This window comes from Bos indicus x Bos taurus, chromosome 16, assembly GCF_003369695.1.
Source record: "Bos indicus x Bos taurus breed Angus x Brahman F1 hybrid chromosome 16, Bos_hybrid_MaternalHap_v2.0, whole genome shotgun sequence".
In the NCBI taxonomy this organism is placed as follows: Eukaryota; Metazoa; Chordata; class Mammalia; order Artiodactyla; family Bovidae; genus Bos; species Bos indicus x Bos taurus.
The window spans coordinates 51,267,425-51,368,873 of NC_040091.1; the positions used below are offsets into that span (position 1 = coordinate 51,267,425).

Genomic DNA, 101,449 nt, shown 5'->3' on the forward strand with positions numbered 1-101,449 from the left:
TCCGATGTTTATATCTTTCCTTTTCTTCTTTGCTTTTCGCTTCTCTTCTTTTCACAGCTATTTGTAAGGCCTCCCCAGACAGCCATTTTGCTTTTTTGCATTTCTTTTCTATGGGAATGGTCTTGATCCCTGTCTCCTGTACAATGTCACGAACCTCATTCCATAGTTCATCAGGTGATTTTTTGGTTGATTGCACACTCAATATAGATCACTACCATGACATATTTGTTAGAAAAGGGAGACAGAAAAGTTTTTGCATTTTATATTGTATATATAAATCATCCAAAATAAAGGAGATAATTATTCCTCCCCTGTAAATTTTTCATCTCTAAAAGTTCAATTATAATCTTTTTATAGCTCTCATGACTCTACTCATACTTACCATTTTGAACATATGAAATATAGCTCTAATAACAATTTTAATGTCTTTGCTGCTAATTCTAACATCTGTGTCATCTCTGAGTCGGTTTTTACTGATTGTCTCCTCATTATAGATCACATTCTCCTGTCCCTGCATAGTTGATACTTGTTGGGATGCTAGATATTGTATGTTTTACCTAGTTCAGTGCTAGATACATTGAGTTGGCCAGAAAGTTCGTTTAGTAAGATCTTACGGGAAAAAACCTGAACTGATCTTAGTTCCCCAGCCAAGGATCCAACCCACGCCCCCTGCAGTGCAAGTGCAGTGTCCTAACCACTGGACTGCCAGCCAGGGAATTCCCAGTGCTGGATATTTTTGTATTCCTATACAACTTGAACTTTGTTCTGGGATGTAGTTATTTTAGAAATAGTTTCTTTTGGGTTTTGCTTTTAAGATTTGTTAGACAGGCACAGAGCAGTGTTAACTCTGGGACTGATTATTCCCCTGAGGCAAGACCTCCAGTGACCTATAAACTATGATTTTTTTTTCTTTTAGTTTTCTGGCAGTGCCATGCAACTTGTAGGATCTTAGCTCCCCAACCAGGGATCAAACCCAGGATCCGGCAGAGAAGGCCCCAAGTCCTAACCACTGGGCGACCAGGGAATTTCCATAATTATGATTTTTTCTAATCTGGTTAGTGGGAATGGGCACTATTCCCAGCTGGCTGTAAGAGTCAGGCACCTTTCCCTCCAATCCTTTCAAGTGGTTCTTTTCCCAGCCTTAGGTAATTTTTCTTAACGCACAGGTACTAAGCAGTATCTGGGTGAAGAAATCTCGGGTTCTGTCTCTCTGAACTGCTCCCCCTTCTCTGTTACTCTGTCCCACGCAGTCCCTAGACTCAGGTCTGTATGCCTGACTCAGGACTTCTCTGAGCTCTGCCTCAGTTTTCCTTTGCTGTTCTGTAGCCTGGAAACTCAGGCAGTGCTGGGGCAGTACCAGGGCTCACCTCATTTATTCCTTTTTTGGGGAGTACTGTCCTTTGTGGTCTGATGTCCAGTGTATTAAAAAAAGCCATTGCTTCATAGTTTATTTCTCTTTTGGTTGTTGTAGCTGGGACTCTAAGTCTGGTCCCTGTTTCTCCATCCTGATTTCTGGAAATGTAAGTCCAAATATCACACTAATTTTATCACTTTTATCACTCAAACCCATTAAATACTGAAATTCTTAACTTGCATAATGTTGAACTCACATCCAGTTGATTCCAGGAGAGGACAACTATTCTCTTGTTTTTATATTCCTACAGACTTAACCAATAGCCTGGCACTTGGCTGACACTCAGTAAAAGCTGGAGTGATGAATAAACTATTTTGAGCAAACAGCTGTCCATCAGCTTATGGTGTATTCTTCCAACATTTGTTGATGGGCTTTTGCAATTTTCTTCTTGCCTGCCAGTAGCAAATGAAAGCTAGGCAAAATGGAAATTTCTGGGACTTGTTATTTATGATTGTAATTATCTGCAAAAATGTGCCCTTTAAAAAGCTTATTAACAGGCATGAGGGAAGTTTTGGGGGTGATGAAAGTGTTCTAGATCTGGGTTGTAGTATGGTTTGCGCAAGTTTATAGAATAAATAATTGATTTATACACTTAAAGATAGATGAATTTTTTGGCACATAAATTACACCTAAATAAAAAATTAAAAAAAAACTTATCTTGACGATTTCCAAGACATTTTAAAGTTAAAAAAGGAAGTTGCCAACTACTTTATATAAGCTAAATCGTTTCGATAGTTTCAAAAGCCTAATATGCACTGAAAGATAACCTTGATTGGGTAGGGGTAGACTATAGTGGACTTTTATTTTGTACCATACACATTACTTTTGTATTAAGAAAAAAAGATTTTAAAAGGAAGATTGCATTTTTTTCATTAGAAAATCAAGTAAAGGGCAAAAGAAAAAACATTTGACTCATCCACAGGGCAGTGGAGGCTGTAAGATTAGAAATCAGAAAGCCTGATTCTAATTCTTGTTCTGTTTTTTGAACTCCAGGCTAGGACAATTTTGGGGGGTGGGGGGAGGGGAGTGATGCTACACACAAGGCTTGTGGGATCTTAGTTCCCCAACCAGGGATCAAACCCAGGACAGCAGTGAAAGCACCAAGTCTTAACCACTGGACCACCAGAGAATTCCCTAGGACAGATTATTAGCCACTGGCTATTGTTCCAGAAGAGAGGAGTAATTGGCATTAAATTTTTTTCTATTGTTTGAAAGGAGGATAGAGACACTTTTTTTTTTTTTTAATTTTTATTGGAGTATAGTTGCTTTACAAGTGTTGTGTTAGTTTCTACTGTACAGAAAGTGAAACAGCTATATGTATGTGTGAGCGTGTGTGTTAGTTGCAACCCATTCCAGTATCCTTGCCTGGAAGATCCCATGGACAGAGGAGTGTGGCAGGCTACAGTCCAGTGGGTCACAAAGAGTCAGACACGACTGAACGACTAACACACACATTGTTCCAGAAACCAAGTTTAAGTAATGAAGTGAATATTTGGAGTCTGGATCTTAAGTGTCAAAAGTGGAGCTCTGAAACAAGCCCCATTCCAAGCTATGGAAATAATGTCAATACAGGGGAATCCTTTTATCCTCTGAGCTATCCAATAAATGATGAAACACCCTCCCTCTCAACTACTCTGACTGAAACCTTTGACATGTAAGATCATCTCTAATTTAGGATCCTAGGGAGGAAGTTGCTTTGTAATATACAGTGACATCACTGACTTACCACCTCACTTTCCTTATCAAATATAAAGTAATATATCTTATTTATTTTATAGAATAATAGGAAGGACAAGTGAGATAAAATATATCACATGTTGAATTCAGAAGGAAATTAGGATGTAAAAGCAAGTCATCATGAAACAGAATACTTTATCATAACACTGATTTTGTATCATACATGCTTTATTTGTATGAGATCTCATCTGAACTTCAAGCATTGATCTTGATCCTCCAAACACATATATGAGGATGTTCTCCTGGGGTGAGTTACCTGGCATGAGTTGGTTCATACATTTGTCTAAACAGCATTTTCCCATGTGTCCTAGAGCTCTGTGTCACTTTAGAACCTCAATTTTAAGCTATAGTCCCTTTGGTTGTTGTTCAGCCCCTAAGTCATGTCCAACTCTTTGTGACACCATGGAATACAGCACACTGGGTTACCCTTGTCCTTCACTATCTCCCAGAGTTTGCTGAAACTCTTATCCATTGAGTCCGTGTTGCCATCCAACCATCTCGACCTCTGTTGCCCACTTCTCCTCCTGTCCTCAGTCTTTCCCAGCATCAGGGTCTTTTCCAATGAGTTGGCTCTTCGCATCAGGTGGCCAAAGGATTGGAGGTTCAGGTTCAGCATCAGTCCTTCCAATGAATATTCAGGGTTGATTTCCTTTAGGATTGACTGGTTTGACCTCCTTGCAGTCCAAGGGACTCTCAAGAGTCTTCTCCAGCACCACAGTTCAAAAGCATCAGTTAAAAAAAAAAGCATCAGTTCTTTGGCTTTTAGCCTTCTTTATGGTCCAACTCTCATATCCATACATGACTACGGGAAAAACCATAGCTTTTTGTCGGCAAAGTGATGTCTCTGCTTTTTAATACACTGTCTAGTTTTGTCACAGCTTTCCTTCCAAGGAGCAAGCATCTTTTAATTTCATGGCTGCAGTCACCGTCCACAGTGATTTTGGAGCCCAAGAAAATAAAATCTGTCAATATTTCCACTTTTTTCCCTTCTATTTGCCATGAGCTTCCTGGGTAGCTCAGCTGGTAAAGCATCTGCCTGCAATGCACGATAACTCAGTTTGATTCCCAGGTCTGGAAGTTCCCCTGGAGAAGGGATAGGCTACCCACTCCAGTATTCTTGAGCTTCCCTGGTGGCTTAGCTAGTAAAGAATCTGCCTGCAATGTGGGAGACAAGGGTTTGATCCCTGGGCTGGGAAGATCCCCTGGAGAAGGGAACAGTCACCCATTCCAGTATTCTTGCCTGGAGAATCCCATGAACAGGGGAGCCTGGCAGGCTACAGTTCATGGAGTCACAAAGAGGGACACGACTGAGCGACTTTTACTCACTTCACTCACTTGCCGTGAAGTGATGGGACTGGATGCCATGGTCTTTGTTTTTTGAATGTTGAGTTTTAAGCCAGCTTTTTCACTCTTGTCTTTCACCCTCATCAAGAGGCTCTTTAGTTCCTCTTCACTTTCTGCCATAAGGGTGGTGTCATCTGCATATCTGAGGTTTTTGATGTTTCTCCAGACAATCTTGATTCCAGTTTGTGAGTCATCCAGCCAAGACATTTTGCATGATGTACTCTGCATGGAAGTTAAATAAGCAGGGTGACGATATACAGTCTTGTCCTACTCCTTTCCTAGTTCTGAACCACTCAGTTGTTCCATGACTGGTTCTAAAGTGTTGCTTCTTGACATGCATACAGGTTTCTCAGGAGGCAGGTTAAGTGGTCTGGTATTCCCATCTCTTTAAATATTTTCCACAGTTTGTTGTACTCCATACAGTCAAAGGCTTTAGAGTAGTCAATGAAGCAGAAGTAGATGTTTTTCTGGAATTCCCTTTAGCCGTCAATTATTGAGTGTTTAGCCTCACTAATAACTTGAGTCAGATCTATATACCCAGAGTATATAGTTTATAATTAATAATCAGCCCCCGCATTTGTTTAGTGCCTTTCTCTCTAAGGACCAGGTTGATGATATACTTTTAGATCTACATCATCATGAGGAAGTCTGAAAATGTTAGTTAGCTTTTACAGTCCCCACCCTGCAGATGAAGAGGAGCTATTCAGAGTCAGCTGACTTCTTGGGCAAAGAAGAACGCCATCTAAAAATACACTGGAGACTGGCTGGGGCTTTGAAAAAATCTAAACATTTTCTTTAAGACAGAAATCAAATGGTGCATTGGGAGAGTAGCTTTGACATACATACACTACAGTGTGTAAAATAGATAGCTAGCGAGAAGTGGCTGAATGAACTTCCCAAGTGGCTCAGTGGTAAAGAATACACCTGCCAATGCAGGAGACATGGTTCGATCCCTGGTCAGGAAGAACCCCTAGAGGAGGAAATGGCAACACACTCCAGTATTCTTGCCTGGAAAATCCCACAGACAGAGGAGCCTGGTGGGCTACAGTCCATGTGGATGCAAAGAGTCAGACATGACTGAACAGCTGAGCATGCAAGCACAGGAAGCTGACTCTATAGCACAGGGAGCTCAGCTCAGTGATCTCTGATGACCTAGAAGGGTGGGATGGGGGCTGGGGGTGGAAGGGAAGCTCAAGAGGGAGAGGGGATATATATATATATATATATATATATATATATATATATATAATCAGCCATATTATGTGATTCATTTTGTTGTACAGCAGAAAGTAACAGAATATTGTAAAACAGTTATCCTCCAACAGTAAATCAAACGGTCTGAAGAGTATATTAAGATAGCCTGTTGTATTATCAAATTGTTGAGGTGTCCGGAGGAAACCTGCTTGACTAAATGACTCAAGCCATGTGTTACCTGATTGAGTGATTGAATGAGAGCTCTGTCCATTTCCTGAATTCTCCTGTTAAATGATTAAGCGGAAGTTTTCTGTGCCCTCTCCTGGCTTGACTTTGAAACTGCACAACAGATATATATTGCTTTGTTTCCCCTTCTCTTGCCTTAGGAGCCTCATTTTGGACTAGAAAGACAGAGAGGGGCCACTTTACTTGACATCTGGATAAAAGTGGTCAGATTAATCAAGCTTCCATTAAAGAAGCTGAATAGAGAGATAGAACAACCAATCTCGTGTTCAAATAGTAGATACTCTTTTCTGTATTCCAACAATGGAGGTAACTCCATTGTGAATTTGTAAAGTATTCCATGAAGCATTGTTGTGTGTAACAATATAGGTAAAATAAAGGGAAGAGTGGAGATTTGGACAAATTTTATTAAAAGCATTCTGAACATTTTCAAAATTATCTGTGTTTTTCTTTAGAGGCAGAGGACAAGGAAGGTCAAGATGAACGCTGATGACGTAACAAGGTGAGTGGCGTGTCCCAGAAAGCTCCAGCCAGGTGTCTCCGGGAAGCTGGAGTTGCTGCAGGGTCATTGCTGAGCCTCCACAAGCACAGACAAGTTCAGTGTGGACTTCTGTGTAACCCTTGCATCATCTGCTAGGCCAAAGGAAATCCACACAGGCAGCTCAAACGTACATGGTGTTTTTCTTACACGCTTTGGCTGCCGTGATTGTTTTTTGACTGAAATATTAATCACCCCAGAGCTGCTTTCTATGGCTTCCAGGAGATCTGTTCAGTCATTCAGTCAGTCACTCAGCAAACCAAACATACATTATATTACTGGGTTTTTACAAAGCACTGCCCTTGGAGGCCAGCCAAAAGGAAGAAGGAGACATCAGAACTTATAATTTACTAGAACAGTGCTTTGGAATCTTTTTCCTGTCATGGCATACATAGAAAATTATACAATTTTAACAACCAAAATGGGAAAAGCATTTGAAAAAGGATACATGTATATGTATAACTGTATCACTTTGCTGTACACTTGAAACTAATACAACATTGTTCATCAAATATACTCCAAAATAAAAATTAAAAAAAAAGAAAATTATACAATTTGTATGTTCCACTGAGGTAAAGGGGAGGTAAGTGGAGGAGGGATTCAGGGGTATCTATATGGGATTTGGTAAAAAAAAAAAATTATATTTTTTGGAGATCAAACCAGTCATTCCTAGAAGAAAACAATTCTGAATATTCATTGGAAGGACTGAAGCTGAAGCTTCAATACTTTGGCCACCTGCTGTGAAGAGCCAACTCATTGGAAAAGACCCTGATGCTGGGAAGGATTGAGGGCAGGAGGAGAAGGGGGTGACAGAGGATGACATGGTTGGATGGCATCACCGATTCGATGGACATGAGTTTGAGCAAGCTCCAGGAGGCAGTGAAGGACAGGGAAGCCTGGTGTGGCGCAGTTCATGGGGTTGCAAAGAGCCAGACATCACTTACAGACTGAACAACAACAACAACACATACTGTATAATGATGATTTGAAAAAATTATTAAGGACAGCATTAAATGTTGAGCTGATATAAAGTTTCCAAATAAAATACATTCCAAATTTTCACTTTCTTCTGTGAATGTAACTTTTTTTTCTCTTATTTTATTTAAAAATTTTCTTTTGGATGTAACTATTTTTATTATTTTTAAAATTTATTTTTAATTCGAAGATAACTGCTTTACAATATTGTGTTGGTTTCTGCTGTACAGCAATGTGAGTCAGCTATCAGTTCAGTTCAGTTGCTCAGTTGTGTCTGACTCTTTGAGACCCCATGAATCGCAGCACGCCAGGCCTCCCTGTCCATCACCAACTCCCGGAGTTCACTCAAACTCATGTCCATTGAGTCGGTGATGCCATCCAGCCATCTCATCTTCTGTTGTCCCCTTCTCCTCCTGCCCCCAATCCCTCCCAGCATCAGGGTCTTTTCCAATGAGTCAGCTCTTCGCATGAGGTGGCCAAAGTATTGGAGTTTCAGCTTTAGCATCAGTTCTTCCAATGAACACCCAGGACTGATCTCCTTCAGAATGGACTGGTTGGATCTCCTTGCAGTCCAAGGGACTCTCAAGAGTCTTCTCCAACACCACAGTTCAAAAGCATCAATTCTTTGGTGCTCAGCTTTTTTCACAGTCCAAATCTCACATCCATACCTGACTGGAAAAACCATAGCCTTGACTAGATGGACCTTTGTTGGCAAAGTAATGTCTCTGCTTTTTAATATGCTATTTAGGTTGGTCATGACTTTCCTTCCAAGGAGTAAGCATCTTTTAATTTCATGGCTGCAATCACTATCTGCAGTGATTTTGGAGCCCCAAAAAATAAAGTCTGACACTGTTTCCACTGTTTCCCCATCTATTTCCCATGAAGTGATGGGACCAGATGCCATGATCTTAGTTTTCTGAATGTTGAGCTTAAAGCCAACTTTTTCACTCTCCTCTTTCACTTTCATCAAGAGGCTTTTTATATGTATATATATATCCCCTCTCTCTTGAGCCTCCTTCCCACCCCCGACCCATGAATGTAACTTTTCAGTATCAGGTTTTAAGCTTAAAATAGCTACTTGCAATAATGACCAGAACTTTTCCAGAAGGATGTCTTTAAGTTCTTGATAGCCATGAATAATTACTCAAATAGATAATAAAATTTAAAATGAAATTTCAACATTAAAAAATGTATAAAAGTTAAAATAGTTAAAGAAATGTCTTATTTTCTTTCGTTAAAATTGTCAATTGAAATTTCTTGTGATTCCATTAAGTGTATCTTGAATCCAATCAAACTGTTTCATGTCAAACATTTACAAATAATGACACTTGGTATTTGCCTGGTGGTTCAGTGGGGGCTGGTTACAGGGGGCCTGGTTTGATCCTTGGTCAGAGAATTAGATCCCATGTACAGGAACTAAAGATCCAGCCTGCCCCATCTATAGCTTGGCTCAGCCAAATAAATAAATATTAAAAATAATGGCACAGCTCTGTTTTAAAGCACATTCCTTCAGGGTTGATACCCACCTAGTATGTACTAGTATTCACTGTTAATGGTTAGCTGGCATCTGTTCTGATTGGTAATGTCTGTGCCATCTCAGATGTTAAGTATTTTTCACATTAACCTTGCCTATGTGTGCTTAGTCATTCAGTTGTGTTCAACTCTTTCCGACCCCATGGACTGTAGCCCACCAGGCTCCTCTGTCCATGGGATTTTCCAGCCAAGAATACTGAAGTGGGTTGCCATTCCCTTCTCCAGGGGATCTTCCTAACCCATGGATCGAACTCAGGTCTCCTGCATTGCAGGCAGATTCTTTACTGTCTGAGCCACCAGCCTTTGCCTATAAGCATTGTTAAAGCAGCCATCCTGAAGTTAGCTTGGACACTGCTTGGACACCAGCCCAAAATGGACAGAAATATCTGATACCATGTGAAGACAGATTTGGGTCAGCCCTCTCGAGCTGCTGTGGCTGGAGTCCTCCAAGTCTCCTTGCCCCTCCATCCCTGACCACCTTGGGTTGGAGCTCCTCCTACTTGGCTCCTGGAACTCACTTCCTCTAGCAGGGCCCTGGACCCTTTCTGTAATGTGCAGCAATGCACTATGCTGCTCTGGCCTCTGAAGTTGGTGTCCAAGTGCTAACACATGGCAAGCAGCAAATACTGCTGACCTTCTGCCTACTTGTGATTGCTAGGCAGGATGTCACACTCTGCTTTGCTTGGATTATCCCAAGGGGAGCTCTCCCCATGGATTGCGTGTACCAAGAGGCTATTCTAGCTGGCAGGCCCAAGAGCCATGGGATCTTTATGTTGTATTTCACCTGTAACCTAATTGCAGTACACCCGTGTGCGATGACCATGGTTGGGAAACTCTGCAGCAGAGGAAACAGAACAGACAATGATGACACTACCTGTTATTTATCAATGCATGGTTTACAGGGCTTTCACAGTGGACCTCATTTATCCCTCATAAGAACATCCACTAAAAATTATCTTCCCATTTTACAGAGTAGGAAATAGATTTAGAAGAGTAAGTTGCTCAGGTTGACTTATGTTAAGTCCACCCTTCCCTGACTGGGGTGCCTCAAGGATGTACACATTGGTGGGCTGGGTTAAATGATGAATTACTGGAGTGACAGCTTTACTTGAAAGTTTTGGGGGAAATTTTTTTGTTTTCTTGTTTTTTGGCTGCCCCTCAAGACTTGCAGGATCTCAATTCCTGAATCAGGGATTGAACCCAAGCCCTGGGGTGAAAGCCCAGAATCCTAACCATGAGGCCACCAGAGAACTCCCTGGGGAAAATTTAACTGGTAAATAATATAAAGTATTTGGGAATTCCCTGGTGGTCCAGTGTTTAGGACTCCGTGCTTTCACTGCTGAGGGTGTGAGTTCAATCCCTGGCTGGGGAACTGAGATCCTACAAGCTTTGTGGCCAAGAAAAATAAATAAAATATTTTTATGTTAAAATAAACATACGTTATCAAACGGAATGAAAACCTTGCACAAATCTGCAAGATCAAACATGAAACACCAAAGAAATATTGTGCTTCACGGAAGGCTACTTTGAGGAAGGCCCCCAGACCTACAGGGGATGGGGATGAATTTTGTCTTCTGCTAATGTTGGTAAAGAATCTACCTGCAATGTAGGAGGCCCTGGTTTGATTCCTGGGTTGGGAAGATCCTCTGCAGAAGAGATAGGCTACCCACTTCAGTATTGTTGGGCTTCCCTTGTGGCTCAACTGGTAAAGAATCTGCCTGCAATGGGGGAGACCTGGGTTCAATCCCTGGTTTGGGAAGATCCCCTGCAGAAGGGAAAGGCTACCTACTCCAGTACTCCAGTATTCTGGCCTAGAGAATTCCATGGACTGTATAGTCACATAGAGTCAGAGACTACTGAGAGACTTTCACCTTCAACGATGACTGAGGATACACTACTACTGGACCCAAGATTTTTTTTAACCAGGAGTTCGAATGCTGCAACTAAAGTTCCTGCATGCAACCACTAAGACCAGGTACAGCCAAATAAAACAAACAACAAAAAATCCATCCCCAAAGGGAGTTAGCAAATGGGTGCCTGGAGCCCAGGGCTAGGATCTGGGTTGTGAATTATCTGCCCCTAGGTTCTGACTCTTTGTAACCCCAAGGACTGTAGCCCTCCAGGCCTCTGTCCATGGAATTTTCCAGGCAACAATATTGGAGTGGGTTGCTATTTCTTCCTCCAGGGGATCTTCCCCACCCAGGGATCAAACCTACGTCTCTTGCCTCTTCTGAAATGGCAGGCAGATTCTTTACCATTGCACCACGTGGGAAGCCTTAGGTGAAAGTGAAAAAAAAGTAAAAGTGAAGTCACTTAGTCCAACTCTGTGCAACTCCATGGACTGTAGCCCACCAGGCTCCTCCATCCATGAGATTCTTCAGGCAAGGGTACTGGAGTGGGTTGCCATTTCCTTCTCCGGGGGATCTTCCCGACCCAGGGATCAAACCCAGGACTGCCGCATTGTAGGCAGATGCTTTACCGTCTGAGCCGCCAGGGAAATCCAGGTGAAAATGGTTATCTTAATATTGGAAGAGATTGCCATCAGAGAAGGAGCCATCAGAGAGCAGATGAGCGAGCAGGGGCACACCTATCAGAGAGACCCCTGCAGAAAGTTTAAAGGACAGGCGTGTTCAGCAGTAGCGAATGATGGAGAGGTTGGAGTTGTTGTCGCATCAGATTAGATCAGATCAGATCAGTCGCTCAGTCATGTCCCACTCTTTGCGACCCCATGAATCGCAGCACGCCAGGCCTCCCTATCCATCACCAACTCCCAGAGTTCACTCAGACTCACGTCCATCGAGTCAGTGATGCCATCTAGCCATCTCATCCTCTGTTGTCCCCTTCTCCTCCTGCCCCCAATCCCTCCCAGCATCAGAGTCTTTTCCAATAAGTCAGCTCTTCGCATCAGGTGGCCAAAGTACTGGAGTTTCAGCTTTAGCATCATTCCTTCCAAAGAAATCCCAGGGCTGATCTCCTTCAGAATGGACTGGTTAGATCTCCTTGCAGTCCAAGGGACTCTCAAGAGTCTTTTCCAACACCACAGTTCAAAAGCATCAATTCTTCAGAGCTCAGCCTTCTTCACAGTCTAACTCTCACAACCATACACGACCACAGGAAAAACCATAGCCTTGACTAGCCGGACCTTTGTTGGCAAAGTAATGTCTCTGCTTTTGAATATGCTATCTAGGTTGGTCATACTTTCCTTCCAAGGAGTAAGCGTCTTTTAATTTCATGGCTGCAGTCACCATCTGTAGTGATTTTGGAGCCCAGAAAAATAAAGTCTGACACTGTTTCCACTGTTTCCCCATCTATTTCCCATGAAGTGGTGGGACCGTATGCCATGATCTTCGTTTTCTGAATGTTGAGCTTAAAGCCAACTTTTTCACTCTCCACTTTCACTTTCATTAAGAGGCTTTTGAGTTCCTCTTCACTTTCTGCCATAAGGGTGGTGTCATCTGCATATCTGAGGTTATTGATATTTCTCCTGGCAATCTTGATTCCAGCTTGTGGTTCTTCCAGTCCAGCGTTTCTCATGATGTACTCCGCATATAAGTTAAATAAACAGGGTGACAAAATACAGCCTTGACGTACTCCTTTTCCTATTTGGAACCAGTCTGTTGTTCCATGTCCAGTTCTAACTGTTGCTTCCTGACCTGCATACAGATTTCTCAAGAGGCAGATCAGGTGGTCTGGTATTCCCATCCCTTTCAGAATTTTCCACAGTTTATTGTGATCCACACAGTCAAAGGCTTTGGCATAGTCAATAAAGCAGAAATAGATGTTTTTCTGGAACTCTCTTGCTTTTTCCATGATCCAGAGGATGTTGGCAATTTGATCTCTGGTTACTCTGCCTTTTCTAAAACCAGCTTGAACATCAGGAAGTTCACCGTTTACATATCGCTGAAGCCTGGCTTGGAGAATTTTGAGCATTACTTTACTAGCGTGTGAGATGAGTGCAATTGTGTGGTAGTTTGAGCATTCTTTGGCATTGCCTTTCTTTGGGATTGGAATGAAAACTGACCTTTTCCAGTCCTGTGGCCACTGCTGAGTTTTCCAAATTTGCTGGCATATTGAGTGCAGCACTTTCACAGCATCCAGCACATAATAGGCACGCAAATATTTGTGAGGAGAATGAAAGAAAAAAAAAAGGTAAAATGATATGTTCAGGACAAGCCATGTGAAAGAAATAGTGGTAGAATCTGGGCAAAAATGTGTTAAACTAAGAAGAACCTATACTGTGTAGCACAGGCTACCCCAGTGGCTTAGTGGTAAAGACTCTGCCTGCGGTGCAGGTTCGCAGGAGATATGAATTTGATCCCTAGGTTGGGAATATCCCCTGGAGGAAATGGCAACCCTTGGACTGCAAGGAGATCCAACCAGTCCATTCTAAAGGAGATCGGTCCTGGGTGTTCTTTAGAAGGACTGATGCTAAACCTGAAACTCCAGTACTTTGGCCACCTCATGCAAAGAGTTGACTCATTGGAAAAGACTCTGATGCTGGGAGGGATTGGGGGCAGGAGGAAAAGGGGATAACAGAGGATGAGATGGCTGGATGGCATCACCGACTTGATGGACATGAGTTTGAGTGAACTCCGGGAGTTGGTGTTGGACAGGGAAGCCTAGCGTGCTGCGATTCATGGGGTCACAGAGTTGGACACGACTGAGCGACTGAACTGAACTGAACTGAACTGAATGACCTATATGCGAAAAGAATCTAAAAGAGTATATGTATATGTATATGTATATGTATGTGTATATGTAGGGGCTTCCCTTAGGGCACCTTGGTAAAGAACCCACCTGCCAATGCAGGAGACATAGGTTCGATCCCTGGATCAGGAAGATCCCCTGGAAAAGGAAATGGCTGGGTCCTCAGTATGGATTTTGCAGAGTCTTAACCACTGGACTGCCAGGGAATTCCCTAATATGTGATTTTATTTAAAGGGGCCAATTTAATGCAAATTCCAGTCTTTCCCATTCAATCTCAACTTCTAGAGATTAAAAATATATAATACCATCCAATGGCTCCATAACTTCATTACAAATCTAACTCTTTTTTTAACCAGTGGGCTCACCTCTCAGGGGCTTCCCAAGTGGTGCAATGGTAAAGAATCTGCTTGGTAATGCAGAAAATACAGAGACTCAAGTTCAATCCCTGTGTGGGGAAGATCCCCTGGAGTAAGAAATGGCAACCCACTCCAGTATTCTCGCCTGGAAAATTCCATGGACAGAGGAGCCTGGCTGACACGACTGGGCACGCACTGGCCTCTAAGTCCTTTTTAGAAAAGGTTATTTAAGAAAGACTTTCTGCTTCCTGAGACTCCCATCCAGACATTTCTTGGTACTTAAAAAAGCTCCAATTTCTCTCGTTTAGAGAAAGGTCTTTCCCCTTCATGTCTTTCAGGTTTTAAAAGTATTACCCTAGGATAGGAAACTGCCAAGGGCCGGATTCTGGGGGGCGCATACCCACTAGGGGCAATGCACTGGACGTCAGCGGGGAACCGCGGGACTATTTCTATTTACTGAAAGAGCTAGAGGCCAAAGTTCAGAAAAGGGTGAAGGGAAGCCAGCGGCCGGTCCCTGGAGCCCCTCCCCTGCCTGTGATCCCCCGGGCGCCCCTGCACTTTGAGCCCAAGGCGGCTGGGGCTCTGGCTGCTGCGGGGACCAGCGGGGCGGGCAGGCAGGCGAGATGCTGCGGCTGCTGGCGTCCACCTGCGCCAGGGGCCTGGGGGGTCGCGGGGGCTCGCGGAGGCTGGTTTCCCGGGGCCGAGCGCGTCCAGTCGCGGGACTCTGCGACCCCAGCCGCCGCTTGAGCCGCCAGGCTTCCGACGCCCCCCGGAACCAACCCCCTAGTCCCGAGTTCGTGGCCCGGTCGGTGGGCATCTGCTCCATGATGCGGCTGCCGGTGCAGGCCACTCCAGAGGGGCTGGACGCCGCCTTCGTCGGGGTACCGCTGGACATTGGGACCTCCAACCGGCCTGGGGCGAGGTAAGGCCAGCAGGATTCGGGGACACGTGTCGGGCAGCCTGGCGGCCACCGTGCATACAAAACTCATGGAGAGGCGCTTTCGCTCACCCGGAGTGGAGTTGGAAGTCAGTGTCTGGCCCCAAAGTATCCTCTGGGAGCAGGGAAGCATGTCGGGTTGCCTCAAGTAATCCCAAGGGCTCAGCACGTGTGTCCCCCATTTAAAGAAGAGGGAGTTTAGGGACCGAGCCTTCTCCATTCCCTGGCCTAGCTGGGATGGTGGCAGGGGTACTTCCGGTTTACAAAAGCAGGGGACATTAAATTGAGAACAGAAGCTGGCTGCCCTTTCCCAAAACCTCTAGATATCACCTGACTCCAAAATTTGCTCAAAATAAGGCAGGTTTTTTTGGCCGCGCCAAGGTGGCATGCCGGATCTTATTTCCCTGCCCAGGGATTGAACGGGCGCCCCCTGCAGTGAAAGCACAGAGTCTTAACCACTGGCCCGCCAGTGAAGCCCGCCTAATAAGGCAGTTTTTTAAAGATCAAGTTCTGAAGTCCTGTCAGACTCTTTTGCTACCCCATGGACTGTAGCCCGTCAGGCTCCGCTGTCCGTGGGATTCTCCAGGCAAGAATACTGGCGTGGATTGCCATTCCCTTCTCAAGGGGATCTTCCCAATCCAGCGATCCAACCCGAGTCTCCTGCTTTGGCAGGTGGATTCTTTACCATCTGAAGCCAATCTTACCGAAAGCCCTAAGATTAAGTTAGAGGCAGTAAAACCGATTTTCCCAATTGTTGAACACGAGCCATTTCTGACTCAGCTCAGCAATATTCCAGCTGACTACTGATCTATTAGTGCCACCTTTTATTAAATACCTACTGAGTGCAATTTACTTATACCAGCAGAGTAAGGTAAATGTCATTATTACTTTACAGATTAGGAAACTGAAGCTCAGAGAGATTAAGAAATTTAATGCCATTAAAGTAAATTAGTGGCTTTATTCTAATGCCATTTAGTAAATTGGTGATTCGTGGGCTTCTAAGTCTGTGCCTTTAATCTCTTCATTATATAGGTCAGATCAGTGGTTCCCAGGGACTTCCCTGGTGGCTCAGATGGTAAAGAGTCTTCCTGCAGTGCAGGAGACCCTGGTTCGATCCCTGGGTCAGGAAGATGCCCTGGAGAAGGAAATGGCAACCCACTCCAGTATTCTTGCCTGGAAAATCCCATGGACAGAGGAGCCTGATGAGCTACGGTCCATGGGGTCACAAAGAGTCAGACATGACTGAGCTTTGAACTTTTGAGTGGTTCTCTGCGGGAGGATAGGGGTGTGTCTCTCCGCACAACGGCCACATTTGGCAGAGTCTGTAGGCATTTATGGTTATGGCAACATGTGGGAAGAGGTGCTACTGGTATCTAGCGGGCAAGGACCAGGGTTGCTGCAATGTATAGGATGAACCCCAACCCTGCAACAAAGATTCATTCAGCCCCAGCACAGAGCCTGGGAAGCTCTGGCCCAGGGAGAGCCTCTAAACCTTTAGGGATGGCTCATAGAGTGATTCTTCCTCTTCCAGATTTGGACCCCGACGGATCCGAGAAGAATCGGTGCTGCTTAGGACCACCAATCCTAGCACAGGAGCTGTTCCCTTCCAGTTCCTTAGGGTTGCAGACCTAGGCGACGTGAATGTCAATCTTTACAACCTTCAGGACAGCTGCCGCCTGATTCGAGCGGACTATCAGAAAATCGTAGCAGCTGGCTGTGTTCCTCTGACCTTGGGTAATGGCAGCTGCAAGGCCAGTGTAGTTCTCTGAGCTTAGGGTTTATTTATCGTGAGCTGGAGTACAGTTACTTCTCCAGGGCAAACCACTGTGAATATGGGGACAGAAGGAAAGGGAACATTTTTAGTTCATTTATTTTAGCCCCTGGGGAGACGATATTTACATTTTTTTGGACTAGTATGATGACAGAGATAGGCCGGGGGAAGCAAGTGAGGCATTTACCTTAAATTTAAGGGGTTCCTAAAAAGCCAACAATAAGCACAACTGATTTTTCCTTTTTGCCCCATGCTCCAGTATGGCTCAGAATAACAAAATTACTGATCCTCTCTTTTTAAAAATTTTATCATGGATTCTTTTTCTTGCACTGATTTTGATTTTTAAAAATATTACATTAAAATAGTATTTATCTTGATGACTGAGTAGTTCTCTCTCTCTCTCTCTTTTTATGGCCTTGCAGCTTGCAGGATCTTAGTTCCTCAACCTGGGATTGAATCTGGTCCCCTGCAAGTGTGGAGTCCTAACCACTGGACCACCAGGGAATTCCCCAATTACTGTTTCTTGGGGTTTTTTTTTCCAGTGTTCCTTCAATTTTGCATCCTTCAATTTATTCCTTCAATTTTGGCAAGTGCCTCTACCCACCTCATCTTGTCCCAACACTTGATCTTATGCCTGAGAAAAGCTGTTAGCAGGGGCTTAGTTGTGACTTTTTAACTATTTCAAGGATGTTGTTTAATGACTTAATTTGCGAGAACTGCAAGGGGGCCTTTTTTTCTCTCATCAGCGTCTCTGTTAATCTATAGGGCAACTTTCCTCTGATCCTCCCCCTCCATCCTGCCCCACTGTAACTGCAGAGTTTCTCCTTCGGTTCACAAATAGTCAAAATTGTACCTTTTTCTAAACATCCAGTTGGAATTAAAAAATAATTTTATTTCTTTATTGGCTGTGCTGAGTCTTCGTTGCTGTATGGGCTTTTCTGTAACAGCAGCGAGCAGGGGCTACTCTTAGTTGCGGTACACAGGCTTCTCACTGCGGTGGCTTCTCTTGTCGCTTCTCTCGTTTCGGAGCACGAGCTCTAGGGAGCATGGGCTTCAGTAGGTGCAGCACGTGGGCTCAGTAGTTGTGAGTCCTGGGCTCTGGAGCATAGACTCAATAGTTGTGGCACAAGGGCTTAGTTGCTCCGTGGCATATGGGATCTTCCCAGACTAAGGATTGAACCCGTGTCTCCTGCGTCGGCAGGCAGATTCTTTACTACTGAGCCAACAGGGAAGCCCTGTTCATTTTACTGGGTGCACCATTTGGCATGTGGATCTTAGTTCCCCAACCAGTGTCCTGTGGTTCCCCTTAGTTCCCCCACCTGTGTCCCCTGCAGTAGAAGCTTGGAGTTTTAACCACTGGACCACCAGGGAAGTCCCTCCAAATTTATTTTTGTCAAATAAGAGGGCCTAGCCTGCAAAGCACAGTGCTAAGGAGTGGAGTTTCTGGCTGTCATGGTTTGAAGTCTCAGCTCTACCTTTCACTAATTATTCATGCTTCATTCTCTTATCTGTAAAATGGGAATAGTACCACCACCACCTACCTTCTTATATTGTGTCAGAGGCATATAACTAAGGTGCATATAAAGTGCCCAGGTTTGTGACTGGCATGTTTTAAGCTTCAATTATAAGCTTTTGTTGTTATTAATAATTATCAATGGTAATACTTTTCTAGGCCTGTGCTGTCTAGTGTGGTAGCCCCTAGCCATAGGTGGCTGTTTGAATTGCAATAAAATAATCATTCAGTTCCTCAGTTGCATGAGCCACATTTCCATAGCCAATGGCTAGGGCCCACCATGTTGGTCAATGCAGATACAGAGCATGTATGTCACTGATGAAAGTTTACCTGGGCAGAGCTGGTTCTGACCATTTTCCCCATAAGCCTTAATTTTGTTGTTGTTCAGTCGCTCAGTTGTGTCCAAATCTTGCAACCCCATGGACTGCTGCTTGCTCAAATTCACTCCATTGAGTCAGCGATGCCATCCAACCATCTCATCCTCTGTCATCCCCTTCTCCTGCCTTCTATCTTCCCAGCATCAAGGTCTTTTCCAATGAGTTGGCTCTTTGCATCAGGTGGCCAAAGGATTGGAGGTTCAGCGTCAGCATCAGTCCTTCCAACGAATATTCAGGGTTGATTTCCTTTAGGATTGACTGGTTTGATCTCCTTGGTGTCCAAGGGACTTTCAAGAGTCTTCTCCAGCACCATAGTTTTAAAGCATATATTCTTTGGCACTCAGGCTTCTTTATGGTCCAACTCTCATATCCACACATGACTACTGGAAAAACCATAGCGTTGACTATATTAAGGCTTAATTTATAAGCCTTAATTTTCTCTTATTTTTTAAATTTTATTTTTTTTACTGTTTGTCCACACCATGTAGTATGTGGGATCTTAGTTACCCAACCAGGGATTGAACCCAAGACCCCTGGCACTGGAAGCACGGAGTCTTAACCACTGGACCCCAGGGAAGTCCCTTAATTTTCTCTTTTAAATGACAATGTAATGTCAGACATTTAGTGGCCATTTTTTAATCACTGAATAGCACCAAGATCTTATTTTAGCTATGGTTATAGTTCTTCCAGTCTAATCGAACAGGTGGCAGAATTGGACAAACTGAAGATGGTTCTAGGTGATACATGGTCCTCAAATCTTATTCCAAATCCATATTACAAGTTTTCTTCTTTTTTTTTTTTCTCTTTGAAGGTGGAGATCATACAATCACCTATCCTATATTGCAAGCGATAGCAGAAAAGTAAGTCCAAAAGGCGGAGCCCAAGCGAGGTTTCAAAATTCAGGAGCTGGAGAATGAGTTGTTTGCTGCTAGAGGGCGTCAGGTGACTTCTGCTGGCTCAGGTTACTGGGAGTGATAGGAAATTCCCCACTGAGTTGCTTCTATGGATCAAAATTAATGTCGAGCTCCAGGTGTGTCTGTCAGTCACCAGCTGGGAGCCAAGACAATTTATTATTAACGCCTTGGCCACCCTCGCTTGCCCTAGATCTGCTCTGTTATGCAGGCTCAGCATTTGCCTCTGTTTTTGGAAGATGAGCCTTTACTGAAATACACAACCCCAGTTAACTTTAGTTTCTGTTTTGCTTCAAAGGCCAAATACAAATACTGACAAGCACTGTGGTGTTTCTTGCTGAGGGGAGGCCCTGTTTTTTCCTGAAAGGCCCCCTTTCCCAGAAGTTGAGGAGATGGATTTTTCCAGTAGTGAAAGTCTACCAGGCGTTGACTAATTTTGGTTACTTTGAGAAAGAGACAGATGGGCGGAGGTGATGCTGCTCCAGAATTGAGGAGAGATGTGTGGGTAGCCTTCTGGCCGGGGGTGGGTAGGCCCAAGTCTTTTCTTGAAGATATGTTAGCCTGGCATGGATTTGGATTGTCTGTTTATTTTGGGTGCCTGGAAGGGTTGATGGAAATTATAGAGAGCTGGGAGTGGGAGAGCTGCTTCTTGGTACTGTGGTTGAAGAAAGGGTGGCGTTGATTTGCTGAGCCTTCACACAAGCTCACCTGAACCACCACCCTATCTTCTCATCCTACCAGCACTCTCTGTCTTTAAATAAAGAAAATTCTGGGTGAGAGGTAGAGAGGGTCAGCTAAAGCACATGACTATTTCCTGCCTGATTCCGCTGAGCTTATTTTTCTTCTGAGATGCTCAGGGATTTGAAGCCAGAAGCCAGTTGCAAGGCTGGTAATTGATGCCAGGCTGCCCTCCCTCTATGGCTCTGAGTTGTCACTAGGTTTTGCTAGCCTGGAGGCTTGCTGTGTTCAGGCCCCACTGGAGGCCTGGCCTCTGAGCTGCCCTGTTTTTCAACAGGCATGGTCCTGTGGGGCTGGTGCACGTGGACGCTCACATGGACACGGCTGACAAGGCCCTCGGGGAGAAGCTCTATCACGGGACCCCCTTCCGCCGGTGCGTGGATGAGGGACTCCTGGACTGCAAGCGTGTGGTGCAGATCGGCATCCGGGGTTCTTCCACGACCTTGGATACCTACAGATACAGCCGGAGCCAGGTGACAGACCGAAAGCCCCCACTGCTGTCCCCAGCCCCTCACACTGCCTTCCTCTTCATCAGCTAATCGATGGCAGCTATGGATTCAATGGGGTTTTGCTGATCAAGTTCACAAAGTGGGGATGGAAGCTGAGTTTGCATCATATGGAGCAGAGAGGAGCAAGGGTGCTAGTTGACGAGGCAGATGAAGCTTTATCGCTGGGGAAGGGAGACAAGCAGGAACAAACCAAGCCCTTAGATGTTGCTGGCTTGGAAAAGAGCCAAGGAGGTCCGGACACAAGTCAACGGGTCTGATCTTGGGATGACAGTTCCCTCCTCATGGAGACTGAGGATCAAATGTGAGGTGCACGTAAGCTGAGAATACAGTGGGCCCACAGACAATGCCTTGTAGATACTCCAGGTCCAAGTGTCAACCTTCTGCTCCAATTTCTACCTTTCCAGGGCTTCCGGGTGGTCCTGGCTGAAGACTGCTGGCTGAAGTCACTGGTTCCTTTGATGGGGGAAGTGAGGCAGCAGATGGGAGGCAGACCCATTTATATCAGCTTTGATATTGATGGCTTGGACCCTGCTTACGCCCCAGGCACAGGGACACCTGAAATTGCTGGTCTTACTCCTAGTCAGGTAAGGAACTCCACCAGCGACACATCTTTGGGGTGAGGACACTGAGTCTCCCACTTTCCTGGGACTTGAATTGAGTCTTCAGGAATCAGATGGGATTTTAAAATCAGAGCACTTGGGCCTTTATTGTTCGCAGGGCTGATCACAGGTTTGGATTTTCCCTTACTGATGAGCAACTGATCTTGGCAAGGGCCCTCCTTTCTTTTCTGGGATATAACAACAATCTGTTATTTGGTCTTTCTGCCTCTGGTCCACCTGTCCATGGGGACAGTATTGTAGTACCCCGTTAAGACTCCAAACTTTATTTTTTGGGGGGGTTCAATTTAAAAAATATGCAGTGGGATGAACCACCTCCCAAGGTAGTTCAAGAATTTTGGAAATCCTCAAATAAAGCTCTCATAGGTGTGCTCAGCATACACACAGGGAGGCAGAATTGGGGTGTGGTTATAACCGGAAGGAAAGCTCCAGGGGGTGGACCTTTGTTCTGTTCACTCTTCTTGGAACTGAGGATCGTGTCTGACATATAAGTAGGAGGTACTCACAGATATTGGAGTAAATGAATGAAGACTGCTTGAACTGAACTGATTATCTTCTATCCTCTCAGAAAGGAGGATGGTCATACCTGCCTCTCTCAAAGCCTTTCCTGGTTCCCGCCAGTTTTCTAGAACACACTCCATTCCTCTGCTTTGCATGCTTTCAGCTTTTCACCTGCAAAATGGAGGTAAAGTGATGCTCTTCCAACCACCCCCTCACTTATCCTGTCTTCTGACTACAGTATTTCTTCCATCATGGCGCCTCTGCACGCATCTTTCCCTCTGCCTGGGCTGCCCTCCCCCTGCTCCTCTGCTCAGTCAGGTCTTTGAGCTGTGTCCACCTTAGAGGGGCCTTTCCCCACCTCTGAGGTTGTCTTCCATGAAACTGTCCCTGGTGCCAAAAATGAGGACTGCTGCCTGGATGCATGGAACTGAAGCGATTGGTTAGCTGTTTTCTATCATCCCTCGGGGTGCCTGGTGGTGAGTGAATGTTTATTGAGGGAGAGCGACAGTTTCAAGTCGAAGGGGGGGTCTGGGTTGGGAGAAATCCACGGAGGCCTCTACGGGTGGCTTTCTGTTGTCAGTGGTTACCATTGTGGACAACTCAAACTTATCTTGGACAGGCTCTGGAGATCATCCGGGGTTGTCAAGGCCTGAATGTGGTGGGTTGTGACCTCGTGGAAGTTTCACCACCCTACGATCCTTCTGGTAAGTAAGGGAGATAAGTGTGATCTGTAGGCAGCTGCTAGTTCAAACTGTCTTCCTCTAATTAGTAAGTAGATGGATGGGTCCTTTTAGACAACTTGGGAACCTGCTGAGTACATCCTACAGTGAAGAAAATAAACTATTAACACACACTGTACAGATGTGAGCTAATGAACCCTAACAGAACCCCTGGGAGGCGGCTAAGGATTACTAGCTGGCCCCACCCATCAGCAGAAGAGAAACCAGCCTGCAGTTCAGTGATGGGGTGGCACAGTGCCATTCACCTTTGATATTTCATTGAAAAGTGAATTCTCAAGGCACAAATGATATTTATAAATATTAATAAACTGGGAGGGTCAGCTGGTTTAGGAGAGAAATTCAAAGCAGATGCCATCCCAATAATTTTAATGTAGCAGTTTACAGACTTGGACCTATTAGATTCAGAGGATAGATAATAAATACAATACACACCATAATGATAGGTTTTCCTTTGGGGAAATCTGTTCTCAGAGTAAACAGAGCCTTCTGAATTTTAAAATACTATTTCTGAATGGTGCTGGATGGAGAGAATGCTGGGCAAAGCATGTCGGGGGGGAGGTCAGGTAGCACAGGCAAGACGCTGACCTAAGGCAGTGGTCTGCGTGCTGCTCATGCTTGGCTTTCACCTCTTTGCAGGAAACACAGCTCTGGTGGCGGCTAACCTGCTGTTTGAGATGCTGTGTGTTCTCCCCAAAGTGACAGTCGCCTGAACCTTGTCCTGTGATTCTTCAAGATGAAACAACAGATTGCACAGATGATAACTCTCCAGAAGCACTTGTGTGCAAGCAAAATCTGAGAACTGAAGAGCTGATGCCAATAAAACATTCTGCTAAAAACGTCATTGGTGGCTATACCATCAGGGCATTCAGTGAAACTCGAATCCAAACAGCCAATATTCCTCAGGAGTTTGAATTAACTTAAAAAAAAAAGATGCACTTGTGCTGTTTTTTCCTTTGAAGAATGGTGATGGAGGATAAAGGGGAAAGGGATGGAGAATGCAGTTTATTTACAATTTGGAGGGATGAAATGAAAAAATCCTAAGAAATTATACTGTAGAAACATTCCAGATTTCTATAGTATCTTCCTTTCAAATATAGCCCCTACTCTGAGGAGCCTAGGACTGCATCTTGGTTTTAGGGCTTCTGTGAACATCAAACAAAGTGTGAAAGGAAAAGAATGTGCAGATCTTCCCACTCAAAACCCCAGGAAGATGCAGGAATGTCTTCTAAACCAGGTGACATGAGCTGGCCTCCGAAGGGCTGTTTATACACTTCCTTAACTTACTCCCTCTAAGCCTGTGTTACATTATCTTCTCTTCAAGCTGACCCACCATCTAGGACAGCAGTACCCGAAATCTGCAGTGAAGGCGTGATGATCTTAAGCATGTATTGAGTAACATGTAGATTTGAGTCTGTTGATCATGTGTCCACGGTCAAATCATCACCTCGTGACATAAGAGCTACCCGTAATCATCACACATTAAAATAGTTTATTTCTGTTTCCAGTCTGTAAGATTCTTAAAACAAAATAACATCAGCTTCAGTGCCTGTTTCACAATACAAAACAAAAACAACATAAAAAAGACACCATTTGCCGAATAAGTTATTTGTTCCTAAGAGTATCAAAAAGTGCAAAATATTCACCTTCTTTTCAGGTCTGTCTTGAAAGTATAATCATCTTCCTTGACACACTGAACAGAGAGATTCAGCAGCTGCCAGGCTGCGTTTCTTTTCCAGGGACAAGGTCAGGTATTTGGATGTGAGCAGCATGGCATTTGTCAAGTTGTTCTGCATCAGCTTTTCAGTAATTTACTTAGGAAAAAATGTTTGAGTGTTTGCTCCTAATCCTTTGCCCCAAATAACACAAACCACTTAAAACACAGTCAGATCCCATTTCTTTTTATATCAGGAAAAATGTATGTACTGAATGAGGAGGAAATCAACCCATTATTTCAAAACCACAGCCAAATTTTTATGGTCAGTGATGGCAGCAAGACTGTGGTGCCTCATGGGTGTTAGGGCAGGCTTGCTTACTGACACGTTGCTTGGTTGGAGCTGATGAACTCTACGTTAGACAGACTGTGCCACCGACACCTGGGCCTAATGAAAAAATATTTTTTAAATGGGTGCATGTGTCTACAAAGGCTTGTTTTAGGCCAGTGACTGTCACATCTGGTAAACATGAGGCATAAACTGTACCAACCGGAAAAACCTGCCTCTAACAACATCAGTGTTGTCAGTTCCAAGATACCCGAAGACCAAGAAGTTAACTTAAAGCCAAAATTGGGTCTGTTTGATTTACATATGTGACAAAGAGAAACAGCATTGGCTGAGCAAGATGGTGGCTCATACATTTGACACGGAAGTAAACAAATTCGTGGAAACAACATTCAGGAGGAAAGGCTTACATAGCCAAGAGTCAAGGTCAGTTTAAAATAAAAGTTTCTCAGTGTCCTCTTGGGGGACATTATCTACCAGTCCCCTAACAGCTCTCTAGATGATGTTTTTTGGACTGAAATATTTCCTAGGAATATTTTCATTATTATTGCTTTCCTTTCTTTGTGCAAATGAAAGGTTCAACAGTCTGAACGTGCTTTTTAATAAAATTTTTGAAAATGAACAGATCTGGGGTGTTTTGGTTTTCAGAAATTAAGGTCAGGAATCCCATTAGTATCAGAAACTAAAAAAAGAAAAACTTACCATTGAACCAAACCACTCCTCATATAAGCAACTTGGCCAGAGGAGATGCAGAAAATAATTTTGCATCACAGAGCCAAAAATGAATTCCTTAATCAGTCCCACCTGGGCCAGGTGCCGTGTGATAGGGCAATCAAAATAAACACCCATTTTCAGAGGATCATGTGGAAAAAATAAAGGCTGGCAGTGATTTCATTTTTTTTTTTTTTTTTAAATAAAGCTATAGATTCCATGAAAACTACAAGAATTTCTGGACTCAATTTATTACTTGCCACTGTCACTCAATCCAAATGGCTTAGTTTAAAGCAATTATGATTAAAGAAAACAGCAGTTATTAACCTATTTCGTCCCATCACTGATTTTGAGCCTTCGCTTTACAAAAGGACAATTTGCTTTGACATTTGAACTCTTTGAGGTTGTCCAAACTCCAGGCAGTTTGCTCTAAAAAGAAAAGGAAAGCTCTCTAACTGGCTGGTAGAATCCCGCCTGGAGTCCACGGTTCACCGGAACCCAGGAAGCTGGGGTGCTGAGACAGGTTTGATCCTGTTACTGGTGAAGCAGTTGTTGTGAGTGAAAAGAATTAAGATGAGACACTGAAATATAGGCCAGAAGCTCAAAGTGAGCAAAACAGGAGTCTAGAACGTTTCTTGGCTCACTTGTCATGAAAGAGGACTTGAAGATACAGCACTATTGGGGTAATAGGGTTCAAATACAACTGCTGAGAAATTTTAAGTTCCTTGATACAAAGACATGTCTGGTATTCTACTGAGGAGACACCACTGGAGGGAAGAGGTTCCTTGAGCCTGACTCACAGCGGGAGTGACGTGTCTTCAGTTGAACATCTACTGGCTTATGGCAGCTTATCTCTACGTTCTGAGAACACGATTACAAGTTATGGCTCCTAATACCCATACCCTAGAACTGACAGAGGCAGAAAGGCATCTGAAAACATACAGGTAAATGGCTCAAGGTCATTACAGTACTTTTTGCCGTGCGGATCCCTCCGAGGACACTTTAGTGCTTGGGAGGCAGCCGATGGGGTGCTCAGAGAGGCGCTGCCTCAGGCCCTGCCCAGCCTGCCCCTCTTTTGTCTTGGGAAGAAAACTGAACTGAAAGGCAGAGCCCCCACTCATCCCTAACCTTTAAAACTGTGGCTGACCAGTTTAGGAGGATGCCCCCCAAATATAGTTTTAGCTATTCACTACCAGAGAAATCATTAATGTAGGATTGCTTGGAACTAGGCCTCTTTCGAGATGCAGACACAGGGCCCAGAAGCTGAGGTGGGCTGTGCCAATGGAAGACCAAGTGCTGGGGCAGAAGCACAGCCCAGGCCAGGTAGGGGAGGCAGGTGACCGCCCAGCACAACTGGCTTGAGAGGCCCCCCCCACCTCCGCTGCAGGGCCCAGCACAGAGATACAGAGATGGGACAGGGGAGGGTGGGGCGAGCACATGGCAGAGACGACAAAGGAAGAGGGAAGGAACAGTCTGTTTTAAATAGTGTGGCATTCAAATGAGGAAAAAAAGACCCAAAGGAAAATATTCTGATCCGGGGAAGTCAACGTGTGGTGTTTTTCACTCCTAGGTTAGGACAGCACAAAGGAAAGATTCTTCTAGCCATTGTTCTGGAAGAATAATCTAAAATCTATCCTCTGTCCGTTGTGATGGTTTGAGTCCTGAAAAATACCTGTTCACAGGGGCCTGTTAAAAAGTCTGAAGAGTTCGAGTCTCTTTTTTGAAACCCTGTCAGTCTAGGTCAGGCCATGACGGGATATAAAACCTCTGTAAGGAGCCTTCCAGCAGCCGTTCCATCCATAAAGACAGCTTGCTCAATTTTCCTTTGATGGGCCTGGGTCCAAGGCCAGAGGAAGACTTCCCTCGACACTCACCCAGATGGAGGGAGGAGTCAAAGTCACTGCACGGCCCCATGGCTTCCTCCTCTTCCACTGCTTTTTGGGGCTTGAAGAGGCAGAAGTATTTCTTGTGGCCATTCAGAGCCAGCACATAGCCTGTGTAGTCACGCTCCATGAAATGCTTGTCGTACTGGTTTGGGATTGGGGCCGCGTCTTGAGCAAATTCTAATAAATATTCGAGCCATTCTCTGTGTTTATCTAGACTCAGGAAGGAAAAGTGTAGGCAGCTGCTCCTGGAGGAAGGACAGAATGAGGATTTAGGGTACTTCTGGGCATATTTAATCACAGGGAACTTAAGATTCTCATTCAGATTTCAAACAATAGGAAAAGGCTTTGTGTTGGGTAGGGTCTGAAGAAATGAAGGAGTTCTGTGGGGCCTGGAGGGTTTCTACAAGGTGGCAGCAGCCCCTCACCCATTTCCAGTTCCCTGCTGGGTGTCACTCTCAGGGTCGGGCTTCAGGAAAACACAGGAACCAGAGAACAGTTTCCTGAAAGGGCTCAGGGGAGACTAAGTTCAAGCTCTTCTGTTCAGAACTGACAGTCAAGGGGAAGAAAGGTCCCTGCATGATGGCTTGGATGGATCCTGGGGCTGGACAGGTAATAACCAACACCATGCTGCCTGGATAGAGCCTCTCCAGCCACCCCCTCCCCGCCCCCGGCTCACCCAAGTGTGCCCGCTCGCCCCTCCTCCTTCCACACATTCCGTCCTGCCCCCTCTCCGGAGCACAGAGGAACTCACGCAGTGAATGAGTAGACCTCCAGAGCGAATTTCTGCAGCAGGCTGGTCTTGGTGGAATTGGACAGGATGAGAACCACGTTCATGTGGCCTGGCCTCAGGCGTACCAAGTTACTGGTGTATGTTATATCTGTGAGTTCTGTTACCTCCACAAAGCCTTTTTTAGGAATCTTGCTGTGGAGAAATATTGAGGAATTAAGATCTTAGAGGACAGGGGGATGCCATTATTTTTAAAAGGAATAAGTGGAAGAAATTGTTATGTTCTAGCCAGACTAGGTACATTATTAACTATCCTTGAGCCTATATACCAGGGCAGGGCGGGACTGACCCCGATCTGGCTGTCCCAGCCTACAAATAGCCTTGCAGGTATTACCACACACCTGTGGCTTTAGTACAGGATGAAGGCTGTCAACACAGTGATCTCTCTCTGCTCCTGGCTCATCTAGCATCTGCCTGACATGCTTCTCTGCTTCCTGCCTTCATTATTAAACCTGAGATTGAGAAACTGAGGGTACCCAGGAGAAGATAACTAGACGTGTGTCTAGATGCCTCCACGGTCTTAGTCAACGCTCATAAGTGGTGTGTGTGCTCAGTCGTGTCTGACTCTTTGTGACGCTAAGGACTGTAGCCCGCCAGGCTCCTCTGTCCATGAGATTTCCCAGGCAAGCATACTGGAGTGGGCTGCCATTTCCTCCTCCAGAGGATCTTCCTGACCCAGGGATTAAGTCCGAGTCTCCTGCACTGGCAGGTGGATTCTTAGCCACCTAGGAAGCCGTCATTAGCAGTGATTCTTCCCTAAATCCACATCTCACACAAGGAGCGGAGCCAAAGTTCTTAGCTGTGCTAGACACTCAGATTCTGCTTTATCAGCCTCTGCGGTCTGTGGGGCTGCTGCTGAAGAGGAGGGGCTGGCATCTGGTGAGAACAACCTGCTGGGCTCCTTGGTGAAGCTTGGCTCCGTCTTCCCTGTCTTCTCACGGGCTTCCTCTTTATCTGGAGGGCTGGACTCTCGCTCCTCATTTGAGTCACTGAAGAAAAAGAGATTTTACAGAAAAACAGCTGAGGACATGTAGGTCTCACCCTTCAGACGCAGCACTGAGGAGCCCGGGGGGGGTCTTACCTGAAAGCTTGAACGATGACAGTGCCAAAGAGGATGAAGAGGGCAGAGAAAACCAGGGACAGAAGGGGCATCATTTCCCGCCTGAAATGAAGTTCACAAGCTCTGGTCAGTGCTACGCGGGCTGCTGTGACGTGCCAGTTAATGGTTTCAGGTTTCTTCTCTCTGGCTCAAAAAACCGCTACATAACCCCAAACAAAAAAACCTTTCACCTCAATAAACATTTTCTAATTTCATACAAATAGAGGATTTTTTTGCGGTAGTGGTAAAAGTAGAGATTATTTTCCTCAGTGTTCTAATTCACAGATCACCTATTTAAAAAGTTTGACTTTGTACCTCAGACTGTGCTGAATGGATTCTGCAGAAGGAAACAACAAGAGGGGTAACAAAGGATTTAAGCTGTGAACATGGAGGAACATTCTGACATCAAGGGTAATATGAGTTGACTAGAAAGTCTATGGAATTACTTCTTTTATTTTGATCTTTTTTTTTTTTTTTTGGTCAGACTAATTCAGATGTGGCCCAGAGGGGTACAGTAGGGAGAAGAAAGTTGACTTCTCTAAGAGCTCCTCTAGGTGTTCTGAAATTTTATTCACCTGCAGACACCCATCAAAGGCCTGCTGTTTTTCAGGAGCTGGGCTAGTGGCCAGGAAGCACAGACGTGGGTGGAACGTGGTCTACCCTCAGGAGCTTGTGGTCTCATTGGGGAGGGGGTGGTGGGAGTGCCCTTGCCCTCTCTGATTAATTCACTGGTTCGTTTGTGTCTCGATTCACCGGACTACATGTGCGTCAGCCCTGTGCTGGGCACCAAGGTGCTCTGGTGAGGAGCGCAGTCCCAGGCTCTGCTATCTGGAAGGGAAGCTGGGGTGATCCTTTCTTTCCCAACCTATGGGAAAGGGTCAAAACGGCAAATATTACAAAAGGGAAGTTATTGAAAGACAGAGAAAGGGGAATATTCTTTGAAAATATGGAAACACTCTTCCACCTGCCCAGATGGAGTCTATACTGAAATCAAAGAGTGGACCTTTTTTCAAATGAAAAACAGCAGTCCTGGTAAGTAACAGCAAGAGAAATTCAATCTGGCAATATTCCTACCAGTTGTTGTGAAATATGCTGTCCCAGCAGTCTGAGATGTAGTCAGAAGCAGAGTAGAGCCACCGAAGAAGAAAAATCTGTGGAAGAAGAAAAGGGGTCAGGACTGGACCCTGAGCCCCGGAGGGAGAAGCCCCCCATCCCTGACAGGGCACTGCAGCTCTGACAGCTTGGGAGCCCTGCCCAGCGCCCACTCGCCTGGGCCGCGTGCTTACAGGGGCAAGTTCATCGGTCAAGTCGGGGAGCACAGCTTCCGACGACAGAAGAGCTGGGTCTTTCCGCAGTTGGTCCAGATAACCCAAAAGGATGAATTTGTCACTCTCACTCCCAGTCCAGGGATCCTCCAGGGTTTTATACACCACCCGCCCTGCCGTGTTGCGCCTTTCTAAGATAGACACCTGGGAGAAAAAGAGGTGAAAAACCATTAGAATTCTCAAGAGAATGGGAAATGACTGTTGGTTTTTTCCCCAGAGACGATGGAAAAAAGGGTCTAGTGAAGCTCAAGCACAGATATGAATGAGTATGCCATATCTGCAAGAGATTTCCACTTTTCTGACAAAAGAAATTAGTTTTATGGTGACTTTCAAAGTTAACTTTGTTAAAAGTTAAAGCTCTTTCTTGTCAATAGATTTTGTTCTGTAACTTCTAATTTTTTTAACATTTATTTATTTATTTGGCTCTGCTGGGTCTTAGCTGCAGCATGCGAACCCTTAGTTGACTGGACCACTAGTGAAGTCCCTGACTTAATGTTATAATAAAGCAAACCTTTGTTTTTTTTCAGAGATTTTCCTATGAAAATCAGTTCAGTAGGTAAAGAATCTGCCTGCAATGCAGGAGACCTTGATTTGATTCCTGGTTCGGGAAGATCCGCTGGAGAAGGGATAAGCTACCCACTCTAGTATTGTTGGGCTTCCCTTGTAGCTCAGCTGGTAAAGAATCTGCCTGCAACGGGGAAGACCTGGGTTCAATCCCTGGTTTGGGAAGATCCCCTGGAGAAGGGAAAGGTTACCCATTCCAGAATCCCATGGACTGTATAGCCTATGGGGTCACAAAAAGTTGGACATGACTGAGCAAATTTCCCTTCCCATGATTACCAAGATGATGAAAATGACAAAGAATTTCATGCTTCTGTGCAGAGTGATGACAAGGGAGGAAAGGAAGGGTAAGGTCAATTAGGATGAAATAAAAGAAGCAGAAGTACAGGAGGGAGACACTGAAAAGCATATTAATGGTTGCCTAAGCGAGACTCTACAAACTAGATACCGTTAAGACTTGACCTGCACAGGGGAAAGACAGCTGAAAGGGACTGGGGATGCTCTTTAATCCTTACCAGAGGAAAGATGCCTTTTGTGAAGGTCCAAGGTTGAAAAGTCAGGAGGTGAAATCAGCAGGGTAAGAGACTCGTTTAAGAGTGCTTTCAGGGACTTCCCTGGTGGTCTAGTGGCTAAGACTCGCACTTCCAATGCAGTGGGCATAGGTTTGATCTCTGGTTGGGGAACTAAGATCCCACATGCCACAGGACAGGGCCAAAAAACAGGTCAAATGGTTTCCAAGCACTCAGAAAAAAAACAAAACAGGCTTCAGAGATTTCTGGATTTCCTGGACTCTATATTCAAAACTCTTAAGGAAGGCGAACATGGAATTAAGTGCCACATGTTTGTGAAGAGCTTGGGACCAGGAGAGAACCCACGACTCACCGCTGATTTCCCTTGAAACGTGTCACTGTCTGGCAGTAAGGTGCTGGCAAATTCCTGCTGCCGATTGCTGTAGACGTGCACGAACCTCACGGTGTCCTGTGTGTTTGCCAGGGCAAAGGATAGGAACGCCTCGAAGGGTTTGCTCAACTTAGTAGCCTCAGCGGTCAGTAAAACCACACAGTACCTGCACGTCAACAAAAGAAAAGACTATGTAACTAATCCCCGAGGCCATGGCTAGAACCTGAATGGCAAGTGAAGGTGAAGGAGAGGAGAAGTCATTTACAGAGAAAACCAGCACATTTTAGAAACCAAAGCTGCATGAGGGTTGCCAATGAGATAAGATGTTCAAGGCATTAAGGACCTGCTTCTTTCTAAACTAAAGTTTAGTTAGTAAACTAAAGTCTAAACATGGACTGCGATTCCATGGATGCTCTCCCCACATCAAACTTCACAACATTTGCAAATGCCCTTGAAGGCAACAGTCACTGAACTGCTGATGCAGAAGGGCTTTTCAGAAGGCACCTGTTCTAGTTCTTCCACTTCAGGCAGGGCTGGTTAACCCTATCTCAGGCCAGGGCCACTGGGCCTCATTCTGAAGGGCTTCCTATGCTGTGGTTCCAATGGCAAATTCATCTAATCATTCATATCAGGCATTCTTTCTCCAAGATACTACTTAGCACTTACTAGATGATGCCAGATAAGACAATGTTCTTGCCCTTATGCTCAGTCACTTAGTTGTGTCTGACTCTTTGCAATTCCATGGACTGTAGCCCACCAGGCTCCTCTGTCCACGGGATTCCCCAGGCAAGATTACTGGAGTGGATTACCATTTCTTCCTCCAGGGTATCTTCACGATTGAGGGATCAAACCGTGTCTCCTGCTTTGGCAGGCGAATTCTTCACTACTGAGCCACCTGGGAAGCCCTGTTCTTGCCCTTGTGGGACTTATAATCCAGTGGGGAGGGCAGACAAAAAAACAGATAGATAGGCAGGAAGATCATGACAAGTAGTGGTAAGTGTTAGGGGAAAAAAACGTGAAGGGGAAAGCGTGCAGGGTGGGCTGGGAGTCATGCTCCATCAGACAGGCTGCTCAGGGAAATGTCATCTGGGAAGGTGATGCTGGAGCAGAGACCTGAATGAGGTGCCACAAGAGGAAGTGAGGTCAGAGCGCTCCAGGCCAAGAGCATTGCAAGTGCAAAGACCCAGAGACGGAGGGGGACTCACTCCAATTCACAGTGTGAGGAGGACGATCACTGGCTGCCGTGGAGAACTGACCGAGGGTGTGAGAGTGGAGTGGAGGCAGAGGAGGGTAGGAGGCAACACGGTGGCCTCGGCGAGAGGTGACACTGGCCTGGCTAGGGTGGGGGTGGAAACAAAGGGGAGGAGTGTGTGGACTGGGATATTTTTTGAAGGCTGTATAAATAATAATCCTCAAAGTCCAGGATCATCTTCCTTATATTTAATTAAATCTTAGTCTATACAGGAATCTGAAAAGTCTGGAAACATAGGGGATGGTTCCTATTTTAAAAAGTATTTTAGTTGTATTTTCAAATAATGTGATCAAAATGGTTTCCTTTCATATCCAGATACCTTTCACAGATGAAATAGCCCTAAATTTAAAGGCACTGGCTCCTTAATCTGAAAGAGCAATACGAAGTGTTTTCCCTGTCTTTCCAGACTTTTCAGATGCTATGTATGCATGAGGATGCCTCAGCCATGCCATGCCCAGCTAATTATTTTACCATTTCCTCAGCACCCTCACTGCCCTACTGTTCAGTCATTTACCTGGCTCCTCTCCCAGATCTGCAGGGGTCTGCCCTGTGTGGGGCACTCTGGTAGCAACAGCAGCATTCTCCCTCTTCACCGAGCTTCACAGGCTCTCCCTGACACCTGGCAGAACCTACTCACTCTTCAGGGCTCAGCTCTCAGGGGGATCTTCTCTGGCACAGCCAATCATTTGGTCCTAAAGTGCCCTGGACTGACATACCCCTCTATTATCATAGCTGTTCATCTATGTTCATCTGTTTGCAACGTGAAGCATAGATTCTGACTGTCCCAGGGTCAATGTTTAACTGCCTTTCAGTAACATGTGACATGATGAGCAGGGGCAAGGCCTTCAGTCCTTACTTCCTTTGTCGGTGAGATCGTTTCACAGGGCAGAGTTCATGGAACAACTTCTGGCTGGTGAGCCTGGCTGCCAACAGATACTTGTTTTGGGTGATAAAGTCATCAATGACCTGCCTCTTCATACCTCGGGCCTGGAGAAAAACCAAGAGACAGTTGATTCTTACTCAGTTTTCTCACTGAGAATGGGCTTGACTTACAGTTTAATAAAAATATGGCTGAGCCTGGCTAAAGAAATAAAACCAAGAAAGTTAGACCTGTTTGAACAAATAAACATGTGGTATTTTCCCAACAATGTGGGGCTGAAAGCAATGATGCAATTATTTCAGGTCAAAGGAAAAATCAAGTGCTCGGGGAACTTCTGTAGACTGTTTTATGCTGGCAGATTGAAAAAGTCAATAATTTTGAGTTTTTAGGCAAATTTACTTCCATTCGAGATTTATAGTAAACTGAGTAATTAAAAATAAACTTCAAAGTAGCAATGTTATTGAGTATAAAAGATGGACTACAAAACTGTATGATGACCACTTTGTTATTATTAATTTTCATATATTTCAAAGAACTGAAATTATGTATTCCAGGTTCTCTGACCACAATTAATCAAGACATCAATGCAAGATATGAACCAGAAACTTGCTTTATGCTTAGAAATTAAGAAACTCTGAGCAACTTCTTGATCTGAGAAGAGAGCATATCAGACGTAAGAAAATATTTTTAATTTGGAGTGATCAGTGAAAATATTATTTATCAAAACTTTGGGATGCAGATAAATTAGTATTTGGAGTGTGTGTGTGCTCAGTTGCTCACTCCTGTCCAGTTCTTTGCAGCTGCATGGACTGTAGTAGCCCATCTGGCTCCTCTGTCCAGTGGAATTTTCCAGGCAAGAATAGTGGAGTGGGTTGCCATTTCCTAGTCCAGGGAACAACAGGGGACCCCCATTGTGTTCCAGTAGTTAAGAACCTGCCTCCCAATACAGGGGACGTGGGTTCGATCCCTGGTTGGGGCACCAAGATCGCACATGCTGTGGAGCAGCTAAGCCCTTGGGGCCCATCAACTGAGCCCACGTGCTGCAAACTACAGAGCCAATGTGCTCTGGAGTCTGGGAGCTGCAGTGAAAAATTCCACCTGCTGCAATGAAGACCAAAGAATAAAACAAACAAGTATTAAAAAATGAATGTAATAGAAAAGAAATTGATGAACTAGATATCCCTATCACGAAGTTACAGCAAAAACACAAAAGTAGAAAGAAGGAAATAATAAAGAGAAAAATAGAAATAAAGCAAAATAAAAATATAAGAACAAACCAACATTCATTCTTTGGAGCTAATAAAATTGACACACCTCTGGTAAAACCAATCATGAAAATAAAGAGAGAAAGCACAGGTAACCATTACCAAGGATGATGTGGAGGAATCACAACCTATGTTGCCGAAACTAAAACAAAAGTGTACACATATATATGTATATTAGATATTTAAATTTGAAAATTTAGGTGAAACAGAAAAATCTCTAGGAAAAATAAAACAATACTTGAAAAAAAGAAAAAATAGTACTATAACCATTAAAGAAAATGAGTCAGTAGTCAAAAATATTTCCTTAAACACAAATTCAGGCTGAGATGGCTTTGTAGGTGGTTTTGACCAGACCTTAAAGGAAGACAATCTAATCTTCTGTAAAGTCTTTCTGAGATGGGAAGAAGGGAGGACATGTCCCATCTCATTTCACGATGCAAATATTCACACGTCCATCAACAGAAGCATGAATAAACCCATTCTCATGTTGCCATACATGATACACGAAATAGAAACAAATTACCTAGAGTCAAGAGAAACCACCAGTGCTACCAGTGTTACACTAAGCCTCTCGTCATTGCAAAGACTCAGTTTATGTTAAGAATGCATTTTTATATTCATAAAGAGCAAACTGGGGACTTTCCAGTGGTCCGGTGGTTAGGAATCCACCTGCCAATGCAGGGGACATGGGTTCAATTCCTGATTTGGGAAGATGCCACATGCCGTGGGTATTTGGGTCCCCACACCATAAGCACTGAAGCCCGTGTGCTCTAGAACCTGTGCTCTGCAACAAGAGAAGCCACCATAGTGAAGATGCAGTGCAGCAGCCAAAAATGCATAAATGAAAATAAATAAGATTATTGAAAATAAAAGAGCAAATTGGTAAAGCATCCATTGTTCTGGTAATTTTATTAATGTATTTGATTTATAATTTTCCCCAGGGAATAAGCAGATAACAATTCTCAAGGGTACATGTATTACTAGAAAGCAATTTAGGAAATCTTATAGATTAATCTTGGATTGAGATGACCTTCCTCTCTTCCACAACTGGTGTTTGCTTGCTTCCTGACTCGCTGTCTTGGCTCCTGCTTAGCTGCCATCAGGCACCCCCTCATTTTTATTTGCTGGTTGTTGTTCAGAGTTTCGTCCTTGGCTCCCTCCTCTCCTTACATAACATACGATGCCTGGGAGATCACCTTCTGCCTTTCCTCAGATCTAGATCCCTGCCTCCTTAGGAAATCTAAGGAGGCACACCTCCCCTTAGATTTCCTAAAGGCAGTTCTTTCTTTCTTTCCTTTGTAAAAATATTTATCTGTTTATTTGGCTGCACTGGGTCTTAGTTGTGGCACATGGGATCTTCTACCTTTGTTGTGGCGTATGGGATCTTTACTTTTGGCATGTGGGAACTAGTTCCCAGATCAGGGATTGAACCTAGGTGCCCTGCATTGGGAGTGCAAGGTCTTAGCCACTGGACTGCCAAGGAGCTCCTAGGCAGTTTTAATTTTTTTTCAGTTTTAATTCTTATGTCCACAACTGAACTCATTGTCTTCTTTTTAAACCTGCTCTTCTTCCCTTACTATCCACTCTCCCTGTCTGGCTCCTTACCTTAGTCTCACAGTCTGAGGTAACCTTCCTCCTTCCCATGGCACCCAGAGTGCACCTGCATCTAAGGGAGACACCTACTACAGTGGATGAAAACTGCCTTTAGGTCTTTCTCCTCCCCAGACTCTGAGCCTGATAAAGACTCAGGACAAAGACTAACTCTGGATGTCAGAGCTGTTCTGTATTTAGTGCTCAGCAAGCAGGCAATGAATGTATTGAATGAACGAAATAAAGGATTTTTATAGAACATCTCTTTCTCTTCACTCTAGCCTCTTAGAAGAGAAACTATCAAAGGGCTCTTGTTGATTTTTTAAAAGTAACATTAAAAAATATGTGTTCATTATAGCGATTTTTAGAAACCCAAACACTGAAATAATATTCACTATACAAAGTTGAGAGCAGTGTATTATAAACAGCATATACAATTTTGCATCCTGCTTGTTAACATTATGTTATGAAAATTATCCCCATCATTAATTATTTGCAAATGCCATTTTATTTTTTATTTAATTTTTATTTTAAAATTTTTTATTTATTCATTTATTTCGGCTGCATCAGATCTTGGTTGCCTCACACAGGATTTTTTCTTGGGGTGCACGGACTCTAGTTGTGTCTCATGGGCTCCAGAGTACATAGGTTTAGTTGCTCTGTGATATGTGGGATCTTAAGTTCCCTGACCAGAGATCGAACCTGTAACCTTTGCATTGCAAGACGAATTCTTAACCACTGGACTACCAAAGAAGTCCAAGCAAACTGCCATTTTAAATGGCTATATAACAGTCCCTATTTGGGATGTGGGGCTTCCCAGGTGGCTTAGTGGTAAAGAATCTGCTTGCCAATGCAGGAGCAGCAGGAGACTGGGGTTCAATACTTGGGTCGAGAAGATCCCTGGAGAAGGAAATGGCAACCCACTACAGTATTTATGCCTGGAAAATTCTACAGGCAGAGAAGGCTGGCAGACTACAGCCCATGGGGTTGCAGAGTTGGACACAACCGAATGACTGAGCGTGCACATCTGGGAGGTATGGTATCAATAATTACCCTACCGTTGGATGTTTATATTTCCCCCTCATTTTTGGTATTGTGAATGATATTTAACATCTCTGTATGTAATTCTTTGCCTGAGTTCCTATTCCTTTAGGATAGAGTCCTAAAAGGTAATCTTGTCTCCCTCAATTCTTTACTCAAGTGTCACCATTTTAATGAGGCCCTTCTTGGCTGGTCCACCTTAAAAATGTGAGCCCTTTCCCCTAATGCCCTGCATTCCTCTCTCCTGTTTTATTTTTTTCTTTAGCACACATCACTATATAATATACCCTGACAGAGTGTGTCATAATGATCATTGTCCCCACTAGAACCCAGGACAGGGAATCTGCTGATTTTGTTCAAGGCTGTACCCTCAGTACACAGAGCAGTGTTTGGCACACAGCAGGTACTCAGGAGTGCTGTTTTGCTAGGCAGTTGATATTTTATCACCCAATCACTTTTCTGAAAACTATTTTTTTTCCTGAGAATTTTTGAAGCTTCTTCCAGCAAGGCAAGGCAGAGAAGTGCCAGTTTCTCTGTACCTTCAACTCTACTGCGTATTTTTACTTTAAAAATCATTAACAATTTGATGAGAGAAGGAAATGTAAATTGCTTTTCTCTGATTATTAGTGAGATTTACTTTTTTAAAGTGTTTACTGAGATCTCCTTGGTGATCTAGTGGCTGAGATTCTGCGTTCTGAAGGCAGGGGCCCTGGGTTTGATTCCTGGTCAGGGAATCTAGATCCCACCCTAAAGTTGCAACTAAAGATCCTGCATGCTGCAATGAAGACCCAGCACAGCTGAATAAATAAATAAATACTTAAAAAAAACCAAGGTGTTTATTAGCAACTTGAATCTTTTCTCAGGATTTTATTCATCTGCTTCACCCATTTTGGGGGGAAATTTAAACTAGGATAAGAGTAACGTAACATGAAATTAACCATTTTAGTGTGTAACTCAGCGGCATTTTAGTATATCACAGTGTTGTGTAACCCTCGCCTCGATTATCTAGTTACAAACATTTTCATCATCCCAAAAGAAAACTCTGTACTCATTAAGTGGTTATTCTCAAGAAGTTTGGGGTTGATTTCTTTGATTAGAAGCAGCTCTTTGGAAATGAGAGATAATAATTCCTTTTATATTGGTTGTAAATATTTCCCTTATTGTTTAGTCAGAAAATTTAAGTCTTTCTATAAAAATGTAAAGCTTATAATCAAGTTATTAAGATTTTCCCAATAAGATTTTTCCCAACACTTTTAGCCCTTTCCTATTTTAAGATCAGATGAATAGTCACTGTATGTTCTCTGAGTTAGTGTATACATTTTTTTTCTCAGTGATTTTAATGTATATATTTTGGAGCAAGATGAAATAACTTTTACTCACCTACAAGATCTCAGTACAATGAAAGTCTTTTTAAAAGCTCTCCTCACAATTCAACACCTACCCACTTTTGAATATTTAATTATAAAACTAAAACCTTCCAAGGGATTAATGGGATGAAATGAAAGAGTATTTTTTTCTTATTCCTTTTAATTACTGTTCTATACTGAAGCCTTAAAATTATTTTTATAACTTGTTTTAGAATAAGATTGTTGATTTTTTCAAATAGGAGTTTTTTAGAGGTCAAAGATGACTATTATTTATTGTTCTGTTTTTGTGGTTACAGAGCACATAAAATTACCATTTTAACCATTTTCAAGCGTATGAGTCTGTGGCATTAACCATTCACGCTGCTCTGCAACCATCATCCGCCATCCATCTCCAGAACTTTTTCGCCTTCCCAAAGTGAAATTGTGCCCCTTACACACTAACTCCCTATTTCTTCTTCCTCCAACTTCTGGCCACCGCCATTCTACTTTCTGTCAAAAGATTATCTTTGTAAGCAGAATAGTACCAAATCATATTTTTTAAACAACTCATTTTTAAACTCTATGACTTTAAGAATTTCCTTCATAGAAGGAAACAGTCACCCATTAGATTGAGAGCTGCTTGAGAAGTATCCTCAGTACTTAGCATACTGTCTGACATACAACAGACAGGTCTGAGATTTTTGAAAGCTTTATTTTATTTAGGCTGCACCACAAGGCATAAGGGATCTTAGTTCCCTGACTAGGGGTCAGACCTGTGCCCCCTGCAGCAGAAGCTCAGAGTCTTAACCACTGGACTGCCAGGGAAGTCCCTAAAGGGAGAGATTAAAACTAGTTTCTTCTCCTCTCCTACTCTGCTCCACTTTGCTATTTATTTGTATATGACACCTTGAGAGAAAACGGGAGGGCCATGTTGAAACAAGGCGACACCCACGTACCTGGATGACGTCTGCAGGCTTGTGGATGTGTTCTTTAAAGATCAGGATGGTGGGGGTATAGACATTGACGTCATATTGCCTTGTCATCTCTTCTGCCCCTCTCAAACCGACATACACATATCCAAATGACAAGTAATCTTTGTACGCGAAAGCAGTCAACTGTTAGGGAGTAACAGAGAAGAAGAAATGAAATTGGTAGCACAGCATCTAAATTAAGTGTGACTCGTTCTAATCAGTGGGTGTTTGAATGCTAGCTTCTATGGGCCCACTCAGGCTGCAACACCCTTGTACTCTTGTAGGAATTCTAAGGTCCTTTAGGTGAAAAATCCATACCAACAAAGCTGAATAACAATTAACACTGTTTTTCAGACAGAGCAAGATATTCATTTTACTGAGATCTGTGCTGGGGGTGAGAGGTTTGGGGAATTACCTGTACCCCAACTACTATTTATTTTTCTAAACTGGAGTATAACTGCTTTACAATGTTGTGAGCTGTACAACAAGGTGAATCAGCTGTGCGTATACATATATCCCCTCCCTCTTTGATGTCCCTCCGCCTCCCCAACCCTCAATCTCACTCCTCTAGGTCATCACAGAGCATCAAGCTGAGTTCCCTGTGCTGTAGAGCAAGTTCCCACAAGCTACCTATTTTACACACGGTAGTGTATTTATCTCAAACCTAATCTCCCAATTCATCTCACTCTCCCCTTCCCCCGCTACGTCCACCCATCCATTCTCTACGTCTGCATCTCTATTCCTGCCCTGGAACTAGGTTCATCTGTACCATTTTTCTAGAATCCACATATATGCGTTGCTATATATTTGTTTTTCTCTTTCTGACTTACTTCACTCTGTATGACAGACTCTAGGTCCATCCACGTCTCTACAACCTGTACCCCAAGTGACCATGCCAATGGCACTTTCCTCTCATCTCCTGTCACAGTGATAACCAGAGGTGTGCAAGTGCAGTACAGTATCATTCAGAGGGCAGGTTTGGAATCAGGCTTCAGAGGAGTCAATATTCAACCCACTGCAGGGAGACCTTGGGCAGGTTATACAACCATATAAACTTCAGTATTTTGGTCTATAAAATAGGGATCATAATCTGTACTGTTGGGTTCTTCTGAAGATTAACTGCTACTGTGTGTGTGGAAAGTGCTAGCCTAGTAATAGCATCAGTAGGTCCTCAGCATTTGGTGCTTTGAGGCAAATTGCTGGTCTTCAAACATTTCTCATGGGGTGAGCTATTACTTATAAAAAGGAAAATCACCAAAATAAGAGGAAACATTACCCGGACACCTAAAGTACCTTGTAGAGCAGTGGTACGGTGGGCATTTGGTCAAACAGGAGGACACGTGGTTTATTCTCTTGCTGCCAGCCAGAGAGGAACCTGACATAATTTTTGTTTGTAACCTTGAATTGAAAAGAGGATGTCAGTTGCAACATTTAATTCTTAACAGTTATAATCCAGTCAGGAGATAAACAGAATCAAATAAGGGTAAAAGACTTTTGTAAAAAATAAAAAATGCAGGCAACTAATCTTTTTGCCTTCATTTAACTAAAATTAATTAAAAGAACAGAAATATTGATTTCATAATTTCATGTGATCCAACTTACACAGACTGAAATTATAATCTTTCTGAAATTATTACTGACCATATCATAAAAAAAATTGAGCTTTTGAAGCTGGTTTGCTTAGTTACAGGTGACTTTTTAGTTTATTAGATGACAATGAAATAATTGCTCTTTCAAAATGACTTAAATAAAAATAAGTGGGCCCACCCCACCTATATATCACATAATTTCATTCATTGCCATCTGAACTGCTACTTTAAAAAAAACTTTTACAGTATAACTTCTTTTCAATGTTGTGTTAGTCTGAATTGATACTTATGTGCTTCCCTGTTTATGCCTTAAAATAATCCTGAGAAAACAAAAACATGAGTAAATTATTTTCTAGAAAATTTTTATCATAGGTCAAAATTTATCTTTCAACTGTGCTCCCAGAATGATCTATATAGAACTTCAATCTGATCGTTTCACTCCACTGCTCAGACTCTTTCAATGGCTCCATCACCTACAGGCCAAGCCTCTTTAAAGGAGACTCTCATGGTGAGATTCCCCTTTTCCTTCCCCATTAACCGCTTTAGCCTGTCCTTTCCCACTCACTAATGACTACTTCATACAAAGCAGGCTGTCTCATGTTCCAGACCTCTGCCTGCCTGGAACTCATTCCTTACTTCACTTTCCTCATCCAGCAAACTCAGCACAGGGGTCACTTCTGCCAGGAAGCCTTTCTCAAGTCTCTAGGATGGACACTCTGCATATAGGATGGAAGCGGTCACCCATTAGATTGGGAGCTTCTTGAGAAGTATCCTCAGTACTTAGCATAATGCCTGATATACAACAGGTATTTGGAAAGGTCTGAGGACCTACCAAGACAGCCTGTCATGGTTTTAGGAGGCTACAATGTACTCTGATAATTTCAAGCTAACTCCAATAAATGTTTCTTTTGTGGGTAATGATCCTGGTGGGATAGACTGTGTAGAAATAGACTGGAAACAGCTGGGTGTTTAGCTCTTCTTGGTATTATTAAATCAAAAATCATCTTCTTTTTAAAAATTTTATTTATTTTTTAATTGAAGGATAATTGCTATACAAAATTTTGTTGTTTTCTGCCAAACATCAACATGAATCAGCCACAGGTATACATATGAATCACTTTCAAGTAGAGCAAAATAAGAATCCTGTTCTAAGAAACTGAGGGAAAAATGCTTCTTAAATATAAAAATCATAGTTTAGCTTGTATGAACTCCTTGTGCCTAGTTTCTCTAGCTCAGTCTTTTGTTTGTGAAATTTATTCATATTGTTGCATCATATGTGCTCTGAAAGTTCCAAAAATAACATCTGGTTTCATGGAATCTAGTGCTTTCAATAGCTGCTGCTGCTGCTGCTGCTAAGTCGCTTCAGTTGTGTCCGACTCTGTGCGACCCCATAGACGGCAGCCCACCAGGCTCCCCCGTCCCTGGGATTCTCCAGGCAAGAACACTGGAGTGGGTTGCCATTTCCTTCCCCAGTGCATTAAAGTGAAAAGTGAAAGTGAAGTCGCTCAGTCGTGTCCGACTCTTAGCGACCCCATGGACTGCAGCCCACCAGGGTCCTCCATCCATGGGATTTTCCAGGCAAGAGTACTGGAGTGGGGTGCCACTGCCTTCTCCTAAATATATAACCAAATAGAACTTAATTTGAATACTCTCTTAAGAAAAGTATCTTCAAATGAACAAATGCATGAAGCTGGAAAGAAACTCTTCATCCTATGCTGTGATCTAACTTTTTGTTGAGAAAATAAGATGCACTCTCACTTTAGCCTCAGATTCCTATGACAGGAAGGGAAGGGAAGCTTTCCAGGTGGCTCAGACGGTAAAGAGTCTGCCTGCAATGCGGGAGACCTGGGTTCTATCCCTGGGTCAGAAAGATCCCAAGGAGAAGGAAATGCCAATCCACTCCAGTATTCTTGCCTGGGAAATCCCATGGACGGAGGAGCCAGGCAGACTATAGTCCATGGGTTCGCAAAGAGTAGGACACGACTGAACAACTTCCTACGAAAGCATCAGTCTTCCCAGTGGTTGTAACAGGGATAATCCTTTCAGTCTCTCTACTTCACCTATTTCAGTTTTCAGCCTCTAGAAGACTTCATTTAAATGATTTAGTCTGAGCAAATAATTAATATGTGTCTTGTCCTGCTCAAAAGGAAACTCAGGTCTGAGGATGACCATGGGTCAAGTTCAGAGCAGCCAGCAATCCTAGGTGCTCTTAAACTACTTCTAAGCCACATACTTACTTTCTCCACCAAGTTCCCTGGAAGCAGACTCTCTACAAACTGCCACAGGTTCTCACTGACGACTGCATTGTGGAAGAAGGAGACCTTCCCATTTATGATTCCTAGGATCGAGGGTGTGCTGTGCGCTCCCAGGTGATGGGCCAGGCGTCGCTCGTACCCAGCGTGGACCACGCCAATTCCTACGCCTGAAAAATACAAAAGACCTTCATGAAGGCCTTTTATGCCCTCGTGGCAGGTGAAAAAGTGTTGCTAAGTAATTTTCTGGTGTGAAACTAAAATTCTGACTTAGTAGGAGGGGATATCTTTCCCGACAGACTGTCTAGCATCCCTGCACTGTTGAAATTCTAAATTGGTTCAATTTTTCTGCAAAGCCATCTGGCAGTGTTTAAGAAGAGCTACAAATCTTTTTATCTTTTAGTCTGTTGTTTCTATTTTTGGGAGTAGATCAAGAAGAAATACTTCAAAAGAAAAGAACAACCTGTCCACAATGGTCCTATTCATAAAGGACACCATCTGTAAACAATTCAAGGGTTTGTCGGCTTGGCAATGGTTGAAAAAACCCTAGGATTTGTTGATAAGCTAGAATCAGTCTTCTCACTCTTCAGAGCATGTCTCCCTTTTATTTTATAGAGATGTTATACAGATTCTCAAAGAGAGAGATTAGGTAAAATCATTAGGCCATATCCCATATAACTACTGCTAATATTTTGGTATCTGTTCGTATCTTTTCTTATACAAATAAGTGTGTATGCGTGTTTGTATACACATAAAATAAAATGGGATCATCTGATACCTATTTCACTTAGTGTTTGAATAACTTTTCTTGTCTTTCATTCAAACAATATATTTGGAGGGCTAGATTCTTTGCTAAACATTGGAGATACATTAAATGTTAATAGCCAGTAAATATTCTTTTTTCCCTGGGATGTCTAACAGACTTCTAAGTTTCAAAAACAAACCCCTCATCTTCTTTCTCAAACCTGTTCCACCCAGGCTTTCACCATTTCCATCGATGGTGGTTCCTTCCTATTACTCAGAACTTTTGTCTTAAGGGTCATCTTTGACTCCTCTCATCTTTCACACCCCACATCCAGTCTGTCAGCAAGTCCAGTTGGTTCTGTCTTCAAAATACAGTAGGAATTCAACTGTTTTTCTCCACTTGCACTGTACCCTCTCAGTCATCTTTCTCTCTCTCCCCCAAGCTGCTGTAATAACCTCCTCAATGGTGTCTTGTTTCTCCTTGTCCCCCCACACTTTCTGTCCTCAGTACGGTGGCCAGACGGTCCCTTCTAAAACATAAACAACAGATCATGTCACTCCTCTGCCCAAATTTGGCACAAACTCCCCATTTCACTCAGAATAAAAGTCAGTCTTCACCAAGGCTGACAAGACCCTCTGTGATTTGGCCATTGGCCCCCTTCCTCTCCCACTCCTCACGGTCACTTACTCCCGCCCCTAGTATCCCTGCTCTTCTGGAAACACACTGGCAGGTTTCTGCCTTTGGTTTCAGCACTGGCTGGTCCTTCTGCCTGGAGGGCACATCTCTGGACATCTGAGTAGCTGACTCCTTCAACAACTGCAAGTCCTTCTCAATGAGACCAAGCAGCTCCCATGTTGAAAACTGCTCTCCCCTCATGCAGCCAACTTGGCATGTCTTGAGCCCTTTCCAAGTTAGGCAGCATGCCTACAGCTTTAAAGATGTTATCACTGTTCACACCAGCAAACCCCGAGTGGTAGGCATTGTCATCTTCATGGACGAGCAAGCTGGCATTTGGAGAGGCTGAGGAAACCTTCCTGGAATCACAGTTAGTGTACAGTAGGACCAAGAGTTGAACTGGTTCAAAGCTGACCTGCAGTTGACCGCAAAGCCTGGTTCCTTCCTATCCCCAGTAGGTTCTACCACTAGGTTCTGAATGCTGGAGGGATCAAATTCTTAGAGATGGACTCACCACCAAGGACCTTACCAGGGACTGCTATATAGGCCAGAAGCCACCATATTAAACTGATTCTGGAGAATATGGCTTTCCAGTAACTATTCAGAGGGACTCCCTACCAGACTTTGGGACTAGAATCAGTAATCAGAATGGTGGCTGGTGGGCCCAGAATCAGGACAGGAGAAGCAGGCAGTCTTGGGAGAGCAAAGGAAACTGAAGAGATCTTTTGAGATTGCTGTTCACCCCACTCTCCCCTCCGATATTCTTGAAGCTCATTCTTTCAGCCCCTGCAGGATGCCTGCTCAGTGAGATCTTCCTCTTCTGCTGGATTTTTTTTTGGCTGCATCGTGAGGCAAGTGGGATCTTAGTTTCCTAACTAGGAATCAAATCCATGTTCCCGGCAGTGGAAGCAAGGAGTCTTAACCACTGGACCACCAGGGAAGTCTTATTGCTTCCTGATTTAAAACTGAAGACTCTCACCCTGGCATTCCCTAGAGCCCAGCCTTTTTTTTTTTTTTAAATCATACTCTACAAACCAGCTGACAGATTGTATATTTTGTTTGTTTCTTTGTGTCTCTTCACTAGAATATAAGCTCTATGAACATAGGGGCTTGGGGCATTTTGTTTACTGCTTTATAACCCTTAGTATCTGGAATAGTTCCTGCCACTTAGTCATCATTCAATTTTTTAAAAACAAGTAAATGAAGTAAATACTTTGAATAAAGTATTCAAAGTCAGAACCAGATTCAAACCCCAGCTCTGCTACCCATTAGGTGTGCAATCTCAGGCAAGTCATTTAATGTCTCTGAGCTTCAGTTTCCTTATTTGAATAATGAAGATAAATTGTTGTGAGGATTAAATGACACACTGAGTTGGCCAAACAGTTCACTTTGGTTTTTCTACGAGATGTTCGGGGAAACCCAAACAAACTTTTTGGTTAAGGCAATATAAAAAAGAACCTAGTCCAGAGCCTGTAATATTGCAGGTGCCTAGTTAATTAGAACTATTATTATCAAGTATTATTTCATCTAGACCATGTGAAGTCTGATCTACAGACTGTCTCTCACGTGAGTGGAATTATAACCTCCACAGAACTCTCTCTCTTACGTGGAGTGGGATAAACCAGGCCACACTCTCACTCTTTATGTCATCTTCCCCACACGTTCCTATACTCCCATCAATATAGCTTTTTTCTGGTTAAAACAGAATACAAGTGATCGGCTTCATTTCTCTTACTTAAAATTACCACTGAGTTCTTGGAATTACCTACATCACCTTCACTGTAGCTTTCCTCAGCCTATAAAGGCTATTTCTTTGGATCATTTCTATAAAGCACTTCGATTCTTAATATTATCATCCCATTTCTAAATTCTGGAAGAATGCTACTTCTTTCCTATAGATTAATTATCACATAATTACAGTAGAATAAAGAATGATACACAATTGATATTTAAAGTTGTGGCATTTTTCCTCCTGAAAAGATATTTAAGAATATAACAGGAATTCAAAAATTCTCTGAAGTCCAGACCCTAATCCTTCCCTCGCTCCCCATCCAAGCTGGGAAGGAAGAGTCAGAAAAGTTGGCAGCACTGTTTTCTCCCTGAGATTCAGGCTGGGAAATGACTGTGATGACTGGTGATGACTTAGTCTCTGAATCACAGTGCACAACAGTGTTTATGACTCCTCTTGCCTTCAAACTCTCTGCACTCCAACGTTCTGGGTTCATAAAGCAAGCTCAGCTGGGCCAACAGAAGCGCAGCTCATCTATTCTTGAGTCAGCATAACCTGGCTGGATGACAAGGACACACCAGTCTCTAGACAAATTTGAGTTGCAAATTTAAAAGAAAGGCCAAGTGTATGTCACTTTTTTTTCAGAACCATTTGGTTTTTCTATGGATCGATGTTCCTGGCTAATTTGCAGATCCTGGGGAATAAAAATATAAATACTTTCTCCTCTTTTTGAGTTTGTAAGAGAGCTTTTTCCGTAAAGTACTAAACATCTCTACTTTGAGGCATCAAATTATATTTGCTTTTATTATGCCATCTTAAATATATATCCCATTTTTTAGGGAAATTCTCTCATCTCCCTTTCTATTGCATACAGATATTCATCTTTCAACTTTTCCATATGCCTAAAGGGATGGTACAGAGCCAACTGGAAGAACACGACACTGTCAAATCTGGCTAAAAACAAATCTGTCGATAAACTACTAAGATGCAAAATGATGTGAAGTAACACAAAATGAAGAACATGGAGTTTCAGTAGGAGAAAATAAAACCAAACTTTAACCAGTATCTAAGCAGACCCTTTTTCTACACAAAAGAAGTTGTCACACACTTAGCTATTTTTAGGAATAACTCCTTGAAAGAGAGAAATTATTCTTTTAAAATAAAAAGTCTCATGGTGGATAAATACTGCATGATCATCCAAATTGGGTTTCCCTAAAATGACATCTGATTTCAAGACACCAATTTTCTTGATACCCTGGTAACTGTTGGCACTTCCCAGGGGGCACTGTGTATGCCTCGATGATTCAGGTCTGTCTCTTATGTGCGCTTCCTGGGTGTGAGGACTAGGTTTTACTTATTTCTGAGCAGTGCGGCACAGTGGCTAAGTGGTTAAGGTCCATACCTTAACACTGTGGGTTATGAACAGTGTGACCTCACTTGTTCCTTAACCTTCCTGAGCCTCACTTCCCTCATCTGTGAAACAGGCATAATCATAGTCTCTCTTTCATTGGGTTACTCTGGGAATAAAGACAATCCACAGTATTTAGCACAATGCAAAATAAGTAAAATGCTAAAAAACAAAACAAGCAAACAAAAAGACTTATTAGTGTAATATAGTACTTGGTCCATTAAGAAAACAGGGTTTTTTTGGCTGTGCCATGTGGCTTGCAGGACTTAGTTCCCTGGCCAGGGACTGAACCTGGGCCTTGGCAGTGAAAGTGCCAAGTCCTAACCACTGAACTGCCAGGGTATTCCCAAGACAAATGTCTTAAATGAGAACATGGAATGAATTCCTTATCATTTTCTACTTACTCCTATAGTACTGTACTATTCTGTACTTGCACGTGTGAGGCTGCTGTGAATTTCCTGGGTATCTGTTTTCTCTTCCCAGTAAGAGTTAGATCCTCAAGGTCAAGGGCAGAGCTGACTGTTTGTGGGCCTTCCTCCACAGCATGGCTGTTTATAAACGTGGTCTGCCTCTGCACACTAGTTATTACCAAATGGCATGACTGTAGATTCCACCTAAATAGCTACAACAGTTCTTCTCTGGGTGGAACTGTTTCATTTCCTTCATTTACTGCAATTCAGGCATTTTATGTTATTTTGAGATAATGTCCAGGCTTCCCTAGATCACAGTTAATCTTTAAGACTGTCTGCTTTTTCTGTCAACTCAGAATAGAAACATTTTCTGCAGTAACTGTCTTAAAGGATAACACTGCCTTGCTTGGAGTGGCCATGGATATTGTCAGGATCTCATCTCAGTATAACCCAACTGTAACCAAGATCTGCAATGAATCTGAATGATCCAAAGAGGAAAACTAAACTGATCTAATACATTTAGTCAAAATCCGCTTTCTAGGGGACTTCGGAGGTGACGTGCAGAACAGATTAAATACTCTTAAACATTACTTCTATGAATCTAAATCCATCTTCTTCCATCCTTGTCATTTTGAGTCCCGACTTATTAGGATTATTTGTTGTTCAGTTGCTAAGTCATGTTGGACTCTTTGCGACCCATGGACTACAGCACACTGTCTTCCACTATCTCCTGAAGTTTGCTCAAATTCATGTCCGTTGAGTCAGTGATGCTATCTAACCATCTTATCCTGTGCCACCCTCTTTTTCTTTTGCCTTCAATCTTTCCCCACATTAGGGTCTTTTCAAATGAGTTGGCTCTTCACATCAGGTGGCCAAAGTATTGGAGCTTCAGTTTTACCATCAAGCCTTCAATGAATATTCAGGGTTGATTTCCTTCAGGACTGACTCATTTGATCTCTAAGCTGTCCAAAGGACTCTCAGGAGTTTTCTCCAGTATCACAATTCAAAAGCATCAATTCTTTGGTGCTCAGCCTTCTTTATGTTTCAACTCTCACATCCATACATGACTACTAGAAAAACTATAGCTTTTGACTATACGGGCCTTTGTTGGCAAAGTGATGTCTTTGCTTTTTAATATGCTGTCTAGGTTTATTGTAGCCTTCCTTCCAAGAAGCAAGCATTTTTTAATTTCATGATTTAAAAATTTCTTAATTTAGGATTATAGAGCACAACAATCCCAAAGGATGGCAAGACCTTCAATCATTACAGATTTAAGGATCCTGAAAAGCAGTAGAGCATCATGTTCACCACGTGGATTACAGAGCCAGTCTCCCTGGGTTTGAATCCCAGCTCTGCCATATACCAACTGTGGGACCTTGGAAGAGGTACCAAAATGAGCCAAATCTCTATAAAAGAGAGATGATGACAGCACTCTCCTCAAATAGTTGTTTATGAGTTGACACTTACATTAGTGCTTGACATACAGTAATAACACAAGCTATTGAGACAGTCATTTCCTAGGCAGGTTGATAAGAAGTCTAGGGGTTCCCAAGGAGAGAGGGATCTGGTATTCTCAAGGAGGAAGAAAGGACAAACTTTTTTGTCCCTCTACATTCCTTAGGATTATATAACAGTAAAGTATCCTGCCTGAGGACAGTCTCTAGAAAAAACTTTCTGGCTAATCCTATTATCTTAAAATGTAAATTATGGGAGTAGGTTTAGTGAGGTCCTTAGAACCTCCAGACATTCTTTTGATTCACTGTAATAACTAGAGAGTATATAATTCCATTGCTAACACTAGCAAGGGGGTACTCCTTCTGCCTGCTTCTGATGCCTATGTCAGAAGCTTTCTCTATCTCCTTTATACTTTAATAAAACTTTATTACACAAAGCTCTGAGCGATCAAGCCTCGTCTCTAGTGCCAGATTGAATTCTTCTCTGGAGGCCAAGAATCCCAGTGTCTTTTTGTGGTTCAGCAACAATATTTCACTGATTATTATGCTTATATTATTAGTGTCATGTCACCACACTTGGTAGTCCAAACCGCAATCATTATTCAGAACAACTTCTCCCAATTCAACCCTTCCCTGTATCCTCTGCCCACCAGTAGCTCAAGTGAGAATGCAGAGTCCATTTTGCCCCCCCCCCCCCTTTTCCTCAGTTCTTACATTCAAATGGTGCCCAGGTGCCAGGTCCTTCTATGATCCTTCCCTTGAAATATCCGATACCTGTTCCCCCTCTGTTCCTACTGACCGAGCTCAGGCCAATGGCTGCTGCCTTGCCAGGACTGGTAACCTTGCTGCCTCTGTTCTCACCTTCTTTAGTTTGTCCCTCATGCAGCTTGAACAGCTAGCTTTCTAAAGCACAGATCTGATAGGACCATTCTTGGCTCTATTACATACTGTAAAGTAAAGGCCAGCTTCCTTGGCCTGGACTTGAAGGCTTCTTACCACCTGACTCCCAGGTTGCTCCTCCTGCTTTCCCCCCTCTCATCTGCACTCAGTCACCCCCCGCTGCTGGCTCTTTGCTTCCCTGCCTGCATTGTTCCCTCTTGCCTGAATGTTACTCCGCTTCCTGTCCAGTCAGGTGGCACCAGTCGTAAAGAACCCGAGCCTGCCCATGCAGAAGATGCAAGAGACGCAGGTTCAATCCCGGGGTTGGGACGATCCCCTAGAGGAGGAAATGGCACCCCACTCCAGTATTCTTGCCTGGAAAATCCCATGGGTAGAGGACCCTGGCGGGCTGCAGTTCATGGGGTCGTGAAGAGCTGGACATGATTAAGTGACTGAGTACACAACTTCTAATAATCTTTCAAGACTTAGCTAAAAATAAGGTAAAATTCAGTGCTTTACAGTCTGTGAGCTATAGAAAACTAACATTTAGAAAAGATTTTTTAAAAGGAATTTGCAAAATAGGTGCTTTCAAAAACTTAACGCTGGTAAACCAGAAAACTCAGTTAATCAAAAATTCTCTAAAGCTCATTGATTCAGTTCAGTTCAGTCGCTCAGTCGTGTCTGACTCTTTGCGACCCCATGAACCGCAGCACGCCAGGACTCCCTGTCCATCACCAACTCCTGGAGTTTACCCAAACTCATGTCCATTGAGCTGGTGATGCCATCTAACCATCTCATCCTCTGTCGTCCCCTTGTCCTCCTGCCTTCAATCTTTCCCAACATCATGGTCTTTTCAAATGAGTCAGCTCTTCACATCAGGTGGCCAAAATATTGGAGTTTCAGCTTCAACATCAGTCCTTCCAATGAACACTCAGGACTGATTTCCTTAAGGATAGACTGGTTGGATCTCCTTGCAGTCCAAGGGACTCTCAAGAGTCTTCTCCAACACCACAGCTCAAAAGCATCAATTCTTCTGCGCTCAGCTTTCTTTATAGTCCAACTCTCACATCCATACATGACTACTGGAAAAACCATAGCCTTGACTAGATGGACCTTTAAGTATTCAATATGTATCAGGCACTTAATATGTGCTTTTCTCATTTAATATTCATAACAATCCTGTTGGTTTGACATTATAACTCCAATTTAGAGCTGAAGAAACTGAGGCTAAGTAATCTGTCCAAGGACACAAAGTGTTATAAATGACACATCTGTGATCTGAAAACTGGTGCATCTGACTCCAAGGCATGTGGTCATGACAGTGATCACTATGCTATGCTGTCTCACGTCGTGTAAGTTCACCTGTTGGCTCTGATCTGACCTTGGTGTACATGCATTACCATTCTAAATTATGCAATGGTCCAGTGTCTATGTTCTGCTCTGGGATCTTAAGGTCAGCTCCTGGACTGAAGAGGTTAAATGGTTTCCAGCACATCACCCCGCATGGCACAAAGTGTGACTGTGTTGTGTGATGAAGAAGCTGTCCAATCTGACAGCTCACCTGGGGCCCTCATTTATTCATCAGGCACCACAGCAAAAATCTACTGCTCATCACATGTGAGACCACGTGCTAAACCACATGTTGCTCAACTTCTAAGAACTTCTTGATTCCATCGCAGGAAAGCATTATGGCATATCTGAGCACCTGAGTGCCCCTGAACAGCAGGTTGAAATGTTCTGTTTCAGAATAAATGAACTGGTGACTTTCAGTGGTGCATGTTCTCCAGAGCAACCAGGGCCTCTCAGCCCCTCTGGCTGTTAGTCCCTTTCTAGTTACTCAAGAATAGGTCTGCTAGGGCAGGGGTTCCCAATCCCCAGGCCGTGGACCGGTATGAACCGGTACCAATTTGTGGCCTATTAGGAACCAGGCCACACAGCAGGAGGTGAGCAGTGGGTGAGCAAGCAAGCAAAGCTTCATCTGTATTTATAATCGTTCCCCACTGCTCTCCCATCACCCCCAGATGGGATCATCCAGTTGCAGGAAAACAAGCTCAAAAGTGCACAATAAATGTAATGCCCTTGAATCATCCTGAAACTATCCTCGCTTCTTCTCTCTCAGTCTATGGGAAAACTGTCTGCCATGAAACCAGTCCCTCTTGCCAAAAAGGCTGGGAATCACTGTGCCAGTGACTTCCCTGGTGGTTAAGAATCTGCCTTCCAATGCAGGGGACACAGGTCAGGGAACTAAGATCTCAAATGGCATGGAGCAACTAAGACTGTGCAGGGCAACTACCGAGCTTCCATGCTCTGGAGCCTCCGTGCTGCAACGAAAAGCCCGAGAGCTGCGATTAAGATCCAACACAGCCAAATAAACCCATGTTAAAAAAAAAAAAAAGACCTGGGCCTTCCCTGGTGGTTCAGTAGTTAAGACTCTGGGTTTCCAATACAGGGATTGTGGGTTCTATCCCTGGTTGGGAAACTAAGATCCCACAAGCCATATTGTGCAGCCAAAAATAAAAAAATAAGTATAAGTAGGCCTGCTAATGCCTATAAAACAGACACGCATTTAATTCAGTAATTCCAGCTTTTATGTTATTAAAGTAAATACCCTCCCTGGATAACTAAAATTTTCCTGGAGCTAAGTGATATCTCTGAACAAAAGAAAGGCTAATCTGTGATGGAGAGTGGTAACCTATGAAAATTAGAATATTATTTGTTATAGGCGGAGCTATTTGCCCCGAAAATGCACAGGTTGATCCTCTAATCCCCAGTACTTCTGAATGTGATTATATTTGGAGATGGGGCCTTTAAAGGGGTAACCGAGTTAAAACAGGGTTTGAGGGAGACCTGAGCTCCATCCCTGGGTTGGGAAGATCCTCTGGAGGAGGGCATGGTAACCCACTCCAGTATTCTTGCCTGGAGAATCCCATGGACAGAGGAGCCTGATGGGCTATATAGTCCATGAGGTTGCAAAGAGTTGGACATGATGAGTGACTAACCACAGGGTCATAGAAAGAGAGTATGAGATACCAGACCCAAACACACAGACACAGACGAAGCTGGCTACCTGCAAGCCAATAAGACAGGCTTCACAGGACAGCACACCTGTTGACACCTCGATCTTGAACTTTTAACCTTGAGAACTATGGGAAAATAAATTTCTGCTGTTTCAGCCACCCTGTCTGTGGTATTTTGTTATGGGTCCCCTAGCAAATCAATATACAGAGTGAACTCACAAATACCATAAGGATAACCGACCACCACGAAGACTAGTACTTGAGGGCTGCTCTGTTCAACCAATAATTTTGAAGTTTCTCCTCTATATTAGGCCCTCAACTAGATGTCAGGAGACTATACAGACTTCAAGTTAGTAATGCAGAATGAAAGTGGCTTACCCATTTTCTCTCTGAAAATGTGTCCCCGGAAAACCCCAGTCACCATGAATTTCTGAAGAGAAATCGCACTAACTGTTACTTCTCTCCAATATCCCAAGAAATTCAAGAGACATAAAAGTCACCTTCTCTTTATAAATGTCTTCCAAGGAATAAAATGCTCTTACCCAAACCTTCAAGTTCTTGAACTGCTTCTTTCCAGACAGGCTCAATGTGGATACAGCTGAAGCACCAGTCTGAGGTGATCTTAATGAGGTAGGGTTTCTTGAAGCTGTCTGGAACCACTTCATTCACATAGTGTGAAAAGTGCAATAAATACTTCTCATCAATTGAGTCCCGCCGTTCGGAATTAAAAGGGAAGTGAAAAAAAGATTCGTCGAAATAAAAATTCTCGTGGAAGTGGCGGAAGCGATACTCTCGCTGCTGCTGTTGCTTCTGGTAGCCCTGGCTCTCCCCAGCATCTCCATAGTGGTCATAATGTGATCTCTTTTCTTCATTGGAAAGAATCTACAAAGAAAGGGGAAGAAAATAAGAAATCCAGAAAATAAAACAGCAAAAAAAGGGCCACACAAAGGACTTTCCTGTAAACACCTCTGAAGATAAAGGAAGAAAATAAATGTAAAGATACAACACAATTTGATATTTTAAATGCAGTCACTCAACATACTGTAAAACTCTTCTCTTAATAGGAAAATTGAGTATTTCAAGATCAAAATACTTCAACTGTGTAGCTAGCTACTCAGGCTCATCTTGGCTTTAAAGATTCTGAACTATCATAATACTAAACACATCAATAAATTAGAAAACTTTTTTTTTCTTTTTTTGCTGTGCCATGGGGCTTGTTGGATCTTAGTTCTCTGACTAGAGACTGAATTCAGGCACTTGGTAGTGAGAGTGTGAAATCCTAACCACTGGATAGACAGGGAAGTCTTAAATTTAACATAACTTTGACCATTAGGGCTCAGCCATGAGAATGTTGACTTAGTCATATCATCTAAGTTGGAATAATTCATTCAAACAAATGCATGAAAAGTTGTGAACACCAAAAAGTAGCCATAGGGTTGAATTCTGTGATTGTATGTTAGCTGACTCTTAATGAGAAATAACTTTGAAGTCTAATTCAAGAACCTATTTTAGGATGAAGCATCATTCCATGAGCTAAAAACTTTCTGTTGAAGAACATTACTTAACACAAATCAGGAAGCCATGGATTTATCTTTCTTACATATTCCACGCCAACTTACTTAAGCTGATACGTTGGAAAACTGTTAAAAACCTCGTGTTTAAATGTATTTGTAACCTTGAGTCACTTTAATAAATACAGGCAAACTGGTCTATGTTTCTTTAATGTAACTTTCTAGTATGCATATGTGCTCAGTCACTAAGTCACGTCCGACTCTTTGCAACCCCATGAACTGTAGGCCACCAGGCTCCTTGTGTCCATGGGATTCTCCAGGCAAGAATAGTGGAGTGGGTTGCTGTTTCCTCTTCCAGGGGAATCTTTTCCACCCAGGAATCAAACCCGAATCTCCTGTGCTGCCAAATTGAGTATGTAACATAAGGAAGTAGACACTCAAGGTTACTCTAAAATGTCAATGAAAGCCTTTAAAATAGGGCAGTTTCTCCAAGAGCAGTGTGTGTAGGCACTGGTTTCAACAAATTGGATGTGGTCAAAAATGCTGTCTCTACCACTACCTAGACTGGGTCAAGGGCATGGGGAACATACCCTTTCCAAGAGGACTTTACAAAACTGATCATCTAAGATAAATTTTACAAAAGCCAAAAGAAGCATCACAAAGTTTGACACGATACCTCGTAAGCCTTGCTAATTTGAATGAACTTGTCTTCTGCTCCAGGATCTTTGTTTTTGTCAGGATGCCTGAAACACAAATGGGCAGGTGGTGAAGGTGGATTCAATGTTTATACGTGGTTAATTAACATCCTCGTACACAGAGTTCACTACATTAGAGGCAAATGGAAGGGCATTTTGCTAGAACAGTTCCTTCAAAATAAGTGGGAGAAGCAATTAGTCGCTTCACATGACTACAGTAAATGAAACTGTGAAACAGGCCATTTCTTCCCACAGTGCTTTAGCCGGACACATTTTCAAAGCACCAGACAGTGTTCCAGGCTTTCACTGAGGAAGAGTTGAATGTGTATCTGTCTTTACGCTGCTCCTGAACACTGCTGGAGCCCAAGGCTGAGGTCACTTATTAGTAAGAACCAACTTTGTTTCCCAGGATGGCAGCATTTCATCCCAATGTTAGAATGATATCAATGTAGGTTCTTCTGACAACTCAGGTGGACAAAGCACTTTTTAGGATACTCCATGAATCTGTTTAGTAATAACCATGTTCCAAACAGTATCTTGTTGCTGATGCTCAAATTAGAACGTTTTAATTTTCAATATTATCCTGGTTATTCCATTCTGCTTCATTGCCTTTTATTTACAAATGGATAATGATTTCAAGGTCACATGTTTTAAAAATGTGAGGAAAGTCTACAGTTTATGCAAAGTGATTTCAACTAATATTGGAACTAACATTTGCTATTATACACAGCTGGCAATTAACTGTATCTATCTTGCTGTCATATATTATTCTGTAATATTCTTACATTTACCAATTTCAGCTTTGGCGATATTAAAGTCTTGGAAAGTAGGGGCCGGGTTTTACTTCCTTAGAACTCTCTAACATCTAAATTAGTGTTTTATACCAACTGATTTTTCAATGTTCATTTTATTAAGAGATTCTATTTCAGAGCTTATTTTTTTTAATAATCACTACTGCTAACTTCTAGTAAAGTTCTTCTAGCAAAGGTTCTGGAAAGAGAAACAATCCACTGGGAAGCAAATGACTACTAAAAACAGTACCAAGTACATTTGAATAAAGAAATTTACAACTTGACTAACTTATTCTAGCAGGAACATATTTGAATTATAATATTCTGACTTCTCTAAAAATAAAGGAACTTCAAATTGTTGGCTGGTGAATTTAAACATTGTTCCTCCCTTGAGTATTTAATCCTGTTATGAATATTAGTGTGAAAAAAACTCAGCTAAATGTGATGAAAATAATGATTTAAGGAAACAAGATGGTGGTTCCAAAATATGTTTCCGGATGACCAAAGGAAAAAAGAAAAGCGCTTTCAATATTCAAACTTAGGGCAAAGGCTAAGAGGATAAAAATCATGCAATTGTACAAATGTAGATTTAACATACAGAACTTGGTAGGCGGGGGAAGAGAAGGGAAGAAGGGGCTTTTAAGGAGATTGAGCCGAAGAGAGAGTATTGGGGGCTGGATTAAAACCACAGATCCTGAAACAGAGAAAGCCAAGGCCCAAGGACAGGCAGGAAACCACAAGACAGTTTCAGCTTATAAGGAATATTTTCCTGATTATGGGAAAATACTGCAAAGTTGAAAACATTTAGAAAAGGATAAATTCACCTCTAGGAAAGCACCATCCAATACTATGTTCAGTGTATAAGTAATATTTAAGACTACAATATAACGAAAGTGAAAGCGTTAGTCACTCAGTCATGTCTGACTCTTTGTGACCCCATGGACTGTAGCCCGCCAGGTTCCTCTGTCCACAGAATTCTCCAGACAAGAATACTGGAGTGGGTTGCCATTCCCTTCTCCAGGGGATCTTCCTGACCCAGGGACTGAACCTCAATCTCCTGCATTGCAGGCACATTCTTTACTGTCTGAGCCACCAGGAAAGCCCACAATACAATATGCAACTTTTAAATTTCAAAGCAAAGAAAATTTTGTATTTGGTATCCATTTGGCATCTACCAATAGGGAATAAAAACGATGGTGCTACCTTTAAGGGAATAAAAACAAAGATAGAAAAAAATAATAAAGTATCAGACAAATCGATTTACTGTTTAGGGGACTGACCATGTTTTACCCATTTGCTTCAAATCAAATTTTATGATGCCTTTTTCTTGGGGTTGGAGGAGTTATTTTGTCAATGTAGGTGACACAAGAAAAGTACTTATGATAAAACAATTATTGGGAGAGAAATGTCATTTTTCTGAGATTAAAAAGGAATTTAAAATGGTTTCACCAAGCAAAGAGAAAGCTCTTGAACAGGGTAAGCATTAATCGCTCAGTTGTGTTTGACTCTTTGCAGCCCCATAGATTATAGCCCATCAGGCTCCTCTGTCTAAGTGATTCTGCAAGCAAGAAAACTGGAGTAGGTAGCCCCCCTACTCCGGGGGATCTTCCCGACCCAGGGATAGAACCTGCATCTCCTGTACTGCAGGAAGATTCTTTACCACTGAGCCACCAGGGAAGCCCTGAGCAGGGTAAGAAATACTATTAAGTGATGAAACAGCAGAGGAAAACTACAAATCGAATTCAATAATTAACCATTCCCCATGGAGTAGCTCATTCTGAAAAGTCAAACAAGGAAACTGCTATTTTTCAGTGTACAAGTGACCCTTGAACAACATGGGGGCTCAGATGAACTGCACAGTTCAAACCTATGTTGTTTGAGGGCCAATTGGATATGAAACCACTATGAAATGAAACAAACAGTTTCAATGATAAAATATTACCAGAACCTAAAAAGCAGAAAATACTAGTACAGTGAAAATATAAGGGTAAAGTAAAATTGTAGACTTTCACTAGATGATAGCTTGTTTATATGTATGGTGACATAATACTCCTAAAGAGAATCTAATTAAGGAAGTGAAGCATATGATTCATTTAATTAATATTGTAACAACTTTTTCAGCTCTGGAAGACAGAAAAGTCAAAGCTATACATTTTAATAGGATCCATAAAACCAAGCTATCATTTTTGCTTTTAAAATTTTGTTAAAGGCTATACCCTATCAAAAAGAATGTTGCTACCTTATGACTTAATCATAGATTTATGTATTTTGCTTTAAATACAAAGAGGCAGGAGACTGAAATGATGTAGTAAAGAAAGTGACTTTGCTGTGGAGTCCCTGGAGTCTGGCCATGCACAATCAGAGACTTCATTTTTAGTATCCAATTCTGGGTATCTCATGATATGAATATGGTCTAAAATGGTTAGATATTCAAAACATTCAAAAGTATATTTTAAACTACGTTTCACCTTTATCACCACCAACTGGATACTAAGATGCACTTCTCACTGAAGAATAATGGTAACAGGCAGAGTCAGGCACAGCCTGTGTTGTCATCTGCACGTGGCAGCTCTGCTGCTGTGTTAACTTCCTACCCACCCAGACTAACCCACTCACTCTCACTTCTGCCCAGATGGGCAAGTGATTAAAGAACAAAACAGCAATAAACCTGCTGGTACAGAAGGTCAACCTATGGAACCCAGAGGTAATACAGACTTCCCAACTCTGAGCCTAGTTGCTCACCCAAAAAACAGGGCCAGCAATATCTGCCCTCATGGGGGTAATCATAAGGCTTAAATGAGATAAAACAGTATAGAACCTGGAGCCTAGCACGCAATTGGTGTGTGACGATGGCTCCCATCCCTAACTTTCTTTACTCGGTTGGTTCACCCAGCTTTTGTCACCTGTGTCTTCACTGTCCCTTCCTTCCCCTGTGGCTCCCCTCCAGCTATATAATCCATCATTCCTACTCTGTCATGTCCACGGCACTGATAATGTTTGTCCAAAATAAGCTTTAAATTCATTGCTTTTCTGCTAAATCACAAACACTGGCATATTCCCTAGCATACACAACATCTACAGGTAAAAATTAAGACTTTTCTATATGATAATTTTTTTAAGTAATGTACTCAGTTCCTGAATATTCTCTTTAAATTGAGAGCAAAAAGCTCTTACTATAAAAAAAAATTTTTTAAGCTTAGAAATTAATCTAGAGAATAGGACTGGGTAGTGTTCCCTTTAGCAATGATACTCATGAAGAGTTACTTTATGAATAATGTATCATGGGAAGGGCAGCTTATCTATTGTTGATTATATATATGTACATATAATTTATATAATATATATTAAAATGTATTTATTAATGAAAGTTCCCTCCTACTTACTGTAATATTAAATAAGCAAATAGTATCAAGGCAATTCTTTAAGCCAAAGAATTCCTAAAAGGGGTTTCATAGTAACTGGGCTTTGGATTCTAAAAAATTATAGAATAACATGAATATACGTTCTCCCATATAAAATATGTGACACAAACATATATATTTAATGAACACAGAAACAGAGACAAATAAAAGCTAACCATAATTTAGGCTTCATTCTCCTGCTAAAACTGCTTAGCTTATTTTAAACTTCTATTTCTTTGTTTCACCTACCATTCCCGGGCGAGCTTCTTATAAGCCTTTTTAATATCAGCCTGACTGGCTGTTCGGCTGACCCCTAGGACTCTGTATGGGTCAAAATCCAACGCAGACAGAATTTGCAGGATCAGAACCAGAACTATCAAGAATTGCCAGGAAATGCCCAACTTTTTCACTTCCATTTCTCTTCCTTTCCAGAGCTGAAATGATTGAAGAGGCAATAAGTTTCAGTGGTAGAAATCTGGACAGTCTGATTTTTTATGTAAAGGTATAAGATGTATAGATGAAAAACAAAACAAAGGTATTTTGCAGGAAAAGTACCAAGCTGTTTGACCCCATCTTCTTAAATGAACACCCTTGCTACTGTTTTTGAATATCACAAATAAGAACTATTACAGACGAAGAGACGAGCAATAAGATAGCAACTCTCCAAAATCCTTGGATTAGAATGAAAACAAATGAGATGAAGAAATAATAAGCAAATGCAAGAAAACATACATAGGGAAATCTAGGCAACTACATCTCTAACACACTATTTCACATATTATGACAGTAACAGTTTAATCTTTATTTATTTACAAAATTTCTTTGGCCACATCACACAGTATGTAGGATTAGCTCCCTAACCAGGGATGGAACCTGCACCCCATGCAAAGGAAGCATAGAGCCTTAACCACTGGACCAATGGGGAAGTTGTCTGACAATAACAGTTTAAACCTAAAATACGTGGTTAGAGAATCCCTTACTGAGCACTTGCTAAATAAATTCATGAAATTGTAAGATTTACTATATGCAAAACTACAAAATAAGATAGTTGTGATGTTCTTGGGAGTTAAATAAGTACAAAGATGAAAGTGAAATACTCTTAAAATAAAACTGGAGTTACATTAAAAAAAAAAAAAAAAAAAAAAAAAAAACTGGAGTTACAACTTCACATGCCCCAATTCTACTGTCACCATGTCCATTCAAACAGGAGAACAGGAAGCTGTCTTTAATCACTAGCAATACTGTAATTATAAGTGGAGACCTCAGATGAAAAAAAGTGGTGAGAAGAGTTTTAGTTTGCCATCAGAGGGGCATTAATGGCAAAGATTGTAGACCAGGTATGGTCTTCAAATGTTAAAGCTCCATCTCCGCTGAGGGTAGTGACTGAATTCACTGTGGATTTTGGAAGTAATCCTGTCAAGTTAACAAGGTAGTGCTCCATTGCACGGACATATTTTCACTCCAGGATCACGATCTTTGTGATATCACACAATGATTTTTCAAAGGTCATATTTATCTTGTGTGTGAAAGTTGCTCAGTCCTGTTCCAACTCTGTGACCCCATGGACTATACAGTCCATGGAATTCTTCAGGGGATCTTCTCAACCAAGTGATGGAACCCAGGTCTCCCGCATTGCAGGCAGATTCTTCAACATCTGGGCCATCAGGGAAGCCCCATATTTATCTTGGGTTCTCACAAATCACTAACATCTTAAGGATCAAGCATCTAATGTGATATCTTACTTAAGGGAGGCAAAGCTCTAACAGTGTGGATTCTGACAAGTGGGAGTCTAAATGCTATCTCGGAGTCTTCACCAGACTAATCCGATGGCCACTGTTTAGGACTGAAAGCACGCTGAATAAAACCCTCAAACAAAAAGAAGCTTCTTATTTGTTAAGGCAACCTATAATCTAGTCTGTCGTACAAAATACACATAAAAAACCTAAAAACTGAGAAGGCGATGTAGCTATTAGTTAAGCACATAGACTCTGGAATCAGACTAACATTGGGATCTGTCCTCCATCGCTTTATGACCTTGGACACATTACTTAAAACTTGCTAAGCCTCAGTGTCCTCCTTCATAAAATGGGTGAAAATAATACCACCTTGAAAGGCTCGACATGGGAGTTAAACGGTAAAGGATTTACTGAGCACGGGGTCAGCAGCCAATAAGCGGTATTTATTACCATTATTTTTTCTACCATGCAGTGCAACCAGTGCCTTATTCAACTGTGTCAGTCGCCTCCACTTAGAGAGCCCAAGTGCCGGGGCGCTGTGTTCTTTTGCTGACAGCTCGACCGTGCCAGCCTCAGGAGAGGAAACAACCTGCCCAACAGGTAGGTATCGCCCTCGGGCAGTATCCCCAGGACCAGGCAGACGCTCCCAGAGACATGCTTAGGTCTGAGCCCCGCCTCGAGCTCCCGCCGAACGTCGCAACCCTCCAGGAGACAGCCGCATCCCTCGCCGCCCCCGAGAGCCCTGGGTCTGGCCCTATCAGCTCCGGGTTCTCCCCGGGCCCAGCGGGGACCCGGAACGAGGAAGAACTGACTGGAGGTCCCTGAGCCTGCCCGGCCCCGCCGCGTCCGCGGCTCCGCGCGTCACGCCGGGAAGGAGTTACCGGGAAAGGGCACCGGCCTAACCGGCTGCAGCGTCCGTGCTCCAGTTAGTCCGCCGGGCCGGGAGCCTCCGGTCCACACCAGCGCTCGCCGGGGCCTGGGGAGGGGAAAAGAGAAGGAACGAGCCGGAGGGTAGTCACGTGATACTTAAAGGCCCGGTGCACCAAAGGCGAGGACAGTACAAGTCGAGGTCTTCTACTCTGTGAATCTGTTTTGACCCTTGCCACCCGCCGTCTGCGCGTGGACCTGGCACGGTTGCCATAGGAACGAGGAGCGCTCTCCGGCGGGATCCAAAGGGAAGGTGGTGGTCAAGGAGGCCGAAACGTGCCTCCTAGAGAGGCAAAGTCGCGATGCATGATGGGATGCCAAAAGACCTCCCCGATTCAGGGAGGAGTTTCTACCTCTACCAGGAGATGGCCCTTGTCTAGCAGCAGTTGCTAGGGTGGGGAAGCTATCGCTGTTCCCTAATCTCTTTAACCCTATTCTTAGACTCCGAGAGCGTCAGAGTTGGAAGGGACCTTAGGGATCGTTTCTAGTTCAACTCCTCTGTATCCTGATGGAGCCGACTGAGGCCCAGAGAAGGGTAGAGACTTGCCCAAAAAGCGATTTCCTCTTTAGATAATGTGCTAGATCCTGTCCTAACCACGGGAAAAGGATATGTGTGTGGTGATGCTGGGTGGGGAGGGCGATGGGGGAGAAGCACAAGTAAATGTGATAAGCTTTCCGTGAGCCAATGACATAGATTCCTTGGGAATATAAAGAAAGATTTTATATTCTCCTGCCTTGCTTATTTACACTTTATTTCCTTTGCATTCATCACGATCTAACATACTATATCTTTCATTTATTTATGCTGTTTATCACCTGTCTCCTCCTACTGGAATATAAGCACCTAAAAGCAGGACTTTTAAAGTCTCTTTTGTTCACCTCTATATTCTTCGTGCCTCTACAGACCTTGGCATAGATAGGATCTCAGTAAATATTCTTGGAATAAATGAGTGAATGGGGTTGAAGTTTAGCTGCTCAAGAGAATATATTCTAAAGTAGATTCCCAGTTGCGAGTGGACTTTGAGTTGGGTTGGGATTTAAACCTCTACCACTACTACCTCTGTGATCTTGAATGGTGACTTCACTTCCTAGAGCCCCAGCGTCCCTGTCTGAAAAACAGGGGAAAAGAATCTCATCTCCCTGTAGGATTGTAGTCAGGGAGAAATTAGATAATACAATGTAAAATGGCTTGCACAATGCTGGGACTTAGCAATTGCTCAACAAACAGCGATTTTTTTCATATTTTTATGTTGTTTGTGAGAAGGTTTTTTAAAAATATTGAAATATAGTTGACGTATGAGCAATTTTTAAAATGAGGAAATGAGCCGTACAAACTGGTAATTCAGGGGACAAGATTTCTGCTCGTTTTTTCCTTTGTGGGAGGTGCTAGGGTGGGAGGGAAGAAGGGAATGGAGGACTGTACGGTGGGTTTGGTTGGATCGGACAAGTTTGGAACAGTAAACAGTAAACAAGGAGATCCCGGCATGCTAAAGGATACTCAGTTTCACTGCGGACAGGGGACAGAGCTAGAGGGGTACGATGCCCTGGAGCGGGTTGAACTGGGCGGGACAGACCAAGGCTCCAGGCACGACATTCTTAGTAGAAATATGACCATCCCCCACCCCGCCCCGAGAGTTTATGAATGGTGCGTGCCTCTTTATCTCTTTGCGACCCCATGGGCTGTAGCCCACCAGACTCCTCTGTCCATGGAATGTTTCAGGCAAGAATGCTGGAGTGTGTTGCCGTTTCCTTCTCCAGGGGATCTTCCCAGTCTAGGGATAGAACAGGGGTCCCCTGCATTGGCAGGCGGTTTCTTTACCACTGCGCCACCAGAAAGCGAAGTGCTAGAGAATCCTGGCTAGAGAACCCTGACAACGGCGCGGGGGTGTATCTTGGGGAGGTTCGGGCTCTAGAGGTGTGGTGGGGCGCCAGGGACGAACCTGAATAGCCTGGATGTAGCGGGGTGGCGGGGCCTGGGAGCGGTGCAGTGACGCGGAGGTGGGTCCTGGGGGCGGTTGGACCCCGGGGGCGTGGGCGAATGGGGGCGGGGCGCAACGCGGGGGCAGGTCCTGGGGAGAGGCGGGGCGCGGCGGCCGAAGCCCGGAAGCGGACAGAGGCTACGGGGGTCCCGGCCGTCTGTTCGCCATGAACGAGGCTGACCGGCTGCTCCTGCGGCGGTACCGGGTGCGGCTGGTCGGTGAGCTGCAGGTTGCCTCGCTTTGGGACGCTCTGCTGAGTCGCGAGCTCTTCACTCCCGACATGATCGAGGACATTCAGGTACGGTCCCCAGCTTCCCGCGCAGCGCAGACTTCAGGTCACAGTTGGGGACTGCGAGGCCGCGCGGAGAGGGTTGCTGAAGCCACATCGTGACTTAATGGCCCGGCTCCCGCCCTCGCCTCCCCCCGTCGCGTCCCCCCCACCCCGCGGTCTGTGCCACACAGTACCCCTTCCCTTTGGGGAACCATCGTGAGGGAACCCCGTTTTCCCCCAGGGCGTCGAGCCTGCTAAATTTCCCAGAGGAACCAAACAACCCCCAAACACCTTTTTGAGGGTTTGCTAAAGCGATTACACGCCTTGCACGAGCAGAGTACACCTGTGAACCGCTGCAGTGCTGGATGCTTGTCTAGAGGCATACCTGTTTTTTCCTCCTCTGGGGTGGAGGTTCTGGCTTCTCAGGTGGCTCAGTGGTAAAGAATCCACCTCCAAGGCAGGAGACATGGATTTGAACCTTGGGTGGGGAAGAGCCCCTAGAGAAGGAACTCACCCCAGTATTCTTGCCTGGGAAATCACCTGGACAGAGGAGCCTGGTGGGCTACAGTCCATGAGGTTCGCAAAGAGTTAGACATGACTGAGCTTCTGAGCATGCACGAAGGTGGAGGTTCAGAGCACCCACTAGGGAGGTCTGACTGCCTGGCACTGTACCCTCTTTGAGCCTCAGTTTCCCATGCTGTGAAATGGGAAAAATGTCATATTGCCGTGAGGGCTAAAAGAGATAAGGGTTGTGAAACAGAAAAGCTTCAGGCACAGAATGAGGACACATCAGATGGTACCTGTCTTTGCCCTGTCCTCCTTGGCCAGCCCCTCGTGTATTATGTGTCTTTTAAGGGGTTTAGAGATGAGGGGCCTACTGCAGATAATGAAGAGAATAATAAAATCAAACATTTGAGGTTCTCTTTAAAAGCATTTATTTTTGGCTGTTCTGGGTCTTTGTTACTACTCACAGGCTCTCTCTAGTTGTGGCAAGTGGGCCTACACTCTAGTTGCAGTGGGTGAGCTTCTCATTTCAGTGGCTTCTCTTGTTGCAGCTCAAGGGCTCTAGACTGCTGGCTCCGTAGTTGGAGAGCATGGGTCCAGTTGCCCTGCAGCATGTGGGATCCTCCCGGACCAGGAATCAAACCCATGTCCCCAGCATTGGCAGGTGGATCCCCAACCACTGGACCACCAGGAAAGTCCCTGAGGTTCTCATTAAAAGCACTGTCATATCTTTGTCGTATTTGACCCTCATCACAGGCCTGTGAGGTCAGGAGGGAACAGGATGTATTTCTTACCAGGAGATACAGTGGGAATGTGTGGCTTCCTAGAGGCTCTTGCATAGCGCCCTGTAGGCTGCTTGCAGGCCAGTTTCTGCGTCATCCAGGAACTTGGCCTGACCACTGAGGAAGTCTTTAATAGGACAAATATCATATGGGAAGTCACCAATGTATAATATTAAGAGAAGTCTTATGAGCATCTGCTGTGTACTAAGGAGTGGAAATAATTTGAGGCCTTATGCTTGCTACCAGGAACATTCACAGGAGTGATAAACTTGAATGTCCTTGGAGGCACAATAGGTGGGCAGTAGAATGGGCAGCCTCTGCCCTGCCCTCCGACTCCAGCTGAGTATGGTCATACAAGAATGCTGGCCCAGTGTTGCCAGATCTTTTATATTGAGAAAAGTGAAAGTGTTAGTCGCTCAGTCATGTCTGTCCCTTTGGAACCCCATGGACTGTAGCCCAGGCTCCTTTGTCCATGGGATTCTCCAGGCAAGAATACTGGAGTGGGTTGCAATTTCAAGTGGGAAATTATTTTGGTCTTTTTGGCCACGCCCTGAGGCTTGCAGGATCTTAGTTCCCTGACCAGGGGTTGAACCCAGGCCCTTTCAGTGAAAGTGAGGAATTTTAACCACTGGATCACCAGGGAATTCCTGTTTCCTGATTTTACACGTTAGCAAAAATAGCACAGGGAACTCTGCTCAATAATCTGTGATAACCCAAAGGGAAAACCAATTTTAAAAAGAATTGTTGTTGTTGTTCAGTTGCTAAGTTGTGTCTGATTCTTTGTGACCCCATGGACTACAACACCCCAGGCTTCCCTGTCCTTCGCTATCTCCCGGAGTTTGTTCAAACTCATGATGCCATCCAACCATCTCATGAGTCAGTGATGCCATCCAACCATCTCATCCTCTGTCACTCCCTTCTCCTCCTGCCTTCAATCTTTCCCAGCATCAGGATCTTTTCCAATGAGCTGGCTCTTTGCATCAGGTGGTCACAGTATTGGAGTTTCAGCTTGAACATCAGTCCTTCCAATGAATATTCATGGTTGATTTCCTTTAGGATTGACTGGTTTGATCTCCTCGAAGTCCAAGGGACTCTCAAGAGTCTTCTCCAGCAACACAGTTTGAAAGCATCAATTCTTTGTGGTCCAACTCTCACATCCATACATGACTACTGGAAAGACCATAGCTTTGACTATATAGACCTCTGCTTTTTAATGCTCTATCTAGGTTTGTCATCAGAGAAGGCGATGGCACCCCACCCCAGTACTCTTGCCTGGCAAATCCCATGGATGGAGGAGCCTGGTAGGTTGCCATCCATGGGGTCGCACAGAGTCGGACACGACTGAAGTGACTTAGCAGTAGCGGCAGGTTTATCATAGTTTTTTTTTTTCCAAGGAGCAAGCATCTTTTAATCTGATGGCTGCAGTCACTGTCCGTAGTGATTTTGGAGTCCAAGAAAATAAAATCTGCCATTGTTTCTATTTTTTCCCCATCTATTTGCCATGAAGTGATGGGACTGGATGCAATGATCTTAGTTTTTTGAATGTTGAGTTTTAAGCCAGCTTTTTCACTCTCCTCTTTCACCTTCATCAAGAGGCTCTTTAGTCCTCTTCACTTTCTGCCATTAGAGTGGTATCATCTACATATTTGAGGTTGTTGAAATTTCTCCTGGCACTCTTGATTCCAGCTTGTGCTTCATCCAGCCTGGCATTTCACATGATGTACTCTGCACAGAATTTAAATAAGCAGGGTGACCATATAAACCTTGATGTATTCCTTTCCCAATTCTGAACCAGTTCTGTTGTATGTCTGGTTCTAACTGTTGCCTACAGGTTTCTCAGGAGGCAGATAAGGTGGTCTGGTACATGAAAAAGAATAGATCCTTGTATAACTGAATCACTTTGTTGTATATCTGAAACTAAGACAGTATTATCAAATATACTCCAATATAAAATTAAAAATAAATGTTAGCAACAAATTCAGAATTTTTAAAGAATGTGTTATAAACAATGGGCCACCGTTTTACCACTCCTAGTATGGCAGAACCACATGGATCTGGGCTGTCATCCTGGCTCTGTGACATATTACATATTAGCAAGTTGCAGCAACTTTCTTAGACTCAGTTTCCTTCATCCTTAAGGTGGGGGTAATTGTAATTTAACCTCTTTACAAGGTTGTTGAGGAGGACTAAATGAAATGATGCGTTTAACACGTGTCTGTGAGTGTTTGTAAACATTGAGAGAAATCAAAACCCCATGACTTACTTGTAGAAAAGTAGGCATGTAGCTAACTTTCGCTAATGAAAATCAATCATCTCAGTGATAATACAAATATGTGCTATTCAAGGAGCTTCCCAGGTGGTGCTAATGGTGAAGAAATGACCTGCCAGTGCAGGAGACATAAGAGACACAGGTTTAGTCCCTGGGTCAAGAAGACCCCCTGGAGAAGGAAATAGCAACCCACTCCAGTATTCTTGCCTGAAAAATCTCATGGCAGGCTACAGTCCATAGGGTTGCAAAGAGCTGGACTTGACTGAAGCACGTGCTACTCAGTGGAGGGTCCATTAGTCACATGTGGCTATTTAAATGTAAATATAAGTAATTAAAATTGAACCCAGAAAAGGCAGTTCCTTAGTCACATGACCCAAGTGCTCAGTAGCTACATGTGGCTAATGGCTGCCATTTTGGACAGCTTAGATAAAGATTTCCTTTGTCATGAAAAATTCTCTTGGATCACACTGCTGTAGGATATTTGCGCACAGGGTGGTGTCTTATCCCTGTGGAACTTGCCCAGAGTTAGGCCTCAAAGGAGAACCAGCAGATAACCAGCATCTTCCTCCTGCTCCCTGTCTCCTCTGATCTCACCATCCCGACACTTGTCAACCTCGACCACTCCTGCAACTTCACAGTCCGCCCAATCAATGCCCAAGTCTTGTGGATTTCCCCTCCTTATTTCTTTTGTCTGTCCTCTGACTTTTCTCCATTCCAGCTGCAAGTCTTTGCCACCACGGAACTTGGCTGTGGCCACTCCCTGCCATTGTCCACTTTGCCCCCAGGTTGAGTTTTTTAAAAGGCAGATCGGACACTGTCGCTTCTTTCTTAAAGCTCTTATGTAGCTCTCACAGCTTTCTTGGCCTGGCTGTGCAAAGATCTCTCTCCCACTCAACTTAATCTCCTGTTTCTCTGAATTCACTATTCCTTTCTTAGTATTCTGGGGGCTCAGGCAAGCTAGCCCCTCCTTGGAGGCTTCCCTGATTTCTCAAGTCTGGGTTGAGTACACCTGTACCCTTCCAGCCCCATGTGATTTTCCTTCTGGCATTTCTGTCCTTGCCGTGTCATTGTCTTGTCTTTTTTTTCCTTTCCCCATTATTTATCAGTTTTTGTTTTTGGCTGCAGTGGAGCTCACGGGCTGAGACCTCTCCCTGCTGTTCACGGGCTTCTTGTTATGCATGACTTTTTCTAGTTGTGGCAAGTGGGGGCCACTCTCCAGTTGCGGTGCACGGGCTTCTCATTGCAGTGGCTTCTCTAGTGGTGGAGCACAGGCTCTAGGGCATGTGGGCTTCAGTAACTGTGGCATACAAGCTCAGTTGCCCTGTGGCATGTGGGATCTTAGTTCCTGGACCAGGGATTGAACCTGTGTCCTCTCCATTGGCAGGCAGACTCCTAACCACTGGACAACCAGGGGAACTCCTGTTTACATCTTCCGTTAGAAGTCACTCCACGAAGACAGACTGTTCTCTCCTGCATTTTCAGCACTTGGCCCATTCTAGGCACACAGTAGACATCCCCAACATAGAGACTGAATAGATAAATGAAGACTGGCAGGTGGCCTATGCTCAGAGTAACCTCAGGCTCAATTTTTGCCCATGTACCTGATTGTTTAGATTTAGGTAGATGGGAATTGGGGGTCAGGGTAAGAATCAAAGCAAAGTGTGTAGATAATAATGACATGTCTTTCTTTCCAAACAGAGGGCAGGCTCAGGATCTCGGCGCGATCAGGCCAGGCAGCTAATCCTAGATCTAGAGACTCGAGGGAGTCAGGCCCTTCCTTTGTTCATCTCCTGCTTGGAGGACACAGGCCAGGACACTCTGGCTTCATTATTGAAGACCAGCAGACAAGCAGCAAAACAGGATGTGGAGGCCATCAGACCCCTGGATCTCAAGCCGGTGGTACTTGGACCAGAGGGCCTCAAACCCGGGGAACCGAGAGTGATGAAGCAGGACCCATCAAAGCCGAGCCAAGGAAAACTCGCTCCAGTGGTGCTGGGGCCGGAGGAGCTCTGGCCAGCCAAGCTCAGGCCTGAGGTTCTCAGACCAGAGGTACCCAGGGCAGTGGACGCTGGTTCTGGAGGATTCACTGATGTCTGTGAGTACCAAGAGGGGGTGGTGGGTGGGAGTACCAAGCGGTCATTGACAAGTGACCAGTGGTACAGCTGGGTAGCGTGAGCTTCATAACTTAATTTTGGTGTTGTCTTTCTGAGTACTCATAGGGGATGGGTGGAATATTCCGGTAGGGGTTCAGGAGAGCCCCTCCTCTGAAAAGCATGTGTTGAAGTCTGGTTTTCACGTCATGGGCTTTGGTCAGTGTTTCCAGATCGATCTAGTGTTTGTGATTTGCCTTTGGGTCCAGGTGAATCAAGTGGACTAGCGCAAGCTTGAGGGCAGGAAGGAGGCGTCTATTAGAGTCTGTCTCAAGCAGGTGCTGTACATACCCTTACCTCTTCTCCTCACAACAACCCTGCAAGGCGGGGCATCATTAGACCCATTCTTGTTGATGAGGAACCCAAGACCCAGGGAGGTGAAGTAATTGCCTATGGTCACAAAGCTACATCCAGTAAAATACATAAATCCAAAGGCTGCAGCTGGATGGTTTTTACCAATTGGGCTTCCCTGGTGGCTCAGCGGTAAAAAATCTGCCTGCGACTGCAGGAGGCATGGATTTGATCCCTGGGTGGGGAAGATCCCCTAGAAAAGGAAATGGCAACCCACTCCAGTGTTCTTGCCTGGGAGACCCCATGGATGGAGAACTGGCGGGTTGCAGTCCATGAGACTGCAAAAAGCTGGACATGACTTAGCGACTAAACAGCAGCCACAGATAACCACGCTCCAGGTTATTACCATATAGAGCATTCTGGTGTCCTTTAAGACTCTCTTGTACTTCTTTCCAGTCTATTCCCATTCTTCCCCCTTCCAAAGGAATCACTATTTTGACCTCTGTTGCCACAGATGCCTTTTGCTTGTCCTTGAACTTCAGTGCAAATGAAGTCCTATGTACTCTCTGAGTCTGGCTTCTCTTGCAATCATTATATTTGTGAAATTCACTCATGCTGTTGTGTGTATCAGAAGTTAATTCTGTTTCATTGTGAGCTAGTTCTTATTCTGAATTGTCCACGGTTTATTTACCCATTCTCTTGTTGATGTGCATGTGGTTTTTTCTTAGGGCTTTGTTTCCATGGCAGCATGTGGAGACCTAGCACTTTCTATTTCATGGTTGCCCAGTTGGCCATTGCCATGGTATGGATGCTGATAATAATATTAGTACTAATGGTTAACTTAACTGAGTATGGCATGTGGGATCTTTAGTTGCGTCATGTGGGATCAAGTTCCCCCACCAGGGATCGAACCTAGGCCCCTTGCATTGGGAGCTTGGAGTCTCAGCCACTGGATGACCCGGGAAGTGCTCTGTGTGTGATTTGTGTTGCCTAGGCCCAGCACTAGGACATCTACCCTTCCTTCCCTTGGGCAGCAGAGGGGGTGTGTTTCCTGCCTTCTGTCTCTGCTGGAGCCATGGGCATGTGCTCAGCGATGCTCAGGCTATGACTGCTTCTTTCACAGTCACACTTGCCCATATGTGCTTCTTGTCCCCTTGGAAGCTGTCATTTTGGGAGAAATGGGTTTCATGCATGTTATATCTGACTACTCTATCCTCCGTGTGGGACTAGAACCCCTCCCTGCCTTTGTTAGTGCAGTGACTGCTGCCTGGAACCTTCCTTACCTCTTTTCTTTCCTTTTTTAAAAATTACTTATTTGGCTGTGCTGGGTCTTGCTGCACTCGGGCTTTCTCTAGTTGCAGCAAGTGAGGCCTACTCTTCTTATTGCAGTGACTTCTCTTGTTGCGGAGCATGGGCCCTAGGGTTCGAGGTTCAGTAGTTTTGGCACATGGGCTTAGTCGCCCCGAGGCATGTGGGATCTTCCTGGAATGAACTCAGGGCAACCACTGGAGCACTAGGGGACCCCCTCCCCACCTCTTTCTTTCGGTGCCTTTGTCAGTTTACTCCCTCTACATGTCGCTGTGGCCTATGGACCTCCCAAGAGCAACCGTTTTGCTTAGTAGATTTTTTTTTTTAGGTAAAAATTGAAAAAAATTTTTCCATCTTCATTGAGATATAATTGACGTATAACACATTGTGTAAGTTTAAGGTGATGATTCGATACTTGGATGTATTATGGAAAAATGACCACACATCCATCAGCTCACATAATTAACACTTTTTTTTTGTATATGTGGTGAGAACATTTAAGATTTACTTGCTCAGCAGCTTTCAGGTGTGAAAGTGAAAGTCGCTCAGTCGTGTCCAACTCTTTGTGACCCCATTGACCACACAGTCCCTGGAATTTTCCAGGCCAGAGTACCAGAGTGGGTAGCCATTCCCTTCTTCAGGGGTCTTCCCAACCCAGGGACTGAACCCAGGTCTCCTGCATTGTCCCTGGGAAGCCCTAATACTTGAAAAAAAAAGTAGTAATACTATGTGATCCAGCAGTTCCACTTGTGGGTATATATATTGTCTTTCTATGTTTTCTTATAGCTCACTTAGCTTCCTTAACAACAATTTTGAATTCTTTATTGGGCAAATCATAGATTTCCATTGTGTGTTTTTGGTGGTATCTTGTTTCCTTAGTTTTTCATATTCCTCAAAGTCTTGTGTTGCTGTCCTTGAAGAAGGAGCAATCTCCTCTAGTCTTTGTTCTTCAATATGTCCTATGTAATTAGAATTTTGCACCATCAGTATACTACAACTTCTCTGCTAGACTCTTGGACTTCCACAAAGGCATTCTTATCTGTGGGTAATTGTCAAAAATCAATGTTCTTTTGGAGAATGAAGGTGGTAGAAAACTCTTATTCTGCCGTTTTGATGGTGTTACTCTCTCACTTTGTGATCATTACTGCCAGTTCAGGAAATAAACACATTCTTCAACATTGGTTGCTGCTGTTGTTCAGTCGCTAAGTCATGTCCGACTCTCTGTGACCCCATGGACTGCAGTGCACCAGGCTCCCCTGTCCTTCATTATCTCCCCAAGTTTGCTCAGGTTCATGTCCATTGAGTCAGTATCTAATTTCATCCTCTTCTGCCTCCTCTCCTTTTGCCCTCAATCTTTCCCAGCATCAGGGTCTTTTCCAATGAGTTGGCTCTTTGCATCAGGTGGCCAGAGTATGGAGCTTCCACTTCAGCATCAGTCCTTCCAATGAATATTCAGAGTTGATTTCCTTTAGGATTGACTGGTTTGATCTCCTTGCAGTCCAAGAGACTCTCAAGAGTCTTCTCCAACAGCACAATTCAAAAGCATCAGTTCTTCAGTCCTCAGCCTGCTTTATGGTCCAATTCTCATGTCTGGATATGTAGTAGATAATGGTATTTTTGGGAGTACAGTGGAATTTTGGAAATGAGCAGTTGTTTAAGAATTAAATCTGTGGTCTAATGGGAGTCTTCAGGATAGGTAAAACTGTTTTTAATTTAAAAGATGGAATGTAAATGCATTTATGGCATGATTTTTAAACTGGCAAAAGAATAGCTCCTAACAAGGTCCATGCCAGCTCTGAGCGATGAATGGCACTATGGTTGGATCATGAGTATAGTCTCTGGCATGACTGGGTGATGGTCAATGTCTATTTATTTAAAAAATAAAAAGTCCCATAACCTTGGAGGCTGGTGGTCAGTTGACTTCTTGCTAATTGAAATGAAAACTTTTTTGATACGGAAAGAAAAATCACACCTTTACTCATTTATTCATTCTTCAGCTATTTGGTGTGTGCTGGAATTCCATGGACTGTATAGACCATGGGGTTGCAAAGAGTTGGACATGACCAAGCGACTTTCACTTTACTGTGTGCTGGGCTCCATGGATTCCACAGAGAAGGAACAGACCTGGAGCATCCCTATGTCTCTCTGTTCTAGAATTTCACATAAATGGAATCACACTGTATGCACTCTGCTGGCTGTTTAAAAACTCGGAATGGTGTTTGGCAGTTATCCGTGGCGTTGCATGTACCTCCTCCTTTTTAAGCTCTGTCGTGTCCCTTTGTATAGTTGTGTCACAGTTGGCTTATGCATCCACTTGCTGCTGGATGTTTGGGTTGTTTCTAGTTTGGGGAGTGTGAATAAGGCTTTGAGGATCATTCATGGCCAAGTTGTTTGGTGCCCACTGTGCTCGTTTCTCTTGGCTCTGTACTTGAGAGTAGAGTTGCTGGTCAGATAGTAGGTGTGTGTTCAACCTTATTGGAAACTTCTTTTTTTTTTTAATGTCTTTAAAAAAATTATTTATTTATTTTTGGCTGTGCTGGGTCTTCATTGCTGTGCATGGGCTTTCTCTAGTTGAGGCAAGCAGGCGCTACTCTTCCTTGCGGTGCACGGGCTTCTCATTGCGGTGCTTCTCTTGTTGGGGAGCACGGGGTCTAGTTGCACGGTCCTCAGTCATTGTGGGGCATCCCAGGGATCAAACCTGTGTCCCCTGCGTTGGCAGGTGGATTCTTACCCACTGTACCACCAGGGAAACCCTTGGAAACTTCTAAATAGTTCCCCAAGGTGGCTGTGCCACTTGACTTCACCAGCAGTCCCCGGGAGTTCCTGAGTTCCTGCTCTTCTGCGTTTCTGTGGGACGTGTCCTCACAGGGTCCCTTGTCCCTTCCCTGCTGGACCCTGACATTCACATCTTCCCTCTTTCTCTCTCCAGGTCCTCAGGACAGAGCCAAGGGAAATGCCGATCTGGTGAGTCTTCATGTCATTTGGGGCCGATTGTGTTGGCTTTCGGCTCGTCTGCTCTCTGCTTCCCAGGTCCTTCCTGCAGCTGTGTCAGGAGCCCCAGGAGCTCAGCCCAGCTCAGTCCTGTGCCCCCTACAGCACCCTGACCCTGGTACAGCTCTCCTGAAGCAGACTGTCTCACCCTGCTCTTTCCTCATCTGTGAAGTTGGGTTAGCTCTAAGGAGGGGTCAGTATGAGAATCGGCTGTGGCACCCACCCTGGACCAAGTCACTGCCTGTCTGTCACAGTATTTATTGTGTGACTCCCCTGTGTCAGCCTGGACTTCGCACTAGGACACCTGGGAACCAGCCACTCAAGTTTCTAGCACTCGTGGAGCCATCAGCCTAGCGGAGACTAGTCACACAAAGAAATATATAAGTGTAAATAGAGTAGATGTAGAGTGTAGAGTGCCATAGTAGTGTAGAATGTAGAGTGCCATAAACAACAGCAGCAAAAAACCCCAGGCTGCTGTGAGAGAGAATTACTAGAGAAACACTGAACCTTGAGAGGAAGTGGCCTCAGACTCTCCAAGGGTGCCTTGGGCAGGAGTCTGCCAGCAGAGCTGATCACGTGATTGTCAGTACTCTCCAGGACTGGGCGGCCTGTTGGTCCTTTGGGGGTCAGTGTCTAGGGCAGCTGGATTTCTCAGCGGTTCCATCCTGAGTACTCTGAGGGGAGCTAATCTTCTGTCCCAGGTTTAGCTGATCGTCCGTCACACAGCTATGTGTGTGGTGTGGATGCCAGACACCCACTTCAGAGCGAGGCAGACTGCGGGCTCTGTCCCGTCTCTCCAGACTGTCCTCCCGTGGGTGAGACGCAGGGGGTCGCCTTCTCTCCTGAGGAGTGCAGCGAGACCCTGGTTTACGCTGCTCCCTCTGCTTGGGCAGGCCTATGTCCTGAACGCAGACCCCTGCGGCCACTGCCTGATCATCAACAACGTGAACTTCTGCCGCGAGTCGGGGCTCAGGGCCCGCACGGGCTCCAACATCGACTGTGAGAGGATGCGGCGACGCTTCCACCTGCTGCAGTTTGTGGTGGAGGTGAAATGTGACCTGACTGCCAAGGTACAGGCCCTGTGCACGGACAGAAACGGGGGCTCGTGGGGTAGTGTCCTAAAGAGGGCCCCTGAAAGCCAGCGCCTCCCCAAGACAAGCCCTTCAGTCTGGAGGACCGCAAGAGGCAGTATGGCTCAGTGGTTACCAGCGAGAGCTCCAGACTCAGAGACTCGGGTTGAGGACTGACTCCCCCACTCCCCATGTGACTCCCGAGCCTGAGCTTCTCTGTCTATAAAGCGAGAACTGTGCTCACCTCCTAGGGTTGCGTTAGGTAAGTGTTAGTCGCTCAGTCATGTCTGACTCTTTGTGACTCCATGGACTGTAGCCCACCAGGCTCCTCTGCCCCATGGAATTCTCCAGGCAAGAATACTGAAGTGGGTTGCCATTTCCTCCTGCAGGGTCTTCTCGACCCAGAGATCGAATCCAGGTCTCCTGTATTGCGGGGAGATTGTTTACCGTCTGAGCCACCAGGGACATTGTAGGAGTAGATAAAGCGTGCTTAGCCCAGCATCTCTTCCCCTGTCTTCTCTTGTGATCACTGTGACTGTCCTAACTTCACTGCTGGCCCTGGGAGCAGGGGACTGGCCCAGGATGAGGACCCGATCCATCAGTGGTTGGGCTCACCCACGGCCCTCTCTTGTAGCAAATGGTCCAGGCTTTGATGCAGCTGGCGCGGCAGGACCACAGCGCTCTGGACTGCTGCGTGGTGGTCATCCTGTCTCACGGCTGTCAGGTAGGTGGCCTCACCTTCTCTAGCAGGTGCCAGGAAGGCTGCCCCGAGAGGCCCTGCAGGAGCCTTGTCCCTTCCTGTGTCCAAGACACCCTGGCCTTTGTGGGAAGAGCCACAGGGCCCTGTCCACCTCCTGCTGTTTTCTCAGAAGCCAATTGGCCCTCTGAGGAGTTGGGTGCTCCTCCTCCTGGGTGGGAGGGCTGTCACCCTGGGAGAAACCATCTGGGAGAGGCAGGAAGAGGTAAGCTGGATTTTGTTCTGAGCAGGGCACAGCTTACGAGAGCTCCCAGCTCCTGTCTTGGTCCTGCTGGGTGTTGTTCTGGGCCCTTTGCTGCTGGCTGTGAGTTGGGACGCTGGGACCCACTCTGGCCTTGACCGCTAATGTGCTGGGTCATGGTGGCCAAGGCTCTCCCCCTTTCTGGGCCTCAGTTTCCTCATCTTTTGAGTTGAGGGGCTGGACAGAGCAGAGGTAACAACCCCAGTGGATTGTACAGTGTTTTCAAAACTGGCAACTGTAGCACGGAAGTCACGATTTTCAGCTTGTCCTGAAAAACCACAAAGGTCTGACCCATCAGGCCCTTATCCTCAAAGAGCAAAATTCTGGCCTGTGGCTGGGCTGGGGCCACCACTTTGGTCCTTTCATTCACAGCGCGGCCCCTGGACGGCAGCATGGGCATCGTCTGGCAGCTCAGGAGAATTTAAGTTCTCATTCAGAGCCTGTGCTTTGACAAGACCCCTGTAAACACAAAGTTTAAGAGTAATTGCTTTAGAGTAGTCGTTCTCAATGTAGCTGTAACAGAGGTACCCGAAGGGCCAGATATCTGGTCCCCACTACCCAGGTTTCTGATTTGGGAAATCTGGGTGGGAATTTGCATGTCTTGTAAGTTTCCAGGTGATGCTGATGCTGCTGGTCCAGGGACCACATTTTGAGAACAACCAATCTAGAGGAAGCTGGCCAGTGTTCTTGAGTTAGGCTATCTGGTGCTTATAGGCATGTGAGTTTGAGACCCTTGGAATTGAGGCTGCCCGGGACCAACCTGCTGTGTTTCACTCAGCCTTGTGCCCCCGGTGGAACCTTCTAAATGCTTGGTCCCCACAAAGCCTCTGCACAAACAGGCCATTGGATTCCTACTGTAACTTCTTGGGTTTGTCACCAGAGTTCTTGGTCTTCTAGGCCAGCCACCTCCAGTTCCCAGGGGCTGTTTATGGCACAGATGGATGTCCTGTGTCCGTCGAGAGAATTGTGAACACTTTCAATGGTACTGGCTGCCCCAGCTTGAGAGGGAAGCCCAAGCTCTTCTTCATCCAGGCCTGTGGTGGAGGTAAGCAGCCCTCGGCATCGCTGCCGATGAGGCTAGTGGGAAAGTAGAGGTCGATCCAGGCATCCAGGGGGTCCCAGACATGGTCACTGCTGTCCGAAAGTGGCACCTCCATCTAGTTGGAGTAGCCTGAACTCTGTATAACTTTTAGAGGTTTGGATCTCATGATGCTGTAACATCAGGGGATCATTCAACTGTGGCCACTTCAACCTCAGACTTGGCGAAAACGAACAACGCAGAGGAAAGAGGAAACTTCTTTCATTTTTCTTACCTCCTGTCATTCTCCTGACCTCCATCAACCCGCCTCCCTGCCACTGTTACAGAGAAAGGGAGGCCACTGCCGGATTAACTGTTGGAATTCTCAAAGGCTTAGGTATTAGGGAGTCAGTAATTTTTAAGGATTATTTAGATTGTTTGTAGCTTCGCTATATGTCCTGATTTTAAACCTGAGCCCCACTTCACCATTACCTGGTTTTCTTGTACAATAAAAGAGGGAAGAGAGAAGAACATGTGTGTCCTGGATTATGGGACATGAGGTCATCTCCAGGTGAACTGGCCCTGACCTCTTTGCCTCCCCTGCCTGGCATGCTGTGCCCACCCCAGCACTGCTCAAGCTTCCTAGGATGTCAGGCTCTGGCTTACTCCTCAGCCTTCCTATGTGCCACCCCTCTGCCTTATCTCCTGGCCAACTCTTAATCATCCATCCTTCTGGTTACAATTTATTGTCACTGCTTTCAGGAAGTCTTCCCTGAATATCCCCTTCCTTGCACAGAGTCAGGGTTCACTGGCCCTTGTTCTCCTGAAGCCCCTATTCTTCCCTTGCCTTAGCACTTTCTCCTAGTATCGAGACGGCCTCATCCCTTGGTCAGCCCTCTGAGGGCAGGGTAGTCCCACCTGCCCTACAGCTGGGCCCCTGCCTGACACAACGCCCGTAGTATGTGTGCATCTTTTGTGCATTCTAATTTTTTGACTTTGAAATAAAACCATATAAAAATATCTGTGAGCAAAATCTGAAGTAACGTAGACTTCCACCAATAAAAACTAAACCAAACAGATTAACTGAGAACAGGAGAACTCCAGAGATGGAAAGCAGTAAATAAGGTGCCACCTTTGAAATTCGGAGAGGGCGATGGCACCCTACTCCAGTACTCTTGCCTGGAAAATCCCATGGACGGAGGAGCCTGGTAGGCTGCAGTCCATGGGGTCGCTAAGAGTCCGACATGACTGAGTGACTTCACTTTCACTTTTCACTTTCATGCATTGGAGAAGGAAATGGCAACCCACTCCAATGTTCTTGCCTGGAGAATCCCAGGGACGGGGGAGCCTGGTGGGCTGCTGTCTATGGGGTCGCACAGAGTCGGACATGACTGAAGTGACTTACCACGCATGGCATTTGAAATTCTGGTCCCTGCTTCGCCCCCTTGTGTTTTTTTTTTTTTTTAATTTTATTTTATTTTTAAACTTTACAATATTGTATTAGTTTCGCCAAATATCAAAATGAATCCGCCACAGGTATACCTGTGTTCCCCATCCTGAACCCTCCTCCCTCCTCCCTCCCCATACCCTCCCTCTGGGTCGTCCCAGTGCACCAGCCCCAAGCATCCAGTATCGTGCATCGAACCTGGACTGGCGACTCGTTTCATACATGATATTATACATGTTTCAATGCTATTCTCCCAAATCTCCCCACCCTCTCCCTCTCCCACAGAGTCCATAAGACTGATCTATACATCAGTGTCTCTTTTGCTGTCTCGTACACAGGGTTATTGTTACCATCTTTCTAAATTTCATATATATGCGTTAGTATCATGTGTTTAACGCTGTGGCCACGTGAGGGCGCCACCATCAGCTGAAACCAGAAATACCCAAAGGCTGCGGATTTCTGCCAGTGTCTGGTGAGGTGTCCTGTTGTTACATGTCTCTGAACTGGTCTGCCCTGGCTTTTGGTGACTCGTGTTGCTATTTTAAGATTCACTGTTGTTGCAATTTAAAACAATTTAAAAATCTTCTAAATGTCATCTGCCCCGTCATTAAGAGAGAGCGTGGGCACCAAGGTGGAAGAACGCACCTCAGAGTCAGTAGTTCTGGTGTGAAATGTCAGTGAGTGAGCTGTGTGATGACCTTGGCCAGAGCAGAGGGGCCTGAGGTTTGGGGGTGACCCCTCCAGAACTTTGGAGGTCATGCTGAGAGGCCAGAAAGCAGGAATCATGGACGACAGTGGTTGTGGATTTTATGTCCTGAGGGAACGGCTCCTCTTCCCACTGTGTTTATGCTCATGGGAAGTCAGGCTTCCTCCCAGGAGTTTTGAGTCAGTGAGGCTCCTTAAGAAGAAAGCAGTGCCTTACCTGCATGACCCGTAGGTGAGGTCTTCCCCTCAGATTTGTAGGAGGGTGACGCGTGAGTCGAGACACAGCCGGTATCCCCTGTCTGGCCCCCTTCTTCCTCTGTCCCCCATCCTCCCCTCCCGGAGCCCATCGTCTCTGCTCCATTTTCAGAGGCAGCCCCTCTGCCTGCCCGGTCGCCTTCAGCCCTTCCTGGGGCATCCCCCTCGCTGAAGTGCCCCTCCCCCACTGCACCCTGCTGCCCGGGGCAGACCCACAGCCCCACGCTCCCATCCCAGGTGCCCTTCCCCGTCCCACTTCAAGTCATTCCCGGAACCCAGGCTGGATTCCAGAATCTTGGTCAAGAAGACAACCGGAAGCAGTGACCTGGGATAGCAGTCCAGTTTTCACAGACCTAAGAAGCCCCCCGTGCAGCCTTGGGGGGCCCCCATGGGAAGCAGCAGGGTAGCTGAGAGCCAGAAGAATGTAGGCTGGAGTCCTGGTCCCCTGCATATTAGCCGTGAGATCACAGATTACCACGTTTCTGAGCTTCAGGTGAGAGGTCAGTCGACATTGGGGTTACTATTGTGGGGTTTCCAGAGCCATCCGGCCTATCTCTGTCCCATGAACCATGGTCTTCCCGTTCCTTACTGTTACCCAGCATGGATCCAGCCACACAAACCCGCTCTCCTGCCCTGGGACCTGCCTGACAGGTGCGGTTTCTCCCCGCAGGACTGTTCTCCCTTCTCACAAGGGAGACTGGGTCACAGCCGCCTGCTCCAGAAGCCTCTGGGCCACTCCACCCTCTGCCTGTCTTTACTGAAGCTCTTTTTAGGTGCCTTCTTTCTCTCATTTTGGTGGCGTAGCTCGTGGGATCTTAGTTCCTCGATCAGGGATCGAACCCTTGCCCCTGGCAATAAAAGTGTGGTGACTCAACCACCGGACCTCCAGGGAACTCCCTGATGTGACTTGAGTTTTATTTTTGATTTTTGCCTGTGCTGAGTCTTCGTGGCTGCACACAGGCTTTCTCCAGTTGCAGTGAGTGGGGGACCACTCCCTAGTTGTGGTGCATGGGCTTCCGACTGAGGTGGCCTCTCTTGTTGCACAGCTGGGCTCTAGGGTGTCTGGACTTCAGTAGTTATGAAGTAGTTATCCCGGGTTCCAGAGCACAGGCTCGACAGTTGTGGTGCACGGGCTCAGTTACGTGTGGGATCTTCCCAGACCGGGGATTGAACCTGTGTCTCCTGCATTGGCATACTGATTCTTTACCACTGAGCCAGCAGGGAAGCCTGTGACTTGATCTTTAATGACATAAAATAAAATTTGCCATTTTAACTGTTTAAAATTGTTCAATTCAGTGTTTGTCAGTACAGTCACAATGTTGTGGGAACACCATCACCATCTAATTCTAGAACATTTCATCTTCTTCCCAAAGAAACTGCATACCCGGTAGCAGTCCCTCCATTCCCCCTTCTAACAACAACTAATCTGCGTTCTTCTGTCTGGATTTGCCTCTTCTGGATACTTCATATAAATAGGATATCATGTGGCCTTTGACATTTGGCTTCTTTCACCTACCCTACTCTGGAGGCCCATCCACAGTGTATTATGATGCAGTATTTCATCCCTTTTTAAGCTTGAGTAATATTCTATTGGATGTTTATACCTCCATTCATCTGTCCCTGGACACATGAGTGGTTTCTGCCTTTTGTCTGTTGTTAATAATACGATGACCGTTGCTACATAAGTTCCTGTTTGAACACCTGTTTCCAGTTCTTCGGCGTGTATACCATCTAACTGGTTTATTTTGCTGTTTTTAAAATGTCTGCATTCTGGCTCCCCCCCGCCCCCACTTTATTTAATGAACATGCAAAAATTTTGTTTTAGTAAAAGTAAAGCTCCTGTTGAGGCTTCCTGCTCATGTTGGCCCGGCACTAGGCCCCTGGCTCCAGAGGGGATCAGGCCTCTCAGGGCTGGTGGCTTGGAGAAGTGGGAGCCCTGGTCTGGGTGTCTCACTGACAACTTGAGTCTGTTTCCGCTTCCTGCAGAGCAGAAAGACCACGGGTTTGAGGTGGAGTCCACTTCCCCTGAAGATAAGACCCCCAGTAGCGACCCTGAGGCGGATGCTACCCCATTCCAGGAAGGCCCACGTTCCATTGACGAGCCAGATGCCGTGTCTAGTTTGCCCACGCCCAGCGACATCTTGGTGTCCTACTCCACCTTCCCAGGTGAGCGGATCCGGAGACCTCGTCCTTCTAGCTGGCAAGTCCCCTCATCTGCCCTGGAAGCAGCAGTGCTGTGAAGGAAAGACCTGGGTGTGAGTCTTGGTTCTGCTGCTTCGTTGCCTCTGTGACCCTGAGTAAGTTACTTCACCTCTCTGAGCTTCAGCTCAGGGCGAGGCAGTCAAGGTGCCTAGAACGCACAATGAAAGGAGGCAAGCACCCTTGTTTCGGTGTGCCTTAGTCTCCTCACCCTTGTCCTGGCCCTGCCTCAGTCTTCTCATCTTTAAAATGGGAATATTAACTGTACCTTGGGGATCATCATGGTGATTTTAACAAGGTGGCTGGCCCACTGCTGAGCCCAGTGCCTGGCACACAGCAGGTGTGACAAATGTTTGTTTCCTTCTTTCTTATCCCTTGGAAGACTCACTTGACCTCTCCAAGCCTGGATTGCCTTGTTGGGAAAACAAGAACCCTAACCAAAGTCACAGGGTGGTGGCAAGGATGAAATAAGATCACGCAGAGCCCAGAGATGCAGGCTCTGGAGGGCTATGGACATCAGTCAAGGTCTGGGGGCGGGCCCACCTGCGTGGGGAGGGTGGCTCCCCAGCGAAGCTCAGCCTTTCTCTTTCTGCAGGCTTTGTCTCCTGGAGGGATCCCAAGAGCGGCTCCTGGTACATCGAGACCCTGGACAGCATTTTTGAGCAGTGGGCTCACTGTGAGGACCTTCAGACCCTCCTCCTCAGGGTGAGGCTGCTGGAGGGCCCGTGTCCTCCCCAGGGTGGGGGTGAGCAGGGCCCCAAGCCCAAGCCAAAGATTTCTTCTGCAAGCCAAAGGCTTGCCCTGAGGGTTGATGCTTTTGCTTCTGTAAATGCACGAAGTTACTGCCTGTAGTGGGGCTTCCCTGGTGGCTCAGTGGTAAAGAATATGCCTGCCAGTGTAGGAGATGCAGATTCGATCCCTGGATCAGGAACATCTCCTGGAGGAGGGCATGGCAAACCACTCCAGTATTCTTGCCTGGAGAATCCCATGGACAGAGAAGCCTGGCAAGCTGCAGTCCATGGGCTTGAGAAGAGTTGGACACGACTAAGTGACTAAAACAACGAACAGCAACGCTGCCTGCAGTGACATTTGCTCATTATGCCAAAGACAGCCTTCCCTGGCCTCTGAGGTGCCAGGATGACACCTCCCACACTCCCCACTGATGGAGCCGGTCCTCATTGCCAGCGTGGGACAGCCCAGTACCCGAGCACAGCCCCTGATGGCAGGTTGCAGGCCTGTACCCTCTGCCCCTCTGTGTAGTCTTTACTCTTGACCCTCAAGAATCAGGAATCCCTTTAGTATCTCCCGACTTGGGAGGCCCCAGTGAGAATAGCGAAGTGCGGATGGACAATGCCCCACTCAGAGTGGCTTCTCCTCCAAGGGGCTCAGAACATGCGGGGTCCCCTCCTGCTCTGCTCAGGTTATTTGTGCCACGAGAAGGGGCTGTGAGGGCTCCAACCACTCCTTCCTCCTGGGGAGTCTCTGGCTCAGCTTTGCTGAGCAGAGGAGAGGAGAAAAGCAGGTGCAGGGCCATCCTTGGCAGGACTCCAGGGGTGCCGTGAGCCATGGCCGTGGAAGAGAAAGTCTCACAGGCAGTTGGGGGCCCATCAGGGTTAAGCAATGTGCTCAACTCCTGGGCCTGGTCTCTTCTCTCAACTTTTCTTTATGTAGACCTTTTAATCTGACTTGAATTTTGTGAATTTTTGAATTTTGAATTTTCTTTTTAGAAAACTTTTATTGGAGTATAGTTGTGTACAGTGTTGTGTTATTAATAATTTCAGGTGAACAGCAAAGTGAATCAGTTATACATACATTTATCCACTCTTTTTAGATTCTTTTCCCCATAGGCCATCACCGACTATTAAGTAGAGTCCCCTGTGCTATACAGTGGGCTCTTATTGGTTATCTATTTTATAGTGGTGTGTATATGGGCTTCTCTGGTGGCTCAGACAGTAAAGCGTCTGCCTGCAATGCGAGAGACCTGGGTTCAATCCCTGGATCGGGAAGATCCCCTGGAGAACGAAATGGCAACCCACTCCAGTACTCTTGCCTGGAAAATTTCCATGGACCGAGGACCCTGGTAGGCTACTGTCCACAGGGTCACAAAGAGTCAGACATGACTGAGCAACTTCACTACACTTACGGTATTTGTCTTTGTTTGACTTCACTCAGTATGACTATCTCTAAGTCTATCCATATTGCTGCAAATGGCATTATTTTGTTATTTCTATGGTGAATTTTGACTTTTCTAAACTTATAGTTGAGATGCTTGTTCCCTTATCTCCACCCCCTGCCCAGCACACGCATACACATACACACACTCAAGAAGGCTGCAGCCAGAGCTATTTTTTGTTTTATTTTATTTTTTTAAAGATTTTTTTGACGTGGACCATATTTAAAGTATTTATTGAATTTGTTACAACATTGCTTCTGTTTTCTGCTTTGGTTTTTTGGCCACAAGCCTTGTGGGATCCTAGCTCCCTGACCAGGGATCGAACCTGCATCCCCTGCAGTGGAAGGTGAAGTCTTAACTCCTGGGCCACCAGGGAAGTCCCTAGAGTTGTTTTTAAAGTTCTGACTCACAGGCCTCCCTGTGGTTGTGTTTTCACAGGTCGCTAATGCTGTTTCAGTGAAAGGAATTTACAAACAGATGCCGGGCTGTTTTAATTTCCTCCGGAAAAAACTTTTCTTTAAAACATAATGAGCTCAGGACCCCTCACCCTGCCTTACCATTCACCCTGAAACCTTCCTGCTCCAGCTCTGGCTGTGGCTAAGGCCTGGACTTTCCTACAACTGTGGCCGATATCCATCAGAGGATTCTGTAGCCTGTAGAGGGTCTGCTCTTTCCCCACGGATGGCAGACAGTCCTAGTAGCTTCCAAGTTGGAGCCAGATGACCAGCGGTGGAGGAGGAGGAGCAGAATGCCGTGGACATCATGGAGTTTTTGCCCGTGACCCATTCATGGCTGGTGGCTGTGGCCTGTGACCCCTGTGTTTTCTCTACATCAGGGCTTCTCAGCTTCGGCACAGCTGACACTGGGGCCAGAGAATCCTTTGTTGTGGGGCCATCCTGTGCACTGTGGGATGTTGAGCAGCCTGGCCTCCACCCTCCTCTCTTGAGTCTTGACAACCAAACGTGTCTTCAGACATTGCCAAATCTTCCTCATAGACCCCTACTGGAGAACCACTGATCTTTAGGAAATTTTGGCTACAAACAAACTAGCATCTCTCTTAGATCAGTTTAGGGCTACCAGAATCTGAAGAGCTAGAATCCATAAATCCTAAATGAAATTTTAAAAATTATCAAGTTTTTTTATATTGCAGTGTTCTTTAAAAAAATAAAAAGGTGAATATGGACTCTCTTTCACCCATTTCCCCCTTATTTTGCTCTAACTTTTTATTGTTTCTTATATAAAGGAGACTGTGGCTTTTGGGGAAATATTTGGGAAATATTTCCCCAGCTCTTATTTCTTTTGAACCCCCTACCCCCATCCCAAGAAGTGACTGGGGTGGGAGCCGTGTGTTAGGGGAGGTTAAGTCACTTGTCCACGGAACACAGTTAACCAGTGGAGAGACACGGCCAGACTTGGGCCTTCTTGAGTCCAGCCTGTGTCTTCCTGGCTTCAGGACCCTTGTACCCCCCATCCCCCACCCACTTGCTGAGCCTGTAAGCTCAGCTTAAAGACGCCGAGCCTGTTTCTTGCTTTCAGGGCCCTAGACATGAGTACGGTTTGCTAATAAGACTCTCATCAAGATGTGATTCAAGTAGTCACTTTATTGTTATTTTTCTCCTGTGACCTTTCCAAGCCTGAAACAGTCCCAGGGACTTCTGGTGGTTAGTTATTTTCAATCACCTGCAGGACACACAAGAAAATAATCAGATTAACTCAATAGAGCAGAGCCTTGTGTGCAGATTCCCAGCTTTCTCCCTCCCCACTCTGCACTGCCTGTGTGAATCAGGCAGCCGGAGTTGAAGCAGCTCTCCCCAGGAGCTCTAATGATGCTTGGGAGAAAAGATGTCATCACAGCTTTAAATGGATTTCCTGTAAAAAAGGAGACTTAGCCAGCAGTTCAGTTTGGGCTTCAGGGTGGAGGTGGAGTAGGGCTGGGAACTCATGGGCATGTTTGTAGATGTGATTTGCTTCTCAAAAGATTTGAGAGACCCGAAATGGAAATGGTTAACAATTGCTGCTGTTTGCCAGGCACTGTTGTGCACTACGGAAGGGGCCATAACCCGTTTTCAGAAGCTATTTGGCATCTATTAAACATTCTAATGTGCCAGCTCCATGATCCTTTGATGCTGCAGGATCTGTGTAGCGTAGAGACTGACCAGTGCAAGGATGTATGTCCATGGATGTTCATTGCAGCCATGTGAGAGGGGAAAATAGGAAAAGAGATGAAAGCTTCATTCATTATATTCATACTATGGAATCTTACTTAGAATGAATAGATATATATGGGCTCACATGTACAGTGTGATACAGTGTTAAGTGAAAAAACCAAGTTGCAGAACAGTATGAGAAGTAAAATCCTATTTTTGATTAGAAGACAGCGTGTTTATATGTACATATATAAATGTTTTATAGATGAACCTAAGTAAATCAAGAAGACCACACACCAAGTGTTGTGTGGATGGTGGGATTGCAGGTGTCATACAAGTGAGGGGTGTCTACTTTTTGACTTGATACACTCCTATATTCTTTTCATATTTTTTACCAAGAGTATGTATTACCTTCTGAAATAAAAATAAAGCTGGTGAATACTGATGATTCATTTGATATCTATTGAAAGGATGAACGCCCCCGGCCACCTGTCTCCTGTCAACTTTGCAGCTCCTGACCTTGGTTTGTCACCTGTCTGGATTTGGAACTCCAGGCTGCATACAGTGTGCCCCCCGGGCTGGGACCACCGCAAGGTTCCACTGGCCCCTCTGCAGTTGCCAGGGTGGCCTCCCCCAGAGGACAGCTGGCAGCTTGGCTCTGCTGCTCCTGGAATCTGTCACGGGCACAAGTGCGTACCCTGACTGCTGTTCCGGGAACGCAGGACCCCTGCCCAGCTGCCTCGCAAGCCTTGTTGATTCCCTCTGACAGCAGGCTTTCAGCTGAGGCCTGCTCTGTTGTGCGTGTGTCTGTGGCTGGGAACAGCTGATATTGGGACCAGAAGACAGGACAATTGCTCCTGGTAAGGTGCTGCCAGGGCCAGCTGCCTGGTGACTCACACAGCAGCTGGGGCTGGAGAGCATCCTCAGATTTGGCTGGAAAACACCCTACTTATCCTCCCATCTAATCCGTCCTGGGCCAGGCTCCTTTGAAATGCTGGTGGCACCTCCAAAGTCGGACTTGGGTTTTCCTCTGCCAGGATGAGATCATAGCTTTTCCCCCGTTGACTGAAAAAAATCTTGTAAATTAATGGCCACTCTCTTCTTGATTTTACATTTTCTCTAACAAACTTTTCTGGAACCTCTGGTGCCTATAACCACTTGTTGGCAAAAGGAACGCCAACAGACAGACAAATGAGCAAGGAGCCGGCAAGTATTAATGGGAAAACTTGGAGACGGCCACCTGCTTGTTTTGACACTGCCCATTTGACAGTGCTGTCTTCCTCCTGGGACCACATGCTCACGGCTGTGGTGTCATATCTGATTTTATAATAGAGTGTTGGTTTGGTTTCATTAAACAGCTCTCTGTAAATTCAACTTAAAATAATGAAATCAGATGCCAACTTTCCTGTCTTTGAGAGCTCTGACACTACAACTCCCACTTGTTCTGGCTCCTAAAAGAGTGAGTGAGTCTTGATCTAGTTCAAGTCCCATTTTACAGAAGAGCAAACTGAGGTGGTGGCAGTGCTGGGGGGTGGGTTAAAAAGTGTCCCCCTGCCAATGCAAGGGGACATGGGTTCGATCCCTGGTCCAGGAAGATTTCACATGCCGAGAGGCGACTACACCCATGTGCTGCATCTACGGAAGCCCGTGCTCTGCAACAAGAGAAGCCATTGCAACGAGAAACCCTCACGTCACAACTGGAGAGTAGCCCCGGCTCACTGCAACTAGAGGAAGCCTGCACACAGCAAGGAAGACCAGCGCAAACAAGAAAGGAAAAAAGTAAACGTGCCCCCAATCAGCACAGTGTCCTCCTCTTCCCCTCCTCTCCCAAACATCCATCATCAGGCACGACACCTTAATCCCCCCCCCCAGGTACCCCCCAGACCTGCCCTTCTTGTGACATCCCTCCATGTTCTGGCTGTTTCCACCTACCGTTGATTATATCCATGGCTGCTCCCAAGATTGGTGCTTGTTTTGTTTTTGTTTTTTTTTAAATACAATTTTTTTCTGGTTTCCATTATAAATGAATGTTTATCCATTGTTTTAAAAAAAATAGGAATTGAGCTGGTTTGGAAGTTTGTGAAGAACTGATTTTGAGCTCACAGGACACAGTCGGAGTTGTAGTGGGACCAACTCAGCTCCGTTTACCTGGACTGTCTTGGTCTGAAACACAAAGTCCTGCATCCCAGGAAACCTCCCAGTCCAGGGTGAACTGAGATGATTGGCCACCCTACAGAATATCTGGGGGACCCTTTGGTTTATTTTTGTTACTTGTTAAACTTGTTTGATTTTAATGAAAAATTCTACCACTATAAACAAGCATTGATTACATTTAGAAAAATTTTATCTACCAGCTAATAAAATAACATATATTAGTCTTTTTACTTTGGGCTATAAAATAACCTATAATAGATCTTTCCCCATTAACATAGATACGGCTTTTTGAATATATAACCAAGGCTTCCCCGGTGGCTCAGATGGTAAAGAATCTGCCTACAATGCAGGAGATCTGTGTTCGGTCCCTGGGTTGGAAAGATCCGATGGAGGAGGGCATGGAAACCCACACAGTATTCTTGCCTGGAGAATCCCCATGGACAGAGGAGCCTGGTGGGCGACAGTCCATAGGGTCGCAAAGAGTCAGACACGACTGAGCGACTAAGCACAGCACAGCACAGCACACATGTAACCCCAGAACATGTGATTCAGCTTTTTTAAAAAACGGTTTGGTTCTCTTTTCCTGAAGTCAAGAAGAAGTCTTTTTGCCTCTGGAAATCTCTTACCTCTCCTGTAATTATCTAAGAAAGTTGCAATGATATTTTACATCAGAGGTTCTACATAAAATTAAATGTACAGTTAACGGTGGAGGTAACTAATGCTTATGTGTCACTTAATCGGGGTCATTAAGGTTTAACACTGCTCTTTAACTGCTAAAAATATAGGGGAACCCCTTTAGAAGGACTAGTTTCCAACAATTAAGGCTGTGGGGGACTCAAATGATTGGGTTTGGGGCTTTGCGGATAAATGTAGCATTGGGCAGTAGGGTCTGGGCTTACACATAGATAAAGAAAAGTAAAATACTCCATGAATCCTAGGAAAACTGCTCTTAGTGCTGGAGGAGTAACCTTTATTTTCAACCTCTTTGGACAAAGCTGTCCTCTATGTGCCTTTCACTCAACTTACACAGAAACTGTCAAGGCCCATGGGGAGCCCTGTGGAGACTGCCCAAGCCTGCACTTTCTAGCTCTCAGGAGGAGGGAGGGGATTCTTAGAACATAGGTGGACATGGCCCTCATTGGGCCGGGGCCGGGCAGGGCCCTGGGGCTCACGGCGTGTCCTGTTCTTACCGAACTGATCCAGTCATTGTAGTTGGAGACCCGGGTGAAGACGGAGGGCTTGCGGTAGTAGTTGCAGCCGAGGGAGGACCCGAAGCTGACTATGCCGTGCACCTGCCACTGGCCGTTAGCCGCCTGGCAGTTCAGTGGCCCGCCGGAGTCCCCCTGGGAAAGAGCAGAGTTGTGTCAGGAGGGGCCTGGGGGCTTGGGCAGGGGGGTGGGCGGGGCAGGGGCTGCTCTTCAGAGCCCTTGTTTTACACACTGGCAGTGTATTTATATTGTTCCATGTGGGTCGCCAAGTTCCCCGAGGCCAGCCCTTGCAGTCACAGCTCAAGATGGCACCATAACTAGCCCTTGCTCTTTCTGGGTGCCTGGAATGGTGCTGAGCACTTTATAGGCCTTATTCCATTTCATCTTCACAAAAATCTACAAGGTAAGTATTGCTACGTGGTGGCTCAGATGGTAAAGAATCTGCCTGCAATGGAGGACACCTGGGTTCGATCCCTGGGTCAGGAAGATCCCCTGGAGAAGGGAATGGCAACCCATCCCAGTACTCTTGCCTGGAGAATCCCATGGACAGAGGAGCCTGGAGGGCTATAGTCCACTTGGTCACAGAGAATTGGACACAACTGAGCGACTAACACACACACCATTTCACCAAAGAGAAAAGCAAAACCCCTCAGTCTGAGGTTGTTCAGGCAGTAAGTGAAGGAGCTGAGATGTGTCCCTGAGTTAGAAATTCATGCGCTCCACCACCACTGGGAGTTTCCTCCCACTGGGGGAGTTTCCTGGGAGCTGGTCTGCATGGGCAGAAAGTGGAGGTCTCCAGTGTGATCTGAAGGACACATGAGGCTCCTTCCTGCTCTGTGCTCATGATGCAAAGTCCACCACATAGCAAGTCTATTGGTTAAGATGGTGTGTCTAGAAAGGCTGTGTGGTAGCTACCCTGAAGCGACCATCACGAATGGGGTTAATTCAACAGATAAACAGATAAACAGATAAACTTGAAATCATCTCAGAAAGGTCTTGACTCAACAAATAGGTCCCCTTGTCTCTCTTTCTACACAGAGGAAAGAATAAGAGTGATGACAGTAATGAGAGCCCTCAATGGGACTCAAGGCAGGACTTTCCAGCAGTGAAAGGGTAGACACTATTACAAGGAGAATCTCAAAACATCTTTTCTGGAGACTGCAAGGACAAAGGTCAGGGTCTCAAACATGTGAAGCTGCTTCCTAGCACTTTTGCCAGCAGGTGTGAGGATAGAGTCTAGGACCCCGAAAGACTCTCCCCACCTTCAGCTCCATTTTGTTGGCGGGGGGTGACTTCCTGGACTCACATTGCAGCTGGAGGTCACGCCGTCTCCCCCAGCACAGATCATATTGGTCTTCACAGTGCTGCCCCACCAACTAGGTTGGGAGCATGTGGCATAGTCCACAACGAGCAGCTTGCCCTGCTGCAGGATGTCAGGAAGAGCTCCATTGCCTGCATGAGACAAGAGAGAAGGTGTTACAGGGACAAAGGGAAAAAGCAAGTAGGGGATGCCTACTGAAATTTCTGCCCAGCCCCTTTTTCTCTGGTCCCTTTTCCTTCCTTCCATCCATAGGGTTGCCATGGAAGCAGCCAATTTGCCTACACTGTATCCTCACAGTTGATTGGCCACTGCTGATTGGTGCAGGGGTGAACACCTGACTCCAGCTAAGCCAACGAGCTGAGGTTACACAGCTAGTGGCCAACATAGCTGGGAATAAAGTCAAGCACTTGGACCCTTCCCTGGTTCTTGCTGCCTTCAGTGAAATACATTCTGCCTGGGTGTTTTCTGATAAATGAACCAGTGGCTGAATTTGTATTTCAATAAGTAAGAGATACATCTCCACTTCTCACTTCTGCTAAGTGTCCGTGGGTCCTATTTTTGCAGATAAGCCAGGCAAGAGAGTGATATCAATTTGAGTGTATGTGTGTCGACGTACCTCTGTAAAAAAAACGTCACGTATAGGTTTGTCATTATAAGAAAAAATAGTCACTTATTTGCATGGGCCTTCCTGGAATTTTCCAAACCTCTGGTGATTTCCCAAGGGGAGGGCAGGTCCTCTGCTCCTTCTTGGTGACTTACTGTCATTGGATTTCTGACCCTTAGGGCTTATGTCAAAGGGAGACCCACACGTAATCAGAGTCTGAGTGGCATGGTAAGGCGGCACATGACGAGTGAGGTTTGAGATGGGAAGGGGAGACTCTGATGAGGACCCCAGGGACCTTTGTGGAGCTGTAGAATCCTGAGGTCATGGAGTGAATGCTATTTTAGGCCCTGGCTTTGGGCCATAGGAGGGACTTCTGTGCCAGATGTCATGTAGTCATGGTGACAGTGACAACAACTAACACAGAGCACCAGGTGCCAGGCACTGGGCTAAGTGCTTCCAATGGATTATCGACAACCTTGTGATACAGAGCCTGTTATTATCCCCATTTTACAGATGAGAAAACGTCAGTGTGGAAAGGCTAAGCAATCTGCAGGTGGCCACACAGCAAATAAGTGGAGGAACTGGGATTTGAACCCAGGCATTCTGAATTCTTGTCTGTCTATGTGCATGCATGTGTGCGGGCTCAGTCACTTTAGTTGTGTCCAACTCTATGCGACCCTATGGCCTGTAGCCCACCAGGCTTCTCTGTCCATAGGCCTCTATGGCAAGAGTACTGGAGTGGCTTGCCGTGTCCTCCTCCAGGGCATCTTCACAACCCTGGAGATGAACGCTTGTCTCCTGCATCTCGTCTCCTGCATTGCAGGTGGATTCTTGACCCACTGAGCCACCTGGGAAGGCCTTGTCTGTCTACACTATCGTTCTTCTCCAAGGCAGCAGGCACTTCTTCCAGACTCCTTGGATAATGAGTGCAGAGAAAACCCCTGACTGAACCGGGGTGACATCGCCCACCTCCCTTGGGAGCCATGGGGCTCCCAGCACCCACTTACTCTGCAGTCTTCCCCAGCCCGTGACATAGCAGACGTAGTTGTTGGGCAGGATGGTGCCGGCAGGCGGCAGGCAGCCCAGCTGGATCTTGTCAGTCAGGGGGACAGAGCTGGCCAGTTTGAGCAGGGCAATGTCGTTCCTGGGTTGGAAAAGAAGCAGAGCATAACCAGAGGGTTGACTGGTTCTGTCCCGGATATATTTCTTATTCTAGCCCCAGCTTGGATCACTGAACCCCGTCCCTGGCTGGACTGATGCTGAATCTTCCTGCCACTGGGGTTCCGAGGGATCGGGAGCAGTTATGGTTAACCCCCAAGATTGCATTTAAAAAGAAAATTTTGGCCACATTCAGCAGCGTGTGGAATCTTAGTTCCCCTGCCAGGGATTGAACCCATGCCCCCTGCAGTGAAAGGCAGAGTCTTCACCACTGGGCCACTGGAGAAGTCCCTCCAGGACTGTATTTTGTCCCTGGTGGAGCTTGAAGCCCTAAATTCCTAAAGGCCTTTCAGGGGACTGTTTAAAACAGAGAGGGCAAGTAGGTCTGTCTTGCAAAGTCCACTCTGATGGATTAGTTGTGGTTGCCTGGCAGACTGTGTTGACAAGGACTCTGAGATTCTTTCCAGGATCAGCAAGGGAATAAATCCATGATTGCTTGGTGATGTCATGCTGGCCTTGTACTTCCTGTGTTTGGTTTAGAAAATAGCAGATGTTCAGACCAAAAGGACTTTTTGCCTTTATTCTTCACTCTCTCTTCCACCTTGAGCTCTGCTGTCAGATTTATCCCTGAGTTTCACGTCCTTGTCTAGGAAACCTTTAGCGATTGGCCAATCACATTTTCCACGATGGCTGCAATGAGATTTCCCACCTATTGGTGCTTGTTGCAATGTGATGTTGACACTTTGTCCATTGAGAGTTGGGGGTCTCAGTTTCTTCCCCCTGGTTGGGGATGGGGGGCCTGTGATGTTTAGGAAGTGACACCATTTGACTTCTGAGACTAAGTCATGACAAGAGATGAAACTTCTGTATGATCTTTCAAGACTTCTTTTCTTAGATCCTAAGCTCTGTGCCATGAAGAAGCCAAGGCCACATGGAGAGGCCATATGTAGCTAAAAATCTCTCTCCACTCTCTGCCCAGCCATCTCCTTCCCATCTCTTAAAGCTTCTCTGGACACATTCCATGTCGTTTTATGGCTTTCCAATGTCTTGTCGGTGTGTGTTTCATCTAGTTGACTAGTCCCTTTGGGGGCAGAGACTAATGGCTCATGGACTCCTTGCATCCTTTGTGAGCCATCGTCAGTGCTGGACCACAGCAGGCTGCCCAGATGAAAGAGCACGGAGAGTTATGGCCACAAGGCATCCTCTGCTCTCTCCTGGGCTGTGATGCAGAGTCATCAGAAGATTTGGTGAGTGAGCTCTCTGGGCAGCCATTCAAGAGTGGCATCTTGGGCTGCAGAAGAGGCCTGTGTGTGGTTAAATTATGCAAATTTGAAGAGATGGCTGGGGTACTTCTTTCTAAAGGCCCTTCTGGAACTGCAGACGTGCTCTTGGGATGGAAGAGGATGATGGATACTTCCTGCTTCTGATGGGGAAGCAGGAAAAGGGAAGATGACTTTCTGTCCCTGGTAAGGAGATGCCAACAATGCCACATGGTCGTTATTCATATCTAAGCCAGCAGGCTCCTTAACCAACCCCCGCACTGCCTCACAGCCACACTTCCGGCCATGGGCTCCCTGAGAGCTGCTGCAGTGACCTGTGCATCTCTGTGCGTCCAGCACCCTGTGTGGTGTGTGGAACATGGGTGGGGGGATGGTCACCAAAGGCTCAGGGTGAGCATGGGGTGGCATGTGTTTGTCCAAGGAGTTGGGAAGTAGAGTTTCCCTGCTGGTCGGGGAACCATCACTAGGGTTTTGCAGAGCTCTGAACCCTTGGCTAGCTTCCTGTGTCTGTTACCGAGGCTGCTTTGCAGGGTATCAGGGAGTCTGTTTTTAAAAGATCTTGCTGGGAGGAGGTACAGGGTGGAGGAAGGCAGGAAGGACCATGTCCCACTCTGCTCATGGACTCCACTCCCAGTTGTGGGGCCTGTAGACCCATCTCTGTGTCCTCAGGGTTTGGCACAGAATAAATCCACGGTCAGTGAGTGCCTGGGTGGACTGGAACGCTGTAGACTTAACTGGCAGGAGATCTAGGTTCCCCCTGCCACCCCAGTCACATGCCAGTGCAGGCCTCTTTGGGGCTGAGAACCTCTCCCCCCTCCCTACAGAAGGAGCAAAGGATGGGACAGCACCCACTGCTTTCTTTGAGATCGCCCACCCCCAGTCTGTGTCCCTGCCAACCCACCCCCCAAAGTGCACCCAGACAGAACGCACCCTTGGGCGAGCTGGTTGGAGTTCCACTTCTCGTGTATCACGGACTTGGAGACTGCGATGGTCAGTGAGCCAGACTCAACGGTGGAGAGACTCTGCCGGCCCACCACCACTCGGTAGGTCCTGGAGGAGCTGGGGGAGAGGGGGCCGGGCAGGGAAGGTGAGCTCTGGGCTGTCCTTTCCTCTCTCTGAGCCCTATGGGCTGGGACACCCCAATGAATGTACCGGTTAGAGACCAAGCTCTGGACAGTGCTGGGGGACCTGAGCCAGCTCCTGCTCCAAGAGCCACTAGTTGGCACTGGGAATTTTTCTTTCCTTGGGGCAATCGGTTAGTTACGATGTAACATAATAACTACAACAAAACAGTAATTACAACTACCTTATACCAACTGTAAACTATAATATAAAATAAAAGTTATAATAATATAAGCTCTATATTACTATAGGGGAAGTGAGATGGATACAGATAACCGCAGTCATTTAACTTAAAGGGCATTTTTTTAATTTTACTTTTTAAATTTTATTATCTTTTTTGGCCACAACTATATGGCATGCAGAACTTCCTAACCAGGGATGGAACCTGTGCCCCCTGCAGTGAAGCACGGGGGGGGTCTTAACTACTGGACCACTAGGGAAGTTCCCAAGGCCATTTTTTTTAGTTTAACTCCTCATTTCCTGTTTTTAAATGGGGAACCCTGCGGCTTGCACGCGAGGGTGCGTGCTCAGTCGCTCAGTTGTGTCTGACTCTTTGTGACCCCATGGACTGTAGCCCGCCAGGTTCCTCTGTCCACGGGATTCTCCAGGCAAGAATATTGCAGTAGGTTGCCATTTCCTTCCCCAGGGGATCTTCTTGACTCAAGAATCAAACCTGCGTCTCCTGCTTTGGCAGGCGGATTCTTCACCCTTGAACCACCTAGGAAGCTAGCCTGAGGCTTAGGAAGGACTAACTGGTCCAAAGTCTTACTCTCCAGCTCGTTAGTGACAACTCGGAGCTAGAAACAGGACTGCTGAATCCCAGACCTCTGTGATTTCCCCCACCACCTCATAGAACTTGTGAATTAGGTAGAGAGAAGGGGCCACCCCTGACAACGAGAGTGTCCCACTGGCCCAGTGGAAACTCCAGTGAGCGCCAGCCTGTGTAAGCTAAGCAGAGGCTGGAGGGAAGGAAGAGGACAGGTGAACAATGGATGTCCCAGAGCCTTTCCTTTCCCCGTGGGCCTTTATAATGGTGCTAGTTTCACTTTTATTGAGCGCTTACTCTGTGCTGGCCCGTTTAATGCATCATCTCGTTGAATCCACACTGAATACCCATGGATGCTTCCCCGGTGGCTTAGTGGTAAAGAATCTGCCTGCCAATGCAGGAGACACGGATTCGATTCCTGGTCGGGAAGATCCCCTGGAGAAGGAAATGGTAACCCACTCCAGTATTCGTGCCTAGAAAATCCCATGGAAAGAGGAGCCTGGCAGGCTATAGTCCATGGGGTCGCAAAGAATCAGACACGACTGAGCGTCCCAACTACAACTACTGCAAACACCGCTATCTGCTTTTTTGCGGGTGATGGTATTGAGATGAAGAAGTCATTCAAGTAGCTCAAGTGAACCCAGTTCCAGATCCAGAGGCCGTATCTAGTTGGCCCCAAAAGGGCAGAAAATGGGCCTCTCCCTCCCCATAGTCCCCCTCAGTGCCCTGCACAGGACGGTCAATCCATATACATATATGGGTCTATCACCTGACCAACAGACTGAACTGTAGATCGAAGAGAGTGTATTTCTTGGCCAAGGAAGTGGTTATGAGCGATGCTCCTTTATATGGGGTGGTTTCGGCCATCTGGGCTCTAACTGAGAGATGAGTGCTGGCTAGTAGGGTGAGCGGGCGGGGAGACGGGGGAATAGCAATTACCTGATGCAGTGGGCTGCTGTCAGGACCCAATTTTGTTCTATCAGAGACCCTCCGCAGGTGTGACGCCACTGGCCACTGGAGCTGTACTGCAGGGAGACCTGGGAAGAGGCACAGGTGATCCCATAGCTAAAAGGGCTGGACCCTCTGCTCTGCAGCATCCCAGCCCCGGGAGTGGGGGCACGGGAAGTTGAGCAAGCAAGACACTCGCCTCAGGTGCAAAATCTAAGGGGGCACGAAGAAATGCTAATCCAGCTACATAACATTGTAATAATCTTTAGAAAATTAACACACAAAAAATCTATGATGCACAAAATGTCAAAAATGTAAATAAAAACTCTATTAAGAAGTAATTAGTTAAAAAATTTTTTTTTGGCTGTGCTGCAAGGCATGTAGGATCTTTGTTCCCCAACCAGGGATGGAAGCCACGCCCCTTGCATTGGAAGTGGGGAGTCTTAACCACTGGACTGCTAGCGAAGTCCAAGAAGTAATTGTTTTGAGCATCTTTCTGTAGCGCGACTTGTTGGGATTTTTCCTTTCTTGGGAGCTATTTCTTCAGGACATATTCCTCCAATTTAATATGTGTAAAGCAAAATTTTTATCCCTTCTGCCCACTCCCCGAATCCGTGCTTTCCTTAAATTTTCTTGTCTTGGTAAATGGCAAACCAGCTGTACCTGCTGTTCAGGCCAAAACTCTTGGCAGTGAGTCTGACGCTTCTCTTTCTCTCATATGCCTCATTTGAACCCACCAGCAAATCCCACCAGCTCTACTTCCAGAATATGTGGACAGAACGCCTCCCTCCTACCACCTCAATTGCTGGTCCTCATCATCTTCACATCTCACCTGGATTATTATTGCAGCTTCCTATGTTTGTCCCTGATCTCAGTCTGGCCCCTTCCTCACCCCGTTTCTCAACACAGTGGGCAGAATGATCCTTTTAAAATGTGAGCTTAATTATGCTTCTCCTCTGCTCTGACCTGCCAGTGGCTTCCGCTCTCATACGATGTAGACCCCAAACTGTACAATGCCCTACAAGGTTCTACATGACCACCCTCACCTTACAGGCTCTCACTCCCCTTTCTGCTCCAGTCACACTGACCTCTGCGAGGCTCTGGAAACATAACAAGCCCATTTCTGCCTCAGAGCCTTTGCGTTTGCTATTCCTTCTGCCTGAACTATTCTTCTCTAAAGTATTAGCATAGCTTTCTCCTTCACTTCCTGCAGGTCTGTGTTCAAGGTTACCTTCCCTGTGAGGTTCTCTGTGACCACCTCATCTAAGGGTATGCACACTCATGTCCACACAAGTGTACACGCATATCCTTACACACCCATGCACACATATGGACGCACACAGCTCTTTCCTCTTGTCCTGTTTTATTCTTCATCATAGTGTCTATCATCACCTGATGTTATGAATTTGCGTATTCAATGGCTGATAGCCTCATTCTCCCACTTTAATATAAGCTCTGTGAATTTTCTTTCCACTGCTGTATTCCAGGTGCCTAGAACAGTTCCTGTCTCATAGTGGGTCCTTAATAAATTGAACAAGTGAGTTAATCAGAAAGTGAGTGAATGAATGAAAATGGACTCAGCAGGGCAAGTGTCTGGTCTCTTTTGCCGAACTTGTTGCCTATTGCTCTTCAGTTTTTCCTTGAAGACTAAATCCACTCATAGGAATATGAAAATACTTAAGTGTACTTTACCCCTGATGACTCCTCAACCTTTTTTTTTTTTTAAAGAAAAACTTGTTTCCACTTAGATTTGATAGGTGTGGACTGGAACTTGAAGGGGGTTGCATTTGGCACCATTTGGGTCTCTGTGGAAGCTGTCCCAGCTCCTTCCCCTTGAAGTCCCTGCCAAGGCCAAGTAGAAAGGAGGGAGGTGACAGCAGAGCATGGCCTGCTCTGACCACGGTTCCTGTGGAGGGAAAGCAGGAGTGATGCTGCTTTTCTCCAAATATCATTTCTGATTATCCCCATGACATCTTCTTGTTTGCCTCACATTAAGGGGACTTAGATTAACTGACTTTTTAAAAACAGTGCTTAAAACTAGACAAAATTACAAAGATACCTAAAAGGATGCCCCACCCCAAAATCTCCAAATAGGCTGAAATCATCCTACCAATGTGAAAATTTGAAGTAATGTGTAAACATATAATTTGTGGGCAGCAAAGTGTGGCCACAAGAGCAAAGGTTAAGCCAAATTTGACTCTGTACTTTCCCCCAGGCTCGCTGGGTCACTCAGGGCAATTATATACTTTTTCTGAGCCCCAGTTACCTTGTCTCGGAAATGGGGATTATAATGCTTGTCTGGGGCTCCTGGGATGATTAATAATCATAATAGCTAACACTTCAAATGTCTAATAATTTGAACATTTACCATATACCAGGCACTGTTCTGAGCTCAGAGTGTAAGTAAGCTCACATCACAGTCACAGTGATCTCATGAAGCACTATTATTATCCCCACTTTACAGATGAATAAACTAAGACAGTGAATAGAAACTTGTACCACATGGTCCACATCATGAGCGGTGCCATATATTTTTCATATTACTCACTGAGAAAGGTAAATTGAGTTGCTGTGCTTGTACAGCTAGTATGTGGCATAGCATGAATAGTCTGACTCCAGAATCTATGTGGAACTTTACACATCTTTACACATCCTACTTTATTATTATCTTTTTCTTTTTTTTGGCTATGCCCTGCAGCATGTGGGATCTTCGTTCCCTCACCAGAGATAGAATCCATGCCCCCTACAGTGGAGATGAGGAGTTTTAAACACTGGGCCACCAGTGAAGTCCTACACACCCTACTTTAATTTTAAATCATCTAGCGCTTTATTTTCCAGTGTCTAGT

The 101,449-nt window shown here is 45.1% G+C and overlaps 4 protein-coding genes and 1 non-coding gene across 6 annotated transcripts; 2 read left to right on the forward strand and 3 right to left on the reverse strand.

The window, feature by feature from the left end:
* Positions 1-14,663: 14,663 nt before the first annotated feature.
* AGMAT (agmatinase) lies at positions 14,664-24,159 on the forward strand. The gene is made up of 7 exons (XM_027565327.1): positions 14,664-14,963; positions 16,510-16,712; positions 19,451-19,499; positions 20,566-20,761; positions 21,202-21,381; positions 22,535-22,619; positions 23,292-24,159. Exons 1-7 carry the CDS (start codon positions 14,665-14,667, stop codon positions 23,363-23,365), a joined length of 1,086 nt encoding a protein of 361 aa, XP_027421128.1. The 5' UTR covers position 14,664; the 3' UTR covers positions 23,366-24,159.
* Positions 24,160-24,937: 778 nt separating this feature from the next.
* DNAJC16 (DnaJ heat shock protein family (Hsp40) member C16) lies at positions 24,938-63,771 on the reverse strand. Of its 2 annotated transcripts, none has more exons than XM_027565325.1 (15): positions 63,440-63,771; positions 61,072-61,256; positions 56,612-56,678; positions 54,967-55,306; positions 44,093-44,277; positions 41,560-41,664; positions 40,252-40,410; positions 34,030-34,160; positions 31,904-32,087; positions 30,422-30,604; positions 30,210-30,286; positions 29,118-29,198; positions 28,927-29,025; positions 28,001-28,171; positions 24,938-27,494 (listed from the first exon to the last, which is right to left on the reverse strand). In XM_027565325.1, exons 2-15 carry the CDS (start codon positions 61,236-61,238, stop codon positions 27,095-27,097), a joined length of 2,349 nt encoding a protein of 782 aa, XP_027421126.1. In that variant the 5' UTR covers positions 61,239-61,256; positions 63,440-63,771; the 3' UTR covers positions 24,938-27,094. The 2 variants fall into 2 exon arrangements, with proteins under 2 accessions (XP_027421126.1, XP_027421125.1); XM_027565324.1 differs by lacking the exon at positions 63,440-63,771 and adding an exon at positions 63,009-63,154 and having other exon boundaries at positions 25,238-27,494.
* Positions 48,935-49,006, reverse strand: TRNAE-UUC. Its single transcript has one exon. It is a non-coding gene; the product is annotated as a tRNA-Glu (tRNA).
* Positions 63,772-65,558: 1,787 nt separating the features above from the next.
* Positions 65,559-88,490, forward strand: CASP9 (caspase 9). The gene is made up of 9 exons (XM_027565326.1): positions 65,559-65,762; positions 70,989-71,385; positions 75,969-76,003; positions 76,924-77,100; positions 77,735-77,824; positions 78,996-79,143; positions 83,510-83,689; positions 84,318-84,427; positions 86,334-88,490. Exons 1-9 carry the CDS (start codon positions 65,631-65,633, stop codon positions 86,421-86,423), a joined length of 1,359 nt encoding a protein of 452 aa, XP_027421127.1. The 5' UTR covers positions 65,559-65,630; the 3' UTR covers positions 86,424-88,490.
* A 2,728-nt stretch (positions 88,491-91,218) lies between these two features.
* On the reverse strand, positions 91,219-98,849 carry LOC113906223 (chymotrypsin-like elastase family member 2A). The gene is made up of 5 exons (XM_027564114.1): positions 98,595-98,849; positions 96,698-96,826; positions 94,337-94,473; positions 92,711-92,856; positions 91,219-91,539 (listed from the first exon to the last, which is right to left on the reverse strand). The coding sequence occupies exons 1-5, from the start codon at positions 98,750-98,752 to the stop codon at positions 91,219-91,221; spliced, it is 891 nt and encodes a 296-aa protein (XP_027419915.1). The 5' UTR covers positions 98,753-98,849.
* Between the last annotated feature and the right edge of the window lie 2,600 nt (positions 98,850-101,449).

What these genes read in the sequence shown, in the direction of transcription:
- AGMAT (XM_027565327.1), top strand. Translation starts at nt 14,665, where the DNA reads ATGCTGCGGCTGCTGGCGTCCACCTGCGCCAGGGGCCTGGGGGGTCGC. An exon ending in TTGCAAGCGATAGCAGAAAA is followed by an intron (nt 19,500 to 20,565) that starts GTAAGTCCAAAA and finishes GTTTTTCAACAG; the next exon opens with GCATGGTCCTGTGGGGCTGG. An exon ending in ACAGATACAGCCGGAGCCAG is followed by an intron (nt 20,762 to 21,201) that starts GTGACAGACCGA and finishes CTACCTTTCCAG; the next exon opens with GGCTTCCGGGTGGTCCTGGC.
- DNAJC16 (XM_027565324.1), bottom strand. An exon ending in AGCATATTTCACAACAACTG is followed by an intron (nt 29,199 to 30,209) that starts GTAGGAATATTG and finishes ACTTCATTTCAG; the next exon opens with GCGGGAAATGATGCCCCTTC. An exon ending in GAGGTCTACTCATTCACTGC is followed by an intron (nt 27,495 to 28,000) that starts GTGAGTTCCTCT and finishes TCCTTCCTCCAG; the next exon opens with GAGCAGCTGCCTACACTTTT.
- CASP9 (XM_027565326.1), top strand. Translation starts at nt 65,631, where the DNA reads ATGAACGAGGCTGACCGGCTGCTCCTGCGGCGGTACCGGGTGCGGCTG. An exon ending in ACATGATCGAGGACATTCAG is followed by an intron (nt 65,763 to 70,988) that starts GTACGGTCCCCA and finishes CTTTCCAAACAG; the next exon opens with AGGGCAGGCTCAGGATCTCG. An exon ending in CATCCAGGCCTGTGGTGGAG is followed by an intron (nt 79,144 to 83,509) that starts GTAAGCAGCCCT and finishes CGCTTCCTGCAG; the next exon opens with AGCAGAAAGACCACGGGTTT.
- LOC113906223 (XM_027564114.1), bottom strand. Translation starts at nt 98,752, where the DNA reads ATGCTGCAGAGCAGAGGGTCCAGCCCTTTTAGCTATGGGATCACCTGT. An exon ending in ACAGCAGCCCACTGCATCAG is followed by an intron (nt 96,827 to 98,594) that starts GTAATTGCTATT and finishes CCTCTCCCCCAG; the next exon opens with CTCCTCCAGGACCTACCGAG. An exon ending in TCCAACCAGCTCGCCCAAGG is followed by an intron (nt 94,474 to 96,697) that starts GTGCGTTCTGTC and finishes TTTCCAACCCAG; the next exon opens with GAACGACATTGCCCTGCTCA.